The following is a 106,591-nucleotide window of genomic DNA, read 5'->3' as shown; positions in this document are numbered from 1 at the left end:
TGCAACAGCTGCTGGGTGAGAAATGTTCATTCCTCCTGACTCTGGACTTACTGCATGATGTGATTTGAGGGGAAGAGGAGAGAGCTGAAAATATCTACTGTATAATGAGAATCAATACAGTACAATTTGTAAATGCGAGTTTGGACGGAGGGGGCTTGTTCATTTATTCATGATCGTTCAGTCACAGTTCACCGGGCCAACAATACTGCACAGGCAAACTATTTAGTTGTGCATACCCAACTTTATTATTAGGCTGAAATGCCTGGTGCTGTTTGTTATGTAATTTTACCCCACACAATAACTAAAACTAAGACTGACAACTGGTGAATGCACCAGACTTTTGCCTGTGTTTGTAACCAGTTAATAAAAGCTAATTTGAAGCCTCAACTTTGTGTTGTTGTTTTTTGTTTTGTTTTTTCAAGTATAGCTGATTTAAAGGTGTGTGAAAAATATTCCTTTTCACTGAAATGATAAACCGAGCTTGATTTTCATGAATTGCAGAATGAATCCAAGTTTGCAAATGCAATTTTAAAATGAGTATTAAAATTACATGGCACTGTCAATTTTACATTGAATTGGAAATCAGACTATTATGTAACTGGATCAAAACCATATAGCTGCACATGTTTCTACAGAAGATAGCAATCATGTGTGTTTTTCTATACAATGCATTTGAAAATGTGCTCCAGTAACTTTGGGCCTTAAGCAGGACGGGGTGCACTGAGGCCAGTTTGAAAGAACAAACTTCACTTCACATAAAGAACATAAAAAATGATTTATTACATGTACTGTACATCTAATCTCCTTAATGCAGCATTTTGCGGCTTTCGTTTTGTTTAGTTTTTTGGTTAATCAAATACAGTGTTTTGTTGAAGTCCTAAACTTCTACATTACAGTGAAACTGCGTACATTAAAATAATGCACACATAACCTTTCCCTTTAAATCATATACAGTACCCTATAAAAGTTCTTTGCAAAAAAAAAAATAATAAAAATCAGTGCTTTTACAACCTTAGGTTTCGTATGATTTCATTGAATTGGAATCATGAATGAACGGATATTGCAGCAGAGGAATACTGAATTTCACTCGTTGAAATTATTGCAGTGTTTGTGTAACACCTGTTTGTGGAGCCCAGCCTCACTGCAGCAGAGTGCTGCTGCTGCAGTGAGGACGCCCTCTAGTGGTGGATCATGAGCTTTGGGATTATATAAAATCAACAGTTGTTTGAGTCCAGTTATTCAACACACACTCTTGAAAAAAAATGAAAATACATAAAGATATCCCTTTCCAAAAATATATACACAAAAATCCAGATATTATGACTGAACCAATCCAGGATTTTTTCAAATTTGAAAGGTTTCCAACTATGTATGAAGAAATACTAGGCCTACAATGTGCCAAGTGAAGTTAATTTTTATTTATAACAGCTGCTCTTTAAGAGATCACTATTATTTAGTTACACAAGACTGTAAAGTTTGATTTTGTGCAACAATAAAACCTCAATTTCAAAATCGATCTTAGAGCCAACAGCCATTACATCACCAAGAACGACATGTAGCACTGAGTCTAAACTGGGGAGTTCTTCTACATATATTATAATGTCATTATTAAGATATGGAACAAAAGGAAGTCCATACCTTTGACTCCTAACTTTGCCTGCAAGTCTAAGGAAGTCTTCACAGGTTTGCTATAGTAATGTAACAATTTATGTAATACCTAGATTTTTCTCTTTAAAATCTTTGCATCATACATACCTATATATCTATTTACACACATTTGATACACAGTACATTTATTTTGTCCATTTTTACGCTTGAAAATGAAAGTGAGTGTCTCATGATCAGACAAAGTAATAAACATCTTGAATCAGGCTACAGGCTAGAGATATATTCTATGCACGTTTGGAGAGCCCCACATCCCCTAGGGGGCGCCATATGCTAAATGTTTCACCTGATAAGAAACAAAGATTAAATGAGTGAATATATTGCATATTATTACTTTATGAGATTACTTCAGTGAGATTACTTGGAACAGTAGAGCAAATAATATATATATATATATATATATATATATATATATATATATATATATATATATATATATATATATATATATATATATATATATATATATATATATATATATATATATTCGGGGAGGGGATATATATATATATATATATATATCCCCTCCTCGAACCGCCACCTTAACGTGGTGGAGGGGTTTGAGCACCCGAATGATCCTGGGAGCTATGTTGTCGGGGGCTTCATGCCCCTGGTAGGGTCACCCATGGCAAACAGGTCCTGGGAGACGGGTCTGACTAAGAGCGGTTCAGAAGCCCATCATGAATAGAGTAACAACGAGGCCAGTTACGTCGCCCGGACTGGCGTTACCGGGGCCCCACCCTGGAGCCAGGCCTGGGGTGGGTGCTCGGCAGCGAGCGCCTGGTGGCCGGGCCTTTCCCCACGGGGCCCGGTCGGGCCCAGCCCGAAGAAACGACGTGGGGCCGTCCTCCCGTGGACCCACCACCTGCGGGAGGAGCCATGAGGGGCGGGTGCGGAGAGATCCGGGCAGCAGTCGAAGGCGGGGACCTCGACGACCGGATCTCCGGACATGGAGACTAGCTCTGGGGACATGGAATGTCACCTCGCTGGGGGGAAAGGAGCCTGAGCTTGTGCGGGAGGTTGAGCGTTACCGGCTAGATATAGTCGGCCTCACCTCCACGCACAGCTTGGGCTCTGGAACCCAACTTCTTGAGAGGGGTTGGACTCTCCATTTCTCTGGCGTTGCCCGCGGGGAGCGGCGGCGAGCTGGTGTGGGCTTGCTCATTGCCCCACAGCTCAGCCGCTGCGTGTTGGGGTTCACTCCGGTGAACGAGAGGGTCGTGTCCCTGCGCCTTCGGGTCGGGGACAGGTCTCTCACTGTTGTGTCGGCCTACGGGCCAAACAGCAGTGCAGAGTACCCGGCCTTCTTGGAGTCCCTGGGAGGGGTACTAGACAGTGCACCAACCGGGGACTCCGTTGTTCTCCTGGGGGACTTCAACGCCCATGTGGGTAATGACAGTGACACTTGGAGGGGCGTGATTGGGAGGAACAGCCTCCCCGATCTGAACCCGAGCGGTGTTTTGTTATTGGACTTCTGTGCTAGTCACAGCTTGTCCATAACAAACACCATGTTCGAGCACAAGGGTGTCCATCGGTGCACGTGGCACCAGGACACTCTAGGTCGGAGGTCGATGATCGACTTTGTTGTCGTGTCATCTGACCTCCGACCGCGTGTCTTGGACACTCGGGTGAAGAGAGGGGCTGAGCTGTCAACTGATCACCACCTGGTGGTGAGTTGGATCCGCTGGCGGAGGAGGAAGCCGGACAGACCTGGCAGGCCCAAGCGCATTGTGAGGGTCTGCTGGGAACGTCTGGCGGAGCCCTCTGTCAGGGGGGTCTTCAACTCCCACCTCCGGGAGAGCTTCTCCCTGATCCCGGGGGAGGTTGGAGACATGGACTCCGAGTGGGCCATGTTCTCCACCTCTATTGTCGATGCGGCTGCTCGTAGCTGTGGTCGTAAGGTCTGTGGTGCTTGTCGTGGCGGCAATCCCCGAACCCGGTGGTGGACACCGGAAGTAAGGGATGCCGTCAAGCTGAAGAAGGAGTCCTATCGAGCCTTGTTGGCTCGTGGGACTCCTGAGGCAGCTGATGAGTACCGGCGGGCCAAGCGTGCCGCGGCTCGGGCAGTCACAGAGGGGTTGGGAGGAGTTCGGGGAGGCCATGGAGGAGGTCTATCGGACGGCCTCAAAGAGATTCTGGCAAACCGTCCGACGCCTCAGGAGGGGGAAGCAGTGCTTCACCAACACTGTTTACAGTGCGGGTGGAGAGCTGCTGACTTCGACTGGGGATGTTGTCGGGCGGTGGAAGGAATACTTTGAGGATCTCCTCAATCCCACTGTCACGACCTCCGAGGAGGAAGCAGAAACTGGGGACCCAGAGGCGGACTCGTCCATCACCCTGGCTGAAGTCACTGAGGTGGTTGGCAAGCTCCTCGGTGGCAAGGCTCCGGGGGTGGACGAGATCCGTCCTGAGTACCTCAAGTCTCTGGATGTTGTGGGACTGTCTTGGCTGACACGTCTCTGCAACATCGCGTGGCGGTCGGGGACAGTACCTGTGGAATGGCAGACCGGGGTGGTGGTCCCTCTGTATAAGAAGGGGGACCGGAGGGTGTGTTCCAATTACAGGGGAATCACACTCCTCAGCCTTCCCGGTAAGGTCTATTCCAGGGTACTGGAGAGGAGAATCCGACCGATAGTCGAACCTCGGATTCAGGAGGAGCAGTGCGGTTTTCGTCCTGGTCGTGGAACACTGGACCAGCTCTATACTCTCCATCGGGTCCTCGAGGGCTCATGGGAGTTTGCCCAACCAGTCCACATGTGTTTTGTGGATCTGGAGAAGGCATTCGACCGTGTCCCTCGTGGTGTCCTTTGGGGGGTGCTCTGGGAGTATGGGGTCCGGGGCTCTTTGCTAAGGGCTGTCCGGTCCCTGTATGACCGGAGCAGGAGCTGTGTTCGCATTGCCGGCAGTAAGTCAGACCTGTTCCCGGTGCATGTTGGACTCCGCCAGGGCTGCCCTTTGTCACCGGTTCTGTTCATTATATTTATGGACAGAATTTCTAGGCGCAGCCAGGGGCCGGAGGGGGCCTGGTTTGGGAACCACAGGATTTCATCTCTGCTGTTTGCAGATGATGTTGTCCTGATGGCTTCTTCGAGCCAGGACCTGCAGCAGGCACTGGGGCGGTTTGCAGCCGAGTGTGAAGCAGCTGGGATGAGAATCAGCTCCTCCAAATCCGAGGCCATGGTTCTCGACCGGAAAAAGGTGGTTTGCTCTCTCCGGGTGGGTGGTGAGTCTCTGCCCCAAGTGGAGGAGTTCAAGTATCTCGGGGTCTTGTTCACGAGTGAGGGAAGGATGGAGCGGGAGATTGACAGGCGGATCGGTGCAGCGTCTGCAGTGATGCGGTCGCTGTATCGGTCCGTTGTGGTAAAGAAGGAGCTGAGCCGGAAGGCGAAGCTCTCGATTTACCGGTCAATCTACGTTCCTACCCTCACCTATGGTCATGAGCTTTGGGTAATGACCGAAAGGACAAGATCGCGGATACAAGCGGCTGAAATGGGCTTCCTCCGCAGAGTGGCCGGGCGCACCCTTAGGGATAGGGTGAGGAGCTCGGTCACACGGGAGGAGCTCGGAGTAGAGCCGCTGCTCCTACACGTTGAGAGGAACCAGCTGAGGTGGCTCGGGCATCTGCTCAGGATGCCTCCTGGACGCCTCCCTAGGGAGGTGTTCTGGGCATGTCCCACCGGGAGGAGGCCCCGGGGAAGACCCAGGACACGCTGGAGGGACTATGTCTCTCGGCTGGCCTGGGAACGCCTTGGGGTCCCACCGGAGGAGCTGGAGGACGTGTCCGGGGTGAGGGAAGTCTGGGAGTCCCTGCTTAGACTGCTGCCCCCGCGACCCGGCCCCGGATAAGCGGAAGAAAATGGATGGATGGATATATATATATATATATATATATATATATATATATATATATATATATATATATATATATATATATATATATATATATATGAAATTATTTAATTATAATTTAAGTGTCAGAAATAGCAAAATACCTTTGTCAAATAAGGCTCAAATTTACAGATTTGTATTATTCGAATAAAAATAAAATCATATTAAATATATCTATAGACTGTGTCCAAAAGCATAAGGAGATACAGTGCGGCCTTTTTCATTGTAACTTGTGCTGTTATGTGTTGCCCTGGTTTCAGACTTTGTAGGTTCCTTGGATTCTCCTCAAAGCACGGACAGGTCACGTCTCCTGGGATGAAGCAGAGGATCATACAAGGACAGTGTGACTTCAAAGATCCTAAGTGGGACAAGGTTTCTGATGAGGGTAAGGTCCAGTCTGTTTATACACTACACAAGTCAAATACAAAAAACCTCAATGGAAATTTCATGATTGAATATCAGGATTGTGGGTGTGATTCCAGCACCAACAAATAAATGCTGTGATTGTGTTCTTGGGCAAGACACTTAACCCACCTTGCCCACAATGTCTGTGTACATACTGTGTTGTATGAATGTGTGTGTGTGTGTGTCCATTTTCTTCCGCTTATCCGGGGCCGGGTCGCGGGGGCAGCAGTCTAAGCAGGGACTCCCAGACTTCCCTCACCCCGGACACGTCCTTTTTATGAAGTAATCTCATAAAAATGAATGGTTCCGTTCATGTGAATTGTTTTGAGTGCTTTAATGTTGGAAAAGCGCTAAATAAAACTGTGACCTTTGACCAACTGTGACATAGGCCTGATTTATCTTATTTTGTTATATTCAGCCAAACAGATCATTGTTGATTTGTGAAGACCGACCCAAAAGAGAGGATGACAGTTCAACAGTTCATGAGCCGTCCATGGATCAGTGTAAGGACCCTTTGTACAGGTAAACCCATCGACCCATCAACCTTTTTGTACATACAAATTATATATTCATATGTTCAAAATATTATTATGAAATCTCATTTTTCAATACTGCAGCAGTGGCTGAATGGGATATTGGCTAAACCTAAGTTGTGAACATATATTGTATATTTGAGATTTAATTTTTTTTGTCAGAGCAAATTTGAGTAGGAATCAAAGATCGTCGATGGCACAGCTGCGACAGGGATCCTTCCCCTGGCCTTGGGAACTGGGAGGTTTTCTCAAGCCCCAGAAGAAGAAAGACTCTGGTTTATGTGGGTTGTGAGAAGTGGAAAGTGAAGCTCATTTTTTGTTGTATTGTCCATTTTATGATGAATTCAGAAATCCTTTATCTATTGAGTCTATTGTTTTTTCTAACACACATCTGGGCTATTATATTTTGTTAATGGCCCACTTCTTTGTATGCAAGACACAATAATAAATTCAAATCAGTCAAATATAGAATCTGGTTGTTCTCTGTAATCATGGAGGAATTTTGTGTAGCTTCATTTTTACTTCTTATTTGTCTAATTTGTTCAAATATAGAAGTTTTGTGCTTTGGTTTTCTATTAAATGATCTTGATCTTGTTTCATTCTCAATTCTACGGTTTAATCCAGTCTTGGGCCTAGTCTGGGTTTAGTCTACTCCTAAGTGCTCCCAACTAAGCCCATTTCAAGACCTGAAGATGAGTGCCCATGTCAGCCTCGTCTCACTGGAAATCAAACTATTGTATACTGTGTGAAACATTACAAACACACACTAACAAACTTGCTTTTTTCTGCAGGAGGAAATGACCAGTGCTTCGGCCAAATATTTAAATGTAAAGATCGAAGTTGAGGATGTTTTGCAGGTTGAAATTGGTTTATTTCTGACCAACTTTAAAGGACCTGTATTACACAAATTGATTCTTGTAAGTTTTAAGCCATGTTAGAATTTTGTTACCTCATCAAGAACATACCTGGAGTTGTGTTTTGTTTTGGTCATGTTGAGGAATTTAGCCTTTTTCTCTCGTGTTCGTTAGTTTCTGCTAAGGCAAAGAATAACCTTGAACCAGAGATAAAGTTTAGAAAGGAATTTACTCAATCAGCCAGTAAAGAGCAATACTTGTACACGGAGTCTGTGCAACTGACATTCCCAGGCAGAGACTAAATGTTTACGCCTATACAATGAGTTTTTATATGCATACTATAGTGGGAGGCAACCATGGTTTAGACTTAGCGCCTCTTCGTTGGTGCACAGGCCAGGCAGGCCTCTTAGCACGTTGCACTGTCTTATCAGGCTGTACATCCTTGTTGTCTCTTGCTCCAATTGCTGACACATATTTTGTTGGTTTAACCAGGGTGACAAGTCATGAGCCAGTACATGCCTATCAATAAGTCATTTCCCTGCTTAGTTATTTGATTAGATTTATAGATAGATGTAGAATATGTTGTACATGTCCTGAACATATATCTGCATCACACAGCTGTAATAAAGTCCTCGTCTTCTCATAAGCACTGCTACAATTATGAACTATAGCAATACAATAATAAACTATGGCAATGGTTATGCAGAATAGCTAAGCACCAATATCTTTCCTAACAGTCACACATGTCCAAGGAACATAACCAAAGCTCAAAATGTTCTGTTCCACCTTGTGATGTCATGAAGTTGTAGTTTTCAACTTAACAAAGACCGTTACCGTTTACCTTTTGTTCAGTAGAGATCAGCAAATCCAGGGCTGAAATAATCCAAATGATACTATTGAAGGTGTGTGGAGTTTAAAAACACAGTGGAGCACTTTATCACAAGGTGGAACAGAGTGTTTTCTGTTTGAGAGAGGAACTCAGTCTAAATATGCAGAGTCTGTATGTTAACCATGTGTGAATGAAACAAAACACAACTCCCCACAGTTCTGAGTCAGGTTCCACTGCTGCAGCATCACTAATGTGCCCTGGGTGAGCCGCAATATGAACTCAACACAGTGTAGTGAGCGAGGGGTAGGCTAATGCTAACATCCTTGAAAGAAACCTGTGTACATAATAATATCATTCACTCCAACAAGTAAGTGAACGAAAGTTGATTATTTTACAGTGCTTTGGTCCCATAGTCGTGGCTGTCGTAGTTGTACTATATTACAGTACTTGTTTACCTACATTCATTTGTGTTCTTTGTTGAGTACTTTTACTTCTAGTTGAGCAATTTTTTGAAATTGTATGAATTAAACACAATAAATGTTATGTGTGTGTGCGTCTCTCTGGGCTGTCCACAGAGAGGAATCTGCCTGAAGGGTGGAGCTCTTAAATCACTGCTAAAGCAGCCACAGCCAGGACTGGACCAGGGTCGTCCATCCAGGGCCAGTGCTCACTGTTAACTGCTATTCAAGAACTTTTGAAAATGAAGTAACCTTTTAAATCTAATCACAACAGAGTAGACGGTCTATGTTGGCACACTTCATACTTTTGTAAAATCATTTATTACAGTGATGTAATATATTTGTGATATATTTATACAAAAACACTCTTACAATGTGCACCACAATACTTTGTTGAGTATAAAAACGTCTTGGAACAAAGATATGATAAACTTATGATAAAATTGTCTTCAATAGGGAGGGAGATAGACTGGTCCCTCTTGCAACTATTGACTTTGTCTTTTCAGCACAATATTGTGTCCAAATCTTAGAAACCTCAACATCCCTAATAAAATATTTTAAATATAAATATTCTGTCATCTTGTCCATTTCAATATTTTCTGTTGACTAGTGCTGCAACTAACGATTATATTAGTAGGCGACTAGTGAAACGATTATGTCTATTGTGCACTGAGACTTAAAATTTACTTTTAAAAACAAGAAGGTTGAAAGAAGGAAATAAAGTTTTTATTTAATAATGTTACTCTCTTAAATGTCTGTATGGTTCAGATAGCAGTTTTTTCAAAATATGACTACGATTACTTTTTATAGTCCACTAGCCCATTCGTTGGTTAATCGTTGCAGTGCTAATGTAAACTACTGCAGTGGTGGCAAGTGGTCAAACATCAGAAGTAACATTTAAACACTGTATTGAAACCAGAAACATGAGGCAGTCTGGTGCTGTAAAAGCGATTATAATCGTGTTTGGTGATCACGATTATTAAAAAATGCCACAAATGATTAGCGGTGGGCCTTTTTAATCGCGATTAGCGATATTATCACATATCGTCCCATCCCTACCCCAGGTATGTTTGCAATGAGGAAACAACATTATAGGAAATAGTGTAATATGGGCCTTTTAATGAATAATTCAAGTCAGTGGATACTTGTCTGCTTAAGTACAAGCACATTTGATTTCTTTTACTGGTCAGTCTCCTATGTGCGGAGTCCTATGTGGCATATATTATAAAAATATTAAAGGAGCATTATGTAACTTTTCTGGTTGTCTTGTCTGTCTGCTTGTCTCCATTAAGACAGCCAGGCTTAATCACATTCTGCAGAACATTTCAGGCAAAGCAGTAACATCTCCAGGAGACAAGCTGATGCTCTACCTTAAAAGTTACACAATACACCTTTTTGCTTGATCAGCCTGACACAAGGAGAACACTGACTCCATGACAAATAAAGAGTCATTTTGAATTTCATGAACCTCTAAATGAGGAGTCTTAAGTTGGTATCATGGCTTGGTAGGCTCACACTACATATTTGTACTGGTAGTTTTATGGTTTGGGTCCTGGTTGGTTTTCCTGGTTGTTGGTGGCGACTAGAAACAACAGTGTTCAGTCAAATACATTTGCATGAGTCCACTGCATCGGCCAGTTTATTCAAAACATTGAGGGATAGTATAAAGGAAACATTCAAAGAGGACAGGTGAATACAGAAGGACAGAAGCGAGCCTGTCCCATGATGGGATCTGGAGTGATGGGGTCAGCGGTCATGCCCGGGTTCCAGGTGATGAGTGACCTTCTGACGATAAGAGAGAAGAACATCGTTTACAGCCTCATAGGACCGCACTGCACGGTCAGTCATTCACATTTGATATAGTTAATACAGAAAAAGGCAAAGCAAGGCAAAGGCAGGATTTACCACTCACTCACTCTAGTCTATGTTCCTGCTCTATGGTCATGAGCTTTGGGTAATGACCGAAAGGACAAGATGGCGAATACAAGCGTTCAAAATTAGTTTTCTCCGCAGGGTGATGATGATGATCTAATGGAAGATAGGGGTGAGATTTAATATGTTTTCTTTATTTTTTTTACACTCCTTTTTGAGGTTAAATAAGAAAAAAAATATGTGAAATGTGCATTAAGTGTACTGGAAACATGTGTTCATTAATCTGCTCGAAGTAAATAAATAAATAAATAAAATGAGCTCAGTCACACAGGAGGAGCTCAGAGAGGGACTGTGTCTCTCGGCTGGCCTGGGAACACCTCAGGATGTCCCTGGAAGAGCTGGGGAAGTGTGTGTGGACAGGGAAGTCTGGGCATCCAGCTTAGACTGATGCCTCCATGACCCAGCCCCTGATAAAGCAGAAGAAAATAGATGAAAGGTTAATACAGTTGTTTTGAGGGCTGCATTTGGGCTGCACTTTTTGATCGATAAAGTTAATCTATTGTGACATAAACAAGCAGATGTAAAAAGTACATCACATTTAGGTTGACATTTTGAAACACAGCGTGAATTTAAATGACTTACTTTTGCTTCTAAAATGGTCACGTTTATACTGCAACTTGAATAATTTACATGATCGATTAACAGAATAATCTTGACCTGCCTCATCAGATTGGCCAAAAAACAGTTGTATTTCCTTCATCTCTATGGGTCATGTGCAGACTTCATTTAAAGACTTCTATCTCTTCCTCTTGCTCCTTCAGCTGATGAAGTGCACAGTGGCCCAGGTGCTGCAGTCCACACAGGAGCCAGAGGCGGTGCTGTGGAGGAACTTGGCCTGTGGGGTCCTCTGTGTCATCAGAGACCAGTCCATTAACACATACTTCCTGCGCCTCTTCTCTGTCCAGGTCAGAAACGGCTCTGGCCAAAAAATGTATTTCCTTCCTTGATTTGATATTTTTTTATTCAAACAATGTGACCTTCAGTATTATGGACTTTGGTGGTTTTTAACACACCAAAAAAGTTATTTGATTATATATATTATTTGCTCCATTATGTTACTTTTCTGGTGTTGGTCTGCCACCCACTCATTTGTATAATGCATATTATTGCTATGGCTGTAATGTACCACAGTATGACATTTAAATGTATTGTGCATTGCTGTGAGCTTGCCTCTCCACAGATCTGACCTATACCTTGATCATAGTACCTATATGATTGACGGGCACATCCAGGTCAGTGCCATTAAGGGCTGCAAACAAATCAGAGCTGTCTTTTGGAGAGCTCAGACTGTGCATTTCCTTCTTAAACAATAAACACCTTATCTCTCCACTTCCTGTCTCTTTCTCCCCCCTCTCTTAGTGCTCTCTTTCTCACTTCCTGTCTCTCTCACCACCCCCTCTTTTCTCTCTTCTTCCCTCTCTGAAAAAGAGTCTAAACCAGACTTGGAGAGACTTATCCATGCATTTGGTTCCAGTAGGTTGGACTACTGTAACGTCCTGCTCACTGGCCTCTGCAACAGTTGCAGTACATCCAGAACACTGCTGTTCGGGTCCTGACTAAAACCAGGAAGTAAAGCACATGTGTCCTGTGCTCAGGTCTCTGCACTGGCTCCTGTGGCTCAGAGAATAGACTTTAAAGCAGCTCTGCTTGTGAACAAGTCTCTCCATGGATGAGCACCAAAGAACATCTCCCCTCTACTTTGACAATGTTTAAATCCAGGCTCAAAACAGTTCTGTTTAGCTGTGCATATGACTCAAAGGTTTTTATTCTGCACTGTTCTCTTTTAATGTTCCTTTTATGATGATTTTTTAATGTTTTGATTTGTTTGTATTGTGATTTTAATGTCTTTCTTATTCTGTAAAGCACTTTGAATTGCTTTGTGTTATACAAATAAACTTGCCCTGCTTCTCTCTCTCCCTCTCTCTCTTCTCTCTCCATGTCCCTCTACCTCTCTTTCTTTCTCCCCCTATCTGTCTCCTCTTTCTTATCTCTATTTCTCCCCCTCTCTTTCCACATCTCTCTCTCATCCTCCCCCTTTCTCTCTCACAGAGGGCAGAGTTGCTTTGGGAACACGAGGTCTACATTCCCTTTAAGTATGCTGCCCCTCGCACGTACTTCCACACTTTTCCGGCTGACGTAAGACACACGGCAATTGTTTTTGTTTACAATGTAAAAACATTTTGTTCTTTTTAAGATTTTAATTACGTAAATCCGTATTTTTGTGTGGTATTTTTGCATAGGGACATCAAACAGGGTTCAACTTTGCAGACGGGTCGGAGGCAGAGGAGTTCTATTTTGCTGTGGAAACTGTTAAGGAAGATCTAGGTTATAAATTATATCAACTTTACACAATTACTACTATTATTACTTTCAATATCAAAGGATGCTAGCAGTTATCTTCACCTGGGATTAGCATCAGTGGTGGATGAAGTACTCAATTTTGTTACTTAAGTAAAAGTACCGATACAGAGGTAAAAAGTTACTCAAGTAAAAGTAAAAGTGTCATATGAAAAAATCTGCTTAAGTAAAAGTACCCATTTAAAATGTACTTTAAGAGTAAAAAGTAAAAGTATTTCACACAAGTGTAGCTAATTTGTCTCATTTTAAAAATGAGACATATTTTTGTCAACAGTTGGCATACAAATCAAATTTCTTAATTTCTCTGTATTTATTTTTGTTTGCTCAAAGCCGAAGCTTGAACCTGAGAAAAAAAAAAGTCGAACATGATAAAAATAACCCTTCAAATCATGTGAAAAGTACTTTTTACTTTTCAATCCAAATATAGTGGAGGAGAAAGTACAGATACCTGCTCTCAAATATAGTGAAGTAAAACTATCCACTGTAAAATGTAGTTAAGTAAAGTACAGAGACCTAAAATGTCTATGTTAGTACAATACTTTACTACTTGTACTTCATTACCTTCCACTACTGATTAGCATGAACCTGTCCAACATGCAAAACTTGTAAACAACATTCAAATTTTGCCCTAGTAAAACTGTAATTGTGTGATATTTGATCCTATTTTGTAAGGGTATACTGCTCAAATTGACATGCGCATTTGTTTTTGAACTTAAAATCATTACAATAGATTTGGATAATGTTTAAAAATGTTTAAAAATAGAAACATAACCTGTGAATGTCTGACCTAAGGCTAAGCAGCTGAAAACTGATTCACTGTTTAATTATAAGGTTTTCAAAGGTGGTACGCTATAATATCCTCAGAAACACTGAACTTACTGACTTTTTTAGACAAGCTTTCATTTGAACACTCTTCAGAGAAAAATGACCGGTCATCTGAGATCTCTGACATAAGGTAATGCTGGAAGAATAACACAGACGCAAAATAACAGAGTGAATGATGTGATGTAAAATAAGGTTTATTTTGTGTTTAGAGCAAAACCCTCGTCCCACACAGACTGGAAAACAAGCTGCCAGACTGTCTCACCCACGGCAAAAGGAGCGCTTACTTTTGTGAGTGACTTTCTGCTCAACACAGTTAGTTTGGTTCTAATCTCCAATTATAATTATGTAGAGAGAAGGATTCGAACGCCTACTACAAACAACTACTGGTTTTGCTCAAATAAGTAATATGGAATTTATCAAAAAAATTAAGCTGGGGCATCAGATTTATTATTTTGTTTGCTCAAACTATGAACATGTTAAAAATAACTCCTCTGGTCTTTTCAGCAGGTTTCAGACAATAATAACAAATACTTTTAATTTTTTGTCCAGTTAAAAAATTTAGTGGAGTAGAAAATACAGACACCTGCCTCTCAAATGCTGTAAAGTAAAAGTAAAAAGTATCCACAGTTGCATAGTTGCATATATGGAAAAAGTGGGCAGGGCTGAATAAGTCCATTGGGAAAGTAAATGCATCCTTCCTCTTCACTTTGTGCAGGACCATGAGGCGTTCCTCAGGAGGCTCTTGTCTCAGAGCCGTCTCACTGAGGAGGACCTGAGGAGGCGCAGTGTGAGTGACATCGTGGATCACATCATCAGTCAGTCTGGAGGAGCGCAGGCCGTCCGCAAGGAGCTGCACAGGGGGGTGCTAGGTACTGTGTGTTTATGGACTACAGTTTTGTTCATTATTCATTCAATATAAGCAGTGGTGGTGGTGGTGGTGGTGGTGGTAAGATAGCAACTGTGACACAAAGACACATGTCCCACAAGAACGAGACAAGGTGAGATTTTAACATAATTGATAATAAACAATTTTTGTAGTTCGCGTAACAAGAAAAATTATATTGGGCCACTGAAGGTCCTATATTACATAGAATTGACTCTTCTGAGCTTTAAGTCATGTTATAATGTTGTTACCTGATCATAAACAGACCTGGAGTTGTGTTTTGTTTGATTCACACATGTTTTAGTAAATGCATTATTATTAGTCTGTCTACATCTCCAAAGCTCAAAATGCTCTGTTCCACCTTGTGATGTCATGAAGTGGTAGGTTTTAAATTAACAGCAACCTTTTTCATTTAGTTCAGTAGAGATTGGCAATTTCAGGGCTGTAATTATCAAAATGATTCTAGTGAAGGTGTGTGGAGTTTAAAAACACTTCCTGTATTACCACATGACATCACAAGGTGGAACAGAGTGTTTGAGAGAAGAACCCAGTCTAAATATGCAGGGTTTGTGTGGTCCCTGCACTTTACTTAAGTACATTTTAAAGTGGATACTTTTTACTTTTACTTCACTGTATCTGTACTTTTAACTCTGAATGAATATAGGATTTTTGAACTGTATAAATGTTGCTGATGGGAACAAACAGATCTGAGCCACTATTGTCCTGAAGTATGGAAAAACTTTCACAGGATCAGGCTCCAAGACTTTACCTCGCTCTTCAGGCTCCTCCCTCTCTCAGAGGAAAGAACCTCTGCCACGGACCCCCTCTTTCCCAGGTTGTCCCACCACAGAACAGAGCCCTGTGTACGGTAACACTGGATCTGTGAGGGTCAAGAAGAGTGCAACCTTCAGTGTAAGGCTCTTATCACAACATGACCTAAGTTACTATTATAAAAGTAGAATTATGAATGCAATAAATATTTTTATTTTTTATTTTTTTTACAAAGGCCCCTGCACATGTGGATGGAGGGAAGGACGCCATATTGGCTGCGCTCACAGAACTGTTCAGGCAAAAACAACTTGTGCAAAATGAGAAGAATGAAAGTAGTTATGAAAATGCAAAGTAGATGTTATGTGCAGTGATGGACTGTAAGGAAGTAAAAGCAGTAAAGTACAATTTTTAAGTACAATTTTTAGCTATCTGTATTTTATTCAAGTAGGTTTTAAAGTGGATACTTTTTGCTTTTACTTCACTACATTTGAGAGCATTTTTTCATGTGATGCTTTTACTTGAGTATTTTTTGCTCAGGTATCTGTACTTTTCTTAAGTAGCACAAGTTCTTCCATCATTGGTTCTATGTATGTAATGATTGTGCAGTTATTCTGTGAATCTTTGTTAATTAACTGTGAAGCTGTAAAGCAACTGTTTGTGAATAGAAATACTTTATTAAAGGGGCTGCAGTTCTATAATGTTAGGTCCTCTTATTATACAATATCAAAATAATGAAATCAGACATGTTTTTTATGATGAGGCAAGAGAAATTCATTCACATTAAAGTAAATTCAAGCCATAAGAAAATGAGCATTGTTTAACAGGAGTGTTATATACTTGATTTAAATCTGGTGGTACTTGGAAAACCAAATCTTTTCTTTGGTGGCACTTGATGTGAAAAGTATGAGCAGGAATGTAGCACCAAATTCTGGGCCTTGGGTATATGTCATCTTGATGGGCCCATGCTACATGTTATTTAATAAAAAAGAACATTACGGACTTTGTGATGGGCCCCCTCCTCCGCTGGGCCCTTGGTAAACAGTACACCCCAGTCTGACGCCCCTGAGTTTGACAGCCACTGGCCTAGAGCTTGTGACAGAACACCAAAATCAAACCATATGCGGGTTCCCTAGAACACAGCCCTCACGTAACTACAACTTTAGTAATTCTGCATGTTTGAGTATTCCTTTATTGTCTTGCACTCGAGGCTTGAGTGTTCAGAAAATGCCTGTTTTCACCTACCCCCTATCTCCCGCCACAATTCTGTAAAGCATTGGAGTGTACGTGAGCGTGGGCTTACATTGTTACATTGGTCTTGAAATGTTCAGCCAAACTATGAGTCATCTGGTGTGGCAACAACAAAACAATACATTAAGTACAAACCCATTAAGAGGCGTGCACAATGTACGTACTGGAACAACAACAAGCGCACGTGCGTCTGTATCTGCGCGCGCGGGGGTCAGTGGAGAAGCACGAGCGCAGCCCTGGTTGGTTTCATTCATCGGATCAACTGCCACTGCTGTGAGCACTGCCGCTGTCCTGTCCCCTCTCAACGGCTCTCCACGGCCCCGAAAACGAGCTGCAACCGGCGGGATGAGGGGCTCCTACGGCCCAACAACCCCACGGAGCCGGGCAGGTACGTGCACGCTTTTATCCCTGTCGTTTTGTGCTATTTCTGGTGGGGATTTGTGCAGGAAAGAGCGGCGGAGTGCGCAGGGGAGCAGCAGCAGATGAGCGAGGGTTGAAGTAAACAAGCGTCAGTCACGTACGCACCGAGCCGTAAGGAAACAACGAATTTGAGTAGTGGACAACACGATCACATCACATCTAATTAATGTGAATTATTAAGGAACGCGATGCTAATTTATGTGTAAATGTCAGTGTGTCATTAAGCCTTAGATCGTCTGTATTTATGGATTAAACAGAGCAGGTTAGCTTGTTAGCCTTTAGCTTCTGTAGTTGTAGATGGAGCAGCGACACATGTGAACACACAAACTGAAGCATGCTTTAAGTGCACAATTATTTGTATTAAATGGTTTCTTATATTGCCTTGTTGCCGTTGCATATAGGACAGCCCACACTGAATGCGTTGCAGGCTTCTTGTATATTCTGATAATAGGCAAAGTTGAGTAGCAAGTGCTATTGTAATGTTTTGACTTATTAAATAGGCTAAAGGGCAAAAACTGTAAAATGACACCTTAATAGGTTAACATTTGACAATACCTTTCAACACGTTTTGCATATCCTGTAGTCTTTGTTATCTATCTTGTCATAAAGGGTTTCTATCACATAATACCAGTCTAATTCACTAGATTGTATAGGTGCTTGATATGTACTAAAGGGCATGAATGACACAATTTTCTGATCTATGTTTTAATGTTGTTTCCTCCTCAAAAACATACCTGGAGTTGTATTTTGTTTCACTCACACATGCTTAACACACAAACCCTGCATATTTACCCTGAGTTCTTCTCTCAAACAAGAAACACTCTGTTCCACCTTGTGATATCATAATTCCAGCCCTGGAATTTCCAATCTCTACAAAACAAAAGGTAAAAGGCAGATGCTAACTACCACATGATGAAATCACAAGGTGACAGAGCGTTTTGAGTTTGGATATGTCGATAGCCCAATCATGCAACGTTACTCATATAGGTGTGAATAAAACAAAACACAACTCCAGGTGTATTTTTGATGAGGTAACAACATTAGAACTTGGCTTAAAGCTCACAAACATCAGGTTTGCGTAATACAGGACCTTTAAGAATTGCTCATTGATACCTGCTGTTTGTCTGGACTTGACATGTTAAATTTTGCTGTAAACCTTAGTCATTCACAGAAGTTAATGGCCTGATCAGGGATTATAGACAGTTATTATTATGCAATAGTTATTAGTCAGTGTATGTCCCTGCAGCGTTCTTCAGTTAGATGTCCTGTCCCTTGTAAAGCTGCAGATGAGAGAAAGGCTTTGCTTCTTAAAGAGGTCTGGACATCTGCTGTTCCAAAAATGGACTTGTCTCTGACTCTGGCACTCAAACTGAGAGTGGGGGTAAAACTGTGTGCTATTTCATATGCAGAGGAGTCGTCTGGGTCTGGCATCTTCATAGAGATGTTACTGCTTTGCCAGGAATGTTTTACAGTATATTAAACTTATGTATCTCCATGGAGACAGCAGGTTATGTCACAGTTAGTTAGAGTTCTAGTCAGATCTGTGGAGAGGCAATCACACTCCTAGAAAGAATGGTTCAAGTATCTGTAGCATCAAAACAGTTTCAATCTTATTGTGCTGATATCTGTGGTGATTAAAGTTTAAAAAATTGTTGAAATAGATCTATGTTTTGTTGTCCTTGTTTATTCCTGGTTTACAACTGTTGTGTAGAAATGGGATCTGTGTTTGTGCTGACAATGAGACGATGATGCTGTTATCTGATACAGAGAAGTGCAGAGTTTCAGTTGTCTTGTGATGTGTGGAGATCATAGACTGTATAAAGCACCTGATTTGTCTGTTAATAATGTTCATATTTTGATTTATGGACAAAATAGCAAACTAAAAACACCAGGATCATGTAGAGCGGGTTAATACAGACAGTTTAAAATCAAAATGATGAGGCTCACTGCAGCAGTTACAGAGAGAGAGGGGAGAGAGGGGAGAGAGGGGAGAGAGGGGAGAGAGGTGATTTTTCAGTGTAAAAGGAATTGGAGTTGATGAAGCCAGAAACGCGGCCATGATCACTTCCTATTTGGAACACAGCAGCTCCATTTATAATTCAGTCCATGATGGGAACTCAGTTTTGGAGACATTTCCTATTGTTGTTTTAATGTAGTATTAATATAATTTTGCAGTCATTATATATGTTTAAACTCAATATTCAGTTTACAGTTGGTATTCCAAACGTGTCCAGGAGCATTAAAATTTTGAGAGAAAACTGAAATATGGAGTAATAAACTAAACTAATACAAGCATCTATTCATTTTAGTTTTGCAGATGTCTAAGCAGGGTTGGTAGATTCTATACATAAGACCCAATGGATATTTAAAATTCTCTGTGAAGGACATCATAATACCTAGAAAACCTCAATCTTTATGATATTACTATTTAATCCTAGTTTCAATTCTAATTAATTTCAGTGCATCTTTGGGTGGATTGTATGTGAATGCCACTAATCTAAACTATTTCTGCAGAAACAGGAAAAACATGTTCTGAGGTGTACATGAGTCTGGAGAGAGTGAGCTCAGGTGAAGGGCTGGTCTGTGCATGAATGTAAAACATTATTATTATCTGAGATTACAAGAATAATCCTGTTTGTTTAAGAAAAGATTATGTAATGACAGGTGTTTTCAAGAAATAAAATACCTATAATTAAATGACAGCATGATTAATGCTATACTGTCGAACATTCTAGAAAAAACAGATTGGTATTGTTGATTTGATCCATTCTCGTCTAACTTTTGTCAGTCATAGACTGTATAACGCAGTGGACTAAGTGAATGTGATGTCACTCATAGAGTTCGGCTCCTGTCAAATGAAGCTCATCGAGCTACTTGGACACAAGTATCATAGCAACCAAAGAGCCAATCCGGAGCGAGGCTGTTGAAGGTAACACCCCGTAGGGGTGTGCAAAAATATCAAAATATCATATTGTTTAATTTAATGATACAGTATTGATATCGAGGGCTGTTGTATTGATATATTTTTTTGTATATATTTTGGCTTGTTTAGAGGAAAGAAACTTGTTTATGCAATACATTTGACATTTGATTCACTTTTTTGATTATTAAAATAGGTGTATTTAATATTAGATTTGCATGGTTGCACGATTGTCTGTTATGAATGTTCCATGTAACAAAAACTTTTAGTATCACAGTTTTGATTTAGTAGATATGTTGTGATCCTTTAAATTACACGTGTCCCTGTGTACATGTAAATATGGAGCTCGTATAAGCTGTGGGTGAATAATATTGACCAATGTTTGATGTGTTCTTCTTGTTAGAAAATGCACTTGCTTATGTTCATTCATCTTTAGTAAACAGAGGATAAATGCACCATTAAGGTTTATGTTTTGTGAAAATGGGGTTGAGCATTAAGGTTCATGGAAGCTATATATTTTCACAGAATTTTGTCGTATCAATTTAAAATATAAATGAATTGAAAAAATACTGTATCGAGATATGTATCTTATCGTAGTCTATGTATGGAAGTATGTATCATATGGACAAAATCTTAAGGATACCCAGCCTTAACGCCCCGTCCCACCCACACCACTGTTCAGAATATGTCTGTTCACAATTTTGTAAGGTATTTTGAATGACATAGTCCTGCTAGTTTATTTGCACAGTGTGATTATTTGGGTCCTACTGATTTTCTTTACAATATTAGACAGTGCTCCACTGTCTAACCTATATTGACTCAAGTTTTGTTGATCATGTTTTGGGATTCATGGTTTAAAGATAAAGTAGATTAGATTAGATTAGTGGCATTGCTCCAGGTTTCAGAAGTAGAATGTGCGCCCTTATAACTCAGAATTGTACTGAACTGCACCTTTTTCACCATATTTATAAACTATTATCACATTTATTGTGCAATCCTATCTATAGTAGTGTTGTCACGGTACTAAAAATTTTAAACTTGATTTCAATACTAAGGAAGAGCCTTGATACTCAATACAGATTCCTATACCACGCTGATAATAAAAACATTCTTTCTTTACACAATAGTGTGATTTTCAACATTAAATAGTAGTACTTTCTTTTATATTACCATGTGGTGTTATATCTGTGTAATCCCTCAGTTGTCCAGGTAGTTTCCATAGTGGTCCATGGGTGTATAGTTGTCTATGTGTCTTATACTTGTTCTGATACAGCTCATAATTCATTCTAAAGCTATTCAGGAAAGGTTTATTGTCCTGTGATAATACCAGCTCAAATGAGTATCTGGTTTTAGTATAGATTAGTATGTGATTTTCGATTTTTTTGACAACCCTCATCTACAGCATAATCTCTTTCATATTGTTCATCCATTTTGCATTGCATTCTCCTCCCATGGCCTGCTAGCCTGTCTCTCCTGTGTGTAGTGTGATGGCGTTGGCTTGTTGCGGTATCTTTAGCGCCTCTGCCTGTCTGCTGGAGAAAAAACTAGGGGAAAGTTCAACCTCTCGCTTTGAATCTCATTATGAGCTCCACGCATGCGCACTGCTGTTTCCTACGCTCCCTGAGAGCTCCACGCATGCGCACTGCTGTTTCCTACACCCGCTCCCTCTCACATTGCAGAGAACTGGGTTATTTGAGGTGAATGTAACATAGAAAAAACATATTTCGGAGATTTTAATGCAGTCTTGTTAGCGTGGGAATAGCTGGTTGGTTCACTACTGTTGGTAGAGATTAGCTTTAGCCGCTAATAACATTAAAAGAGGAGTATCTGACAGAAAATCATTGTGGTTTCACAGGGAACAGTTTGTACCTTTGGTTTCACATTAGCAAACTGATATTTTTCTGTTTTATGTTGATTATTTACACCAAAAGCAGAAAAAATGCCTCCTATGTTTGACTTTTATTCTCTGATAGGGTGTTTATATAGCAGTATTAGTCACTTTATCAGACTGTTACTGATCTGAACAGTTGACCACTTCCTTGTAATTATACATTTTTGCTACTTTTTGAGATATTTTTAACGTGGCATTTCTAAAATGATATAAACGAGTATAATTTAGTATACAGTTGAAACCAGAAGTTTACATACGCCATATAAAAAGATACATATATATTTTTTTCTCACTGTCTGACATGGACTAAACTTTTTCTGTTTTACGTAGTTAGGATTACAAAATTATTTCTGTTTATTTAATGCCAGAATTTTTCTCTTATTAGAGGAGGCTTTTTAAAGACAATTTTTCATGACTTTATTCAAGGTCAGAAGTGTACATACATTTCATTAATATTTGGTGCCATTACCTTTAAACTGTATGACTTGGGTCAAACATCTTTGATATCCTTCACAACATGATGCTGTCACCCCTGTATTTCACTGCTGGGATGGTGTTCTCAGGCTTGCAATTTTCCACCTTTTTCCTCCAGACATAACAATTATGGCCTCATTATGGCCAAACAGTTCTTCAGTAGTTTCTTCAGACCACAGAACATGCCTCCAAAAATTAAAGTCTTTGTCCCTGTGTGCATTTGCAAACTGTAATCTGGCTTTTAAATGTTTCTTTTGGAGTAATGGCTTCTTCCTGGCAGAGTGGTCTTTCAGCTCATGTCAGTACTACACTCATTGCACATTTCGGACCAAAGCACTTTCATCTCTGAGACACAGAATCCGTCTTCTTCCTGAGCAGTGTGATGGCTGGACATTTTCATGACGTTTGTACTTGCGTATAATTGTTTGAACAGATGAACATGGCACCTTCAATCATCTGGACATTGTACCCAAGGATGAACCAGACAGACAGTTTCCGATGTGCCTTGAAATACATCCACAGGTGTGTCTCTAATTAACTTGAATGCGTCAATAAACCAACAAATCAGAAGCTTCCAAAGACATGACATCATCATATGAGTTTTCCTAAATTGTTTAAAGTTATAGTAATCTTACAGTATGTAAACTTCTGACTTTGAAGAATGTAATGAAAATGATCTAAAGAAATCCTTATTCCATTATTCTGGCATTTAGCAAATAGAAATCATTTTGGTAATTCTAATTGACCTAAAACAGGAAAAGTCAGTGAGAAAAAAAAAAAGTGTCTTTTTAGATAGTGTATGTAAACTTCTGGTTTCAACTGTGCGTTATTGTTTATTTGCTGTTTATCTCTATGTTCTCAGATGGAATTGTGTCTTAACTTCATCAAATGGATTTATACATTTATTTATTTGTACATTTATTTTTTTTAGGATAGGACAACATCTCATGCTACCAGATTTTTCCGTGTTTTTACATTTTGTTTGGATAAGGCAAGGCACAACAAAGCAAGTTTATTTGTACAGCACAGTACAAATAAACTTGTAATTCAAAGTACTTTACATAATATGAAAAACATTAAAATCACAATCCAAATGAATTAAAACACAAATAATCATAAAATGAGCATTAAAAGAGAAGAGTGCAAAAACCCTTTCAGTCGTATGCACAGCTAAACAGAACTGTTTTGAGCCTTGATCTAAACATTGTCAAAGTACAGGCCAGTCTCACATCTTCAGGAAGACTGTTCCAGGTTTTAGCTGCAGAAAACTGAAACACTGACTCTCTGACTCTCAATGTTTAGTCCTGACTCTGGGCACCAGCAGGAGGAGGAGTCCCTAAACCAGGCCTAAACCAGAACTGAACCAGGACTACATCAGGACTGCAGCAGGAGGCCGGTCCCTGAAGTCCTCAGAGTGTGAGATGGTTCATATGGCACTAACATGTGGGAGATGTACTTTGGTGCTGGTCCATGGAGAGACTTGTTCACAAGCAGAGCTGCTTTAAAGTCTATTCTCTGAGCCACAGGAGACAGAGACCAGAGCACAGATGTTATGTAAAAAGCTTAAATTCTGGTGAATCCCTCTTGAGATTCAGTTCCAAAAACTATTACAATGATGGCAGAAATACCAGTTTACCAGAGTACTTCGACATCTATATGCATCTTTATTGTAAACCTTAACATAAACTTTTTAATATGAGTGGCACAATTCCTATTTTTGGATTAACTCTATGTTATTGTGTCTGTGTCAAACTGAAACTGAAACACGCATGGAGAATTCGTGAGAGAGTTTTGCACAAAGCAGACTCTCTCAAATGCTCAGAGTGGTGTGGTCTTTGTGGAACAGGGGTTACTGTTTAGCTGCATACTCTCCAAACAAACTAATATTTACTATTTTGTTGAAATAAGGTCAAGATGAAGTTAATATAATGAGCTGCAAATTTGGACTTTCTTTAAGTAGTACATCTCTTCTGGCTTGAAGTAAACCAGAAGTAAGTATATATAGTATTTTACTATGAGGTGCAGACAGGTGAGAGGTGCAGTGCTGTTTGTTCTGTGTTTCAGGATCAGGGCCAGAGCCCAGTGTCAGGTTGACAAGATTAACTTCCTCCAATGACCTATGACCTCTGACCCCTGACTCCCTCTGACGCTTGATTCCCTCTATGTTTACAAACTGATCAAGTAATTACAGAAAGGAGAGATATCATCAACAAGATTATAAAAAAAAATCACTTTAATATCTGCATAATTGCAAATATTGAGTATTCTACTGATGAGGAACCAGTATAATCAATATATTGCAGCAAATAACCTCAAATTGATCACCATTTTAAAGAAAGAAATATGCATTTTATATCCAAACATGTAACTGGGAATCCTTCAGCTCTATTATCTAAACTAATTATTTCCAAATGGACAACAATATTCTCTTTGCAGCCTACAATATGAATAATAGTAAGAAACTATATAAACAAAATTTTAGGAATATATTTATTTTTATTGCACCCCTTTGTAGAATTTTTGCATATTTTTCCCCAGTCAAAAAATTATACAGCAGTAAACATTGCATTTTCACACAAATTTTAATGTGTAAAAATGGCTTTGCTCAAGTTGTTTGAATTTGAATGCAATGCTTTTGTAACAGAGTAGACGGTGCCCTCTGCTGTCACAGTTGGAGTATCGCATTAGACAAAAGAAGATTTTGTGCGTTCACTGTTCGTTGGCTATAGCAGGTCATATTATTCACTTTGTATAGTTTTGCATGCACCAGATCTTTGCGTTTTTCTCGCTTTAAAGCCTGGAATATTATACTCAAAGCGATCACTTCAAACATTACTGGTTTTATTTCTTTTTTGCACAATTTTTGCCTTTTTTTACATTTGGTGTTGTTCTGTAGTTCGTTGGGTATAAGTGTAAGGACTCTTTATCTGTATTTTGTGCTTATAACTTAAAATCCTGCCTATTTTTGTGTGAGGAAAAAGGAAAAACAGTTCAATCCCTAAGGCTCAGTCAAACAGGAATAGTGCCATCTGCTAGTAACAGTTAGTAAAGCAGTTTTAACATGGCTATAAACAGTAGTTAGTCCTATTATCAGTAGGAAAAGCATTGTGGTGAAAGCCATTTGAGCACTAAAATTGACAAAATTAGTACAGTGAAGACTTTAAAAACACAAAGGAGCACAGATCTACCAGTTAAAATGTAGACCAAATGTAGGTCAAAGCTAAGCATGATGACTTACTAACCAAAACACAATTCCAGGCTGTTTTTAACTATGAAATATGGGTTTTTATAGTGAAGTTAAATGTTCCAAATGTTCAGTTTAAGAAGGTAGGATGTAGCTGCTTTCATGTTTAATGAGGCTTTTCTTTGCTCTGGTCTAAAGGGGCTGTGTCTGCATCACTGCATCCACTGAGACCAGAATGTTCCACTGTTTCATTGTGTCCTTTCATTTGTTCAGATTAGAAAATGAACATAGAACTTACACGAGTGTGGCCTGATATCGAATGCACACTGAATAGAAAAGTGTGAGATTAGAGTAGAAGAGTAGAGATTTAACAGAATACTCATGACTTCATGTGATCTGTTATATAAGTTAAGTAGGTCCTGGTTGGTGCACATCAAACCCAATGATTTTGTTCCTTTCACAGGCCATATGCCTAAAAAATCATCTTTTTCGCAACAGAAGAACTAACACATTAAAGGTGCCCTTATAATATTTGTTAATGTTTATTTCGATTACGGATGTGTGTTGTTGTTTTTTGGGTTGTTTTTTTTTTTTTTTTGCAAAAACAACAACAAAAAATATTGAAATTATGCTTTGTTATGGGTGACCTCTCCACAGATTTGACCAATCTCCAATCTCCTCGGAAACACACAACCTCAACCCTGAAAAGTTACATAGTGCACCTTAAAGAGTGAAAGAGGTTTTTGTCATAATCCTATTGATTTTATGATTCAGTCATAGGCCTTTTTAATATTTCCCTCTTATGGACTGCCACAACTTGGTAATTCCTTTGCAGTGTATCCTAAAACGGGACGTTTTATTATTAGATTTGACTGCTTTTAGCCAGGCTGTTTCTGTTGATCGCACAAAGTATCATGTGAAATGTGTTGATGCTAGCAGCCTCGAGCTTATTTTGAAACGCTCCCGTGATCAACATGTTTATTTCATGCTTTACAGTTTGGGTGTTTGCTCGCTCGTGCTCTCTTCGTGTTGCACTCGTGTTATATGTATTTCTAAGTACAGTTTGGTTGTTTTTATCTGGTGTCCGGCTGCCGCGCGCACGCCTTCCCCCCCGGCCCAGCGCCGCCTCTGATTGGTTGAGGGGGTTTGTGTCTGGTCTCTGATTGGCTGTGGCGCCGGGTGCATTCTCTGCCCATGTGTGCTTCATGTGAACAGCGCAGGCTCCTTGTTGTTGACGCTATCTCTGTGCACACTTTCCGCACAGTTACGGTAAAAAAGAAAAAGGTGGATTCTTGGAAAAAAATAGGAGTCTTCATAGAAAATACCACCCTATTTCTGATAAAAGCAACACAATGTACTTATTTTAGAAACATGAATGAAATCTCACTCATTTCAAGCCTAGCAATAGTCTCACTGTCACATGTCTAACTACCCAGTACAGTAAGTATACAGTATACTGTACAGCAGTTACACACAATACTGAAAAACAAGATGGGTGAAGCAGTTAGGATATGAGCAAAAAATTGATCTGCTTTTTTCTTAGATGTTGGCCTCTCAGCATAATTACGCTACCACAAATGTCACTTGATCTTTATAATAACATACTATATTGATTGAATCAGAATCAGAAGACTTTTATTGCCATAGTCTGTGAACACAGTTCACAAACTAGGAACTTGCTTCGGTGAAAAAGTGCAACATGAACACACTGAATAAATACAAATACAAATAAGGGCATGCAGTTAAAAAGATATGCTTAAAAAAAAATCAAGTGAAATACTTAAAGGTAGAAAAATATATACAACAGCAGCATCAGAACAACAGTGCAAAGTGGCTTATTAAAGTGACCGGTATTATAAAGTGTCCAGTTTAGTGCAGATATTATAGAGTGTTCATGAACCGTGTACTTATAGTTTTATACAATTATAAATAAGAATTTGTTCTTATTGGGTTGCCTGGTAAAATAAAGGTTTAAGACACTTTATCTGCTATTATTCTGTCCCTTCATTATCAATTTGTAGCCTTATAGTTTTCACAGCTTGCACAGTATTGTATTTTATTATCTCTACACCTTTTATCTCTACTAGGTTTATAATATTTAGATTTTTTTTAATATATATATATTTAGGCTCATTCATTTTTAATAGCCTAGTTATCTTAATTTTTGGTTCCCGATTTTCTATTCTCCAGCTGTTCTCTAACTTCGTATTGCAACAGTGGAATTTCACATAAAGGTTCACTTATTTCTTATCTAAATACATTCAGGCTACAGAATCTACAAAATGGTTAAATAGGGCTACACAAAGTTAGAAAACACTCTGATTTTGGTGCAAATCCACACTGCAAATGATGAAAATGGAAACATGTGATTTCTGGTCAGTGGGCATTGAATATATGAATGAGCTGAGACTTGTTGCTGAGACATCTTGTACCAAATCGCTGAGTGTTGTTTTGTCATTTCTCGTTGCGCACTGTGCTGGGTGTTTACGGCGGGAGGCTGCTCAGCCTCCTCAGCTGATGTGATGTCAACCCCGTGAACCACTCCGCTCCAAACACTCACCCTGCGCCCCGCTGCGTCACAAGACGCACAGAAAACCACTCTACCACATTTTTACGCACAAAAGACGATGTTGGACAAGGACATTTCGGAGCACGGGCCACGGGAACTAACCCAAAACCCGCTACGAAAGATATGGATGCCGCGGTGCAGTAACGGCTTGTCCCAACGACCCATTACGCAGAGACGGGGTAAGAGGATGCACGCAAATAAACCCCTCTCCAAAACGCGGGATGACTAGACATTTTTGCACATTGAAGTCTCGCTCAATTTGCACCATTTGCGTTGTGTCATGCGTCTGCTTCTTGCGTTTTCATCCTTGCATTGTTAGGTGCACAGCTAGCTTAAATCCATGTGCGCATTTGGAGATGGCGACATTGCATCATTTTCTCTGCAACTTCTTCTGTCGTGGCTTGCACATGGTTGCATTCAGAGTGTCCTTTTGATTAAACTACCCATCCTTACTGCGCTGCACGCCTTATACTTTATATAATGCTTTTATGACATTGCACCGGTGCACATGCATCTTGTGACCTGCGCATGACCGAAAATGGATCAATTTGCCCGGATAACTCGAGTCAGCACTTGAGCCATAAAGCTTTTAGGATGTGGGTATAGGTAGCAGAAGGAATCATAGCCCCGGCACCTGTTTTCTTGGTTATGTTTGTTGAGTCAAGTCTCTCACCTTAGGGCGTCCTGTTAAAAACACTGGTGTATGATGTTTGTAAATAACAACCATTGTGGCCAGGGGCTGTAGAGTTGAGGTGGGGGGTTGGAGGATGTTTGGAGTGAGAAGGACGGGGCAAGCCTTTGTCCACCAATTTAGGCCTCAAACGACTTCATGTTAATCTTTATGATGGCATATTTGTTGACAATATTCTGTCTGCTTATTGTTGATAAGGGGGAAGAGGGCTCCAAGGCACCTAAGGGAGCAGTAAATGTTTTTATTTGGAGGCTTGCATTTTACTTTTGTAGCAGACTAACCTGTTTGTTTAGTGGAACCAACACTTTGTTAGGAGGATCTAGAAACCAGATACATGGTTAAATTTGTACATTTAATACCAAATAATCATACAGAGATGTATAGCCTAGTTATTAAAATGTTGTTACTAACATTATAATTAGATTAACTGTCTCAAACTGTTTTAGCTCAAGTCTAGAAAGTTCACGTTAAAATGTTTCCAAAGTTGATGTTTTGTCTTCATTTTAGCAGGGAAAACCTTGATGGGTCTTTGTTGAAATCAAGTGAAAGAAACATTTTTTTGTCCCAGACGATTGGTGGTAGCTGTGGTCACAATATAAAATTTCCTAAAACATTTGTGTAAGTTTTGTCCTGCATTCATTGTCCTACTAATTGTAAACCTTAAAAAGTTTTGAATCCACTCTCTTGCCGTGGTCCGCTCCACCAACATGACTGAAAGGACTAATCTATTCTGTTGTTTTAATAAGAAAAAATCTAATCTAAACTGTGACCAATGAACATAAGGAAAAAAGTGTGATACATATTTTGTCATGTCACCCAGCGCTATCTTAAAGCTACCATTCATAAATGCATTTGATTTTTTTGCTAGCAGTAAATGGCAGATGTGAAATCTGTTCCCCCCTCTCCCTTCCCCTTCTCCTGACCTTTGTTCAGACTCACCTGTGCCTTCGTCTGTGATAGTGTGCCAGGCTGGCACACTATCACACGGAAGTAACTTAGACAGCATCTAGTGGTGGTATGTGACAATACAACAGGGGTGGGTCAGCCAATTATGGATGGTAGCTTTAACGCTGCTTTAAAAAAAAAAAAAAATTAAATAAGCTTGAAGCTTGAATTCTTCACTTCTCATAATCCCATAGTCCTGTTCATTGTCTATAGAAAGATTAAGTTCACTTAATGTTCTGTCTTTGTCTTATTTCTTCTTTTACAGTCTGTATGACAAACTGCCCCACAGTTATTGTAACAGTTGGACTCCCAGCTCGAGGAAAAACTTACATCTCCAAGAAGTTGACGAGATATTTAAATTGGATAGGCGTGCCCACTAAAGGTAAGCAATAACATAGCAACACATAGAACCAATTAAACTGAAAACAACTGCAGAAATCATAACTTTACGTTTTGTGTTTTGTAGTTTTTAACGTCGGCCAGTACAGAAGAGAGTGTCTCAAGATTTACAAGTCTTTTGAATTTTTCCAACCAGACAATGAAGAAGGCCTTAAAATCAGACGGTGAGTACACAGCAGCTGTACTTGACATCTATGGTACTTTAGTATTCAAATAAATAGTTTGGATATATATTTATACATTGGGACGGTGCATGTTGATGCACTTGCATTAAACATGATATTTCTGGATCCTGAACTGCAGTCGTGATCAAAATTCTATCTGCAGTTCCTCATTTGCTCATAAACACACTTCTTCTTATATAGACACCAGATGGGATGATAATTTAGTAAAGCCACATTATGTAACTTTCTGGCCAAAAATGCAAGCGTGTTTTTTTCATTATAGAGGTTTTGTATGTAATGAAAATGGAGAATAACGTGTCTTTATTCTGAGTGGGCTCGCATCTCCACAAACCTGACTCTTATTTGGTCTGGAGGAGGGTCTGTTGTTTAAGATATAATATTCCACAGTATTGCATTAAACTTTTCTATCCCCATGGAGAATGTTCCAAAGTATTGTTTTAACTTTCTGTTTCTATGGAATCATGCAGCGAGCTCAAAGGCAGGAAAAAGCACAACTGATAATTGACCTCCATTTTGAGAATTATTTGATTTAATGCGACTAAATGAGTTTCAGCTTCCTGTTTGTAGGTGCCATTTTGAGTACTTTTCACTGATCAATATATATAAGATTTTGTTTTGAATTGTTCATTGCTAGTGCTCATTTTTCATCACTCGGCTGGTGACTTTTAAACCTTTCACCAAGTACAAGCTCAGAAAATATTTAACTTTACAAATAGTTACAAGACTAAAAATATTCTAGACCAGGAATAAGATGGAGAAAGTGCAAAACAAACAAATAGTAGGACTAAAACATGACACCCAGGTCTAATACTAGCTCTCATTTATATACTGTAAATTCTTCTCTATTAAAGTTCTGATTAAAGGGGATAGTAAGGAAGTATTGGGTATTTTTCCTGCTACTTTTAGATTAAAGGTCCCGTATTACTCAAAATTGACTCTTGTGAGCTTTAAGTTATAATGTTATAATGTTGTTACCTCCTCAAAAACATACCTGGAGTTGTGTTTTCACACATATTTGGAGATGTAGACAGACTAAAAATAAAAGATTACTCAAAGCTCAAAACGCTCTGTTCCACCTTGTGATGTCATGCAGCTGTAGTTTTCAAGTTACATTTGCCTTTTACCTTTAGTTCAGTAAAGATTGGCAATTCCAAGGTTAAAATCATCCAAATGATTGAAGGTTTATGGAGTTGAAAAACACAGTGGAGCACTTCCTGTACTACCACATGACATCACAAGGTGGAACAGAGTCTTTTCTTTGAGAGAAGAACTAAATATGCAAGATTCAAGTGTTAAACATGTGTGAATGAAATAAACACAACTCCAGGTCTGTTTGTGAAGAGGAAACAACATTATAACATAGATCGGAAAATAGTGTAATACAGGTCCTTTAAACATAATAGTCAATTTAAAGGTGCACTGCGCAATTATATCCATTATTGTTTTTGCCGAGAATGTCCCACAGTATTGCATTAAACTTCTATATCTCAGTGGGGATATGCCAGTGACGTCAGTTATTGTTCTACTGGAGCTACTGGAGAAAAAACAACTGTAATTAAATAAAGACTATGTAGATATGTTTAATGCCTTACTATGGAACATTCTAGGAAAAGAAATAGCATTTCCATTAAGATGAATAGACAGTGGAGCATCAACTAGCAAAGTTACACAGTACACCTTTAAGTTCATTATAAAACTGTAATCTAATGTAATCTCTCCTGTTCTTTTCAGACAATGCGCCACAACAGCTCTGAACGATGTCCGGCAGTACCTGAGCGTAGAGGGAGGACAAGTAGCAGTGAGTTTCTTTTATTTACACTGCCCCCTTCTGGCTTTTACTGCACATTCAAACAACAGACTTTTTAAGTTATTGATCTATGATATTTATATTCATCTCCAAAGGTATTTGACGCCACAAATACAACAAGAGAAAGGAGAGCAACAATAATGAAATTTGCCGAACAGAATGGGTTCAAGGTGCGTCCAAGACACAAAATGAAATGTAATTTAAAGGTGCACTATGCAAATTTCCTGCTTGTCTCCATGGAGAGGTTATTGCTTTGTCTCGAATGTTCCACAGTATGGCATTAAAATTATTTATCTTTTATAGAATTACTGGTTTTATTGCAAATGTTTGTTTCATTGGAGTTAGACTAGTTTAATGCCATACTGTGGAACATTCTAAATAAAGCAATAACATCTTCCTGGAGACAAGCTGGTGGCTACCAGTGATTTATTTATTATTATTTTTTTTTTACTTCATCTGATAAAATACTTCTGTTTTGCCACTCAGGTATTTTTTGTGGAGTCTGTGTGTGAAGACCCAGACGTCATCGCAGAAAATATAGTGGTAAGACTAATCACGACTTAGTAAAACAAAAACAAAAAAATAAGATCCACAATGTGAGATTTTGCATTTTTCTTTATGTTTGTAGCAAGTGAAGTTGGACAGTCCTGACTACATCCACACAAACTCAGAGGAGGCCATAGAGGATTTCATGAAGAGGATCAAATGTTACGAATCGTCCTATCAGCCGCTGGACGAGACTCTAGACAAGTGAGTGCACGTACTTCAGTTACTATCGGCTACATCCACCCACAGAGCTCAAAACAATTATGTGAAGGGGCAGGCTAATCTGAAATGGCACAAGTGTTAAATTAAATATCAATACATAATGTCATTAAAGGTCCTATATTACACAAAATGTACTCTTGTGAGATTTAAACCATGTTAGAATATTGTTGCCTCCCCAAAAACAGACCTGGAGTTGGGTTTTGTTTCATTCACACATGTTTGAGTCATATTTTATTATTAGTTTGTTTACATCTTCAAAGCTCAAAATGCTCTGTTCCACTTGATGATGTCACGAAGTGGTCATTTTCAAGTTAACTGCTACGTTTTTAACTTTAGTTCAGTATAGACTGGCAATATGGGCTATTTAACACATGTCATTAATTTCAATAAAGCAAATGGAGAAATTCACAACTTCAATCTAAATGTATCTATGCATGTAACATATTATTCACTTCCTCATTAGACAGTTGCATGGTCATAAACTCCTTAGTGGTGGTCAGAGGAGTCAATTTGAAAAAAAAGACATTTTACTAAGTTGTGATTTTGCCACAAGACGAGTGACTTAATTTGTGACGTAACAAGTGAGTTATTATACATAAAAGGCACACCAAAACTTGTCTGACTCTTAGCAGTTTAATTAGTGCTAAATCTCACATGAAAAATAAAACGAGAGTACAAAAACCCTCATAGGTATTTTAAAAAGTCAAAATAATTAGTATTAAAATCCTGAAAATAATGCTTCACCTACAAATGAATAAAAGCATTTATTAGCTCACAAAAGTGTGTGCAGATAAAGATACATGTTTTTTTTATTTATATATTTTGTTTCATTGTTCATTTTTATTTAATATTCAAGACCATTTACTAGATCAGAACTTTTTAAAAATCTGAGTGTGAAAAAGTAAACAAACATAAATGTAAAACTATTACAAATGGTTTAACAGCCCTCTCTTGTCGTCAGGGACCTGTCGTACATTAAAGTAATAGACGTGGGGCGGCGGTACCTGGTAAACCGTGTCCTGGATCACATCCAGAGCCGGATCGTGTACTATCTGATGAACATCCACATCACCCCACGCTCCATCTACCTCAGCCGCCATGGGGAGAGCGACCTCAACATCAAGGGACGCATCGGGGGAGACTCCGGGCTGTCTGACCGGGGAAAAGAGGTACTACTACTCCTAATACTACTACTACTACTACTACTCCTAGTACTACTACTGTGTAAGCGCAAGAAGACTCCGGGCTGTCTGACCAGGTAAGAAGGTGTGTGTTAAAAACATACAACTTCTACTGTTACTTGGGGCGCACAATAGGAGCATTAACATTTGTGAAGGGACTGAAATATGAACTGATAAACTAAAACAGTTACCCCATGCATTTCAGAACAAAAACTAGTGCTATGGCTACTACATCCACTACTATTTCTATTAAAAGGAATACATACAGTGTATAAGGAGGCTCTGGTCTTTCCTGTTTCAAAATAATTTCTTTTTTTGGTAACAACTCATCATCACATTAACAGCACAATGTGTTTAACTCTTTTCCCCTGTTGTTTTTTTCCCAGTATGCAATGCATTTGAGAAAGTTCATCCAGGAGCAGCACATTAAGGACTTGAAGGTTTGGACCAGTCAGATGAAGAGAACCATTCAGACGGCCGAGTGTTTGGGAGTGCCCTACGAGCAGTGGAAGGCTCTCAATGAGATCGACGCGGTATGAGAAAAAATACATAAAAAATAGATTTACACATTCTATTTATTAGAGCTGTTCGTAGACTGTATATGTAAATGGACACAGCTAACCTGCTAGCCCCCATGTTCCAATTAGGAAGTGAGCATGGACGCACTTCCAGCCCCATCGCCTCCAATTCACTTTGTATTGAGAAACTCTTTGTTTGCTATGATACTCGTGGCCAGATTTCCACCCCAAATTCGAAACTGCTAACCTCGATGAGCTTCATTTGACTAGAGCCGAAAGCTATGGATGACGTCATAGTCCGTTAGTCCTCTTCTTTATACAGTCTATGGGGCTGTACAATATATACACAAAAATACCAGAACTAAATACCATACACTAGGGTTGTTCAGTTGTTTTTCAGTCTAATTTAAATGTTTCTATTCTGATAGTTTATTAGTTATCAAATATCTCTCTGTTTCCATTTGATGTCTTGTCTAAACCTGAGTCGCCGTGTTGTTTAGGGCGTGTGTGAGGAGATGATGTACGAGGAGATCCAGGAACACTTTCCATTGGAGTTTGCTCTGAGAGACCAGGACAAATACCGCTACAGATATCCCAAAGGAGAGGTGAGGGTGTTATTATTCCGATATCTCTCTCAAGATAAGATATAACATATAATCTGACTGTTCATCTGTTGTTTTGTCATTAGTCGTATGAAGACCTGGTTCAGAGACTGGAGCCGGTGATAATGGAGCTGGAACGACAGGAGAACGTTCTGGTCATCTGTCACCAGGCCGTCATGAGGTGTCTGCTCGCCTACTTCCTCGACAAAACTGCAGGTTAGCCATGTTTTATATATATATATATTTTTGGCATTTATTAAACACAACAGCACATGGTTTCTTTTAATTTTTAATTTTGTTTTTACTTTTAACATATCCAGCTTGATACAAATTGAACATAAACTCTTGACTTATTTTGCTACCCTTGGATTACGTTATTTTTTCTAGTTAAAGAAAAATCTCTTTATTTGACATTATATTTAAAAAATGCATATTTCATTTTAAAGAGATTTTGTTTGGCGGGAACCATAAGGAAGCAACCGGCAGTGTTCAATGTCCTGTGTTATTATGTATTTATTTTATTAAATGTTTTGAAGGATTTTGTAGTTTTGGTAACTGGTCAGGGCAACATTTTCACAGGTTTTTGCTTGAGTCCATAAAAGTCCTTGTTTTAATATAAATATTGTAGCGTTCTGGTCTAAGGAAAGATGCCAAATTTCTTCTAGTTGTTTATTTTATGAACACAAGGGCGACTGTTGGCAACAACCCACAACAAAACAAGAGCAAAACAACAACTCACTAGAGCCAGTCTCCAAAACAGACCAGGAGCTGACGAATAGACTCTTCACATCAGCTTGTCAGCATAGCAACCAAGTGTCACAAACAAAGCGCATTTACATAAACAACACATAAACAGCTACAAGAACAACAAAAGGTGTCAACTCTGAACTAACCGCAAAATACCAGATCATTACAATATTTCCTCTTTCCACAGCTGAGCTGCCTTATCTTAAATGCCCTTTGCACACTGTCCTCAAACTGACCCCTGTGGCTTATGGTGAGTTTGATGTGATTTTCACAGCTACAAATGAATATTTAATTATTTACTTGATGAACCGAGATTATTTAACAGGATTCAACACGTTTCATATTTGCTTCATTACATTTCTTCTTATTTCAAGATGATTTATCTGACCTACGAAATTTTACTTGCTCCATTGTCTTAACTGAGTCTTCAAATTTATGAAATATTCTTTATCACATAAGCAGTTAAATCTAATATACTCCACTCCAGATGAATATATTACAGTATGCTCAAGTAATTTTTTTTATTTTTTTGCTGTTAAAGGCGTTAATCTAAAGAATGTTTCAGTCAGATAATAATTAGTTTTTTCTTCTTTTTCAGGTTGTAAAGTGGAGTCCATGTATTTGGGTGTAGACTCCGTGAACACTCACAGAGACAGACCAACAGTATGTACCAACTTAACATATAAAACAATAGTGTTGTTTTGTTGTTTTTTTATATTTTATTTTCAAATCCCCAAATTAGCCACCCCTTGCTTTGTGGAAAAATGTTATTTAACTTTTTTCTTTACTAAGAAAACATTGAATGAAAGGGTGTTTCCAGACTTTGACTTTAGGTAGTGTATGTTTAAACAACACCAGACAAATGTTTGGACCTCTCATTTAGTGTTTTTTATTATTATTTTTTTTTTAAATTTTTACTACTTTCTACATTTTTATACATACAGAAGGCATCAATTATATGACTTATGAACAAAATAAAAAAAGCTAAAGGAAAAAGGGTAAATAACTCCACTTAATAATTCCATATATCTTACTTCATATTTTTGATGTCTTCTGTGTGTATACAAAATGTTGAAAGTAGTAAAAATAATGGGAAATTTATTTTTTTGAGAGGGTGTGTCCCAACTTTTGACTGGTAGTGTATGTCATCTTAGTTTATTTTTCTCTATTTTTGATTTTTTTTTTTTTTTACATTTTTCATTCTAATCTTTATTGTATTCTTTAAATTTCAGAACGTGACGACACAGCGCAGCACAGAGGACGCTCTTCAGACAGTCCCGCCACATTTCTGATCCACTCCCTCCTTCTTAACACACTCCTGCCATTGACTTTAAAAAAATACTTTAAAAATATTATTATACAAAATAAAAACAAAAAAACGCCACCAACCTCTTGTCTAGACCTCCATTTTCAATCTCCGGACAGAGAAAGAAGAACTATTTAATCTACATATCTCCGTCTGAGCACTTTCGTCTCTTTGTCCATCACTGCAGTCTCTGTATCTGTGAAGAACAATAATTTTTTATAAATGTGAATGTCACTTTTAATTTACATATTTTTTCTAATGTTTTGTATTGTTGACCAAGGTGCTTCTGCAGTAATGTCTTACTTTTGCTGTTGTGTGAAGTAAAACAAAAACAAAATCAAGTCTGATCAAAATAAAAGCCTTTACAATAGAGAAAAAAATATATTTAAAAAATGGCTTAAAGAAGTGTACTCCAGGACTTGTGGTTTTGCAGGTATGATGTTGATAAAACTATCCTTCTGCTTATATACTGTGATTTAATGTAATTATTGTACTGTGTAAATAATAATGACAAATAATGTTACTGCGGCATTAAATCATTATTCATTGAAAACATGTATTTGTGTATTTTATTTCCACAAACACTGGCATTCTAACATATCGAGCTATATCTATTCATCTGAGAAGTGTACGATGTGAATTACTCTGCACACATATGAGAAGAGCTCAAATACAGCAAAGGTTTTAGTATTGTATGGCTTTAAAAGTAGTGTCTGTCACAGGGAGTTAATGTAATTTCAATTTTTTTCAATCTGTGCCAATGGAGCTCAACCATTACCATTATACGTTATTACCGTTTGTTTGAATAGATCCATGAGCTCAACAGTGACACCCTGCTCAGCTTCCACAAGTACATTTTCTAACTAGTCCAAAAAGGCATTCAAGATTCTGTGAAATCGGTTTATAAAGTTTCAGAAACAGATTTTACATAAAGTGACTGTGGTCTTTAGTTACTTTATATATATATATATATATATATATATATATATATATATATATATATATATTTTTTTTTTTTTTTTTTTTAGTAAAGTCTGAGAAAAATTGATGGGAAATTTAGTTGAGCTCCTTACAGGATCCAAAATAATACCATATAATAATATTGTGTAGGGCTGTGTATTACCACACAATACAATGAATATCCTCCCTAAAAAGGGCACCAAATTGTTGTTTTCAAAGTGTAGAATACTAAAATGCAGCAGAATTTCATATCTAAAATGTAATAACAGAACACAGTTGCCTTACGCATAAATGACCTTTTCAGTTCAGCACATTCAGCTTTAATGCAGTAGTGAGCCTGCAGTTACGTGTAATATAATGAAATGGCATAAGATACAACGTAGTTTTGAAAGGAGTCCTCCTCTGCAGTCACCCACTTCTTTTCAATTTTCAAATGTTTCCAATGTATTTAGTCTATTATTACCTTAGATCTATAATAAGAGATAATACTTCCTGATTATTACCTAATTACCCATTTTCCCTTTGCCACCTGGTCTTAGAGGAACTTGGTAAAGACATTGTGGCCATACATTTACACAACTTAATCGACCTCTCTAAAGGCTCGTTAAGTCTATTCACATTTTGTTCAGCCCTGGTTTAGTCCTGTTTAGACCTGCATTAGATCTTGTACCCAGAAAGACAGCTATTCCTTAGGTGCTGTTTGATGAAAAAAATATACCCATTAATCAAGAATAAATAAGTACTATAAAGATATTCAACAAAAAACAAAACTCATTTACAAAGAATAATGATTTTATTCTGTCCACAGCATTTGTTTGTGAATCTACAGCGGGGTCGAAATCAGTTTCTACACATGCATTTTGAGTTTGTGTTTAAGTCTAACACTGCAAAATGAAGTGAAGTATATTATAGTTTCTCATATATTAAAAAACATTTAAATTATTTGATAACAAACACATGTAACCCTGTGCTCAATATGTAAAATATATCTTTAAGGACCTGCCCTGATAAGTACTTGTGTTGTAAGGCAGAAAAACTAATGTCTAATGTGAGTATTTTCATTATTTACAAATGTGAATGTAGTTGGTGAGCACAGGGGTTTTGGGGTAAAGGTCAAAGTTGAAAGTTGTTTGTCTCAAAATGGCTTCTTCGTGAGCACTCCACAGACGACGGTCAACGTAGCAAAAGGAATGTGGGTTTGGGGTTTTTTCAATTAGAACTGTAGAAAGGAAAAAATACATATACAGATTAGAACAATATAAATATCAGACCACAAAATAGCATTAGTCATGGGGTATTTCTAAATCTGCATGAACAAGATTTAAATCACATGTAAGATTTTGGATATTTTTGTTGTAATAAGGTAAGATTTGAGCTGTGGAGGGTGGAATTAGTCACTTTTATGGCAAATTCTTGACACACTGCTATTTATTTGTTGCATGTCTTTTAATGAAACAGTCCATTTAAAAATGGTGTACAGCACTGGGATTATCATGCATTATTTACATCTTAATCAGTGGCATAAAGTAGTTTCAATATTATAATTTGTCGCAATATTTCTCTGCAGCGATATATCATGCTTCAAAATTTGTTATTGTGACAGCCCTAGATATTGTTCATACTATGTTAAAAATAGCACAGACAGTCACACCATATGGTAAATGTTGACATTCAGTTTAAATTTAAATCAGTTTGAATAATAAACTGTATCTTTGCCATTCAGTAGAACACAATCTAAATAAAATATTTCAGCAATAATGGAGCACCTTTTTCATTGACAGCCATATATTAATTAAAATTATTTGAATCTCCTCAACTTTATCAATCCTGTACGGTGCATTTCTACTTTGCAAATGCTATATCAAAATCAGACATTGGTAGGCATTGGTCACAATAAATTAGTATAAAACTCACATTTTTGAGGAACTCTTCGGCGACAATCCTGGCCCTGGCATTGACAGACAGCTTCATCTCACTGATCTCTTTGTCGATCTCCTCCATGAAGTGAATGACAAAGTCCACTAGTTTGTGTTTGTACATCTGCTCTGTGTGGAAGTTTGTGATCAGAAAACTGATGTCATAGCCCTGAGTAAGAACACACAACAGGGAATAATGCAATTAGAAAAGAGGAGACACACCTTAACCAAACCACAAGATTGTGCACATGTGGAGAATGATCCTGTGAGAATTTTCCATGTGCTTACATTTGGCACAAACAAAAATCTGGTGAGCTACATCTGTTTGAAAAGCCAAAGCTGTGTGGTCAAATACTGAACAACACCACTTATTTATTATAAATTATGTCAAAATGTCATCTCATCTTGTGTCTTATCGCATCCCTACTAATAATAATTACAATATTATTTTTAAAAGTTGAATAAACTCAAAAATAGAGAAAAGTACAACTAACATGCAAATGTTTACCTCAACTGCTTTCCTCCTTAAGATGAAGAAATTCTCTGCCCTCATCATCATGAACCGCATGAACTTGTGGCACAGGATCTTCTCGATCTCATCGGCCTGTGGCACAGTCACACCATTTAAACCCTCCTCATGTTTAAACTAAGTCTAATAGACTCTCCTTTGTCCTGTGACTGACCTGTTTGACAGCAATGCTCACTCGCACTGAGTTTATGGAGCCCTCGATCAGAACCTTCTCCTTCTCATTTCGGCTGACGATTACTGGCTGAAGCAGCAGCTCTTTACTGCTCCTGTACAACACACAGACAGATAATACACAGATTTACACACAGGAAATGTTGGAGAAGATTAAAGGTAAACTTCAACAGTTTCGCTGTAAAATATCTTTCAATCAGAGGGTTGAGCTTGGAAGGGAGCATGTGTGTGTGGCTCGAGGTGCTACGTTTCAGGTGGATGATGAGTATTGCATATAATCAAGGACTGATCCAATAGTAAAGTAGTAAAGCAAATGTTACTAAATGACATTCACTCTGGAGCCACATCACAAGGAGCACCAACATGAAACATAGTCCTCCTCACCTGACCTCCACCTCGGGCTTGTTGTGCCGCTCCACAACCTGAGACGAGAAGTTCTCCAAACACAGAGCGGCCTGCAGCGTGGCCCGGACCGCATTCAGATACGGGCGCAGTGTAGCCGTCTGGAACAGAGAGACTCAATCAGAACAGTGATAGGTTCAAAATGAGATACCTGAATCACTATAGCCACTTTTAAAATACATAAAAGCAAATTATCTTGACTGGTCTGTCTTGAAAGAAACAGACAGGTTGGTGTACAACAAATTCCCAAATCGGATTGAGCTCGGGAACGACAGCAGCTGCAACTTTTCACTAAAGGTTTGGCTTTAAAATCTGATAGACTGGATTGTAAGTAGTACACTACACTAAATCAGTCAACATCCTTTGCATTTCCTATTGACCAGTGCTGATAACAGAAGACTTACTGAGGTATTGTGCATGAATTCAATCTAAGAATCTAATCAGACCAGCGATTCTATCTATTAAATATTTATGTTTGCAGCATGACCAAATAAAGTAATCTTAGTTGAACTGAGTCATGCTATAACCAGGAACTAGGACAGAAGGAAGAGGAAAAAAACGATTACCTTTAGAGAAGCAGCCGTTCTAATTGTCCATTATTAAGTAAAGTATAGTATGAGTATTAGAACTTGTACTAGAAAACGTGAGAAAGCACATTCTTTAAGCTACCAGTAAATACAAGATTACACTAATATTGTTTTTCATGGTTTTGATGAAGACAACGGCTATTGATCTCATCTGAATAGGATCACTTGCAAACATTATCCTATTAAAATTACATTAAAAATTAAAATACATTATTACGGAATTAAGGGCCACATGTGACTGTATAAGCGAAATAACATGGAAAACGGTGTAGCTTTTGGTCTTAACATGATGTTTTTTTCATTGACAGGAAGCCAGTGCTAACGGTGTTAGCCAGGTAACGCTAGCCTACATAAAATTAGCCGATCAAAACGCATTTTAACATCTAAACAGGCGTGTATGTGAGCACGGGTCATTTTAAATTAACATTACAGAGGTTAGATTAAGGTTAAATGGCCATATTTGTTTTAAAAAAAATTCATTTTCTTACCATCTCTGTGAACGAGGAGGAGAGGCGTAAAGCGGAAGTAGCTACACCGGAAGTAGCGCATATGTGGCAGGGAAAAAATGTAAATAAAAGAAATATTAAATCTATTCAATAAAAAGTAAAGTAAGTTAAAAAAAAAAAAAACAACAAAAAAAAAAAAAACAACGAAACGAAATAATAATACTTACAAATAATATTTACAACTATTTGCATGTATTTTTAGGACCAGAATATTGTAAAAACGAGAATTAATATATCCGAAAATGAATCACAGAGCCAACACTTCTATTCAATAGTTTTATTTGTCGTCCCAATTTCTTTTATCCACATCATTGAGATTGAGGTGATTTTACATAAGGATCTTGAGTAATAACAGGGCAGAAATTTGAACATTTTCATGATGAGTTCAGAACATTTAATTTGTTAATATAGTCAGCCTTTACCATCTATAACACACCAAAGTACACAATTTACCTGTAAAAATATGGCGCCAACCTGAGCTACAAGCAGCGAGAGGGGAGTGACAACAAAACAGGACATTTCTGGACAAGTGAGTGCGTGTTTGGCATTTCAAAGCACTGGTTTGGATGAACATACAGCAGTAGCAGTACAGGTAATGTTACATAAAAGGAGTATATAAGGAGTTAAGTCATGATGGAGTGAGGCCTTTGAGATACAATCAAAAAGTGTACAAGAGATTTTATGTTTATAAATAGGGCTGCACAATATTTGGTGCAAGTGTTTTTATCAAATCAAGAAAGTTCAGTAAAAATATGAAAAAAAGTACTATATTACTGTATACATTATAGGTTAGAGTTACAGTCTTTTCAGGAAAGGGTTGCCTCCATGTTGGGAACTGAACCTTAGACCACTGTCACAACACACAGGAATTGAGAACTCATTTTAAAGGTACTATGGAACTATTCAGGCGGAGGGTTCGCCCCGCTTGTCTTCATGGAGAGGTTATTGCTTTGACAGCAAGTTTTCCCAGTGTGGCATTAAACTGATCTATCATTCATTAATGCATTACAGGTGTTTTTATTGCTAAAATTATCTTGAAAAGAAAACATTCTTAGTGTGAGTAGGACCACCTCTCCATAGATCTGACCTATGACTTGGCCTGGTATGCTATACTATGATACATTCTTGGCAAAGCAATAACATCTCCATGGAGACAAGCATGTGGCGTGCCCTTCACTAGAGGACCTTTAAGTAAACCCCTGTATGCTTTCTAATATTGCGCAGCCCTAGAAGTAACTGGTACAATTCAGAGCTTAATTTAAACGTGTGCAGAGGCAGACGTTGCCCAAAATCAGCCATCCCTTCATTTCTAAGCTAAAAGAAAGTGCAAAAAACAAGGTTCAAATTGGCCTCAAACAACACTGGAAAATTAAAATATATATACAACATACATAATGCTATTTGATTTATTTTGAAATAACAAACAAAAAAGTGTGAAAGAGTTAAGCTGGGATGCTGAAGTTAGTCAACATCTTTGTCACATTACAGGGCCCAGAGTTCCCAGAAACCACTTTTACAATACGGCGCCATCTTGTGTTCAATATTGGCCATTACAAGTAGAAAGATTGCAACAAAGCCATTTATTTTAAGGCTTTTTTGTCTCCTCTTGTGTGATTCTTTGGGTACTTGACCTGTGGAAAGTAGGAGTAACAAATAAGGTGACATCCATTGGAGATTGTTGTGATTGTGGTTGAATGGCTGAAGGAGGAAGACCAGTAGGGGGCGCTGTTCCCCGGGAGTAAAGGTGCAGGTGACAGTAGACACAGGTCTGGGCTCTTAGCAGCTGCAACTTTCCGCTGGAGGTTTGGCTCTGTCGTTCCCGAGCTGGATTTGATCTGGGAATTCGTTGTACACCGACATATCCGTTTCCTACAAAACAGAACAACCGAGATGATCAGTTTTAATTATTGTAAAAATGGCTATAGTGAATCAGCCATCTCATTATGAATCTATCAGTGGTTTAAAGTAAAAGTAAAGATACCAGAGCAAAAATACTCACGCAAGAGTAAAAGTATCATATGAAAAAATCTACTAGTAGTATTAAAGAGTAAAAAAGTATTTAAGTACCCATTTAAAAATGTACTTAAAGAGTAAAAAGTAAAAGTATGTCACGCAGATTTTGAGATCTAATAAAGATTAAAATATAGTGATTTTGATTTTGTGTTGAATTTTGTTCAAAAGAAACAACTGAATCAATAGTTTTTCTAGCAGTTTTTATCTGTATATTTTACAGATAAAAACAGCTAGGAAAAAAAAACAAAAAAACTATTGATGATTCAGTTCAGGGGTGAGGGAAGTCTGGGGGTCCCTGCTTAGACTGCTGCCCCCGTGACCCAGCTCCAGATAAGCGGAAGAAAATATTTTAGTTTGCTCAAACTACAAACATGCTAAAAATAAACCCCCAACCTTTTCAGCAGGTCTCATACAATCATAAAAAATACTTTTACTTTTCAGTCCTGTTCAAAAATGTAGTGGACTAAGAAGTACAGATACCTGCTCTCAAATGTAGTGAAGTAAAAGTAAAAAGTATCCACTTTAAAATACAGATACCTAAAATCTACACTTAACTTTACTTCTTTTTACTTTATGTTCCACCACTAGAACCCATCCATGTACTGATCAAGTGTTCTGTGTATTTAGTAGAAAACATTTACATTTACTTGAATAACTTTTGTTACCTAACCCTGACAGACTGTGGAATGTCTATAAGTAAAAAAAATCTCTACGTTCAAATCAATATTAAATGATGTGAACATTTGTGTTTCTTGCACCACTCCTTCAGATATGATTTTGTTTCTCTAATTTATGGTTTATTCTATGAAAATACCACATTTTGTCCATTTCTATGCTGTGCATACGAGGTTTTTATTCTGCACTCTTCTCCTTTAACGGTTATTTTATGATGACAAAAGAAACATGGACTGATGGACTTTTATTAGACATAGTAAAGTAACAGGAAAGTATTTGAAAAGTGACAGGAAAGTTTTTTGTAAAGTAATGGGAAAGTTCTTAAACTGAGCAAGACAGTGTTTAAAGAGTGCGAGAGAGAGTTTTTAAAGGGTGCAAATGAGTGGGTGAGAGAGTTGCAGATTGTGTGATTATTTATGTTTTGATTTGTGTGATTTTAATGTCTTTCTTATTCTGTAAAGCACTTTGAATTACCTTGTGTATGAATTGTGCTATACAAATAAACTTGCCTTGCCTTCTATTAACATCAAAACATTGTCAATGCGGTTTTACTCTTACTGAATAATTCCTTGGACTACTTTGTACTTGAGTAATATTTTGAAGCAAGTTTTTTTAGTACAGTTTTTAGCAACCACAATGAAGTCTGAACTCTCAAAACAAGTAACTTTTGTTATATATTTTTTGTATGATGAGGAATTACATGAATTGTGATAAAACTGAAAAGCTCTAAGACCATCTCTCACCTGTAGAGTTACATATTAGTCTACATAATATTTTATGTACCTGTTTGAGGGCGTTGCGTGCAATGGTCTGGAATGCTTGTTCTACGTTGATGGCTTCTTTGGCACTGGTCTCAAAGTACGGGATGTTGTTCTTACTCTGACACCAGGCCTGGGCTCGTTTGGTGGTCACCTGAACATAAACATGGAGTCAAGTTAGTAAAGTGCAGTAGAACCAGGGGCAATATTATGAAACAATACAACATAGGGACAAAACAGAAAAGTAGAGTAATGCTAGTACCATTACGTAGATGACACATACCGGTACATGATGGAACCGGGGCTAACTTTGAAGGAAACCAATGATGAAGTCTTAACTAAGGACTATACTAAGAGAAAATCCACAAATAAAACTCTAAAACACCAAGGAGTAAATGAGGAGACTAAAAGTACAGTACTAAATAGTTCTACACACACTTTTGAACTCACCATTGATTTAAAACTGAAAGATTTGCATAAATGAAATGAAAATGTGTTACACAGAGGAATAAAACAACATATTTGTATGAAACTGAAACTAACTGACATGGCAGGGTGGTAGTTATTAAGTGCTGATCTTGTTTTTCCAGACAACCATCTCTAATAGGGTTGTCAAAAAAAAAAAAAAAAAATCATACCCAGATGCTTTCTAAAAAGATACAAAAAAATGTACTAAAACTAGATAATCATGTGAAGTATTAACAACACTGAACAGATCATAAAGTTGGACCTTTCCAGAATACTTTTTGAATTATTTTGATCTATATTAGAACTATTAAAACCATATGGTAATATTAAAAAACAAACATTATTTTGTGTTGGGGAACTGCATTATTGTGGTATTGAAATGTTCATAGTGCTAAAACACATTTAAAAATGACAAGTGATCGGACTGGTATGAGAAGATATAAATCAAAAGCAAAACTGATTTAACTATAAAATAAATATTTGAATAGAAGCATCTTATAACCCCCTTTATTGAACACATCCTGACTCCATGTCCCACCTGTCTGTTCTCCAGGTCGATCTTGTTGCCTAGCACCACAAAGGGAAAGTTCTCGGGGTCTCGGGGACTGGCTTGGATCAGGAATTCGTCCCTCCAAGAGTCCAGGGTCTTAAAGGTGTTTGGAGCGGTCACATCAAACACCAGCACACAGCAGTCTGCACCACGATAGAACGCCACCCCCAGAGACTGGAACCGCTCCTGTCCTGCTGTGTCCCAGATCTACGCAAGAAGAACGAAGAAGATAATAGGGGTAAGATAAGGTTACAGTACACTTTTATTGACCTCTTGGGGATATTTGTCCTCTGTGTTTGACCCATCTTTCAACAGTGCATGGGGCAGCCTGTCAGAAGCAACAGCAGCAAAAATGCTACGCCCGGGGACCTATGACCGTGATCTTGAGCTAGGCTTGGTCAGGACTAGCAGAAGGATTATCATATCTTCATCCAAAGAGGCTTTCTTTAAGGCTTTACATTACATTTTAAAAGGTGCACTGAGGCTGGGTTCACCGCCTGCTTGTCTCCTTGGAGATGTCATTGCTTTACCCATCTAGCATTTATTCAGTTACAGGTGTTTCTACTGCTTAAAATGTCTTAAACATGCAATTATACTGTTCCACTTAGGCCCTGATTATAAAGTACTGTAATCACTGTATTCTGAGAAAGTTTTGTTCAATTTTTTTCTTTACCTGCATGGTAACGAGCCGGTCATCCACCATCACCTCCTTGGTGAGGAAGTCTGCTCCTATTGTGGCTTTGTACTGGTTACTGAACTTTTTGTTGACATACTGGTTCATAAGGGAAGTCTTCCCCACACTGAAAAACACAATGAAAAAACAACAAGCGTATTAATTTGTCACAGCAAGGCAAGAAACACATGAATCAAAATAACCTAACAAGAGTAACTCAGCATTCTTTAGCATTCTTCTGAAAGGTTCATGACTACAGTATGCCTTGCTTGTGTATTTTGCGTAACCTTTTACCCACCACAAATATAATTACCATGCAACAGAGCTAATTAATTGGTTAACAGGGGGCATAGCAAGAGCGCTGGCAAAGGTTGTGTAACTTTTGGGGATCTCACAAAAATAAATTATTGAACTATAAAAAAAGTACTAGTAGTTCTGGGTTGGTGGCTAAACCTTGTTAGTTTATGTCTGGCTTTGTACTTTGTTCTATCGTCTTTTGTCAAATCAGACTATAATGCTGAACCACAATAACCAATTTAACCATGATATCTGATACTGTGACAAATGAGTAAAAATAAAACCTAAACCAAAGGTGTCTGACTCCTCCCTCTGCTCATATCTCTCTCTCCTCCCCTTTTCCCTCCTTCAGTTTGAACTCTGAACTCTGACCCCTGGACAGTAGAACAGGGACTTACCCAGAGTCTCCCAGAATGATGACTTTCAACAGCACCTTCTTCCTCGATGACATTTTTTCACAGCTGTAATGACAGACAGACATTTTTAGAAATCAAAGCACGATAAAAATGAAGTTTAAACTAATAAATAAATCATAAATAATTCCATAGGTGTTGTTTCTCTGACAGTTTGTTACACAGTGAGAACAGAAGTGTGCAGGCGGCTTGTCCCTTCAAATACCCATCGTTCCAGTCATGTGCGAATCATGAGGACCGCATCAGTCTTGGCTATGGCACCTCAGAAATACTGTGTGATATATTTATTTATTATTATACACTTGTTTTTAGGCCTGTGCGCTTTTGAAAAAACATCCAATTGCACTTTTTGTCAGGCAATTTTTTTTTTCACATTTTAAACACTTTGGGAAGAATTGACAAGAACACTAACATACAAGGATCACATTTCAGAACATATTTGCACAGATCTAAACTACACATTCAGCCATTTTATGCAGAATTAGACTGGACTGTTTTTTTTTTTATTTGTGGAGGAAATTATGATTGTGATTTGTAATTTACTAATTGCATCCATTAAAACTGCAATTTTGTTTTGATTGTTTTGATTAATCTTGCAGCCTTTGTTGTTTAGAAATTTTAAATAAACTCCATTCACTTGCACACAAAATGGGTTGAAAATACATAAAATACATGATTTTAATAGATAAACATTGTGGATTGTGCCAGTAGTAACAGGAGCCAGATTTTCCATATTGATTACATTGTATTTTGTCATGAAATATCCAAACATGTAAATTCATAAATGTCACCCCGATTATTTTTATTAGTGATTAGACCGATGAAGCACTGTATTACAACAAAAATGTGCATTTCAGTAATATTAATTTTAGCTGCCCCGTCTGTATTAAATATTATTGGCCTCTGGAATGTAGTTATGTCATCTGAAACCCTGCGACTTTAAAACACACAAAAAAAACCTCTTTATAATGGAGACAGAGACATTTTTAAAACAAAATACATGTTATTTATAAATATTCTTTTTTTGGATGCACTTAGTCACCATATTTGAACTTTTATTTGGTTGTCAGTTAAGTCAGATGATTATTTCTATTGCACATTAAGAGTAGACACACTTGTATTCCATATTTCCCTCACTTTTGTTTGCCAACTTAATGTTCCTTTCTCACTTGTAAATATGCACTATTATGTTATAAATATTTATGCCTGCAAAATAAAATAAATAATATAATAAAAAATAAAAATAATAAAAAAAGACTGACAAATCAAAAAATGTATCCCTAACATGTTGACCACTTAAATAATCAGTATTTACAACTGTAGTTATAATAAATCCAAAATAGACCATAATTCATGTCGTTTTGTTCACAATATAATCTCTTTCCAAATGAAGTCATCATTTACTCAGCACAAACATGAGAAAACCTGGAAAGTCCCATTTATATTAGATCATGTTTAGTGGATAATTTCTACATGGGGATTCAGAGTTTCAGTTTTATGCTGTTAAAACCTGGAACAGTCTCCCTGAAGATGTGAGACAGGCCTCTACTTTGACAATGTTTAAATCCAGGCTCACAACAGGTCTTTTTATCTGGGCATATGACTGAAAGGGTTTTATTGTGCACTTTTCTCTTTTAATGTTAATTTTATGATGATTATTTATACTTTGATTAGTTTGTATGTTAATTTTAATGTCTTTCTTATTCTGTAGCGCACTTTGAATTACTTGTGTACTAATTGTGCTATACAAATTAACTTTCCTTATCTTGCCAAATTGCCATTATAAACTTGTTCATATTGCGTTCCATTAATAGTCGGTTCTTGGCAGCATAAATCATTGCCATATTATTGGTGTAGTACTTTTGTTTTCATAATACAGTAAAATACATTCATTTCCTGATCTCTCTGGTCTGTTGACTCTTCCAGGTTGTGTGTCTTTCAGGGGGGACTTGTGAAAGAGCTGGTGGAGTAAGAGCATAAAGGGTTTATCTTATCCAAGCTCAAATAATACAAGCTTTCTTTCAAATACCTGAACTTGCTTGACATTGTTTCTAGATACAATGCATTACAAAGTGTCGACAAAAAAAATATATAAAGAAAATATTACTACCCATGGTACATAATAGAAAAAGTGTGGTGAGGATTTGATAGGAGGAAAGTGTAGAGTTTCACTGTGATATATTTGAGTGACATTTGAGCTGAATCAACTAACTGCAGGGTTACTCTGTAGGCCAATTACATTTAATACAAATGCAAATTAAAATGGTTAAAATGCAGATTTATGTTGTAATACAGTCAGTCCTTGGGTCTTGTCACTAAAAGAAATGATCAAGTTCAGCATTTAGGAATTTACCTTTTAGATGTTTCATGGCAAAATACAATGTAATCAATGGAAATCAATGGAATCAATAGAAAACCGTCTCTTGCCCCCATACACTGCATAAAGAAATGGACTAAGTGAGCATCCCCCATAGCGCTTGGCTCCAGTCAAATCAAGCTCATCGAGGCTAGAGCAGTAAACTTGAATATTTACTGGAATTCTGACCATGAGTATCATAGCATCCAAAGAGCCAATCTGGAGTGAAGCTGTTGAAGGTAAAGCCCCTTCCCGCCCAAACTGCCGGTTTAGCAGGGGGTGGGCACTTAGCAATGCTGTCAATCAAACCTGTTGCTAACCCTAGCGGGAGCGACTTCACGGAAGAAAGCACCTGATTTGTCTGTTATTAATGTTCATATCTTGATTTACGGACACAAAAGCGAAATAAAAATACCAGGATCAGGTAGAGCGGATTAATACGAACATTTTAAAACCAACATGACCAGCCTGCCACCAGCAGTTATGAGAGAGATGCGTAAAATAAATTGGAGCTGGAGTTGACAGAGCGGGAAGTGTGCCCACGATCACTTCCTTTTTGGACTGCGGCGGCTAGCACGTTATCTCTGTCCGTTTATATAAACAGTCTGTGGTTGCCCCCACCTGAGAGTATGATATCATCATATTGTAGAATATGAAAACCACCAATAAATGAAATAATCAAAGACGAGTGACGTAATCAATAACCTGTAATCCGACACATGCAGATCATATTTATCCCGGTGCACTAAGCAGGCACTCAAGTAAGAACTGCTGAGTAGTCGATACTAAACGACATAAGTCACAGCCTTTTTAAAAGCAGTTGACTGTGGAAGCCAATATAATAGTTCCGTCTGTTGATACAATTTGAAGTTTCAGGTCCTCCAAGGCCTTCCCTCTATTCAAATATAGAGTAGGATGAGAAAGACTATAAGAACGGAGGGTTAGCAGTTGCATGAATACAATACAATAGTTGCAGACCCCTGGGTTAGGATCTAAACCAGGGGTCTGCCACTACTCTCTAAAGAGCCACATGGAAAAAAGTTTTGGTATACTTTATTTCTTAGGTCTTTAAGTCTGCATTTGACCATGTTTGTAGCACACCAGAGTATTCATTCTATTGAACTCCCAATTTATTTGTCTGTTTGTAGAGTAAATATTACACATAAAATGCACCAGAATCCAGGAAATTACATATACTTTGCTGAAAACTCCAGAACCCCTAAAAACACTTCAAATAAGTCCACAAAGCCCACATAAATACAAAATGTTACATATACTTAAAAAATGTATTAATAGCTGCAAACAGTTGACTGACTTCTTTTAAATTACTTCATGAGTCACTTCGTCTTGTTACTTGTAAAAAACAAAACAAAACGTATGTCTCTTTCTGACTTTCACTTTGTTTGAAATGGACCAATGGACTCTTCTGCTGATAAAAGTTGCAGGCCTCTGATCTACACCAAAGCCTTTGAGGTATGACAATTTAAAAAAAAAAATCTAACTGCCATTTAAGTTTAAATGTGATTCATCTGACTGCCATAGTTCAGGGCAAAATGTGAAAAAACAAACAAACAAACAAAAAAAAAAAACAAAACAGGAATGCTTTTCATGAAAATCAAATGTCTCGACTCTGTGATATCCACTCTCCTTCCACTTCCTGTCTGTATAAACCCAGATTCTCAAGTTACAAGTCAAACCTGCAGATGTAACAGCCCTCACATTCTTCACATGCACTTGACTCCTGTAGGAGCTGGAGTGTGGCTCGCACTAGTCATGATAAACGACATACAGCTAGGCCTGGCAGGTTAAACACTAAATCGACTTATTGTTCAATACATGACAGACAGAACTATAGTTTTTATCATGGGACTTTTTCCTTTGGTTTGGTTATTTTCCTGTTCTATGGTGAGATTTGAGCTGTAGAGTGTTGAATTATGAACTTCTATGACTCATTATAGACACAGACTAACTACTAAAGTGTTTCATTCTGCTGTTTATTTATTGTGGCTCATGATTTTCTAACAGTATTGTAGATTTAGAATAGTTTTTGTGGTTGAAATCTGCTCTTGGGCTGTTGTGTCAGTGGCATAAATTTGTTTCAATATCATCGTTTATCATCTATATTTACTTTTACTTTAAAATGTGTTACTGTGACAGGTTTCTTAAAATATCACGATAATATTGATAAGACCACTAGCAGACAAATCATATTTTAACCCTATAGCAGACAAATCCCACTAAACTCTTTCCCAAGGTATATTCATAAAACATGAGCAGCAACAAATAAAGGTACAAACTACAAAAAAAAAAATGTTTTTCCATGCATTTGAGCAAACTTGCTCTTGTCCCAGCACAGATACATTACATAAGCGTCGCTTGAGAGTTTTGACAAGACTCAACCTTTGACGAGCAGCAGAACAACAGACAATAAAACACAGACACATCTCAGTTTTGTGGATCTAATCAAAAGATCATCTTAGGAGCCGTACTGCAAATAACGATTTGGAGCCGAGTTCCAAATTTGAAATTTGAACCACGAATATCATAGCAACACTGTCAATCAAACCTGTTGCTAACACTAGCGGGAGAAACGTCAGGGAAAGAACGCAGCCGATTTATCTCTTATTAATGTTCATATTATGGATACAATAGCAAAATAAAAAATGCCAGGATCATGTAGAACGGGTCGAACATTTTAAGACCAAAATGAAGAGTCTGACAACAGCATTTACGGAGAGAGGGGCAACAGTTTTCTAACATAAGGTGAATTGGAGTCAATGAAGCCGGAAGTGCAGCCCATGATCACTTTCTATTTGTAACACAGCGGCTAGCAGGTTAGCTATGTCCATTTATATATAAAGTCTATGGTTTGACTTATTTGTAAATATTCTCTAAAAACTCAGAAAATTAACAAATAAAGTGCATCATTTTTTATAATGCACTTTATTTGTTAATTTATTTGTTAATTCTCTCATATGAAATTGTTTTATATATTTTGATTTAATAATGCCACTGTCTTTTTGTTTTAGAGTCTGTATAGTGCTCATAACAATTACAGTTATCAAAATTTGACTACAATCATTTTTTCATACCTTACTAGTCATGATAAGCTGTTTAATTTCAGTCCCTTATGGATTGCAATAATATCGTCTGAATAGTCATATTGCCAACTGCAGCTTTGTCTGTTAAATTCCTTTTTAGCCCACCTCACTCTGTTTTACGAGCTCAGACCATCAGGCCAAACTGCTAAGGAGGTTTAGAATTACCAATAAGTAACATGACACAGGAAATGCGGTTACAACATTGGGTTATTGATCCACCCAAATTCTGTGCATTTCCTTAAGACAAAATATTATTTAGTTTAGAAAAGTGAACCTGTGATTTATCTATTTTACACTGGAAGAATATTGTAACCAGGCAACACAGCAAAATAATAATAATACAAGTCATTTTAAAAGACTCAGTGTATTGATTAGAAGGCATTTGTCTAAAAGATCTCTCTGTATCCTCAAAGTGGGCTACTTCCAACTTCACTCCGAGTATAGTGAAGGTGACAAACTACCATGGCGCACACTGAGAGACATTTTACACCAACAGCCTCTGTGACAACCAAATAAAAAACGTGTGAACATATTCATGAGTATATTAATACTGGGTGGATCAAGTGTTTTGCTTCGTATTAACAAAAAAGAGTAGGATTTGACTAAAGATATAAAGACATTTGCAGTTTTAACTGTATCAGCTATAAGCCTTAAATCTCCAGCAAAGGCCGATATTTTGTTTAGGCCAATCAACTGCGTAGAGAACAGGCATAGAGCTTTATTTGAACACTTCAGTACAAAGTCGACATTGCACAAAACACAATGACACGTCTTTCTTACCCAGTTTGTAGTTAAACAGGTTTACGGATGACTTTGCAGTACATTAAAATAACACCATTTGTGGAAAATACTCCAAATTAGTCTTACATATTAGCCCAAAAATATCAGCAGACCTTATCCACCTTTGCTTTTCTGTGTTCCAAATAATCGGTAACAGCATCAGCAATGTAAAAAACCCATATTGGTCAATCAGTTTTGTACAATCAACGCTGTATCTCCATTTCCCATCAGTTTGGGTTCATTCAGTTCTGATCCATCTTGTAAATAGTGTTGTTTAATTACCTTCAACAGACAGCTGTTTAAAAGCTCCCCAAACATTACCTCACGGATCACCAGACAACACTAAAAAGACCAGTTTGACGAGTCGTGACAGTTGATGGATTACATAGCAACCTAATAATGAGTCACAGAAAGATATTGGAAAGTCTTTTGACAACAGTCACGTGTCCTGACTCAACCACAAAATCCCCGGAATATTTCTCTTTAATATGTGAATTTACCATAGTGATACTGGCTAAATATAGAAAATAGAAAAAGCTTGGCCTTAAATTACAACAAAGAGTTTTACAGAAATAAATAAGCTCATGGTAGCATTTCAAGGAAGCTATGACAATGTAAGAGTGGCAAATTTCCTAAGAATTGTGGTTTACTGGCTTGCATAATGTAAATCAAAGCAAGTGACTGATAATAACAGAAAAATAAATGTAAAAAGTAAGTTATGAAAAACAAGTGTAGTCATAGTAGCTTTGCTGGACTGCATGGCATAAACATTGATGTTCTTGGTTGGCATAACAAAAGAAACACCACATCCTGATAATATTTGCTGACTGTTGGCAAAATTTGAAAAGACAATTGGGATATATATCAAGGTATCATTTCATCATGTCATTTTATCTTTGAATTTAGCCAGGACTCTGAACAGTAGTCAACATGTATGTCCTCCTCCCAAATCCGTATACACGAGGTTTGAGGAGGTGGAGGTTGGAAAAGCAGAGCAGATGTTACAAAGACTCCTGGTTGCATTTACCGACAATTTCCTCTCCTGGATCCGACCCAAAGGAGCTTCAAATCGGCCTCGTTTTGACAACCTGCCCCTTGACAAGAGTGCTCCATCAATTGCTATTCAATCTGTAGCATATTTAGCACCGAATGGTTTATAATCGTGACTAAATAAGCAAGGAATAAAATCCTTAAGGAAGATAAAAGTCACATGATGCACTTACTGTCAGTCTTGCAGTCTGGAGACGACCCCTCTGCAGGCTAACCACGGCTAGCTGTTTTGTTCAACTCGTTTTCACGGAGACAAGCGGCTGAAGAGGCTGAATTACAGGCTGCGGCTGGTTTGGCAAGTCCTGTCACATGTAGCACGCGTTTTGCCTTAGTATAAGTAAAGTGCTAATGTAAACAGACGAGGAAAAACCTTTAAAATATACGGAAAATTTGGCACTTTGCTAGAGGGATGCCAGCCGCCGAGCTGCCCGCTGCTCCTGCGCTTTTTTCTTCCTCTTTCACTTCCTCTTCCAAAACATCCCGGCGTCATGACGTCAGACGCAGAAAACCAAACCACGCCCACGCGCCCGGTAAATCTCTCAACAACAGTGATAACGAGTGTTATGAGATGATTTATCGTAATACAATGTCGAAAGCAAAAGTGAAATCAAACAGTTATTAAGTTATATGTTAATATTACAGTTTTTTCAATTTAAATAAATACCATGTAAGCCACACAATTATTTAAATAATATAGCCTAACCTACCCATAAAGTACCATCTGTGAGGAGAGAAAAATATGGAATCAACAACTGAACCTTGGGGTGCTCCATATAATAACTAGGCATACTCCAACTAACTAACTGAAGATAGGTCCTCTAATTCTTGTTTGTTGTGGAAAAGAAGTACAAATTACAGTGGGGATTATTAGAGATGGGACAAGATCCCATGGCACAAGATCTTATGAGATAAATTTGCCAAGACAATGATCTTGTGAGATTTTCTTTCTTTGTGTTTACATTTAGGCCTGGCATGATTATAACCACAAAAGAAATAGGCCAAAAGTGTGAACTGAATAGCACAATTTATTTATAAACGATGTCAAAATGTCATCTTGTCTTGTTCTTGTAGATCTAAGAACAGAGCTCTGACCTCTCAGTGCATGGATTTTAAGAACTTGCAATAGGTCTGCGTAAAAAGCGTTGTTTTGTTTTTTTCATCCAGTAGAGGGCAGAGCAGTGCTATATTACTGAAGACAATTGTAGCCTTGGTTTTCTTCACAGTTGAGAGGACACACTTCAGTGATGTTAGAGGGGTCAAAGACAGGTGAGTGGTCTCCTGGTAATGAACAAAAAACATCTCCCTCAACACTTTGAATGCAAAAGGAAGTCAAGCTGAAGAACCTACTTCAAACATTAAGTGAATGAATAGAGAATATACAGTTATCATGTTTGACTGAATAGAGTGTGCCACTTTTTTGTAGTCTTTAATCCAATAATTAACAAAAATCTGTATTTTTTTTTTTTTTTGGGATGATAAAAATGATAAAATAAGTTAGAATGTTGGTTAAGTTGGAATAAAGTTGGTCGCATATGTTAATCTATTTAAATGAAAGATTTTCCTTATTTTCCTTATTCACTGTATCAATAATCGGGACATCCATAAACTAACAGTTCCTCCTCACTATACTCATGACACTGAATCACATAAAAATATTTCACACAGCAGACTCGTCATGTTCACTTTCGTCGCTAAGTTCAGACAGAGAGTTCCTGTTGAGCAGATTGTTTGCACACCTTGTTAGTGGAAGTGTGCCTGTGCCGTTTCCTGATACCTGGAATAACTCTGCTGTTTATAGAAGAATTCCTGCCTTCTCACTCCTATTGAGCCCTCAAATTTTATGACCTCTGTGTAAACACAAACAATGACAGACAAAAGGAAGTGAGACACAGGACAAGCGCACAGAAGATGGAGTATCATCTAAAACAGCGACAAGCATCCAGGTGAATGGGCTTATGAGAGGTAGGGGTGTGGGAATGCAAAAAATGTAAATGAATATACTAATAATGTCCAAAGCCCAACAGCAGTGCAGCCTGTTGCACTGTTCACCCTGTGAGTGTTGAGAGCACACAGGGAGATGCACTGATTGTGAACGTCAGGGGGTGGGTGCATTGGTCCATGTCAGACACTTATCTAGGAATCTGAGCCAAAGGACCCTCACAGCAGACAGTGAGCAGCAGACAGCACCAGGACATGACCTGAGACCAGGCTCTAACTCAGACAGGAGCAGAGGCATTAGACACTTAAGACCTGTTTCTGCGGGACATGCTTTAGTGCACAGAGGACGCAGAGGGTGCTGCAGTAACATCAGCTCTGAGGTGGAGTGACTTTCTGTTGTTTCTATGGTGCTGTTTGGAGAGTGTGGGATGCTCCTGGTCCTCTCTCTGCTGGTTGGAGCCCTGATGCCCTCCCAAGCCTCCCCTGCCTGCACTCAGCCGTTCTGCAGAGAAGCTCTGGTGGCTGCTCTGGTGCCAGGTCCCTGTGAGGGTCAACCCGGGACAGGCAGCTGCAGGACGCTCCAGTCAGACGCACCGAGGAGGATGGAGCAGAGGCAGGACTTCAACCATGCTCAGACTAAGGTGAGTGACCAAATAGTTTTTAAAATCACATAAAATGTCTTCAATTTAAACAGAATAAAGTACAAAATCATAGCAAATGTCCATAATGACAGTAAGTCACTTCTGTGAGAGTACTGTCTTTCAACGGTCAGAGCGGCGAGCCGTCTGATCCCAGACTGTTTATTCACATGTGTCGCTCAGAATGAGCTCTGGCACGGGCTGCGGGTCCCCTCTCCTGGGACTGTGGTGCTAAACTTGGCACCACCTCCGCGTCCTGGAGCGGTGGCAGTTGACAATCAAAGATGAGATAAAATTAGGTCAGCTTTAAAAATGTCCACATCAGATGGTTGTAATGACCTCATAGTGAACAGGTGTGACATTATTACACAGGCTGATGTAAGTGTGAGGAACATTTGACAGACAGTCCACATGACATCATGTTGTCATTACACCTAACAGCTCTAACAGCACAGTCTAAGGTTCTACTTCACTCACTCCCTCATCCCCATGAGACTGTGGTGCCTTGTGTGTGCAGACAGGAGTCAAAGAGCGGCTGGTTCAGCTGCAGCGCTGCATGCGCTCTGTCCAGGAGACCGGGGGCCCCTGGAGCCACGGGCCACAGGAGGACTCTCTTGGGGCCATTCTGTCGCTGATGGCAGCAGTGCTGACAGAATGTGACCTTCACTGTCACAGCCAGGCGCTCGGGGCCATGGCCAAGAGACTGGGTAAGACTAAGAACTCACACTAAGTCACACAGAAAATATGGGTTAAACATAATCTAAGGTCTATGTTTAACCTATGAAAGAAACTAGGTTTGCAGTCAGTAAAGAAACTACAAAAATGACAAGACTCCTCCGTAAATGACATTGCAGAATGAATCCAACCAAAACACAAAAAGTGGAAAAACATGTTTTGAGAAACCAAGGCAAGTTTATTTGTATAGTACAATTCGTACTAATAATAATTCAAAGTGCTTTACAGAATAAGAAAGACATTAAAATCACAACACAACAAATCACACCATAAATAATCACAAATAATCATCATAAAATTAGCATCAAAAGAGAAGAGTGCAGAATAAAACCCTTTCAGTCATTTGCACAGCTAAACAGAACTGTTTTGAGCCTGGATTTAAACATTGTCAAAGTAGAGGCCTGTCTCACATCTTCAGGAAGACTGTTCCAGGTTTTAGCTGCATGAAACTGAAACACTGCTTTCCCATCTTTAGCCCTGACTCGGCACCAGCAGGAGGCCGGTCCTTGAAGTTCTCAGAGTGTGAGATGGTTCATGTGGCTCTAACATGTGGGAGATGTTCTTTGGTGCTGGTCCATGGAGAGACTTGTTCACACAGAGCTGCTTTAAAGTCTATTCTCTGAGCTACAGGAGCCAGAGACCTGAGCACAGGACACATGTGCTGGTAGTTCCTGGTTCTAGTCAGGGCCCGAGCAGCAGTGTTCTGGATGTACTGCAGCTGTGTTAAACCACGTTTGTAGATGCCAGTGAGCAGGCCGTTACAGTAGTCTAACCTACTGGAGACAAATGCATGGATAAGTTTTTCTAAGTCTGGTTTTGACAGTATACCTTTGATTTTTGCAATGCAATTTGTAGATGGTAAAAAGCCGCAGATGTAGGATAGGTAGGAAGTAGGATATATTATTGCTGTGTATTAACTGGCCTAACAACAGCATGTAGAGATGGAACAACAGGGGTCCCAGGATTGACCCCGGGGGGACCACTAGGTCAGGGTCATTTTTATCTGAGACATATTTCCCAATTTCAACAAAGTACTCCCTGTCTTCTAGATAGGACTTGAACCAGTTTAGTGCAGTACCACAGATGCCCACACCATCCTTGATTCTCTAGAAGAGGATCCCATGATCCACAGTGTCAAAGGCAGCATTCAGATCTAACAGGATCAAGACTGAGACTTTGCCTGCATCAGTGTTTAAGCGGGTGTCATTTGTCACCTTGATAAGAGCGGTCTCAGTGGGTTCAAAAACCTGACTGGAAAACATCAAAGGAGTTGTTCCTTAGGAGAAATTTAATAAGCTGAGACCAACAGCAGTTTAGGTAACTCAAATAAATCAGACGTCCCTGATGCGGTTATGTGATTGTATATTGTACCAGAGAATGTAGCAGTGGGACGAGAAGGAGAGAAGGACCTGCTGCTTTTCCTGCAGAGCATCACACAGCACTCTCCCACAGGTAACATCACATCATCATTCACATATCATCATGAAGTTATTCTCTATCACAGTCCAGCAGATCCTGTGTGACTGACAGCACACTCTCTTGTTTGTGCCTAAGTCCCTCCTTTAGAGCGGCTGCACCCCAAAGACTGTGCAGAGATTTACAGGCTTGGCATCAAAGAGGATGGGATCTACACCATCCAGCCTGACCTGCACGGCCCAGCTCTCGAGGTATTTCAGACTCATCGCACTCATAAAACACACCCCGCTCCTCTGCTTTTAGTTGTGCCCATGCTAACTGTGGACCCGATAATAGGTTGGGTTCACGTGACATCATAACATCCAAGAATCCTTGTACTGTAAAACTGAGCTGGACTGGGGACAGTCAGATTGCAGATTTGTTGACCTGGTTTATGGTTAATATATCTGTAATTATTTGGTCAATCCATACATGAAACAAAACCTGGCACGAAACTCTACGTCTTCTCTGTCAGTATAATAAATTTTTTTTAAAAATAAAAAAAAAACAGCATGGTGATTGTAGTCAGTTTAGAGGCATGAGATAAATATTGCAGGTTTGTGAACCCAATCCCTAACAAATAATGATAATGTTCAATGTTTGTGGATTTCTATTTTGGATTTTGTTATTCAAATAAATTTCCCATAGAGGTACATAGGCCCTTGCTCAGCATCTGAGATTTTGATTATGGCAAAATCTATAACATGATCGTGATGCTTTTTTTGACTGCATACATCGTACTTTCATAAGAGATACCCAAAAGTTAAATTCACAAATGCTGAACCTGATTGTTCCCATTAGCAACTAACCCACTATATTACTACAAAATGTGCATTTGAACAATATACCGGTATGTTTTACCTAACCCTTGTCTGTATTAAAAGTCCTATATTACACAAAATTTACTGTGAGCTTTTAGTCATATTATAATGTTGTTACCTCATCAAAAACATACCTGGAGTTGTGTTTCATTCACATGTTGATGTAATCCTAGTTTATTGGCCTGTCTATAGCTCTCAAGCTCAAAATGCTCTGTTCCACCTTTTGATGTAATGGAGTGGTGGTTTTCAAGTTAACAGCTACTTTTTACCTTTTGGTTGACAATTCCAGGGCTGAAGTTATCCAAATGATTCTAGTGAAGGTGAAAAAAGTTTACAAACACAGTGGAGCACTTCCTGTATTACAACATGACATCACAAGGTGGAGTGTTTTCTGTTTGAGAAAAGAACTTTGCCTAAATATAAAGTCCCGTTCATGGGAGTGGATCTCTTCTTCACTGTGGTTTTCCTTGAGTTTTCTCTTTTCCCCACTGGGTTTTTCCTTGCTGAGAAGGAGGGTCTCAGGACATAGGATGTATTAGGACCGTTATCTATTTGCTTGTTTTCTGTTGATAAATTTGCTTGTCTGTTATTGACCAATGTCTTTTTCATTGTTGATTTTCTAACTTTCTGTTGGTTAAATCAATTTTCATGTTCAGCCTTAAGACGCAACTGCTGTTGTGATTTTGGGCTTTACAAAAATAAATTGAATTTGTGTGTTAAACATGTGTGAATGAAACAAAACACAACTCCAGATGTGTTTTTGATGAGGAATCAACATTATAACATAGATTAGAAAATTGCATAATATGGGCACTTTAAACATTATTGGTCTATTTATCTCAGGCTAAATGCGACATGGAGGCAGTGGGAGGTGGGTGGACAGTGATCCAAGCGCGTCATGATGGGTCCGAGGACTTCAACAGGACGTGGGAGGAGTATCGACAAGGTTTTGGGAGCCCGCTGGGGGAGCACTGGTTGGGGAACGCAGCCTTGTACGCCCTCACTGCAACAGGACAACATCAGCTACGCATAGAGCTGGAGGACTGGCACCAGCAGAAGAGACACGCCACATACAGCAACTTTAGAGTGGCATCGGAAATGCAGAGGTGGGGCGCTGTAAAGATGTCTGTGATGAGTAAATACAAGTATTCAAAGTTCAATGTCTTCTTCATTTCCACGAGGCTATATGTCAGATTGAAGAATACAACATTGTAGTTTCATAAGCTATATCCAAAAGATAAATTGACAAATGTTGAATCCATAGAATGTATAAAGAAATGAACTAAGGGGGTGTGATATCACCCATAGTGTTTGGCTCCAGTCAAATGAAGCTCATCAAGGCTAGGGCAGTTATAGGGGCGAATTTGGAGCTGAGTTCCATTTTTGGAATTCTGACCACAAGTATCATAGCAACCAAAGAGCCAATCGGAAACTAGAATGTTAAAGGCAGAAAAATCAGGCACTTTCTTTCCATGAGGTTGGTCCTGCTTGTGTTAGCAAAAGGTTTGATTGACAGCCTTGCTAAGCACCCGCTCCATGCTAAACCAGCAGTATTGGGAGCTTAGCAATGCTGTCAATCAAACCTGTTGCTAAACCTAGCAGGACTGCCTCCTGGAAAGAAGGTGTCTGATTTGTCTGTTATTAATGTTAATTTCTTCATTTATAACACAAAAGTAAAATAATACAGCTCACTTCATATTTGGAACGCAGCTGCTAGCAGGTTAGCTATTTCCATTTATATATATATATTTATTTATATTTAGAGAGAGAGAGACTACTATGGTTGAGCCTCATCATTTCTGTTACTAACTAGACCCTAGAACTCATTATTTCACAACAAAAATGTGCATCTTACCTCAAATCATAATACCATTATCTTATGTTGAAAATTACTTTTGTCTAACATATTTTTTATTATTGGTATTGAATGTGGTATCAAACCTATTCCTTAGTATTGAAATCAAGTGTCAAATTGCATTATTCTGACACTACTTGTTGTGCAGATTTCGTTTGACAGCAAAAGAGTTTTCTGGAGATGCTGGAAACGCTCTGAGCTATAGTAAACGCTACAACCACGACGGGAGGTTCTTCAGTACCTCTGACAGGGACAACGACCGATACACCGCTGGAAACTGTGGCCAGTACTATGGAGCAGGCTGGTGGTTCGACGCGTGCTTGGCTGCCAATCTCAACGGACACTACTACAGGGGGCGCTATAGCGGAGTGACCAATGGGATCTACTGGGGCACGTGGTACATCCTGACAGACGGGCGGACTGGAGAGCGCTACTCGTTTAAAAGGGTTGAGATGAAGACGAGACCCAAGAACTTCCTAGGACTGTCATGAGAATGAGTTAAACTGGAGCTACATATAAGTTCTTGGTTAGACTTCATAACAACTACATCTTAATTAGCCTCAATAAAGCATTAATAAAGATTTAATTCATAATGAACAATTACTTTTCTAATGGTCTATTAAAAATCATACAAGCTTAGTAACTGCCTAACTAAAGGATAAGAATATTAATTAAGGCTTAATAACTACTTAATTTAGGGATTAGGGTTAGTAGTTAGGATACTACTTTAAAGGTCTGTACCTGATTTTTTCATGTAATTAAGTAAAATCCATTTTGCCCCAATACAAATATATTGTAAGAGCAGCTCTAATGATGAAAATGAGACCGATCAAGACCAGTGAAATTACAGAGCGTTTTATTCTTCTTTATTCAGGCCATTAGCATGCTATTGTTTGTTAGCTCCTTGCAGTGAATAATGAGGATGCTTGGAATGCATTAGGTGAGCGACAAATAACTTTGGACCACTGAAACTATTTCAGTTTTCTAAGTTTTCAACAGTAAAAATCAGGTAGAGCACCTTTAAGCAGTTACTAAGCCTGAATCAGTCTATATAAACTATTTGCCCATTATGAATTCTGAAAGTCTTTGTTCCTATTATTATTAAGGCTAATTATTGTAAACTGTGTGTTTGCAAATGGCAGCTATGACATCAGAGACTGATCCAAAGGAATAAAATATATATTTGGCGATATCTTCAATGCTTTTCATATATACCTATTTATTTATCTCCTTTACCTATGAATCTTGTCTACTGACTGTACCTGTAAACAGCACTCACATAAAATAGATTGGTAAATGTGATGTTCATTTTCTCTAATTGATTTGTATGTCTTTATAATTGTCTGGCTGCATTTTATTTTCTGATTCAGCAATGTCTGTCAAAATGCATGCAGTGGTCATTTGATCTGTGTCCATTTTGGCCATGGACATGAAACTCCAACTGACAGGAGACGGTATGCTTTGGATAGAGCAGCAATATTAGTATTGTCTAGCCAGGCTAATTAAGTCCTGTGGTGACGTAAGCTCTTTATATAAGTTAAACTATGTAGACAGTAGGAATTACAGTATAGAGGTCAGCTGACGTCATGTGACTACTGATGAACTCAAGGACACGGTGGCTCTGCTGAGGTCAGCATTTGCAATTCACTGTCACACCTCCTCCAGTTTTACAACAAGGAAGTCAGAATTAAACTTTTTTTTTTCTGAATTTAGTTGTCATGAGATCAGAGCATGCTTTCTATGATGATTTAGGATGTTAAGATGTCAAGAATAGGTATTAAAAACAACTGAAAAATGTGTACAGCAACTGATTAAAAGTTTTGATGAGAAGTCTTCATGTTTTATGTATGAAATTATTTTTGCACAATAGCTTCATATTTGGCAGAACTAGGGGAATTATTCAACCCCTGTATAGTCTGTGCACAGTAGCATGCTAGCTAGCTCAATGTGTCTCAGACAGTCATTTTATTAAAATTGAAAAATATAAAATAAACAACCTATTAAAATTTAAATTAATTAAAATAAAGACTGCCAAATCATATTTTACATGTAAACTGACTGTGGGGCGGGTTTGTCAGCTGAATGAACATCAAGCCAAAAGATGAATACAGTAAGTTTGTGAACATTATGGATTATAAATTTGAGTATTACTTTAAAAAACAAAACAAAAAAAACAACAACTTTTAATCTTGTTATTTGGCCCTGCCTAATCAACTTTTTAAACCCAAACCTTCACCTAAGTTAACAGGAGATTTCAGAATGATGATTCTTCACTTACACTACCTCACATATATTCACACGTTTCCCTATGAATACATCTGTCATTATAAGCAGTAAAGTTAAAAGGGGGAACACTAAATACTTTGACAAGCGGACTAAATAAACCTACTTCAAAATTAAGAACTATCCCAATCATATTATAAATATTTGCTTACATTTGCACACACACTGGCACACATTCAGAAGAGCCAATAAACCAGTGGTAATGAAGGCCAATCAGCCATAGCAGCCATTAAAGAGATCAACTTTCCTTTTGATAATTGGTCTTTGTGCCTTTGTGAGACTTTAGTGCAACAGAGGACTGCTCTGTCTGCCCCCTTGTGGTTCACACAAATTAAATATACACAGATTACATAGATCTGGTACATTTGCTAAAAAAGGTCATAGGTATATATTAATTGGGCCAGTGGTGGAAGAAGTACTCAATTTTGTTACTTAAGTAAAAGTACAGGTACTGGAGCAAAAAAAAAAAAAAAAAAAAAAAAAAAAAAAAAACTCAAGTAAAAGTGAAAGTATCACATGAAAAACTCTACTTAAGTAAAAATATTAAAGTACCCATTTAAAAATATACTTAAAGAGTAAAAAGTAAAAGCATTTCACAAGTTACTAAAGCTTCAAATGTAGTGATGTTTATAAAGATCAGCGCTGAATCTATTTGTATATTTGTTGTTTTATTTTTGTTTGATCAAGTTATGAACATGTTAAAAAAATAAACCCTCAGCCTTTTCAGCAGGTCTCAATCAATAATAAAAATAATTGTGTTTTCTACCCCACTACATTTTTGAACTGGTCTGAAAAGTAAAGATACTGAAGTAAAAGTAAAAAGTATCCACTGTAAAAATTATTAAATAAAGTACAGACACCTAAAAATTGTACTTAAGTGTACGTAACTTTACAACTTTTACTTTGTTACCTTCCACTACTGAATTTTGCTAATAATAAATCTGGTAAGCAGATGGCATTTTCACATTAACTAATGAAATTGCATTTAATTTCATAGCATAAGTTATATAAAGGCTATGTTTTACTGTACTCCTGAGAACCATTATGTTGATTATTTGTTGTGCTTCAGGCACTGTAAAATGACTTTGCCTCAACAGAATTCTTTATTTATGTATTTATTAATCATGCCAATGTCACAGTTCAATGTTAAGTTGAAAGTTTACACAGTTTTGAGAGTTCTGTTTGGATTTAAAGTTAGACACTTGACTACATTGCAAAATCCATATTGTTTTTAAAATTTCAGTCATTTACAAAATAAGTATTTGTGTTTCTTCTTTTTTAATGCTAATTTTATGATGATTATTTATGCTTATTTATGTTTTGACTCTATAAAGCACTTTGAATTACTTTGTGTATGAATTGTGCTATACAAATAAACTTACCTAGCCTTGTAATTTAATAATTTGATCATTTAAAATATCATTTTTCTGTTACTGTAACAAGTCTATTTGATTTTAATATGTTTCTACAAATAAATTAGTGGTTGTAAGCAGCCCTAATAACATGCAGGGGTATATAAATGCTTAATGATTCACAGGGTTAGATTGTGAAACATCTATGGACCATGTGATGTACAGTTTGAGCATCACTCTGACATGTGAGGAACAGAAGGCCACGGTACATACCACAGTATCCTGGCACACGCGCTGTACCGCCGTGATAGCAGATGCACAGGGGAGCGCTCAGCATCAGTTGTCCCACGGCCGGAAGCCTTGGCCGGGCAGCAGTTAGCCCTCTCTGCCCCAGAAACCCACCAAGCGCATGGGTAAAGGGAAGTTACTACTGTGCACCTCAGAGGAGACAGAAAACCATCAACCGCCTCTCATCCTCATAACTGCTTTATCTGAAGACAAAAAAGTGGCACAAATGTTAGAGGCCAAGTACAACTGTCTAAGCAACAATATTAATACTCGATGGGCTTGTGTTATGATCATTTTATATATCGACTTTTTGTTGAATACATGAAATATGGATGACTTGAATAAATAACTTACTATAGATACAAACTAACTACTAATTTAATTAAGCTATTCATTGCAGTTCATATTTGTTTATTTTTGAATTGTACATTTAGGATACATTTGTTTCAATATTATCGCTTATCACGTGAGGCAAGGCAAGGCAAGTTTATTTGTATAGCACAGTACGTATACAAAGTAATTCAAAGTGCTTTACAGAATAAAAAAGATTAACATTAAAATCACAATAAAACAAATCAAAGCATAATTAATCACAAATAATCATCATAATGTCAGTCATATGCACAATTAAACAGAACTGTTTTAAGCCTGGATTTAGACATGGTCAAAGTAGAGGCCTGGCTCGCATATATTTGTATTTGTATTGTATGTATTTTCTTCAGCAATGTATCGCAGTTCAAAATGTGTTATTGTGATATTCCTAATTGTGTAAGTCAATATTACTCTCTTTTCACAAAGTTTTGGTATGCCATCTTTTTGAGGACTTAAACATGTATTATTGGCAACAAGACTTTAGGAACAAACATTCAAATGTAGAAGAATAATTGTATAATTGTATAGAATAATGTAAGTGTATAAAGCACACTCCAAGTAACTTCATGTCCTCTTTCACTAAACTCATACATTTCCACTTAGGTCTTTATCTAGGTCTGCAAACAGACAGCCCTAACCTCAGCATCCTTCACCCTATTCATTATTCCTCCTGTCCAAAACCATCTCAGTATAACTTGACTTTATCTACAAAATATCTAACATGAGCTGTCCTTGTGACACCATACCATAACTATACATCCTCATCTTGAACTAAGAACCTCAACATCTTGCACTCTGCTTCCTCCAGCTCCTGTCCTTTCAATAATCAACATTAAAAATCTGCCAATGTTGTACAGAAGGGGGCACTGGTGCTCAGCGAAAAGTAAAGCACGTTTCACTTTTGTCAAAAATTTAACAAGTAGCAGCTTTTTCAAAAGAATTATTTTTAGGATTTGAATCTCTATTTGCGTTTCTTATTTCTTTGTTACTGGCCTACAGACACCAGCTAGACCCAAGTACTTTTGTAGTTATCTGGCATATTTAAATGTGTAAATGGTTGCTAAGGTTCATTATAATACATTGTCCATATTAGATTAATTAATGCATAGTTAAATTAAAACTATAGATGCGGGTGAGGTCTTTTTAAGCAAATTAAGCAGGGTGTAATTAGTATTTAGCTACTAGGGGGACTAGAGGTCAAAGGTCAGACTGCACTGGCACTATGATTAGATGAGAAAATTTGTTAAAAAAAAACAAAAAAAAAACACTAGGCGTTGCTGAGGTAATATGAAGCATGTTTTTAATTGTATTTTTGTTTGGAGTAAATGTTTGGGGGTTTTTTTAGGTTTTTTTTTTTATTTTGTTGAGATAAAATTGTGCATTAGTGGTGGGGTGGGGTTGGAGAGCTGTGGGTGAGATTATTATCTAAGTTTTTCCAGCTAACTATCAAAAAGTCGATAGTAATAATATTTTTTGTTTGTTATTTATTCATTTTTATTATTTTATTGTTAATTTAAAACACAAGACTATGTGGATCGCTGCAGCAGTTAAAGGGAGAGATGTGGGGCGGGGGGATGGGGGGAGACAGTTGGAGTTTTGGCAGAGTTTTGGTTAGCACAAGCCCCAAACCAATAAACTCTATTTGTAGATATGTAAAAGTAGCCCGTAGTGCAAATTGTCACTGTTAAATATACTGTACGTCTATCGAGAGATTAGGGGAAGAGATGGTTAAATTGTGGGGTGAGTTTTTCTGGCTTGCTTCCGTGGAAATGTCCGTTACGCGGCCTCCCCTTTCTGACCACACGGCTGTCTAAACCTCACCCAAAGCCTGGATGGGCCTAAACCATCCGTTTGAAACCGGAATCACAGAGAACAAGTGTATCCTGATGTGGTGACGGGGGGAGGAGGAGGGAGGGGGCCCAGTATCTACTGTTCCATCTCTATCTACACACAGCAAGAGGTGAGCAGGAGGACACACCAGAAACCAAACCAAAGTGCCCTGTGTCTTACTTAGAATTTTATTTCATATCATTCAGCTTTGATTTAACTTGTTCAGTTTAGGATTATAAATAGAAAGGTAAACGTGATGAAATATTTATCTAATTACCATAGCAGGCCTCAAGGCACAAACTCCAGTATAGGAGATTTTGCATAGAAATGACTGCACATAACAAACATAACAAATAAATGAAATAAAAGGGGTCTTAGTACTGATCGTGGCATTTGGATTTTGTTGTTCTGTTGTTTTTCCCAGTGTAGTTTCACCAGTAGGTTAACTGATTTTACTCCAGTTAATCGCATTTGAATCATTTTGAACTTGTTTGAGAGCTCAGAATTAGCGAATGTGTTTTTTAATGTGTTTTCACCTGCCCAGGGACTGCAGATGGAAAGTAGCAGTAGCTAAATCTGGTACAAATCATCTTTTCCTTGTAAGATTAATGAATTTGTACATGGTCCCTGTCAAATAAAGAAAGAAAAAAAATAAATAAAAAATGCAAAGACACCAAGTATTTCTCTAACATAATTTCTTCTGCAAATGAAAACAACAAACTGTATTTTCTTGTATAAAACCTGCCAACCCTGTAATTTAGACTTTTACAAACATGTTCTGAGCTGCATGCAATTGTTGTCAAATGTCAATGCCTCTGTTTGAAATGAGAACACTGAACAGAATCCTAATATAAAAACACAAATCGCAAATTATAATCTCATAACTTGTCTGAAAAATTGCCATTAAATATTTTTCAGAAATCTTTCAGCCAATAGTTTTGTTATATAAATAAACATAAATAAATATCTACAGATTTTGTTATATAAATAAATCCAAATGCCATTTTAATACAGCGCTGAGGGAAAAGTGATAAAGGGGATCACAAGCCCGGGTAAAGAGATGTGAATGCTGATGAAGCAATCTGTGGCTCTGAAATCAAAGAAACATCTAATCTGATTATAGCTCCGACACAAACACACATGAAAGAGCCGCCACAAGGAGCTCATCATAATCCACGGGAATGTCAGCAAAGGTCTACAATTAACATCCACAGCAGAAAGGTGATAAATTAAAACTGTTCATTGCAGAATTTGGCAAAGTAACGTCTGCTTGTGTTTCATTGGGACTCTTTAGGGCCACTTATTATTTCTAAATGCTAAATAATATTACATCTTTCTGGATTTGTTACGTCATGGATTGCATATTTACCAGAATGTAAAGAAAAAAAGAAAGTATAAAATTGATATGCTACTTTATATATTCGAGAAAGTATAATCACTTACTGAAAGGTGTCTGAACAATGCGCTAGAGGCTATAGAAGTAAATAATCATATTCATGTCTGTAACTATGGCAATGCACCACAAAATATTTCATTACATTATTCATGTCCTGTATATTAAAGCCTACATACTACAATGTTAGTGGCTCTTTTGCTGTTGAGATCTGTGATAGGCCCTGCACATTCAACAATAGAGAGTTTGTCCATACATACATGAAAGGCTTGAGTGGGATTACCAAGATAATATGGAAATTATACGCAGTCTGTGTTGCCCGTGGGTCCCTCTTTCCACAAGGATGAAACTGAAAAAAGAAGAAAACAAGTTAGTGTATGAATATTTCCACTAAATAGTAGATAATACTATTCATAGACCAGCGTACACTTATTTTTTTCATTTCATTTATCTTACATACAGGAAGAGTCTAACAAGAGCACCCAGAATCTAATCTAGTCTAATTTTCATGGGCGTCCGGTTCAAATACAGAAAGATACAAATAAAAAACAAAACAAATCCATTTAAAACATTAAAAACAGGTGGAGGTATGAGTATAAATGTTTATCACCAGATTATTAAAGTGCATTTGTGGCACCAAAGTATTCAATTTTGCTTGTTCTTGAAATATATAACATTTCTGGGAAGCAAAACAGCCAAAAGCCCTTTTCCTCATCTCAGTTCTGGTGCGGCCAGACCTTAGACTTAGACAATCATGTGATCTTGTATTAAATGTTCCTGTATCAAAGTTCAACAAACAAGAGAGATATTCCAACAGTGTATGAAGTAGTCCCTTGTAAATACATTTTATTCAGTGTTGTTCTCTTCTGACAGAAAGGGTTTTAAATTCCTCAACCTCGAAGGGAAGTGCCTGATTTTTTTTTATAGCAGAGTAAATCTCGTTCACCTCTGCTTAGGATATTGTTACTTATTAACAATAAGTTATTTACTTATTAACAATAAGTAACAATGAGGTAATACAAACGTAATGTAAAAAAACCCAAATTATTTTATGAAGAATGTCACAATATTTTTTTTTATGTTTAATCATATTTGTAAATCAATAAATACTCTTTCATGCTACAGTTTGCAATTTTTAAAAAATATTTTGTTTTATATTTGACATTGTACTTCTTGTCTTTATATTATTGCTTTTTTGTTTGAAAGTTAATAAAGAGATTACCTACAATTCCTACAATTTACACCGGTACAAAATGTCTATCCCTGTTCCTTTGCCTCTCATGTAAACTCCACATAGGATTTAACAAAGCCATAATAAAGGTGCGATGTCTGGAGATGTTTTGAATTGTGTAACTCCCTGGTCGACTTTGTTAAAACACAGTTTGATTGACAGGTTGTTAGTGACGACGAGCCGTAAACATTCTCGACCCACTGCCCGGTCGGAGGACACCTTTGACCTCAAACAGTCTGCCCCGAGACATTAGCGCAGAGGCAAGTACGAGCTAAAGCGATATGCTAGAGTTATTTAAAAACACTTTAAATGTACTACAAAAGTTTGGATCTTACAGCATATAACATTAAAAAGCCAAATGTTCCAGTGTAGAGTTCCATGGTATTGATAAAAATTATTACTATTATGTTAAATTTTTGTGGATAATCACAATGACAATGTTAAGATAACATAAGTAATAACCTAACCATGTGTAAAAATCTTTGTTAAGTTTCCAGAATGTCACAAAAGATGAATGGGCCATAAAATGAATCACAAAAGTACAGAAATATTGCTTTATATCCCTGTTTGAAATGTTTAATACTATAAGCAGCTCTTTTAAAAAAATATATAGATATATAGAATACTCGATATTCAAATTTCAAATCTCTGTAACAAATACTAAAATATTTTTGATTTGTCATTGTCAAAAGTAACAACAAAATCATATCAATCATTTAACATAGATTAATCTAAAAGCAGTCTTTCCAAAACCATATTATACTGTCTAAGGTCAATAGATTTGTTTCTTTCTGTCGACTTTCTTAATAAGACTTAAATTAAGGAAGCTCATTATCATCCACCAGAATCAGATTTTCATCGTAGTTCAGACTGTGTCTTCTGGTTGTGAAATATGTGGTAGGGTCTTTTTGATCCATTGACATAGCTTCATCTTTTACAAATCACTTACCTCTCAGCATCATCACATTATAATCAGACCCCCGTTTTCTCTGTTCAGTATTTTCACTTCCCTTTTTCACTTAAAACCCAGTGGTAAAAAAGATACCCTCTCCACCCTTTGAAATCGAAACAATGTATATATGTAATACAGGAAACTATTGGTATGGACTGTAGGACTGTATTTTACTGCTCATGTTCATGATGAACTGTTAGTCTGAACTACTATAATGTAATTGTAATGAAATGTGTATTTTTAATGTTTATTCGCCTGCCCATGAACTGCAAAAGGAAAGTACTAGTAGCTAAATCTGGTACAAATCATCTTTTCTTTTGAAAGAATAATGCATTTGTACATGGTCTCTGACAAAGCATTAAGAAAAAAATGTATATGATGGAAAAATGACTTATTATTTGAGCTTGAAATCTGGTAAATTTGAAGAGCAATGGACAAAATGTATTATTTACAAAGCCCACTCCAATGTTTAACCTGCTGCTTTGCTTTTTGTAAAACCCCACAGATTGTGTTCCTTTATGTATGTTTGTTAAACTTTGGAAAAGCACAAAAAAAAAACCAAAAAAAAAACAAGTTACCCAGTCCTTCCACAAGGTGTAGCTATGTCCCTGATTATTTTACACATAGGGCCTCCATTCACTGAAACACTGCTCTTTTGGGCCTTGACAATATTACACACAACTACCTAAATAAGTTTTTAGTCCATAACAAAACAATAGTACAGAATGAATAATACCTTTGAGATAACAAAAATGTGAGCACAAATTAAGCTTTGTGTGGGCTTGCAAATGCCTAACGCTGGAGGTGAGCATCTATCAAAGGATGTCAGCAAAGGTCATCAGCGCGGTTCATCCTGATAATATGAAATAAAAAATGGGTCTTGCTCTGTCACAGCGTGGGAGGGGCCAGTGGGGGGAGCTCTCGACTTTGTGTTTGACCTTTCTGTGGAAGTAGAGCTAATCCGTGAATATAATAGACTGTAAGATATGGAGAAATGGCTGGGGCTTTATCTGAGTTGCCCTGGAGACCATCAGCGGCGCTCGCTCAGGGCTGCAGCAGTTATTAACCATCACGTTTGGGTGGATTGGAGGGACAAAACTTTAACATTTATAGACAGACTGCCCATACTGATCAGCTTTGACTCTTCATGCCGTAGAAGCAATATGTGATTTGATGTAGGGCTGTTACAGTGCTAATAAAACTAGTTACTAATAATAAGGACTTCAGGCAGATAAGCTAGCTTTTCTTGCATAGTGTTATAGTGTTATAGTTACAGTGTTAACTACATACTTATTAGGTTGTTTTCTGATATATGTTATAGTGTTGTTTCCTCATCACAAACAGACCTAGAGTTGTGTTTTGTTTCATTCACACATGTTTAACACACAAACCCTGTATATTTAGGCAGAGTTATTTTCTCACACTGAAAACACTCTGTTACACATAGAGGAAGCATTTTGTTTTTAAAGTCAATGCACATTCTCTACAATCATTTGGATCATTTCAGCCCTTGAATTACCCATCTCTACTTAATTAAAGTTAAAAAAAATAGCAGTTGACTTGAAGAGTCCATTTTGTGTAAAATAGGAATTCACTTACAAAACATTGTGGAGTTGACTCATTTCAAAGGGCCTTTTTCCCAAGACTGTAGTAACATGTGCCTCACTTTCATTTATTAAACCTGCAAAAAGGGGCAAATAGTAAAGAGTTTGAAACCAAGTGACAGAAATCAACAAAAAACAAGTTTCATACATTGATTCACTGTGAGACCGGGTCTTGAAGAAACAAGTATAGAGCAGTTTACAAGGTGAAAATGGTTTGAAATGATATCCTCAGTCCTCAAAGTCACACTGTATAATAAAAAAATACTTATCTGAAAAACTAACTGTTGAAAGTATTCTGAATTAATATATGTTTTGGTCGGGTAGTTTTTAGACTATGGGGGGGCCACCATAGTGTCTTTTATTAATGGGAACCACTGCCAGGCCTTTATGGGACATTCACTGTTCACAAAAAGTATATATATATATATATATATATATATATATATATATATATATATATATATATATATATATATATATATATATATATATATATATATATATATATATATATATATATATATATATAATACAAATAAAGTTTACTATCAATGATTATTATAGGCCAGCAGCAGATGCTATTATAAGGTAGTCATTTTGCACATGTGCAGCCCTAACCTAAAGCTGTATTTATTTTTAAATGAAAATGCTAATTTTGAATAGGCCTTTGACTTTTGATTGAAAAGAAGTTTTGTCCAAACCTGGTCCAAAATGACCATGGTCTCATTGTTTTTTATAGTTAAGGCCTGTTGAGTTTGGGCTCACAACATGGGCACATATTTATTTCCCACATTCGCAGATGCTGTGCCAGATTAGATTCAACATTATATTACTGTCCCTTGGTGCAAGGCGCTGCATATTTAACTCTTACACTGTCAAATCCGACATAAAAGAAATAAGATGCGTGATAGCGCCACAAAGCAGCGGAACCTCAGATGGGCCTGGCTGATAACCCACATAATGGAGAAGTGTGCCGCGCTCCGCTGTCTAAACACGCGCAATAAAGACTTTGCACGCGCACATTTCACTTGTAAATAAAAAGCTAAAAGCAGCTTTAAACCCCGCGTGTGCAGACAGCACCCCCCTCTCTCCTCCGTCTATCAATCTATCTATCTTTCAATCAGTGCCAGATCTGCGCCCGTAAATGATGCATGCTTCGCATTAGATGTATTTGTTGAGGGAGTTTGAAAAGGCGGCGATAATCTGGGAGGCAGAGATAAGGGATGCCATTTATTCAGCGCGACTTCGGAGCCTATTTCCCGGGCCGATCAGCGCCCATTCTCCGCGACACCTCCAGCAGCTCGCTGATAACGATTAGGCTATTTATTATCTTCACAAAGAACAAAGATTAGCCAGCGCCGATGAAAAATTACCCCGGGATGCCTTATAATCACGGGGACCACGGATCCAGCATTGGATTTCTCTCCTTTTTCTAGTTTCAATCTGGCAACGCAAGGAACGTCAATAAAGGCTCACGAGCTCACTGGAATAAGAAGAGTACTATAAGCATGTATGTTTATAACCAACAACCACATAACAGTCTTATAATAATAATAATAATAATAATAATAATAATAATAATAATAATAATAATAATAATAATAATAATAATAATAATGTATTGTATTGTGAAAGCTAATTTATCTTATAATTTCCTTTCTTACATAAGGTCCACGGCACACTGGGATGCGACCTGGTCTTTCCACGGGTCTCATATGAGAAAAGAGCAGTAGAAAAGGCGGATTGAATTAATGTCAGATCCTGAAATGGCAGTGGATGTTCGGGGCCGATAAGGTTTTTATCGCCACGCCACATCAAAAGGGCTCGCTCTCAAAGCGCGCGTGTTACACCATTATAATGCAGATGAGCGCTAATGCTGCGACACTTGTCCCTACACGCGCACGCCTTTTCTCCACTGTGGGCTTATGCCTAACATTTGGGGAACATAGTTTGGACTGGTGATGTTAAGATTTGATTTAAAAAAAAAAAAAAATGGTTGTATGGCTAAAAATTTGACCATAGCCGTCATGAACGGTAATAACTGTAACAGTAATCGACTTATAATCGTAATCAAATCGAAATCGCAATTTGAGTTGGCGCAATGAACAAATGCATAAGAAAGGCTGCAATTGTTTAGATCATATGTCCTCTGCAAAGAAGAAAAAATCCTGTCATTTTATAGGCCTATAGCTTAGACCTCTACAAACCTGTTCTGAAATACACCAGATTCTTGTATTAGTTTATCATATTTCAGTCTCCTCTCAAATGTTACCACTCATGAAGCTGTTGACAATGTGCACTCTGATTAGAACTGTACTTTTTAAAAATAAAGCCTATTGCAAGTCTCTTTTCCAAATGTGTGCAGCCCGATTAATCGTATGTAACCATTTTTTTCATCTAGTAGGCTATAATGCTGCTTGTATATAGACTTCGCTGACTACAGTTTGCCCCTGGAAATAGCGGTCGTGGCTCTACTTATATTATTATTAATAGTGTAGTGACATATGTGAGTCGTAGTAGGCCTAAATACCAGTCTCAGTGCTTCCTCGAGTTCATCCGTGAGACCTCAGCAGTGGCAGACAGACTCGGGCAGTCCTCTCCCTCCTCCTCTGCTCTCTCTCTCTCTCAGTCCTTCTGCCGAGGGAAAAGTTCATGTCCTCACTCATTTTTTCTCTCTTTTTTTTCTCCATCAGGGCCCGCTGACGTCTGGAGCGGCGTCGGGCAGGCGGCACGGATGCACGCGCTCCTTTTCCAATTATTGTCTGTCAATCATGTGCGCGAGGCTGCAGTGACAGAGCCGAGGCTAAAAACACAGAAACATATTTGAACAAAGAGCATAAATAAAACGGTACCCTAATGTTAGATGAGGAATACAAAGAACAAGCGGGTGCCATTTGATTAAGTTTGATAAGACCCAGCCTGGGCACGTGACCCGCGCGCGCCACTTCAGCAGTTCCTTTATCCCCAAATGTCACATCATTCAGTAGCAACATGTGAAAAACTATGGCTGCCATTTACACTCCTTTCTCTAACTACAGACATTTCTAAAGCGCATTTGTCAAAAGGATTAAAGTGACACAAAGGAATATTTTAGCTGATCCACTGGCATACATTTTAATTCCCATATAATATACTACTTTAATAATTACACTTTCACTGCATCTAACAGTGGCAAAGCACGTGGTTATTATAGCTAAAATTGTAAAAGTCACATGACAAATACTATGGCATTTGATATCAGTGCATAGTACAGGCCAACACTGACATTATCATGGACAATGAACTAAACAGGCGGAATTCTTACTGTAAACACTATTTAAAGTTGTTCTCAAACACATTCCAACCTACACATGAAAAGTATCAAAATATAGGATTAGGACTGTGTGTACAGCCAGTGATCTTTTGCAGAGGCGCGGTCCCATTGGTTGAGGCCAGGCCGAAGTGCAGGCTCCTCCCACGGGCTTGACAAGCGCCTGCCCTGCTGTCAGCCTCAGCCACAGCGCGGTTACGTGTTGCTTTAAGTCCCAGTGGACGGACAGGAGTCTGACAAACCAGCACCGAGGAGCAAAGAGGACACACATCACCAGAAAGAGACACAGAAGAGGAGACAGTCTGCAGCGAACCGTGCGCATGTCACACGGATGCAAGGCAGGTTTTTGGTTCTTCTTGCAGAGGATTTTTTGTAGTTTTGGGCATTATTACCGTTGCTTTATTTTGGTTGGATTGGTTTTATCACTTGATCTGGACTGTTAGGGACTCTTACTTACTAGAAAAAAGATAGTAGGTCTTGCCCTCCACTTTTAAAATATTAATTTGATGTTTGCTTGTTGCAGGTTTCCAGTGACAGCCCCAAAGAAACGCACGGAATTTAACTTCGTCAACTTCGTCCACGCAGCCTTTACTTCGTGTTATAAATGGACGCTTGCAGAAGTCTTGTAACGCACACTGGACAAACTTAACTTCGCCATTGATTTGTGGATATCGCAAAGTTTACGATCAGGCGTAGCTGCGCAGTCATGGATGTATCCGAACAGCCCCGATGGATGCACCACCCGGCCGTGTTGAATGGACAGCACCCGGACTCCCATCACCCCGGCCTGGGACACAACTACATGGAGCCCACGACCCCACTGCTGCCTCCGGATGAGGTGGATGTTTTCTTTAACCACCTGGACTCACAAGGAAACCCCTACTACCACAACTCCCGGGCCCGCATGTCCTACAGCCCTGCGCACGGTAAGAGACAGCGGGGATATGCATGGAGAAGGGGACCACAGCAGTGTTTTGGTCGTTTTTAGTCCACCGCTGTACAAATAACAGGATATTTACAACAATATCTACTTTATAAATGTTTGTTTGCCAGTCATGATCAAAGTATTCGTGTGTGGATTGGCGAGTTGTGAAAGAAATGTCATAAAAGTAGGCTAAAAATAGGCTAACATGGTAAATAAATATACAGGCGCAAAGAGACCCCACGCTAATTCTCAACATTTGACTTTGTTTTAGCTATTTATATGAGTTTTAAACTAAGCATGACTGAGTATATGTCTGATAAAAAACACTAAAATGTTATGTAGTGGGAAAAACGGTAAAAATGTGCACAAAAATATATAATAACAAAATATCATCCATGTTTTGTTGTTCAAATTAGCCTCAAGCTAGGTTAGAAAAATAACGGCTCGGCTAATGTTTACCTGGCTTAAGCTAGCAAACAACTTTAATTTACAGCTGTCAAACTGTAATAATGTTGTAAAAAATATTTGTTTGTTTTTTGTAGTGTAAATTCACTCACTAAACTGTGTGTAGTAAATATGATATGATTGCATTTTTATGTTTAAAAAAAAAATGCTAATCCACGTGTCTGTTTTACCGTGACAGCTCGCCTTACGGGGGGCCAGGTTTGCCGACCCCATCTCCTCCACAGTCCGGGGATTTCGTGGCTGGATGGAGGCAAAGCAGCTCTCTCAGCCCACCACCCCCACAATCCTTGGGCGGTGAGTCCGTTCAGTAAGCCCAGCCTGCACAATCCAGCGGGCTCTGCATCCCCCGGGGGCCTCTCAGCAGTCTACCCGTGCAGCAGCAACTCCAACTCGGTATCAGCGCCGTCCCTCACCCCGCCGTCTCTGTACACCTTCCCCCCGACACCACCGAAGGATGTGTCCCCGGACCCTGGAGCCGCCTCTCCCTCTTCATCCACGGCCAGGATGGATGAAAAAGAGCAGCTGAAGTACCACATCGAGGGGAGTATGAAGGTGGAGAGCTCTGGATCACTGCGGGCGCACCAGCACATACCTACGTACCCGCCTTACTCGCTCTCCACGCCCGACTACGGCAGTCTGTTCAACGCTGGAAACTTCCTCGGAGCATCGTTCACGACCAAAAACAAGAGCAAAACACGCTCCTGCACCGGTGAGTGTCGCAATGGAAAGTAAAGCTGTGCAATTAATCGAATTTGTGATATCAATTATTGCTGTAATCAAAAATACATTTAATTATAACAATACAATTAATTACCTTATGTTTTGAATGATATGTTCTGCACCTCCAACCACTTTTGTAATCTACACAGACGTTTAAGACAAAGGTGTCACACAACAATACTATTACAATATACAAGGACTAAACTTTCTCTAATTTTGATGGTAAAGAAATTATTTTGATTTCAATAATGAGCAAAAATTATAACAAATTTTGTGATTTTAAATAGGACTATATGTAGAATTAACAGAATATTTTTCTATTGCAGCTTAAAAATAGTCTTGTATGCAATAAATATAAATGCCTGGTAGTCTTAGTTGAGAAAACGTTTAAAAGCCACAATTGACTAAACTTCCTATTATAAAACAGGATAGCATTGTATTTTATTTACCTGAACCACTAAAAAAATACAAGCCTATTTAAAGATAAGAAACCTGAAAATAACTAATAAGTTAGTGTGTTCTCAAGCCCAATACTCTCTAAAAGACAGATATATAAAATAGTAATAGCATGTCTAATTCAGCGCCGCTATGATAACAATATTACCCTAATGCATTTTTCATTCAGTGTAGGGCCTCAGTGACAGACATTTTTCTAATCCTCTTTTGTTCGGCGTGACTGTGTAATTAGGGCTGTAGAATAGAGCTGTGGACTGGGACCAGGGAGTGTGAAAGGAAGATCCCAGCACTCAGAGCCAAAACCTCAGTATTTAGGCCTGGGTTGGCTCCTCTGTTACTCTCGGCATTAATACGTGTCCTGATTGGTTATTTGATTACACTACACAAGATTTAGGCCTTTTAACTGGATTGAGATTGTGACACTGATAACAAATATAGGCTAAATGAGGCAATTTTATGTCACATCTTAGCTGCAAAAAAGACACACTCATAAGAATATATTGCAAATATATTTTAATGTTGTCCCAATGAAGACCTGTTTAAAAGCTTGTCATGGTTTAGTTCTATATTTTTTCTTTGGTCTCAGTTTCCTTTTTATTGCAACATTTTGAGGACTTTTTCCCCATTCAAAAGATTGAATATTTGGTTTTAAATTGTTAATTGCTATGGTAACGCAATGGTCCTAATTTCTCATCATTCTGAAACCATGGATAGATTTTACAATTTGCAAGTAGCGGTCGTTAGTGCTTGTTAGACTTGGTTCAATCCCGGTTTTTGCTCTTGTTATGGTTTGTTTAGATCTGGTTCAGAGCTGGCCAGTTTAAGATATTTTTGTTCAGTTTTATTATTGTTTATACAGTCCATATTTGTCTAATCTTGCTTGACCATCTCCGTCTTGTCATATTGTTCCTTTATGTTTTTTCTTTTAAGTCGTTTATAAAAGAGAGGTTGCACTTTTCTTCCTTTTTTCCAGTCTCACGTATCAGTTTGCGATTTTAAAGGAGCAATCTGACACTACCTCTAAAATCTTCACTTTGTGTCCTTACTGTAGTGTTGACATGTTATTCCTTGTTCACTTAAACACATTCAGCCTTTTGCAATGGCCATAACAAAACAAACTTACAAACTAGAGTACTACTGACACAGTGTTTATTCACCCTGTACCCTGTTGATCAAAATACTGCATGTTCCCCTTGTACATAGAATTTCGTATTTACATTTTCTTGGTAACTATGAACACTTGGTTTAAGCGATGTTGTGATTGTGATAAAGGTAATTTAAAACCGAAACTTAAATATTTACAATTATTGAAAATCGTTATTTAAAAATGCTTGAAGATCCATGGGTTTCAAGTGAAACAAGTCAAACGTTAGGAAGTATTAGGGCTTTAATAACTTTACAATCAACCTATTTTTTTAGTCATCAAAATGGCGTCCATTATGTTCAAACTTTCCCTTTGAAACTTTGAAAGTCTTTTCAAATTTCTATTGTCCAATATTACAACAACTATGACCTCAATAGTTCAATAGAACTAATACAACATCTAACCAGCAAATAGACTGTGCCCCCTCATCTCAGCCCTTAACCCATTTTTCAAAGAAACTACATTAAAAGAAAGAGAACTCCAGTATTAATCATGTCACTCATCTAAAATTAAAGAAAATTATTAAAAGCCTTATTATTAAGTATAAGTCTGCCTATCAGTTATGGCATATTTGAATGCTGTTAGCCTATAGCATAGTGTTATGTTTTTGCCTTTTTGTTTCAGAGGGGCGTGAGTGTGTGACCTGTGGAGCCACGATACTCACTAAGCGACAGATATTTAAAATAGCAATAATAGTTATATTCAGCACTGCTGTGATAACAGTTTTACCCTAATACATTTTTCATTCACTGTAAAGCCTGATATTATGTTTTTGCTGTTTGTGTCAGAGGGGCGCGAGTGTGTGAATTGTGGAGCCACTTCGACCCCGCTGTGGAGGAGAGACAGCACAGGACACTATCTTTGTAACGCCTGCGGACTTTACCACAAAATGAACGGCCAAAACAGACCCCTCATCAAACCCAAGCGCAGACTGGTGAGTGCCACACATAATGGGCTCAAAATACCTGTATACAGCTGGGCTGATTTTGGGAGCTCACATGGAATATTGCACAGTGTAGTTAAGAGATAAACTTGCCTGTTTTTACTTCTTTCTCTTTCTGTTGCGTTCCTATTTACACACACACCACATCCAAACTGGGACTAAAACTGGGCTAAACCAGGACTAGAACAGGATCATAGCAAGTCTACGCTCCGTAACCGTACTTAACCAATGAGCTAGGCATGTAGGTATGTTAACTTATTCAAAATGCATTGATAAATTACCATAAAAAATAATTATAGTCTTGTTTGATGTATCCAGGTATAAAGATGGAAAACAAAACACAGTTGCACAATACTGAACTTAGCATTCATCCAAAGTATTTCTACATAGTGTTATAATTTAACAGTAGTGATCCTAAAGCTTATCGGGTTGTGCCATGGTTCTGTGGTTTACCTTTTTTATATTGTTTTTCTTGCATCTCTAGAGGTTTTGCACATCTGTCCACAAATGTATGTTTTTGACATTCAGCCCTGAGCTCAAAAACATGATAATTAATTACATTTTTATATTTTTGAACTTGCTTAATTCTGTCACATATTCGTCAAAGTCATAATACGTTGTTGCATTTACAAAGTTGGATTGAAATGACCTCAGTGAATATGCATATAAATACTATGAAATGTGAAATGCCTGCAAAGAGTAAACATATCTTTCAATTTTATGGGCCACTTTTCTTAGAAGCAGAGAGTGGTTAGAGCCTAAACAAACAGAAAACCATAGTAGTAAATAAAATGGAGGAGTTAGTAAGTGAGGACTGCAGATACAATCTCAGGAAACATATATTTTCTCAATCAGTTTCCAGGAATTGTGATTGGCCGCTCACCTCTGACTCCTTACGCTCCGGCTGCTAGCCAAGTGCTGCCTGTGTTATCATTATTAGCACTACTTGTGATGGTGTCAATGATAGCACCACTATAGGCACACACCATCCCTCAATAGAAAATATGTCTTTCTTCAGTGAAATGGCCATAATGATTCTACTAAAGGTAAAATGGAGCATTCAGTTGACTTTCTAATTAAAGCTACACAAATGTGAATTACATTTTATTAAGGCCTATTGTGGGTCCACAGAAATCTACAACAGAAGTGCAACAAAATAAGTTTCTCTCACTTTTGGCTTTAATTTAGCAATATAACAAAAGCAAATCTACTTAACATAACGCTAGTTTTAATTGTTTTATTGTTACCAAACATTTGTAAAAATTAACAGTAAATTGACTTTAAATTGGCCTAAAAATGCCAGTGCCTTATGATGAATGGTAAGGACGATAAGGACAAACGTATTTTCAAATGACCTTTTTGATAAAAACGGGTTGACGTTGTGTATAAATCAAAGTAACTGATGTGATTTTGGGGGAAGGGGCTTTGCAGTTTTTACGCGTGGGTTGCTGTCCAGTGAAACTGTTCTTTAACACATAAGCTTGCGTTTGTGCATGAGTTGCGTCTAAATACCTTCCTAAATCCCTACCTTTGTGTTCGTGTGAAAACGTAAGATCGTGTAGCCGCGTTTAGAGTCGTGATACAGGCGGAGTTTCCGTGCGCCTCGCCCGGGCTCGCTGCGCTCCCGTCCCGTGCGTCTGGAGCTCGGTGGCTGCTGCGCTCCAGTAGTTTCCTCTCCGGATATCTGACCCGTCCAGATAAACGACCTGGGGCAGCGCTGCTTCCTTTGCGGCCTCCCCAATACAAGCCCCGGGCTCCGCTGGGGTGGCCAGGCGCTCCAGACGGAGCTAATGCTCAGATGGGAAAGTTTGGGATACGCACGGAGCAAACAGCGTTAATGAGACTAGAAACGTGTTTGTATGGTTAAATGCTGCATCCATTTCTGGACCATTGTGTGAACGCATGTATTCTACATAGGGATGCACCGATATCGATACTGACAAATTTGCTGGATATTGATTATTGGTTAAGGTGATATTGTGACTGGGCCTTTATTTGGATGAGACTATATAAGACTATTTACAGGCAGATTTAGTTTTAGAATATCTGATAATGTTTGAACAAAGCCATTCTGTAATTATTTGAAGGATACATAACAGTTGCATAACACAGTTGGATCTCTTGTGTAATAAGTTAACTGTTTTAAGGAGGGCCATTTTCCTCCCTACACTGGTATTGGTTAATATCGGGTATCGACAGATACTTAAAGTCAAAGTATCGGTATCGTAACCGGAAAAGCTGGATCGGTGGAACCCTGTTCCTACAATTTTAAGTTAATGATTTAAGTAATCTAGCTAGATTGCTATCTACACATTGAAACCAACTATATATTGACATGTTGAGAACCTGAAAACACACACACTATTTTCACTTCATTGGATCATCACAGCAAATCCTAAAGTTCCAAGTAGAGAGTGATTCTCCTTAATTTGCCCTTATTTTCTACTTTAGTTTGCCTGTTTGTCATAGCCACTTCTCCAGGCTTGGGATTAGGGCAAGGCAATATGTTGTTGTGATGTAAGGATATGCTATTTTGATTACATTGCCATATCGCTAATTCAGTGATATTCCGTAAAATGCAGCTTTGTGCTCGACACTTTTCCCCTCCCACACAGCATCACAGAGGCTGACCAATATAAGGCTATTGGTCAGCCTCTGTGATGCTGTGTGAGTGACAGGTGGAGTTAACCAATCACAGTGAAGGGTCAACTCTCATTAGAAGAAGATGGCTTTCATTACCCCTAATGGCAGATACAAAAAAAGTACTAATCTTGATAAAAATTTAGAAATCGCAAACTTGGCTCTAAAAAAAATTGTGAGATTATTTTTCTGGAATAACTCCTATTTCTACTTGACTGGCACTGTATGATGTGTATCTATATTTCCCCTCATGAATGCCTCTCTCTGTTCCCAGTCTGCGGCACGGAGAGCAGGGACGTGTTGCGCCAACTGCCAGACGACCACTACCACGCTCTGGAGACGCAACGCCAACGGGGACCCAGTGTGCAACGCCTGTGGACTGTACTACAAACTGCACAACGTGAGTCCAGTTCTGAATATTTAGCCTGATGCAGTATCAGCAGATTAAAAGGTTTCAGATAGGACCATTGCCAGAGCGATTAACAATTTAAAACTAAATATAATATCATTTGAGTAGGGAAAACGTTCTCAAAATTCACACATAACAGGAAACTGAAACCTATGTAAACAAGACCGCTGAGTTAATTGTATGTAACTGTCACAATGAACCCAAAGTATGATAGTAATCTCTTGACTATTTGAAAACTAGGAATATGTAACAAGGGCTGGGTGAAATAACCTAAAATTATACAACAATAATACTGCATTTATAGTATTGCTCTGGGCTTTGAAGGTAGCATGTGGACTAGACCAGGACTAAACCAGGACTAGAACAAGGCCCAAGCCAAGTCTACAGATCCTCAGGACTGAACTGGTACGTAACACTGAACAAAATATGGACTAGCCCAGAAGTAAACCAGGACTAAAACTGGACCTAAACAAGAGCGGAGTTCATTAGGGCTGAACTGAGACTTAACACTGAACTCAATGTGGACTAGACCAGGACTAAACCATTACTAGAACAAGGTCCCAACCAATTCTATGGTACATTAGGACTACTCGAGGTCAGACAAGGAAGTGTGTACATAACTCTTTATTTAAGTGCTAATTTCACATCTACATATAGGCCAAGACAATGCCATATCATGGGATTTGGATACAGTCACTTCCCCATTAAAACACGGGATCACATACACATATACAGGCTGATGAGGGCAGGTTGGTCTGAGTGGCTGCTCCATTGGCACTTGGATGTTTTCTTTCTTATGGCCTTATTGTTTCTGGGCTGAGGTGAAATCCCCTTGTGGATCACAATGGTGGGACTGTGGCTCTATAAGAAAGAATAGCGCCCGAAAGTCTGCAGCCACGGTTCACAAACAGGAGAGCTGATGTAAAGTGGGTTGTGGGAGAGTTTTACTTATGCTTGTATTATTATGAGTTAGGGGTGACACTGGGTGATGTTGCAAAATGAATATCTTGATTTAATGTTTGCCCTGATGACAATATTCAGTCACTTTTGTTGATTTTATCAGACATATGTGTAAAAATGAAAACAGGGAGACAGTAGCTCAGTTGGTAGTGTTTGTCTACTGATCTGAAGATTGGTGGTTCGCTTCCTGATCTCGAGGTAGACATCATTGGTCGAGCGATTCCAGCTCCCACATGAATGAATGCTGTTGTGTGTCCATGGGCAAGACACTTAACCCACCTCACCGCCAGTGTCTGCGTACACTGGTGTGTGAATGGGCGAGTGGTTCCTTGATGTAAAGCTCTTTGAGTGCCTTGAAAGTGGAAACGCACTATGTAAAAATGTGACAATTTGCAATTTAAACATGCCTATAAATAATTACTCTCCCAGTCTTAGATGATAGATAGATGATAGCATATCTCCAAAACAATTACTGGAATTTTTTATTTTTTACTTTTGTATGTTTCACCACCCATGTCAGATAAATAATATAAGTAATATAAGTAGTGTAATATGCCTTGTGAAAGAGTTTGTTGTTGATAATGTGCTCATCATAAGTGACTTTATTTAAAAGATATGAATTGGACCCAACAGCAGTTATTGGATGGTGTGTCTTATGTAACAAGGCCACTGTTGATCAAATGTCAAGCCTGCTGCATAACATATAATCATCTAAGTATATATTGTGTAATAGCTATTAGAAGAAAAAAAAAGGTTGCCTGTTTTTTATCTATTTATTTTGTCAATGCACTGTACTTAAAGATGTAACTTTTCTTGTCTCCATGGCATTTAATTTGTAAATATTGCATTTACTTTATTTGGGGTATTTTTATCACGCAAAAATACCTTGAAAAACATCCATTCTTACTGTGAGCAGGGTGACCTTTCAACAGATCTGACCTGTAACTTGGTGTTGTCTCCTTGGAGATAGATAAGTTAAATCTCCATGGAAACAAGGTGGTTGCAGACCTTTCACCAGGAGAGTTACATAGTGCACCTATAAGAAAGAAAACTCCATTCATTGGCGTTTGATGTAATGTTAACACAGAGAGACTACATTTTTCGGTACTGACCGCAAACACACACACAAACACACACAACACACACACACACCAACACACACAACAAAAATGTGACTAAGCTCAAAACTAAACTTGGACTAGACAGGATTTCATCTACATCAGGACTAAATATACACACAGGACAGATGTTGAGGCAGTTCGGTTGCTAAAAAGTGAATATTTAACACAGTTTCAAAATAGTTATAGTTGTTTTTATTTTCTACTTCACCCATAACTAAACTCTTTTCTCATTTTACCTTCACAGGTGAACCGACCACTCACGATGAAAAAGGAGGGGATTCAAACCCGCAACCGCAAAATGTCCAACAAGTCCAAGAAGTCCAAGCGCAGCAGCAGCGATAGCTACGAGGATTTCACCAAATCCATGCACCAACACCACGACAAGAGCGCCCCCTTCGGTTCGCTGGCGGGACACGTCTCAATGGGCCACCACCATCACCTAGCCTCACCTTTCAGCCATACAGGACACATGCTACCTACCCCTACCCCAATACACCCCACATTCGGACACCACTCCAACATGGTGACCGCGATGGGGTGAATGAACATCTTGGGCCTCACAAGGACGCGCTTCAATAAGACTATGCGTGCGCAGGGCCATGTTACAGAGGCCAGTGGCACTGTGGGGAGTCACATGCTTTCCTGGAGGAGCCTTCTCACTGCTAATGCTAATGTATGGTGGTAATTTACATTGAGTGGAACGGTGCAAGTCGGGTCAGTGTAGGGCTGTGCTGGTGCGGTAATGAAAGATGCAAAGAGGTGTAGGTTTCAATTCCACGCACTATATGTTTGTGTATGATCACTGAAATGGTTTGAATCCAGGATTTTAATCTTGGTTAGAGTTGTAGACCAAACTAACTGGTTAGCTGGTTTCAAGATATATCTGAAAATTAATTATTACATATTTATAAATCAGTATTTATTAAAAGAACACACAGCTAATTGAACCAATGTTTTCTCCACTGAAGACCACATTGTCTTTTGTAAAACAGATGCTAATGATTTAAACCAGGACTGAGTAAATTTGAACCATATCATATTTCTTTTTTCCCCATTTAGGAGCTCTACCATTTGACATAACTTTTTAAATTTCATTTGTTTACAAGAATTACATTTCAAAACATATAGTGTATAGTGGATGTCTAAACTACAAGGTCAGTAGCTTTTTCCATAATAAGGCCCAATGGATATTTTGTAGCCCTGGCAATTTGATAATTATGGTTCAAATTAGGCCCATCACATTTTGATGCATGATATATCGCTACAGAAGAATATCACGATAAACAATAATATTGAAACTATTTTATACCACTGAAACAAAACAGGATTTTCAATCATTAAAAGTCCTGAGCTGCAATAAATACATAGCATAATGAAGCAATAATTAGCCAGAGTGCTCACTTATTCAACTATCTACAGCTCAGATCGTATCATATTATAACAAAAATAACAAAAAATCTCCCCATTGCTGCAAAGAAAATGTAGAGACGATAAATATTGAGGCCAAAATATGTATTGTTCCAGCTTTTGTGTATTGAAAGATAAATTGATATTGTAATTACCAAGCCAGGCCTAGTTCAAATTATGATTTTGAAAATGATTCATTTTCAACCAGTCTTCATTATGTACTTGCCTAAACTGACCCGACTCATATTGTACCGCTCCACTCCACAACGCCCTTATTTGGTACCTACTCTATGGAAAAGGAAGTGGCTCTACTTCCTGGTCAGGCACATGTACTTTATGTAAAAAAGACTATTGCACCTCTTTATTCTGCTCCTCACTGTTGGCCCATGTGTTTCGGGCTTCAGTGTGGCTTATGTGTGGAGGTGGGAGATATGTGACCAAAAACTGAATAATATCACAAATGTTGTTTTGGACATATGTAAAAGTAGACTATAGAGTATATTGTTTGTATTCAAAACTATTCAAAATGGCCGCTGAAAGAGCTGACGGATGGGAACGCAGCTAAAATGAATATTGTTAAACTGCAGATCTCATTGGAAAACAGCAAGTCAGTGATGGAAATGATCAGGTTCAACATTTGTGAATTTATTAATTTCATGGCAAAGTACAGTCTAATCAATAGAACAATCTGCCTCTCCCCATCTGAGAGTATGACATCATCATATTCTTTCTGCACTTATGTTTTTGTGCGATATTTGAACCTTAACCACATTTACAGGCAATTCTGAGCACATTTATGATTGCGATATTATCTGAAAACTGTCATAGGGATTATCAAAAATATATATTCATTTCTGTCACTATCCCCCACCTCTTCTTAGATGTGCCGAACAAGTTTATAATGACTGTGAATATTGTAAATAAGTGAAACTATAGGGGGCAGAGCTATCCCTTAATGCTAAAATATGCTGGATTTTTTGCTCATATGGGCGATTTTAAAGGAAATTGATACTATGAACCCAAGCGAACGAGTCCTAATTTGGCACTGTTTATTATTATATATAATTATTGTTTTTGAGATAATTTATTTTCACTGCCTTGTACTTTACTTTATCAAACCAATCACTAAATACTGCTATACTACTTCTGAGTATATTTTTAGCTGAAGTGCTTTCTCTGGTCGGCATTTATACCTGTCCAAATAAATATAAACTAAAACAATGAGCTGATATATTTTTCTTATTTTATTGAACCTCAGTTATGGGCCTTGGTTTCACTGGTGAATGGGAAACACACATGACTTTGAATTACAACATTGAATCAGCTACCAAAATATATACACTGATTATTTTTATGCTTAGGTTCATTCAATAGAACATATATCCAGGGACCATTAAGAAATTTTTTTATTCATAATTATAATTTTAATTAGATTTTTTTTCTTTCTTTTTTTTTTTTTTTTTTAACTCTTTTACATATTTTTTTTAAACTTTTTTACATATTTATTTAGCTATGCATTTGTATGATATTTGGACAACTAAAACTCAAGAAAATTACATTTTAGTTAAAAAAATAAATAAATCATGCTCTGTACTTATTTACACTGCCAGTCACTGGACTCATCATCTCATTCGGTGTTCTTTATTTCCTTTCTTTTACTTTGTAGATTTTATAAGACATCAAATATATGAAGAAAGATTTATGGAATTATGTAGTAAAGAAAAAAAAGTTACATATTTTTTGACAAAGCAAAGGGTGACTATTTGAGGGTGTGAATATAAAATACACTTTTTTCTCAATCCTCTTCGTCAGCACCACCATGTACGTTTACATGCACAGTCAAATGTGGTCGCGCTAAACAAACTAATTCAAATCATCTTTGCCCCAAAACCTGTCAGACCACTCTTGTCCCGTCTACATGCAGGACAAACAAATAGGTCACCGGTGAAGTTTTCAGACAGGTGTGATTGACAGGTGGACTAGCCAATCAGGGACACACATGGTCCATCTGTATCAAAACAAATATGGAGTTTACAAGGAAAAAAAGATTGCAGATTTCTGTAGAATCAATGAGCAACTTTGTTAATCTGAGGTGAGGGAAATATAATTTTATTCAAAGTGATGAGCTCCTTCGTTTCACATTCGTCACTGAAATGCACTTTTGGTCGGGTTTGCAACAGAGAGTGTCACTGGGGCTGGATCTTGTATGAATTTGCTAGGCAGTAGGTAAACTTAAAAGACTAAACCAAAACCAACCGAAGTCTAATGTACAACTTAAAATCATAAATACAATCTGTGTGTGTCCATTTTCCTTTCTTAAAACAGTACGCTTCTGTAAAACGGAGTACTTTGTGGTATATTTTTGTCTATTGCATCAGCCAATAGCGGGATATGACTATTTTAACGATATATGTGTAGCCCTAATCCGCACTTTTCATTTGAAATTGGCCATTCCGATTACCTCACTGTAGTTTTGTAATGTCTTCTGTCCCTGTGGAGTCCTGTTACGATAGGACAGTGTCATAAGAGGCTGTAACTGTGGCAGATGTGGCTCTTCATGTTTATACAACATCAAAAACATCATAATCTCCTTTGCTCTGAAGCACCAGCCTGAGGATACAGAGACTCATATGGTTTTAAACGTAAGAAGTTAAATAAATGCTCTAGATGTAATGAGGATAGTGAGTTATGAAAGCATCATTTGGCATCATTTTTGAGAAGATATCGACATAACAGAAGTTTAAGGTAATGCCTGATTTAACCTATAAACCTATAAACAGATTTTAAGAATGGTTTAAAAATGAAAATTACGCTACTTTCTGATCTATGTTATAATGTTGTTTCCTCATCAAAAAACTATCTGGAGTTTGCTTTTGTTTCATTCACACGTTTTCATTCTTCTCTTAAATTGAAAACACTCTGTTTCACCTTGTGATGTCATGTGGTAAAACAGGAAGTGCTCTATTATATTTTTAAACTCCATACACCTTCACTAGAATCATTTGGATCATTTCAGCCCTGGAATTGACAATCTCCACTGAACAAAAGGTTAAAGGAGCTGTAAACTTGAAAACTACCACTACATGACATCACAAGGTGGATCAGAGCATTTTGAGCTTTGGAAAGGATTATGGAACCGTGTGAGTCAAAACAAAACAACTCCAGTGATTATTATGATTATGATTATGATTATTGTCATTTTTTATTATTTTTTACTCATGTACATAATGTGTTCTTTATGTGAAGTTTTTATTAAAGACTAAACAATGCCTGTTCCTGTTTGTAATTCTTAATTGATACAGCATCCTAATAATTCTATGAGGTTACAGGCACTTTTCCAAAACTTCCAGAGTTTCGAGTAAACTTGCAAACAGTCCACTGGCCTTACATCCTGGTTTGGTAATAATAAAAAAAAATATATACAATTAGATGCACACAGCACACAATAGTCTCATTTTGACCCTATATGACCCTGCTTTAACAATCTGGGGCAAAGCAAATGTTACATATAAACATTTCTTACACCTCTGCTTATTACGGTGCTAATATTCTAAAGTTAACCCCACACAAATACATGCATTTTAAGTTCTATATTGTCCTCAGAAGTAGCATCACTGTTCATGTCCCTAAGCATTGTGTGACAAAGTGGGCCTTTGTCCCTTTTTAATATTATAATTTGGTTTGTTCACATGTTTGTTCATTTTCAATAATTTTCCAATACAAAGCTAAATAGAACCAGCCCGGGTTTGTTTTGTTTAGTTTTTCAATTAGTTAAATCACCACACACTTGTTAGTTTAAACTTTTTTTATTTGGTTAAACGTGTCAGTTCAGTTTAATACATCAAGCCACTTGACTGCATCTCTACATGGTCCAAACGAAGAGGGGGCGTGCCCTATGTCGGCCATTTTTATAGGCTTGGGTGTGGTCATGGACCAGACCATGTGGAGGGGAGAACTGGTTTAAGTTTGTTTATTTTTTTATGTCAATGTCTTCTGTATTTTGTTTTGAGTTTAGTTATTTTGTTAAACACTTTAGTTAAGGGACTTGGGCCCTGAGAGATGCTTTTAAATATAAGATAAGGCTAATGTTATACCCACAGCACCTGTGGAGGATATGGTTTATACCAGGGGGAGGTGCTCCTGTGCAGGAGGGTATTTAAGCAGGGCTAATTAGACAGAGAGGGAGACATCAGTGTAGCCAGGGAACACATGGATTTGTCCTAAGTGGTTTAAGGTCTGTTGCTTAGTTTTGTTGAGTACCGTTAATTTTTGTAAATATGTATTATTTTTTTGTTCACGGGGTACCACAAGGCTGCTAATAAATTGTCTAATGGGACTTTTTTGAGTCAGCCTCCTACTTCGACCACTTCGGACCAGCTTCCCCACACATTGTATGAGGTTTGATTTTTCAGATGGGTCATTCCTAGTGCAGCATGCAGCCTCCTCTCTCCTCTCCTTTGACCTTTGAACCCGGAAGCACTTACACTGTCACTCACACGGCCCTCCCACTGAGCATTTAAGACACCCCGTCCTCCCTAACAATATGGCACCGCACTAAACTCCAATAAACTCCAATAAAACAAGAGATAAAGGCCTTAGCTAAGTGCTGTTAGCGGGTGGGCACGCTAAATCAGCCACAGCTAGCAAGCTAACAGCGAGATTTATGACTTCGACCTTTGTGCGTTAGGCAAGGACGTAAACTGTTTGTTTTTGTTGCAAATTCAATTAAAGGCATCATGAAAAATCCAAGGGAAAAGTAGAAATGAGAGAGGGTGATAAAAACACATCAAAGACCACGAACCATCAAAAGTGACCCATTAGGACTTTAAAACATCAGGGACTCCGCAATATGTTAATACAAACTTTTTAAGGCAATTTATGGAGCTTGAGGTAAGCAGGTATTAAAGGAGCACTATGTAACTTTCCCGCTTCCTTTCATGACGCTGTTGCTTTACATGGAAAGTTACATGATAGGGCATTAAACTTCAATCTCTATGAAGTTCCCAAGTCAAATCTGTAAAAACACATTATTAAAGAGTTCAAACACCTGTAACTAAATGAATTCAAAATAAAAGTTGTGTCAAGATCCAAATATTCACCTGAGACTAAATTGTCCCTGTATTGCATCGCCTGGAATGTTCCACAGTATGGTATTAAACTGATCTATACCTTGTAGCTTCTCTTGCTTGTCTCCATGGAAAAGTTCAATGCCACACTGTGCAACATCCCAAGCAGCGCAAAATCATCTCCATGGAAGCAGTCGACAAACCCTCCAGCAGAAAACGTCCATAGTGTACCTTTAATTAGCACAATTAGCTTGTCTTAAAGGAACAATGAGCCTTTAAGAGGAATGACATGACCTGAATCTAGTCCCCTGCTCCCCCGGGACCTCCGCAGATAACCATGTCGTATGAAGTCATTGGGTTTGAGGCTTTTTGACGTGCTGCGCTGTGTCTCCGCTGGGACAGGCCTCTCTGTTCTGAACTGGGACAGAGCTTTGGGTTTGGGGACAGGCCTCTGAGACCTGGGTCCATGGGACAAAGGGATAGTCTCCAAGGAGGGACAGGACAGTGAGAGCGAGATGAGGCCGAGCGATACTACTGTACTCTCAACAATAAACGAATAACACAGAGGTGATAATGCAGCCGATTAGGGGCTAAATATATCAACAAACAGGGATTTTTTATCATATTGCTTGGGTGGTAAATGTATTTATTTGATCTTTTCTTGGACGTGAGCCAGTTGGGTTATAGTAGTATAGTATAGTATAGTATAGTATGCAGACGGAAGCTACACAAGGAAGACTCTTGTTATTCAAAAACTGTGATCTAGGCTCTTTTTGCAAATAGGTAATGTCCAGTCAACTTTACATTACCAAAGTAAAGATTTGGCTTTCAGGGTGTCACCAGATCGAAATCAAGTCTATAACAGGACAATGCAAGGTCTAATCGAGGGCTGAACCAGGTCTAAAAGTGGATTACATCATTTCCACTCTAGGTCTAAACAAAAAAATATCCTAAGGAAGACAAAACAGTGGATAAAATGAACTCTCAATGAGGCAAACCCACAAACTAAAGAGCTGTCCTAGTACAACGTGAAGCCTGCGTATCGCCAGTGGTTCACGTACCGCAGTTTGAAATGTCCTCCTTCGACTATGGCCTAGAAGAAGGACAACATTAAGCTGTTAGTGCACTACATCTTAACCACGGAAAAATAGAGCAAAGGTGAAAACATTTCTGATTAGTGTCTGTGTAATCCCTCAGTCATCCGGGTGGGGACCATAGCAGAAGACTTTGGAATTCTGTCAACTGGACAAAATATTGAATATCCTTTGTCATTTATCCAAGTAGCTTCTTCAGTCGTGACGGAGCACTGGTATAGACACTTAGAGGGAGCCCCCTGCCAGAGCTCTGTCACAACTGAAGAAGCTGCTTGGACGAGTGGCAAAGCGTATTCCCTCCAAAAATATTTGTCTGTTTTGCAAAATTCAACTTTCTTCTGCTTTTGTTGATATGTGGTTTTTTTCTGATGTCTATGGCCTTGATACTCCCTGCTCTTCTCACTGTAACTGTCAGAAAGTGGGGCACCCTGAGACCACCCGATCCACCGGCCGACACAGCACCTTTCTTCTGCTGTGAGGAGACAAATTCATCCCTCTGTCTCCAAACAATCGGGTCTTTTCTCCTGCCTCCTCTGCTGCAGTGAAAGGGAAGCCGAGGGAGGGTCTGCCGCACAGAGGAGCGCTGTGGCCTGGGCAGAGCCTCGAGCGCGGGCCCCTGGGACTGGGCGTCTGGGATCCACTATCTTATAACAGCACGGTGACAATGAGCCCGCGGAGCAGCCCGGGGTAATGTGAGAGCGGGGTAAGTAGGCCAGGGGCAAATACAGGGAGGGACAGTGCAGGTGTGACAGGAGACAGGAGAGAGGAGGGGGGCAGGTGAGGAGGGTGGGGGGCAACTGCAAGAGGCAACTTTAAATACGCAAAGTGAAAAAGCCTTTTTTACATTTTTGATTCTCTGTTCAAAAGATAAGGTCTTATGAGTTTATTATGTTTTTAAGATACATATACAATTGGAATATTTTAATTTTTTTTATTAACATTTATAATTTAATTACATTTTAATGAAATGTTTAAATGTGTTGATACATATTGAATTATGGATTAGACTGTGATCCATAATGTATTAAATCTGCCAATACTTTACAGATGTGAGTGTGGTCACTGCTGAATCTCCAGGAGTTCAGATGGGTGATTGACAGATCAGGGAAATGCATGGTCCATCTGTATCAAAACAAATATGGCTGTTTATAAGGAAAAGAGAAAATATATCACAGGGGCCTGAAAATCATACACAACAGATTTCTGCTGAATCAATGTAAAGTATTGCAGCTTCATAACTAATGCTGCAATACTTTACTAAACTCTGTTAATCTGAGGTGAGAGAAATGTCATTGTATTTAAAATGACTGGTGACCAATGAGCTCCTTTCACATGCGTCACTGAAATAAACAAACCTGATGCACGATCATGTTTAGTTCTGGCACGAGACGCACTGGAGGGTGTGGGGACCAGACTGATCTCCCTCTGTATAAAAGATTGATTCTCTGGCTGAAGATCTGAGATGCTGCTGCTTCAGTGCCTCAGTTCACAGCATGCTCCACGCATTACGGAAATCCAGAATGAGGACATTTTCACAATAGGCTTTCCACATTCGGGAAAAATGTTTTACATTTGACCTAAACTGCAAAAACTAAACCTGTGTTTGAAAAATGAAGACAAAAGCCTTTGCTGGCACAGAGAGGGAGAGTGAGTGCAGTGAAAGGCAGATGTTATGATAAAAGTTGAATCCCAGAGCCGAGAGGTTCAGGTGGCTCTGAGCAGCACGCAGCTCCAGAGTCTATCACAACCATCTCAGCTCTGCACAATGACGACTCCTTTGTGCAGGTCTGAATGTTCCTGTTTGAATGTTCGTGTGCTCCGCTTCTTTTGGCACAAGTGTCCTGGGCTGGACTTTGAACAGCTGCCAGCAGAGGTGGGTAATACTCAGGTACTTTTACTCATGTACATGTATCTATTTATAAAACTGTACATCTCTAAGTTGTTTTCAGACACAATTCTTTTTGTCAGTGAGTAAAATATAATTTTATTTGAAGGGCCTGTACCCGATCGTTATCCATGTATTTGAGCTAAACGTATCTTGTCCAATTACACATATATTGTAAAAGCAGCTCTGGAGGTAAAATACATCTGCTGTGTACTGTCTGCATCTAATTGCAAGGAGTTTTATTGTCCGAGAATGAATATACATTACTCTGCTGGAAAAACTCGACTCTGGCTTCTGAAAGTTGTGAAAAGTGTTTATAAACTCATCATGGTGAATAACTATAATGCTCAGGATGCATAAGGTAAGTGAGGAATAACTTTGGACCATTACCACCACTCTCCTTTCAATGTCCCATATTTTGAGCATTATTTATTGTTTGTCCCGTTAAACACATTAACTACAGCAGCAGAACTTTCCCTTGTTTAACTCTTACTTGAGTAACCCCTATATTACATGGATTTTGAAGTACTACTACTTTACGTACCTCTGCCTGATCTTCACAGTGAGGCAGCAGAGGCTCTACAAACTGTTGTTGTGCCCTTTTGCAAGACACTTCACCCACCTCGTATGTAGTAGAGAATGTATTGTAATGATGTGATATTTTGTGTTTTGTAACTGTTTATGTGTTGTTTATGTAAATGCTTTTGTATGCGACACTTGGTTGCTATGGCGACAAGTTGATGTGAAGTTTCTATTGCTCAGTTACTGGTCTGTTTTGGAGACTGGCTCTAGTGAGATGAGACTGCTTTTGTTTTGCTGTTGTTTTGTTGTTTGTTACGGCCTACAGTAGCCCTTGTGTTCAGAAAATAAACAACCAGAAGAAATCTGGCGTGTTTCCTTAGAGCAGAATGCTACAGTAAAATCACAAAAGTGTAAAAGTATAACTGTCATCCTCTGTGACTGCTGCTTTTTGCTCGGAATAAACTCAAAACAATAGTATCATGTAATTATAATTTTATCTTTCGTCTTTAAACACGCTAAATGACTCGTGTGCTAATTAGCAGCACATTGAGTAGATATTTGACCTACATATTCCTCTGACCCTCAACTGACCCGAGAGAATCTGAGACCCACACACCAAAGACACAACACAAACGATACTACACAAAACACACACACACCAGTGAGATATGAACAAGAACAAGAAAAGAACGACATGGAAAAGATGATGATGGACAAGGCAGGAGACACAGAGAGAGGGAGAGAGAAGAGGAGGAGAGAGAAGAGAGAGGGGAGAAGGAGAGATAAGAGAGAAAGGGGAGGAGAGAGAAGAGAGAGAGAGAGGAGAGAGAAGGCAGAGAGAGGAGAAGTAGAGAGAGAAAAGAGAGAGGAGGAGGCAGGAAGAGAGGGAAGAGAGAGGGGAGGAGAGAGAAGAGAGAGAGAGAGGAGGAGAGAGAAGGCAGAGAGGGGAGAAGTAGAGAGAGAAAAGAGAGAGGAGGAGAAGAAGAGAGAAAAGAGAGGAGAAGTCAGGAGGGGAGAGAAGGAGGAGGATGAGAGAGGAGGAGAGAGAAGAGAGAGAGGAGGAGAGAGAGACAGAAAGGGAGAGACAGAGAGGGGGATGTTGTGTGAAGGGAGAGAGTGGTATTACAGCAGAGAAAGACAGAGAGTGGGAGAGAGAGGGCGATAAAGAGAATGATAGGGAAGAGAGGTTATAGTACAGAGAGAGAGAGAGAGTCTGTCGAGAGATTTTATCTAAAGGGACTTCCTGGTAAAATAAAGGTTAAATAGAGAGGGATGAAAGAGAGAGAAAAAGAGGAGAAGAGAGAATGATAAAGAGTGAGATAGATAGATAGATGATAGACACAAGGGTATGGGACAGATTTATTCATGTAAAGAATAAGAGAAGGAGAGAGAAATGAATAGACAGAGGGACAAAGATGGTGGAGGAGGGGAGAAAGAGAAAGGACAAAGAGAGAAAGGGAGAGAGAGGAGTAGAAAGAGTGAGTACAAGATGTAGAGGGCAATGGAAAGAGAACAAGACTTTGACTTTACCAAGATATTTATGGAAAGATGGAGGAGGAGTGTGGCAGAAAGAAGCGAGAGAGGAGAGATAGAGTGGTATACTTTCTTCTTTAGTGAGTGTGTTAAGCCCGTCCTCAGCAGAAGCTCAAATGTTGCAGCCGCAGCGTTTCAGAGTCTGCTCCTCAGAGCCGATCTCGCTGATAACACACGTTTCATAACTAATGCTGCAATACTTTATATAGAGGACAGGGCATCTGAGGTAATATGGAGGAAGTGTGTGAACGATGGCTCTTTACACACAGACACACTAATATACTATAGACTGGATAAAGAAGTGGACTGAGTGAGTGTGACGTCACCCACAGCGTTCAGCTCCAGTCAAATGAAGCTCATCGAGACTAGCAGCGGCGAATTTGGAGCAGAGTTACATATTTTGAATTCTGACCACGAGTATCATAGCAACCAAAGAGCCAATCAGGAGTGAGGTTTAGCCTGACAACAGTAGTTATGAAGAGAGGGGGGATTTTTTTCAATGTAAAGTGAACTTGAGTCGATGGAGTCTGAAGCGCGCTCATGATCACCTCCTATTTGGAACGCTGAGGCTAGAACTATGTCCTTTTATATATACATTCTATGCAATATACAAAAGAAAAAAAATCTATAAAAGTCCAAACGTTTGTCCAAAAGTTCATACTAAAGGAACAGTGTTGTGAAAAGTCAATCATGTCTTTACACGTATGAGACAAGGAGGCTAACACCATACTGTTACTGGACACTGTTGATAGTTGGTTAATTCTCTGACTTTGATGATCTGAGACTGTGGAAAAGGTCATTTAGTCATCAAATAGTTAAGATAGAAAACAGTTGAATGTTAAACGGTCCATATTACACTGTTTTCTGATCTTTTTCTGATCTTCCATGCGTTATTATTGTTGAATAGTCACGCAAAAAAAGGTGTAATTTTAAGAGAGAGAGAATAGAGTGGGGAGAAGGGAAAGAGGACAAAAGAGAGGGAATACAAGTAGTTGTAATTTAAAGAAATGACTACGAAGTTTTTATGAGAATGTGAGTGAAACAGACAAGAGAGAGGAGGAGAAAGTGAGACAGAGGAAGGGAAAGGGAATGGAGAGAGGAGGAAAACGATAGAGATAGGTAGGCAGAATAAGAGAGTGATAGAGGAAGAGAGAGAGGAGGGAAAAAGAGGAGAGAGAGAGTTGGAGGGTGGGGTTTCAGAACATGCACTAATAACCTCTCTATGTCACTGATCCACAGCAGCCAGTCCACATGAACAGACCGGAGCTTTTGTGTGAGCGAGGATCGGCCCCGGGCGCTGGCTCTACAAGGAAGTATTTTCTTAAATGACAATAAAAAACCACAATGCAGAGTGTAAGTGAGCGGTTTGAAGGCGCTTGTGCCACAAAAGACCAGGTTTAGAAAGGACAGATGCGTTTCTTCATGCAGTGGATTTGGCTCAGAAAGTGCAGGTTTCATCATAATAGAGTGCATGTACTTTTACACTTCTATGGTGCAATTAAATAAATAAATAAAATGTAGCTGGGGAGTTTTGTAGTTTCTTTGCTCAAGAATTGGTTTGATTTTTTTCTTGGAGAGTGTACAAAGCTCACTGTCAAAAACAAAAGTGGTTCATATGTTGTTTTTGGCGAATATAGCATTTTCAAAACAATAGAAGTAACACGGTGATCAAAATATGTTATGTGTTAGCAGTTAATACCCCATAAAAGTAAAATGCTACCTTTTTAAGAGTAAAAAGAGGAGGGTTTTTTTTTGGGAAAATATGACCATTGCCCGAGCAGGAGCCAAGTTGGCAAAGGTTGAGTTAGCATTAGCGTTGGACATTGTTTTTGTGTGATTATCATTAGTCTAAATGTCACATATTTATATAACTGTCCCGTCACAGAATAAGGTTTTTAAGGAGCCTTATTTCTCTGAATAGAACATTGTGAGATAACGTCATCATTAATTTGGTGCCATGGTAAAGTTCAAAGGTCAAAGAGGCATCAGCTGATCTGCACTTCTTGAATCTGAGCCCAGTATAGAGAAGTCTGAAGAAAAAAAGTTAGAAGAATAGAAAGAATTGTCTAATAGTTGGTCTAGTTAATGTTGTATGGAAGACAGAGGCTACTGCAGCTCTATTTTTAAGCTCATACAGAAACATATCGAATTAAAAACATTTTAGTATTGAATTAAACAGCAGACTAATGAAAAAAACTACACCCAATAAGATCATAATTGTATAACATTGTTCTGTACTTTCAAACTTTGTCTCTTCAGCCAAATAAAATATTAAACTATCCATTTACACCTGTTATTAAAGATGCACTATGTAACTTCCACCACCAGCTTGTTTCCATGAAAATTTATCGCGATGCATAAAATGTTACACAGCATGGCATTAAAACGTATCTATCTTGCATATATTCAACCCATGATGAAGTGGGGTCACCGCCCATAAACCTGACCTGTACCTTCCTGGTGATATCATGCGCTTGTCTCCATGGAGATAGATACGTTTAATGCCCTAATATTCCATGAGCAGTAGAGGTAGAAAGTGGTGGTTTCTTCAGTCAGGAATTCATTAGTTCCAATTATTATTTCATTGAGATGGAGTAATGGATTTTTAGTTGTTCTCATTTGATCACATTTTTGTAATATATTATTTTGCATTCTGTATCCAGCTCTTTAAACATTGGACTGATTTGGGGCTTTTGTTCAATGCTCTGCTCAGACCTTAGGGTGTCTAATTCTAACAGACAGATGTATTGTGGTCTGCTTAACTACTGTAACTAAGCTAACACAGAGTGACTTGTTTGTAGACAGTATCTATAGGTAAGATGCACCGGCAGATGTGGTGTTTAGGTCTCTAGCCTCATCTCATTTAAGCCCCTCTGTCGTCTGTTAATTAGCTTTAACTTGTAGAAAACACACATTGTCCCTGGTCTATTCGCACTCTCTGCATCTGGAATGTCCTGCAGTCATTAAACGCGCCACAAATGTCTCTGCTACAGGTGACTATTGTCCTCAGGGCCGTATAAGACACAATACAACCGGTGTCGTGGACTTTCACACAATAGAAATGAAATGAAAGCTGCAGGTCGTGTGGAGTCTGTCACTTATTAGCTCACTGTAAGATTAGCTGGGCCCATCCAGGAAAAAAATAATTAAAGTGATTTTTTTGTATTATTTATTTATGGACCAACACACATGACAGGTTTATATTTTGTGTTCAGTATTTGTTTTTGCTTAACTTAAATCCAACTTTGTCTACATACATACATACAAAATAAATAAAATAAAACTATTTTTTTCAAGCTTTTGTCAATTTTGAGCATTTAAACATTTTCCCACCTCCACAAAAAGTTACATAGTGCATCTTTAAAGCTATGGGGCCTAATTTTCCTAATTTTCATTTTCGGTCTAACTTGTTCCTCTGCAAACCCTTTAGTGCAATATTAGTATTCACATGCATTGTTTTTCAGCCATAAGCGGAATAAGTTTAGATCAGTTTTTTCAAATAGATTCTGTTTAGCTGTGCATATGACTGAAGTGTTTTTATTCTGCACTCTTCTCTTTTAATTTTAATGTCTTTCTTATTCTGTAAAGCGCTTTGAATTACTGTGGAGGAACTGTGCTATATGGTGAATCACATGGCTCTTTTTAGTTTGAAAGAGATACACTTGGATTAATTAGATGAAGACAGTGTGTAGAAGTTTGATTTTTTTTACTTATTATCAAATGAATGGGCACTTCAGCTTTAATTACGCCACTGAACAAGCTGTAATACACCACAATAACATAATATTCATCCACAATCTCATTCTATAGCACACACAATACAAGTGGGTGTAATAGACTTGGACAATAGCAGTGAAAGGAGAGCTGGAGGAGTGAGCTGGTCGTGTGGAGTCATGGACTTGACTGTACACAGGTGATTCTCCTATTTAAACCCACTGTATGGACGAGGTTACACATTCACTCTCCTCTTGTCTCTCCTCATCTGTGGAGAGCCTCTCTGTGTCGGGTGCAGTCCTCTGGCTCTGGTTTCCTCTGGCCCCATTTCTGCTCTGGCCCCACCTACAGTAAGTGTGTGAAAGTGGCAGTGCGCATCCTCTCATCCTGTCACCTGTACGCGGCTTTGAAGACACCCGATATGCCCATCATTTATGTCTATGTATGTGTATTATATGGCATGGAAATGTGTACCATCAAGGCAAATCTGAATTCCCACAACATCTGACCCATTACTCAGTCCGTTCATTTGGCAAAACTGTTAGCAGACCCATGTCCAGAACCTCAGTCAAGATCGGGTTAGCAGGACCAATCTGGAGAATTAGCTCATTGTGCATGTTTTCTATTAATAAGAGAATCCAAAGAGAGTACAGCTCCTGGAGAGAAGAGAAGCTACAGCTGATCGAGAAGGCATACTACACTGTGATGGAGGATGGACTCAACGATGGCTTTGTAGAACTGCACCATCATCTAGACTGGAGTTTGGCTTTCCTCAGCTGTCATAGAAGTACATCCTCTGTTGTTGCTGATGATGGAGCTGATGGTGAGCTCCTATGTGAGATCTTAGGTGATGATGTTGCTGGGGATGAGGAAAGAGTCCACGGTGGTGATGGGGTTGTCAGTCAGGGCAAGGGAGGGCAAGGGGCTGTGACTTTCCAGAAGTCCACCATCATCTCCTCTGTCTTCTGGACGTCCCTCCTGTAGGCAGACTCATCACCACTGTCTGAAATGAGCCCGATGAGCGTGGTGTCGTTCACAATTGTACACAGACTATTTGTTCAGTTTTCAGACAGTCTAAAATCTTTGCTAATGTGCTTATTTCATCAGCATGGTAACTACAGAGCATTCCTCCATAGACATAGATGCAATATCCTCCAGTGTATGCTTTGCCTACGCTCAACACTCAAACCATGCACCGTCCAGCTGTAGTCATAACCAAGATCTGGAGAAAAGTTCTTGAATGCTGTAGCTTCACTGATTGACCTCGCCTTCTGATCAAATGAAGGAAGGAAGCTTTGGAACAGGACCATAGAATGGGTCCAATTTTGGGACGGTCCAGTCACAGCCCTTTATCTGTGTCCTATGTTCTATTGATAGAGGGATAAGTTGAATGAGAGAAATTTGCTTGCATAGTAACTTCTATATAGCCATTAAACGATGTAATCCCTCATTGTGAACTTGGATACAGTCAGAAAAGAATTAGTTAATACACCATAAGGGCTTCTGATAATTTGCCTTAAATGATACCTTTTCCTTTCCTTTGGGATCAAGGTTCTATTGTGTAAAGTGTGTGCTCATATTCACATTATTACTCACATATTGTACAGCAGCAGTGTGGATTTGTATGAGAGGAAACCAGGAGTCAGGCCTCAGCGCTGGGACAGAGGTGGAGGAGGGGGAGTCTGGACATTTAAAGAGTAAATCCAAGTACATGGAAGTACACAAGAGAAGTAACATAGTTGTTAAAGTATTTTATTTATTTTCTGACCTATGTTATAATGTTGGCTGCGTTCTTCTCTCAAATAGAAAACACTGTTCCACCTTGTGATGTCTTGTGGTAATACAGAAAGTGCTCCACTACACTCCACAGACTGTCACTAGAATCATTTGGACAATCTCAGCCCAGGAATTTCCAGTCTCTACTGAACTCACGGTGAAAGGAGCTGTTCACTTGAAAACTACAGCTTCATGACATCACAAGGTGGAACAGAGCATTTTGAGCTTTGGAGATGTAGACAGACTAATAATAAAGGGTTGTGAATGAAACAAAACACAACTCCGGGTATGTTTTTTGATGAGGTCCCAGCATTCTAACATGGCTTAAGGTTCCTATTTGTCAATTTTGCAAAATATAGGACCTTTAAGTGTGATGTCACTTCCAGGTCCAGGGCATACACCATTGTGGCAAAATTTAAATGACACTATTTCTTTGTCATCCCACTGTTGCTCACATTTTGCCCATAAAGCAAAGTGAAGCTGGTGTATTTATCTTAATTTTTACTTTGAGGTGTACCATGTAACATTTATGGTGGGGAGGTCTCTATGTCTCCATGGAGACAAGCAGGGGACAACACCAGGCAAAGTTTCAGGTCAGATCTATGAAAAGACAACCCCACTCACCAGCAACAATGCATGTTTTTAAGGTTAGTTTGAGCAATAAAACACTTCAATTTGCATAAATGTAAGATTGATGTTAAATGCCAAACTCTGGAACATTCCAGGTAAAGCAATACATTCTATATTGAGATAAGGTGGCAGATTGCCTTCCAGAAGAGTTACTGCTCGCTACTAGCCAGCATTTGGCATTCTCTATTCAACCTTACCTTATAAAGCATGCAGTAGCGTTAGGAAAAAAGAAAGCAAATACAAGCAATGGTTTATGTTTTCTATCTTTCACTATCTTGACATTTACCAAATGCCCATGTTTTGCTAACTGCCCTATGTTTTTATACATTTTTTATGTTTAATTCTTAAAACTGCTTTCCTTTTTTTATATATTACCCTCCTTCCATATCCGGCTATAGCTATACAAACACGAAAAGTGACCAGGACATTCATATTTTATAAAATAGGCTCTGCAGATATTGATTGTGGCTCATTGAAATGAATCTGTGGTCGGGGACATTAAAAGTCTTGTATTGGCCTGTGTGTTATGTCTAAGTACGTTTCCCATTCACCACAGTGGGACTGCCTCCATTGTACTCACCCAGGATCATGTGACGGCAGGCAGACTCAACCCGGCGCCTAAACGCCTCTCTGGGGTCACCGTGGGGTCGTCATGTGGCTAACGGGCCCGGCGGCTAACACACAAGCTAACACACACACCATATTTGCCGCTTAAGACAGAGCAGATAAATAAACAGTGACAGTGACATGGACTGATTCTGGGGTTCAAATGCAGGACATGTACTCAGACTGACTGCACTTATAACACATGTTTAGGGTCAAGTATGGAGCATGCAGTTTCCATTTATTCTTGTAAATAACAGTGAAAATAAGAACTATGCCGTATTGTGTCTATTGTTTAGTATTGTAAGACCTACAGTGGTTCTAACATAAAAGCATATCCACAACTAACACGGCTAATTCAACTCTAAAATTAGAATAAATCATTACTTCAAGTCACACTATGTAGCTTTAGGTGATGTTATTGCTTTGACTGGAATGTTACATGATATGGCATTAAACTTATACATATAGCATTTATTTAAGTGCAGGTGTTTTATAGCTTAAAAAATACCATGGATTCTTATGAGTAGGGTTACGTCTTCACAGAACTGACCTGTAACATGGCCTGGTTGTCTCCATTGAGAAAATAAGTTTAATGCCATACTGTGGAACAGTGCTTGCGTGACAGTGCCATCTCTCCTGTCCCATGTATAATACATATACAGGATATGCGATAAGGGTGGCATTGTCAGGCAAGAGCATTAAAGATAATGTAATAACATCTCCATGGAGACAAGCAGGTGGAGCAAACCTAACCATAAAAGTTCTATAGTACATCTTTAGTTCTGAATGATGTAAAACAAGGCCAAAAATGAAGACTTACAGAGAATACAGTTTAGGTTAATAGTCTGCAGACAATATAACATAATTGAGTCGTCTCTTGCCTCATTTTTGTTTTGATTTGCCGTGACTTTCCCTGCTCTTCTCTGTTAGCTCAGCGTTTGTTATTGATTTCGTTTTAGTTCAGCTTTAATAAGGCTGAAAGAGCTGAAGCTAGCTAGTGTATCGTGTTTCATAATGTTTACATGCGCTCTCTATTACCGTAATGTGTCTGAACACT

At 38.4% G+C, this 106,591-nt stretch overlaps 6 protein-coding genes across 7 annotated transcripts; 4 read left to right on the top strand and 2 right to left on the bottom strand.

Annotated features, from left to right (window-relative positions):
* The first annotated feature begins 10,337 nt into the window (after positions 1 to 10,337).
* si:dkey-197j19.6 (actin nucleation-promoting factor WASL) lies at positions 10,338 to 15,770 on the top strand. Its single transcript, XM_055221996.1, has 9 exons — positions 10,338 to 10,471; positions 11,326 to 11,469; positions 12,614 to 12,700; positions 12,805 to 12,889; positions 13,814 to 13,877; positions 13,957 to 14,035; positions 14,463 to 14,616; positions 15,379 to 15,542; positions 15,637 to 15,770. Exons 1-9 carry the CDS (start codon positions 10,355 to 10,357, stop codon positions 15,754 to 15,756), a joined length of 1,014 nt encoding a protein of 337 aa, XP_055077971.1. The 5' UTR covers positions 10,338 to 10,354; the 3' UTR covers positions 15,757 to 15,770.
* A 1,041-nt stretch (positions 15,771 to 16,811) lies between these two features.
* pfkfb4b (6-phosphofructo-2-kinase/fructose-2,6-biphosphatase 4b) lies at positions 16,812 to 37,809 on the top strand. 2 transcript variants are annotated; one of them, XM_055221986.1, is made up of 14 exons: positions 16,812 to 17,037; positions 30,009 to 30,125; positions 30,210 to 30,306; positions 32,059 to 32,125; positions 32,230 to 32,304; positions 32,621 to 32,677; positions 32,763 to 32,884; positions 33,864 to 34,071; positions 34,470 to 34,616; positions 35,102 to 35,206; positions 35,290 to 35,419; positions 36,138 to 36,200; positions 36,549 to 36,613; positions 37,183 to 37,809. In XM_055221986.1, the coding sequence occupies exons 1-14, from the start codon at positions 16,995 to 16,997 to the stop codon at positions 37,240 to 37,242; spliced, it is 1,356 nt and encodes a 451-aa protein (XP_055077961.1). In that variant the 5' UTR covers positions 16,812 to 16,994; the 3' UTR covers positions 37,243 to 37,809. The 2 variants fall into 2 exon arrangements, with proteins under 2 accessions (XP_055077961.1, XP_033823290.1); XM_033967399.2 differs by lacking the exon at positions 16,812 to 17,037 and adding an exon at positions 26,710 to 28,286.
* Positions 37,810 to 38,990: 1,181 nt separating this feature from the next.
* Positions 38,991 to 42,367, bottom strand: arpc4 (actin related protein 2/3 complex, subunit 4). The gene is made up of 6 exons (XM_033967401.2): positions 42,310 to 42,367; positions 41,217 to 41,335; positions 40,816 to 40,927; positions 40,641 to 40,736; positions 40,131 to 40,301; positions 38,991 to 39,435 (listed from the first exon to the last, which is right to left on the bottom strand). Exons 1-6 carry the CDS (start codon positions 42,310 to 42,312, stop codon positions 39,430 to 39,432), a joined length of 507 nt encoding a protein of 168 aa, XP_033823292.1. The 5' UTR covers positions 42,313 to 42,367; the 3' UTR covers positions 38,991 to 39,429.
* A 222-nt stretch (positions 42,368 to 42,589) lies between these two features.
* LOC117371699 (ras-related protein rab7-like) lies at positions 42,590 to 55,929 on the bottom strand. Its single transcript, XM_033967400.2, has 6 exons — positions 55,635 to 55,929; positions 48,160 to 48,222; positions 47,465 to 47,591; positions 46,780 to 46,998; positions 45,799 to 45,927; positions 42,590 to 44,196 (listed from the first exon to the last, which is right to left on the bottom strand). The coding sequence occupies exons 2-6, from the start codon at positions 48,210 to 48,212 to the stop codon at positions 44,104 to 44,106; spliced, it is 621 nt and encodes a 206-aa protein (XP_033823291.1). The 5' UTR covers positions 48,213 to 48,222; positions 55,635 to 55,929; the 3' UTR covers positions 42,590 to 44,103.
* A 1,700-nt stretch (positions 55,930 to 57,629) lies between these two features.
* Positions 57,630 to 63,495, top strand: si:ch211-157b11.8 (fibroleukin). The gene is made up of 6 exons (XM_055221988.1): positions 57,630 to 58,040; positions 58,555 to 58,744; positions 60,147 to 60,224; positions 60,327 to 60,439; positions 61,892 to 62,154; positions 63,052 to 63,495. The coding sequence occupies exons 1-6, from the start codon at positions 57,804 to 57,806 to the stop codon at positions 63,392 to 63,394; spliced, it is 1,224 nt and encodes a 407-aa protein (XP_055077963.1). The 5' UTR covers positions 57,630 to 57,803; the 3' UTR covers positions 63,395 to 63,495.
* A 14,546-nt stretch (positions 63,496 to 78,041) lies between these two features.
* gata2b (GATA binding protein 2b) lies at positions 78,042 to 89,922 on the top strand. Its single transcript, XM_033967205.2, has 5 exons — positions 78,042 to 78,444; positions 79,087 to 79,617; positions 82,017 to 82,162; positions 85,086 to 85,211; positions 87,546 to 89,922. The coding sequence occupies exons 1-5, from the start codon at positions 78,225 to 78,227 to the stop codon at positions 87,840 to 87,842; spliced, it is 1,320 nt and encodes a 439-aa protein (XP_033823096.1). The 5' UTR covers positions 78,042 to 78,224; the 3' UTR covers positions 87,843 to 89,922.
* Positions 89,923 to 106,591: the final 16,669 nt, after the last annotated feature.

This window comes from Periophthalmus magnuspinnatus, chromosome 5 (assembly GCF_009829125.3).
Source record: "Periophthalmus magnuspinnatus isolate fPerMag1 chromosome 5, fPerMag1.2.pri, whole genome shotgun sequence".
Taxonomy (NCBI): Eukaryota; Metazoa; Chordata; class Actinopteri; order Gobiiformes; family Gobiidae; genus Periophthalmus; species Periophthalmus magnuspinnatus.
Note: the sequence above shows the minus strand (reverse complement) of the source record. Positions and strands in the feature narration are given on the sequence as shown.

Bases quoted from the DNA above. Each gene is read 5' to 3' on its own strand.
- si:ch211-157b11.8 (XM_055221988.1), top strand. From the start codon at position 57,804: ATGGTGCTGTTTGGAGAGTGTGGGATGCTCCTGGTCCTCTCTCTGCTG. The intron at 58,041-58,554 runs GTGAGTGACCAA...TTGTGTGTGCAG, and splicing joins TCAACCATGCTCAGACTAAG to ACAGGAGTCAAAGAGCGGCT. The intron at 60,440-61,891 runs GTATTTCAGACT...TATTTATCTCAG, and splicing joins TGCACGGCCCAGCTCTCGAG to GCTAAATGCGACATGGAGGC.
- pfkfb4b (XM_033967399.2), top strand. From the start codon at position 28,166: ATGTTGGACAAGGACATTTCGGAGCACGGGCCACGGGAACTAACCCAA. The intron at 30,126-30,209 runs GTAAGCAATAAC...TGTGTTTTGTAG, and splicing joins GATAGGCGTGCCCACTAAAG to TTTTTAACGTCGGCCAGTAC. The intron at 32,305-32,620 runs GTGCGTCCAAGA...TTTGCCACTCAG, and splicing joins CCGAACAGAATGGGTTCAAG to GTATTTTTTGTGGAGTCTGT.
- si:dkey-197j19.6 (XM_055221996.1), top strand. From the start codon at position 10,355: ATGATGGGATCTGGAGTGATGGGGTCAGCGGTCATGCCCGGGTTCCAG. The intron at 13,878-13,956 runs GTAATGCTGGAA...TTTTGTGTTTAG, and splicing joins TCTGAGATCTCTGACATAAG to AGCAAAACCCTCGTCCCACA. The intron at 15,543-15,636 runs GTAAGGCTCTTA...TTTTTTACAAAG, and splicing joins AGAAGAGTGCAACCTTCAGT to GCCCCTGCACATGTGGATGG.
- LOC117371699 (XM_033967400.2), bottom strand. From the start codon at position 48,212: ATGTCATCGAGGAAGAAGGTGCTGTTGAAAGTCATCATTCTGGGAGAC. The intron at 47,592-48,159 runs GTAAGTCCCTGT...TGTGTTTTTCAG, and splicing joins ATCATTCTGGGAGACTCTGG to TGTGGGGAAGACTTCCCTTA. The intron at 44,197-45,798 runs GTACATAAAATA...TCTGTTTTGTAG, and splicing joins CACGCAACGCCCTCAAACAG to GAAACGGATATGTCGGTGTA.
- arpc4 (XM_033967401.2), bottom strand. The intron at 40,928-41,216 runs GTGAGGAGGACT...TGTGTTGTACAG, and splicing joins AAGCCCGAGGTGGAGGTCAG to GAGCAGTAAAGAGCTGCTGC. The intron at 40,302-40,640 runs GTAAACATTTGC...GTTCTTACTCAG, and splicing joins TAAGGAGGAAAGCAGTTGAG to GGCTATGACATCAGTTTTCT.
- gata2b (XM_033967205.2), top strand. From the start codon at position 78,225: ATGGATGTATCCGAACAGCCCCGATGGATGCACCACCCGGCCGTGTTG. The intron at 78,445-79,086 runs GTAAGAGACAGC...TTACCGTGACAG, and splicing joins GTCCTACAGCCCTGCGCACG to CTCGCCTTACGGGGGGCCAG. The intron at 82,163-85,085 runs GTGAGTGCCACA...CTCTGTTCCCAG, and splicing joins TCAAACCCAAGCGCAGACTG to TCTGCGGCACGGAGAGCAGG.